A 124,023-nucleotide genomic window follows, 5' to 3' on the forward strand; every position below is an offset into this window, starting at 1 on the left:
CTTGAAAATGATTTAAATCATAAACTATATTGTGTGTATTTCACCCAATAAAAAATACAGAAGACACATGAGGATTCTGCAGGTGTGATAAGAAGTTCTCATTTGAGCCCGACCGGTGTGACTCAATGGTTGAATATCAACCTATGAACCAGGAGGTCACGGTTCAATTCCTGAACAAGATACATGCCCAGGTTGCAGGCTCGATCCCCAGTGGGGGTGTGCAAGAGGCAGCCAATCAATGACTCTCATCATTCATGTTTCTATCTCTCTCTCCCGCTCCCTTCCTCTGTGAAATATAATATATATATATATATATATATATATATATATATATATATATTCATATTCTAATTTGAGAAGTGAGAGAAAAGGCTTAAAAGTGGGGGGGGGGGGGGGGGCTGAATTCACCAAAGGTTATCTTGGTCCACTTTACAATCTGGCATGAGGCTACCTTGTATACTGTCAATAAATAATTTCTTCAAACAGGACTGGTTGAGCACCTACTATGCGCCAGGCACTGAACCTGGCTCTGAGGACACAAGAGTAAACAAGATAGAAAAGTATAATTAACCAGAGCAAAAGCCCCTATCTAGTCATTTTTATAAAAACACATGCAGAATATATACTGTAGAATCATTATTATAAAACTAACCAAAAAAAGACAGTAGTTCTTCATTAACTCTCATGCTGAGAGTGCCTGAAAACCAGCAGATCCAGCAATGAGAAAAAGGAGGCAAACGCTGTCTGGACGGAGAGAACCAAAGGACTGTGCTCTTGGGAGGGAGTGAAGTCAGGGTGGCAAACGCTCCGGGGGAAAAGATAGAATTTAGATGAGATCGTTAACCAGCAAACCTGTTATCTTCCCAAAACTCAATCTCTCCAGAGGACAGAGAAGTGTGACAGCTGCTCCCTTCTGAAAGCGTGGTTTGAAGTCTAACAATCTAATACGGCTGGTAGGGCATTTCATTTCTCCTTTTAAATCAACTCCAAGTGATTGGGATCTATTTTATGTTTTTATTGTTTTTTCCAAAGATTATTTATTGATTTTTAGAAAAAGAGGAAGGGAGAGGGAGAGGGAGAGAGAGAAACATCGAAAGGTTGCCTCCTGTATGCCCTCCACAGGGGATCGAGCCATGACTAGGAATCAAACCTGCAACCTTTTGGTGCACAGGACGACGCCCAACCAACCGAGCTACATCGGCCAGGGCTGACTAGAATACATTTTAGGGTGTGTTTTTTTTTTGTGTGTGTGTGTTTTTTTTTTTTTAACTTTTAGGACCATCAGATCTAAACCAACACATAAAACTGACTCATGCCCTTTCCTTGTAGACTTCAGGACCCTTCTTAGTCATATATCTTTGCATTTTACAACTCCTCTACAAAGAACAAAGTTCTCCCTCGAACTCTGTTATTGACCTTTTATTCTCAGCAGGGTGAAAATGGATAAATGCATTCTGGAAAATAAACAAGAGTCCAGTTAAATGTAAATTCAGGATACTATGAGAGTACGGTTGAAGTAGTTGATTTCTTCCAAACATCTACCAAGAACAATGAAAGCATGGAAGACTTTCTTGAGCCCAACCGGGGTTGAGGAAAGGTGAAATGCTAGAAATACTTCATCTGCAGGCATTCGAGCTTCTTAATATCATGCTTCTTTATTTGCACCACATATACCTCTGTTTTCTCCACATGTTTTAGCCTTAACATATCTTCCCAATCAAAATAGGCATCTCTTTAAAACCAGAGAATGCAGTGAACATCCAGTTACAAGAAGAAGAAACTGAGGCCCAAGGAGGTCAGACGAAGTAGATGAAGTCACAAATCTATTTTAAAAGACAGAGAACACGTTAATCTTTTTTCTCGGGTTTGTTGCTAAGTTTGCTAGTAGAAACTATGCCTATGCAAGGCTGTGGATATACAAACTTGGAATATTATTAGTTATAAACAAACAAACAAACAAATCCCAGCTGGCGTAGCTCAGTGGTTCAGCACAGACCTATGAACCAGGAAGTCGAGGCTCGATTCCTGATCAGGGCACATTCCCGGGTTGCGGGCTCGATCCCGAGTGTGGGGTGTACAGGAGGCAGCTGATCAATAACTTTCTCTCATCATTGAAGTTTCTCTCTCTCTCTCTCTCTCTCTCTCTCTTTCTCTCTCTCTCTCTCTCTCTCCTCCCTTCCTCTCTGAAATCAATAAAAAATATTTTTTTAAAAAAAGAAAGTTGAAAAATAATATTAACTGCTTTATCATTTGGAAGAAAACACATTGGGTTTGGTTTTGCATTTCATCATTATCTAGGTGCTCCCTCCTGCATTTCTGCAAGACTCTAGATACAGGGGTCCTCAAACTTTTTAAACAGGGGGCCAGTTCTCTGTCCCTCAGACCGTCGGAGGGCCGGACTATAGTTTAAAAAAAAACACTATGAACAAATTCCTATGCGCACTGCGGGCCCGGGACTAGTTGGCTGCTAAGCAGGACAGGCAGCGGCATCCGGCGGGCCGGATAAATGTCCTCGGCGGGCCGCCTGTGGCCCGCGGGCCGTAGTTTGAGGACGCCTGCTCTAGAACCATGGAGCAGTCTCCTCTTCCACAGATCAAAATGGACTTCCAAAGGTCCAGACAGTGACACTCCCTGGCCCTCCTACACACAGGCTGGGGTTTCTGTTCTGTTGAACCTCCAGAATGGAAGGCACTCAAATGTGACCTCATGAAGGAAGCAAACGGGGTGAGCAGACAAGTTCCCTGCGTCTTCACAGGCAGGAATGTCAAGTTAGCTAAAAAAAAAAAACTAAAAAAAAAAAAAAGCGGGGTAGGAGACAGCCCCATAGGAGTGAAAACCGTATAATCAGACCTCAGAGTGCGCCCTGCAAAACAGAGGCAAGTGCACGTTGGTGCAACGCCAACGAAATGTCATTATGAGTTGAGTCATCAAATGGTAAGTTAAAGAAAACTATGTCCAATACTAATCAACCCGTGCAAACTCTCCTCCCTATAAAGGTTGATAGCTCTTTTTCCCCCTACCCGATAAAGAAAGCTCATCGTAGACTTGCCAAAGGAAAGCTCTTCAGTGCCAACTTGGCTCTCCATGCCATACCGAACTCAGACTATTAACAAAACCTGTTGCTAAGGGACATGGCTGCATGGTTGAGTCCAAAATGCAAAAAGGTATTAAATATAGCTGCTGGAAGAAAGCCTCTCTCGGTAGTACTTCACACTGTGTATTTGAGTCAGGCAACAAATGCTCCCGGAAGGGCGAGGCCTTCCACTCCTTGGCCTGTTTTTCCTACCTTATCTCTTGCTGCTCTATTCGATGACCCCGGCATTCCAACCACTTTTGGGATTTTTCTGCATGTTCGTGCCATTTCACAGTCTCCACAGACCAGCGCTTGGGTCTGCTTTTGATATCCCACCTCCCATCTCTGACTCTCCCATTTGTTTTCCAAGATCCAAGCAATTTATCATTTTGCCTTTGAGCTGTGACTAAATCATAAATATTGATACACACATCTGTCCCCTTGAGATGTGAGCTTCTGGCAAGTAGAAATGGTCTCTCTGCACACTCCCTGGTGCCTCCCCGTGAACCACACTGAGAAGACTCTAATCAATGTACAGGGAACGAGTAAATGATGAATGGCTGCCTGCGTGATGGAGAAGACCCATTCAATCATCTGATGACAGATGGAGTAAACAGAGGTCCTGATTCCCACTGCGCCTGGGGCCCTGGTTTATTTTTTATCTTTATGCCTCAGGAGTTAGTTTCTTTCTTGATAGGAGGACTATAAGGGCTCCCCAGAGAGTCAAGGGTTAGCTTAACATCAAGCTGCCCCTGGGATGATAACAGCAGCCCAGATATGTCAAGAGACCTAGTTCACTATCATTTTGTTCACTATCACCTTGTTCACTATCACCTTGTTTACCAGACCTAGTTCACTATCACCTTGTTCACCAGACCTAGTTCATTATCACCTAGTTCACTATCACCTTGTTCACTATCACCTTGTTCACCAGACCTAGTTCACTATCACCTTGTTCACTATCACCTTGTTCACCAGACCTAGTTCACTATCACCTTGTTCACTATCACCTTGTTCACGATCACCTTGTTCACCAGACCTAGTTCACTATCATCTTGTTCACTGTGACCTTGTTCACAATCACCTTGTTCACCAGACCTAGTTCACTATCACCTTGTTCACTATCACCTTGTTCACTATCACCTTGTTCATCAGACCTAGTTCACTATCACCTTGTTCACTATCACCTTGTTCACTATCACCTTGTTCACCAGACCTAGTTGACTATCATCTTGCTCACTATCACCTTGTTCACCAGACCTAGTTCACTATCACCTTGGCTTTGTCAATCTCTTGATGGTAATTGCTTCATCTATACCATGAGGTGTTCAGCCTAGATGATTTCCAGGGTCCCTGCTAGCTGTTACATTTCATGGTTCTAAACATTTTGCATTTTGTCAGGTATCTACGGCCCAGACTCTTTGTACACTTGGGCAACTGTCCCGGCATCAAAAAACTATTCTTGTATTTATCCCTTTGCTATTAGAGAGCACCAGTGCTCCTGTTCTGTGTTCTGCTATTATTGCTTCTTTTACTGCTCAAGTGGCTGCCTTATAAAGGCAATGAGTAACAGAACACGGTAATGTATACATGGTCTGGGTCTCTTCCACTCACAGAGAAAATGAGAGAATCCGAGGAGATGAATTGCCTTCTATAATAACCAAGCTCTGTATTATTAAGAGTATGCAAATTTAAAAATGATACAAAACACCACAACACTGAGAAAGGTTCATTCACATTTAAGTCTAAGCAGCCATATTTGTTTTCATTTTTCATGCAGTTCCTTCCCGCCTGCTTTATTATGTCAACCTGCTTCTCTGTTGCAATTGTGCCCCCTGACTCGGATAACCTGTTTCTACAGCAGCTCTATGGGCAGTGAGCCACGGGCTTATTACCCCTCGTGGACACACCAGACGAGTCAATCCAGCAGCCACTCAGGATCAGAGAATTTGTGAGACAGAGAATTGGATCTCAGACCAGAGAAAGAGTGGCGGGTACTAAACCTACAAAGTCATATAGATGATGCGGCGCTGGTAGCTCTTTCAAACCATGTGCACATGGATGAGCTAGCAAAAGCCCGATCTGCGGGGGCGGGAGGGGGGACAGAAAAGATTCAGAAAGCAGAGTAAGGAGCCCATGTGAAGGGACAGAGGAAAAAAGAGGGGGTCAGAAAATGCAAGTTCGGCTGCAACTGGATTCAGTGAAATTCTCCCTAATAAAGACTGTGGCCCGGCCAGGGCGGCTCAGTGGTTGAGCATTGACCTACGTATGAACCAGGAGGTCACAGTTCAATTCCCAGTCAGGGCACATGCCCGGGTTGCGGGCTTGATCCCCAGTAGGGAGCGTGGAGGCAACGATCAATGATTCTCATCACTGGTGTTTCTACCTCTCTCTCCCTCTCTGAAATCAATAAAATATATATATAATTTTAAATATATTTTACTGATTTTTTACAGAGAGGAATGGAGAAGGATAGAGAGTTAGAAACATTGATGAGAGAGAAACATCAATCAGCTGCCTCCTACACACCTCCTACTGGGGTTGTGCCACAACCAAGGTACATGCCCTTGACCGGGACCCTTCAGTCCGCAGGCCGACACTCCATCCACTGAGCCAAACCGGCCAGGGCAATAAAATATTTTTTAAAAAGACTGAACTGAGGTAAAACAAAATACACACAAACACGTATGCATATATTTTTATATAGCTATACAGTATATGCATCCTTTCTTCCTGGGCCATAGTATCTTTTCATTAATGTTATGGCCCTCTGTTCATAACCCATTGCATCATGTAGGTAGGTATCTGTCACTGAAGCAATTCCCTTATTACTATGCAATAGAGAGTGTTTTTATTTTTCACTATTTTGACATGGCAGTTACATAGGGAAAAACATGAACTTTGGAATTTAAATGAACTAGATTCAGATTCCAGCTCTGCAAACCACCACCCATGGGCAAGTTACTAACCTGAGTTCCAATTTCCCCCTTTGTAAAATGGGGATGATTTTACCTACCTTGCAGGTTTTTGTGAAGGTTAGAGCTAATAAGTAAAGTGCTTATCACAAAAGCCTTGCACATGGTAGGCACTCAAAGAAAACCACTTGCTATCATAGGATAGTCTCATACATGGAAATGCTACATTGGAGGGAACGCGCCCAGCCCACGTGGCTCAGTGGTTGAGCGTTGACCTATGACCCAGGAGGTTGCGCTTTGATTCCTGGTCAGGGCACATGCCTGGGTTGCGGGCTCATCCCCAGTGTGGGGCGTGCAGGAGGCAGCCGATCAATGATTCTCTCTCATCATTGATGTTTCTATCTCTCTTTCCCACTACCTTCCTCTCTGAAATCAATAAAAACATATTTAAAAACAAATAAATAAATTAAGTAAATAGAAGGGAACGGAAATTGTTACAGGGTCTCGATACTGCCCGACTGCCTTCGCAAAGACTGAGCCTAAATCCCCATTTGCTTTCAGAACAATTTCTTCTTCCCAGCTTGGCCTTGGACTTGGATGTGGAGGGGCCAGGACTGCTTCTTCACCCACTAACCTGAGGGACAGAAAAGCCAGTGGCTGGTTTCAGCCTTAAACGCGGCGGCTGACACCCCAGCTGGATGGCTGTTTCCTGTTTTCCTCCAACTCTGTTGGTCCCACTCGGAGAGCTGTGGGCAGGTTCTCAGTGCGGAGATAAGTCTGGGCTTGTTGTAAACAAGCCCCAAACTAGTTTCTGTTGCTGCTTTTCTGCGAATCCTTCTACACCCAACCTCCCCAGGCTCCCTATGATGCATCACCACACGACAGCCGGGGGAACAAAGATTGCTCCTGCAGCTGAAAGAAATAGCTGAGGTGGACACTAGTTTCTTCTATGGGGGGCTCAGGTGGAATAAAAACACACACACACACATATTCACGCCTGGATTCTGCACACTGGGATCTGGGACCCGGTCACTCTCTGATCCTTGCTTTCCCACTGACCGCCCTGATTTTACTTTCTTTCCCCTGCATGCTGACTCATCCGGAGTTGACTTTCTGCCTCACGTCTGCTGTGCACCTGTCCTCTTCTTGCTGTTTGGATCGCCACTCCCGGGACCAGCTGCTGAGCCCTGAAGAATCCCTTACCTTCCCACAGCATGTTCTGGGGTGCCCACCTGGCCCCTACATGTGAAACATGCCACTGTCAATATCCTGGCAGGACCATCTGACAGATGATGGACGTCTGTTCTAAGCTGGGACAGTTCCTTCCCACTGACCTTCCCCCCAACCACCTCACACAACAGGTCCTGACAATTTCATCCCTTCCCGTCCCCTCTTCCGGAAGCTGATCCTGGTATTTTTATACATCATTTTAATGTAAACCGACTCAGACCACGTAAGGAAAAAATACAGCTGCCTTCTAACTCTATTAAGTATACACACAGTTGAAAAGACCTTTGGTTAATAATCAATATAGTGAGAACTTGGTAACGCTCGAGTAGTATTTTTTAAGGCTTACAGGCCTCTTCTAAAAATAAGCTTCCCCTGGCTACAGATCCTTGGTTCTTGCTCTCATTCCCTCTTTGAGCTTCGTTCCATTAGGACTCACACCATCTGTTACAAAGGGAAGGCTGTCTCCTTCCCCCAAACTCCAGGTGCCACCTCTGTATACATGGAAGCTGCTTGTGTCAACTGAGTGATTGGCATGCGTCATTACCACTAAACACTAATAAGTTTTGGGAATCAATACAGTGACAGCGTGTGTGTGTGTGTGTGTGTGTCTGTGTGTGTGTGCATTCATGTGTTAATTTAACACCCCCCCCCCCCATATAGAAGCATCCAGTCTGTCATTACGATAGAAAATCAGAAGAAAGAGCAGGTAGTCGGTTCAAGGACCAGATGGCCAGTCTCTGGGTTTACTTGCTTATTCTTAGTATGAGAAGCACATTGAAGTTCCATTATATCAAGTTAATCTCCCCCATCTACCGACAGGCTTTCCTGATCCTCCCTGTTAAGTTATACCCTTCACCTGCCTTAGTATCCCACCTGCGTCTTACACCAAAACCTACATGCACCTCACACAGAGCAGCACCAGTTTCATTAGTTTGCTGACATGTTTGTCTTCCCCTGGAATGTGCCCCCGTTCCCATCCCAAATTCTTGCATTGAAGTCTTCTTTTTTCAATTACAGTTTATATCCAATATTATTTTGCATTAGTCTTATGTGTATAGTATAGTTGTTAGACAATCATATACTTTTCAAAGTGTGCCCCCGGGTCTTATGTTGAAGTCTCAGCTCCCAATACCTTCGAATGTGACCTTACTTGGAAATAGGGCTTCTGCATATATCATTCGTTAAGATGAGGTCATACTAAAAGAGGGTCAGCCCTTAAGGCACCACACCTGGTGTCCTCATAGAGAGGGGGGACTGGACACAGGAACACACACAGGGAGAACGCCACGGGAACGTGAAGGCAGATAAATCGACGGTGTGTCTATAAGGTAAGGCATGCCGAAGACTGTCAGGCAACCACCACAATCATGGAGCAGATTTTCCCTCACAGCCCTCAGAAGGAACCAACAGTCATACCACATGGATCAGAGACGTCTAATCTCTGGAACCGTGAGACAACACGTCCCTGTGGTATAAGCCACCCACTATGTGGTAGCTTGTCATGGCGGCCCTAACAAACAAACACCTCCTACCAGACTGTGAGCTTCTTGAGGGCACAGACAGAAGTCTATTCATCTTTGCATCCACCTAGCACAGTGTTAGGTGCAGATTATGTATTTAATTTTGTTAACAATGTTTGTTCAATTCAACCAAGAAATACATGGCCCTCTGCAACCTCCACCTACCCACGCACCCACCCATCCACTCCATCCACTGACTCTCTTGTTCTTAGACAGGTCACACCCTAAAAAAAAAAAGAAATTTGGAAAAAGTCTTTCTAACCCTAATGAATCCAAATTTCTCAATCTCATTTTTAAATCAATTCCAGTATTAAATCTGTATCTCCGCCCTCCCCTACATTGCCTATAAAAATAGAAGCTCATTCAGGAACAAAGTCCCAAGCCAGAAGACTTGGCCAGCCACTCGAATGAGATGGTATAGCTGGCAGGCCCGCTCCACCTGGCTGGGTCATGTGCTCTCTTGGCCTGGACAGCAAGGTGAGGCAGAAGCTGTCCTGTGACTTGCCGGACTCTGGCTGGGTGATTCAGCCCACCTGCCTTACCCACTCTGCTGACCCTGAGTCCAATAAAGTCACAAAGCAGAAAGGTGACTAAGTAAAAGCTTCCCTGAGAAACAACCTATTGTAAGCGCCAGAGCTTAGGTCACCGTACATTTGAAACTAAGACAATGAAAGAAAAATTAATTCAATCTATCCATTGGATTAAATATATTTATCTCTTTTTTTAAAAAATATATTTTATTGATTTTTTACAGAGAGGAAAGGAGAGGGATAGAGAGTTAGAAACGTCGATGAGAGAGAAACATCGATCAGCTGCCTCCTGCACACCTCCCACTGGGGATGTGCCCACAACCAAGGTACATGCCCTTGACAGGAATCGAACCTGGGACCTTTCAGTCCGCAGGCCGACGCCCTATCCACTGAGCCAAACCGGTCAGGGCTATTTATCTCTTTGAAAATTTTTTTTCTGAAATTAAAAATACACACACACACACACACACACACACACACACACACACAAATGTATAAACTCCTTTGCCAGTATCCAATATCACGCCTGAGAAATTAAGTTTGCTAAAACAAAGAGCCATCTGGAGCTCCACAGTACAATGAGAACTCAGAAGTCCATTAAACAGTTCTCTTCCTTCTTAACTGACTTCAGATGATTCTAGAAAAGGGGAAAAGCATGAAGAAATGGAAAAGGCAGGTTGGCAGGTTAGGAGACATGAAAATTACAGCTGTGGCCATGCTCTGGGAAATATTCCCCAACTTAGCTGGGCATTGATTATTGAACCAACAGCTTGCTTACATAATTACAGCGTGCCTATAAACCCGGTTGATATGGTGATATACTTGTTTAACTATTAACCACCAGATTTCCTGGAGTTTCCACAATCCAAAAATACCTAAAAGTACGTGACACGATATATTCCATGCATTGACCTATTTTGATTATAAGCAATAACAACGGTATAGAGCTTGGTATGAAAAAGGAAGTTCTTAAAAAACACAAGTAAGGTCATTTAAGCTCCGGATAATTTGCTAGGGCATCTTCCCTTGGTTATCTTCTAAAGAATTGCTCTGCCTATATTAACATTCTATCGGTGCCCTTAGACACCATATGTTGGATCTGGAACACAATTTCCTCATCAATTCTGAATGTCATGTTGATACTTTGCACGCTCATTGTAAAAACTTTCCTGATCTCCCCCTCATCCATAGGACCTCCCACCTCATAGCACCTCCTCTAAGCATAGCCAGGAATTCTAGCTTGTATTCTGCACATTTCTATGCCCTTTTTTTTTTTTTATCTCCTACTAAACTATAAGCTCCTCAAGGGCTAGAGAAAAAGAAGAATGAAGCAAATCTATGGTTATAGTGAGCTTACTGTAGCACAATGCCTCAAACAAGGTGCAATAAATAAATAATTATTGAATAAATGAGTGCCAAGCACTGGCCTAAGCACATTACATACGTGACCTACTCACGTTTCATAACAATCTAGTAAATAAGGGCCAGTCTCTCCATTAGCAGGTGAGGAAGCTAAAATTAGGGGTGATGTAGATTTTTCAAGGCTCATAGCTAGTTACATGGGAGAGGAGAGTGGAATGCATTTATTTGTCTAGTTCCCCCTTTCACAATGTCTTAAATATAGATTGGAAAGTTATCTGTTGAATAGATCTGAACAAATCCTTATCCAAGCTCTCACTTTAGGTATATTCAGAGTCTTTGGGATTATTTTTTTTTCAAATGGCCAAGGATTTTAGGGTGCAGGAAGGAGTAGGTAAAGCATGAAGAATATGCTTATAGTTTTCAAATATCACAGAAAGGCTGTTTCTGACCATCCAATGCAAAATGATTCCCACACTTCTTACCATTCTGTTCCCACTAGTTCTTCAGATTCTAGCCTTGCCCTTCTTTCTAACCCATCCTTCCCATGTGGGATTGGCAGAGGGAGAAGAGAGAAAGGGAATCAGTAAGTAGTCACTCAACATCCCGACCATCTATTCCCATGGCTTCCACCTGGATCATGGGAAACAACTCAGGGACAGGTGTGGCTGTTCTGCTTTGGTTGGCGAGACAGCCGAGAGAGAACCCATTCCCTTAAAAGAAAATCCATCCCTAAACCCTCCTCCACCACAATAAAGGTAATTCTTGTTCCTTCTACTCCATCCAGCACACGAGCAAAGCAGTGGAGACATAGGTTCATTCACAATTTCAAGGAAACTGCACTTGTTACAATTACAGAGAAATAACCAGGAAGAAAAGAAATCTCTAAGCCAAAAAGGGCTGCAGTCAGTATTCTTCTGGTTAGGTGTGGTGCCACACTGACCATGTTCTTACTATTGGTTTAAAACAATTCAACTTAGATTTGAAGATGGTGGCATAGGTAAACACCTGTACTCACCACCTCCCACAACCACATCAAAATTACAACTAAAATACAGAACAACCATCATCCAGAACCACTGGAAAGCTGGCTGAATGGAGGCCCTACAACTAGAGAAGTAAAGAAGAAAGCACACTGAGACTAGTAGGAGGTGCGGAGGCACGGAATGGACTGGTCCAGCACAAAAGGGGGAGGGAGGTCGTCTCTACAGAGGCTGCCCGGAGGAGCAAGGGGTCCCAGCCCCACACCAGACACCCAGAGCTGGGAAAATAAATCCCTACAGGCAGTAAGAATCACGGGCTATAAAAACCAGTGAGGATTAGGGCTCACTTTCTAAGAAGCAGCTGTTTCTCTTAACAGGCCGGCACCATGAAATGAACTTACAACGTCCTGCTTCCTCTGAGCTCCAGCACCAGGGTGATGCTCTGGGGAACACAGACAAGTATGAGGAGGAACTGGATTGTCTGGCATCAGGGAAGGAACTCAGGGGTGGCTTTCTTCCAGACAGAGGTGCTTGCAGGGATCATTGTTCCTATGCTGGGACCTACCTGGTGGCAGGGCTGACTGGTAGCCATTTCTGTTTGCTCCACTCAGCCATGGTGATTCCACAAGACTCTGCCTCATCCAATTTACAACTCCTCCCAAGCTGCTTGCAGCAGCTTTTGCATATGAACGGCCTGTCCTTGCTCAGGCTAAAATATCTCAAACAAATTTCAGTTGGGTCAGGGAGCTCCAAACCTATCAATAAAAGACCCAAGACCCAGCACCAGCACCAGCCTGCCTTGCTTCATAGCTGGGCCTCACCTAGGCACTTCCAAACCTAAGAGAGAAATCTGCAGATCTCTCTGTAGCTTCTGCTGGGTGGCCCCAGACAGTGGCTGACTCTGCACCTCCCTGAAGACACAAGAGCCAGTGTACCCAGTGGTCAGTGTCAGACCATACCAGATTACAACTCTAGACATCCATAAGCGACACACTCAAGGGACAGACTCAGTGAGCACCAAAGCCCCACTGAAGCAAGTACTGCTCCATAGGGTGTCTCCTGCACATCAGTCTCCCACTGTAGTCGCAACTGGTCCTCATAGCCAATTGGCCTGGAGGTCAATTCCTCCCAGTGACACCAACAGCAATCAAGTCTCAACTACAACAAGAATGTGCTCACAGCCCACAAAGGGGTGCACTTAGAGCTCCCAGCTCAGGTGACTGGGGAGGCTGAGCCATTGAGCCCTATGGAACAAGTACTACACAAGGCCACTCTACCAACTCAAGGAGACATAGCAGCTCTATCCAATACATATAAACAAACACAGGGAAGCAGCCAAAATGCGGGGACAAATAAACATGTCACAAATGAAAGAAATGGAAGAAAGCAAACTACTGGATACAGAGTTCAAAACCACGGTTATAAGGTTACTCAAGAAACTTCTAGAAACCTCCAAAAAAATGGAAAAGGACCAGTCAGAAATTAAGCATACACTGACTGAAATAAAGAATAATATACAGGGAATCAACATTGGGTAGAGGATTCTGAGAATCAAATTAACAATTTGAAATCTGAGGAATCATAAAACACCCAACCAGAAGAGAAAAAAGAAAAAATAATAAAAAATATGAAGATAGTGTAAGGAGCCTCTAGGACAACTTCAAGAGTACCAATATTTGCATTATGGGGGTGCCAGAAGAAGAGAGAGAGCAAGATATTGAAAACCTATTTGAAGAAATAATGACAGAAAACTTCCCCTACCTGGTGAAAAAAATAGACTTACAAGTCCAGGAAGCACAGAGAACCCCAAACAAGAGCCCACAAAGAAGCCCACATTGAGACTTACAAGACACTGGGGGGGGGGAGGTAAAGGCATGTACTGGGGGGTAGGGGAGGCTACGGGGGAGGTCAATGGGAAAAAAAAGGAGACCTATGTACTACTATTTGTAATACTTCAAACAATAAAAAAGGACACATCATAATTAAAATGCCAAGGGCTAAAGACAAAGAGAGAATCTTAAAAGCAGCAAGAGAAAAGAAGTTAGTTACCTACAAGGGAATGCCCACATGACTGTCACCTGATTTCTCAACAGAAACTATGCAGGCCAGAAGGGAGTGGCAAGAAATATTCAAAGTGATGAACAGCAAGGACCAACAACCAAGATTACTCTACCCAGCAAAGCTATCATTTAGAATTGAAGGTCAGATAAAGAACTTCACAGACAAGAAAAAGCTAAAGGAGTTCACCACCACCAAACCAATATTATATGAAATATTGAAGGGTATTCTCTAAGAAGAGGAAGAAGAAGCAAAAGATAAAAAATATGAACAACAAAATGGCAACAAATACATACCTATCAGCAATTGAATCTAAAAATCAAAATAAATGAATAAGAAATCTAATGAACAGAATAAACTGGTGAGTAAAACAGAATCAGAAGCAAGGAAATGGAACAGACTGACGATTCTCAGAGGGAAGGGGAATGGGGGCAGGAAGAAATTAAACAAAGATTTATATGCATATATGCATTACCTATGGTCACAGACAACAGGGTGGCAAAGGCCTGGGGTGGGGCAGGAACTGGGTGGGGTAATGGGGAGGGGGGGGAAGAGGGACATCTGTAATAACCTGAACAATAAAGATTAGAAAAAAACACAATTAAACTTAGATGTGTAGGGAAACACTAAGTTTGCTATAGACTCCTTAGTTACAGCCTGTAAGACAGTGAACGGAATCAATATTCACTGCTGATATTTAACATCAACATCCTGTGGTCCAGTGTGTACAGACTAGTACCTATCCATAAACCAACTGTAACCAGCTTCCTTCATCCAGTGGGCAATTTATGCTTGGAATTCAACCTTAACAGTCAGAGGGAGTCAGACTCAGTCTTCTATGATCGACAGAGACTTAAAGGAACATGTCAAAGGGAACAGGGACACAGGTCAGCCCCTCTCAATTAGCATCCCTGTCCCTGGGATGCCCAAATTCCCAGGGGATCCATTCATGTGTTCTATCTCTAACCGTGTCTTTGGGGGAACAGGCTCATCAGTCTATTGTGGAAAGATCAGTCTATTAGGTGGAGCAGCAGGAGCTCAGGTTCTGGGTCAGACAGACCTTGATTAAAGCCTCCGCTATGCCACTATCAGCCTGGACATCAAAGGCAAGTTCCTTAACCTCAGGCTGCTCATCTACAAAATGTGGCATCACCTCTCGCTCTCGCCAGGCCATAGTGAAGGGAGAAGGAGGTCGTCCCCGTGCATCTAAGCACAGCGTCGGGAACACAGAAAGAATCCGGAGTGGTGTTGCCATTGGGGATGGTTCGAATGAGCACTTCCTTGTATGTGACTCCAACTGAGCTCATTTTGGATACAGTGAACACATCTAGGCTCATCCCACCAAAGCTCCTCTGTCTTCACATAGCTCCCACACACCCGCTTCCTCCCTTCATTTCCAGAACCTTTACCACGACCTTCCTTTCGAAATGCACACAATACCCACAATGAAGGGACTCTGTATGCAACCCAGGGCTGTGTGTGTGTGTGCGTGCGTGCGTGTGTGTGCGTGTGTGTGTGTGTGCGTGCGTGCGTGCGTGCGTGTGTGTGTGTGTGTGTGTGTGTAGTGGGGAGGAGCTGTAATGTGAGAAAATAGCTCTAACCTTTGCAGGAGATGATACCCAGAAACCTGTCTGGGTGAGTTGGAGGCCGTCTTACCATGGAGGGAGGTTTCCATCTTGACGCCACACAAAAGAAGGGATGGAACCTCTGATCTGGGTCATGATCGTCATCAACAAAGCCAGGCAACCAACGGGCATCATAGCAGAGTTGCTTTTAGTTTATTTGGTTTTTAAACAAAATATGGGCTCCAGAGGGGAGAATGAAGGGACAAGGGAAAGAATGAATGAACAGCTTCTCCATGGGAGGGGGGGAAAAGAAATATATATATGGCAAGCGGGAAGCATGCAGCTGAGGGGAAAGGACCCCACGATGGGCAATAGGAGACCGGTCACTCAGCTCAGTGAAAATGAGCAACGGCCTGCACATCTCCTAAGCAGAAGCATCTCTCAGACATTTCCTGTGGGTGGGTCCCCAAGATCGCGGGCTGAGCAGTTAACAAGTAATAATCCAGGTTAACAACTTCCAATTAAAGCCAAAGAGGAATGTGATATGGAGGCCCCATCATGAAAAGACTCCAGGCGCTGACTAAGTACAGTCATAAAGGACAAGGCCATCAAACTTTATTTTTGAAAAGGGCCAGACAATAAATATTTTGGTTTTGTGGGACAAACAGTCTCCATCACAACGACTCAACACTATAATGGTGGGCGAAAAGCAGCCACGAACAACATACAAATACATGGATGGCCATGGCTGTGTTCCAATAAAACTTTATTTGTAGACACTGACTTTGAATTTTATAAAATTTCCATGTGTGATGAAATGTTATTCTTTTGATTCTTTTTTAACAGGTGGGGCTGGATTTGGCCCTCGAGTGGTAGTTTGCCGAACCCCAAACCCCAGTTACGAGCGTGGTCCCTGTGGTCAGATTCTCGTGGCTTTGTACCCTGCCTCTGCCGAGGGTTACCCAGACACGGGCAAGTTACTTCCCTCACCTGAGCCTCCGTTTCTTCATCTGAAAGTTAATGATAACTGTATCTGTCCCCAAAGGATTCATGTGAAGTTCAAAAGCATAATCCATGGAAAGTGACTCATAAAGTAAGTGATGGTGATGGTGATGGTGATGGTGATGATAGCATTAGGTGTGGGGGTGGGGGTTGTAATCAGCATCTAGATCTGCAGATAATAGTCTTTTTAAAAAGGGCTGACCCTAACCCAACTTCAGGAGGGATGCATAGAATAGAAAATGAAACAGATGACGAGAGTTTCAGCAAGTGCCCATTTAATGCTTCCACTCAGCAGAGAGTGGACTAAGTTGTGAGGATTTGTGATAGACTTCCCATGTGTGGGTTACAACGTGAACCTTCTGTAGAAAGAGGGGGTTTCAAGGGCTGGCGACCAAGCTGGATGGAGCAGCTCAGGGAAAGAGACCATCTAAGCAGACAGAATGGGCAACAAAACCCAGGGTTTGGGGGGCAGCAGGGGCAGTGGTAGTGGTCGAGGAGGACGTGGGGGATCGTCTTCCGTGGGGGTTATCCAAGGGAAGTCCCTTGTTTTGTCATGGTGCGGCCAGCTGCTAAAAACTTCCAGATTACCTCTGACAGTCCTTCAGAGGCTCAAGTTCAGAGGTAACTTGCAAACCAGCCCCAGAGACCAGCACAGGATGGAGAGATTCACTTCGACATTATCCCGCTAGGTTCTTTGGACAACTCATCTTAGTTCCGTCTATTTTTAAAGGGAAAGTTAGTTAGCCAAGGATCCTGCAACCTTTAAGTCTGTTTAAAGGGCACCAGTAGGAGAAATGACACGTCTTCAGCCATGGTAAGTTGCTGTTTATGCTATTCTTTCAGTCTCCAAATAATCAAGCAAAGATATAATGGGAATATGAAGGCAAACAAGGAAGCACATTGTAATTTAGTCGCCCCAAACTTTTTATGAAAGGTGGGAGGAAATAGATTCCCTACTAATAAAAATTACTTTCATTGACAGACATTGATTGAGCACCTATTTTTAAAAATATGTTTTTATTGACTTCAGAGAGGAAAAGATAGAAACATCAATGATGAGAGAGCATCACTGATTGGCTGCCTCCTGCACATCCCCCACTGGGGATCGAGCCCCCAACCTTGACATGTGCCCTGACCAGGAATCGAACCATGACCTTCTGGTTCATAGGTCGACGCTCAACCACTGAGCCATGCCGGCCAGGCGTGCACCTATTATACACTGAGTGGTCAGATTATTATGACCACCACATCAGTACTTCGTTGGGTCACCTTTTGCCTTCAATACTGCGGCGATTCTTCTTGGCATTGACTCCACGAGATGTTTAAAGGTGATGCGAGGAATCTGACACCATGCCTGATGAATAGCACTGTCCAGTTCTGTGAGATTGGATGGTTGTGGAACCAGCTGCCTGATGGCTCTTTTAACTTCGTCCCACAAATGCTCAATTGGATTGAGATCTGGTGATTGTGGGAGCCACCTAAGCAAGGTAAAGTCTCCCTCAAGTTCTTGAAACCACTCCTGCACAATATGAGCACCGTGGCATGGCGCATTGTCTTGTTGGAAGAAGCCATCTCCATTGGGATACGCCATCAACATGATAGGATGAACTTGATCAGCAACCATACTTAGGTATGTTGTGCTATTCAGACGTTGTTCCACACGAATTAAAGGGCCCAAATCATGCCAGGAAAACATGCCCCAAACCATAACACTGCCCCCACCAGCTTGAAGGGTTGTACTCATGCATGTGGGGTGCATGCCTTCATGCTGTTTCTGCGAAATTCTCACTCTGCCATCTGCATGATGCAACTGGAAACGTGATTCATCAGACCACATGACTTTTTTCCAATGCTCGACTGTCCAATCCTTGTGTCCCTGTGCAAATTGGAGACGTTTTATCTTGGTAACTGCAGACAGCAAAGGTGTTCAAACAGGCCTTCGGCTTCCATATCCCATATGATGCAGTGCACGGCTCATTTGCCTACACACGTCAGGTGGTCATAATAATCTGGCCACTCAGTGTATATAAGCACAGTACTCAAAGCGGTGAAGAGGCAAAGACGCACCAGAATAAATGTTAGCTCCCCAGCAGGGGCTTTCAGAGATTGTCGGGAAAAGGCAAACAACAATTACAGTGGTTTAAACCTTCGGCTATATTGTGTAGGCAATGGGAATTACAATGAAAGCATTTGCAAAATATCCTTTGGCAGAGAACTGGTAAGAAACCCCACCGCCATGATTCATATATCACCATTTCTTGGGCACAGAAAAAGAACCCCCACTGATTTTACCCTCAGCCCCCTTGCTAAGCTGCTCCCCACAAAAGCAAACAAAACCAAAAATGTGAAATATACTAAAGATTGTGAAGAAAAAAAAAATGTTTTGCAAATGTGGCTGACTAGTGTTTGTGTGTGGTTTCGTGAAAAGAATTTTGAGACAGAGGATCAAGAGACGTAAGTTCTACCTCGGGCAAAGCATTTATTTCCAAGGCCTGACTTTGCTCATTTCTTAAAAGGTATGGTCGGACGAGAAAATTTCTCTCATAGCTCAGGATTCTTACCTCAGAATGCATAACTAGGCATGTTCACTAAGGAAGGCCAGCCTAAGCATAGGGTAAGTGAGACTGACTTCTTTAACTTGTGAGATCATCAAAGTTGATCCAAGCCTTAATTCTTCTAACAAATCAAATAAACTAAAGTAAACCACCCTTTATGATTAGACATTCCACATGATGCTAAAAAAAAAAAAAAAAAAAAAAGGAATTATTCTGCAACAATGCACATACCACGACCATGTGCTAGGTAAGAATTATTTATAAAACTACGGAAAAACTGCTTTTGCCTGTGGAGATAACTGAAAAATGCAGAATGTCCAGAAGTAAGTCATTTCCCAGACTGGAATGTTAATCAGATCATTACATTTTTCTTAGTATTTGCATACGGGTCTCGATAGCTACAGACAGTGTAACAAAATGAGTTTGTAAAGTATGTGATGTTTACATAAGACATTTTGGTTAAAATGAAAATCAGAACTCACCAGGAAATCAAATTGTTTAAATGCATAGAACCCATCTTTCAGCCCATGATTATTTAAGCTTTGCGATTTTGGAATGTTCTGACTTAACTTTTAAAATGATTCGATCCCCAATTTAAAATGTTAAAGATACATTCTCTGAGAAAAAAAAAAGTCAAATATATGAAACACAAATGTCAAAAAAGGGGGAAATTCAACTTCTTTATTACTAAGAAATGCAAATGAGAGTAAAGCATTAAAAACTCTTATTGACTTGGTAGAGTTCTCACCCGAGGATATGTTTTTATTTTTTTATTATTACTATTTTTAATCCTCACCTGCAGGTATGCTTATGGATTTTAGAGAGAAGGAAAGAGAAGAAGAAGAAAGCAGGAGAAGAGAGAGAGAGAGAGAGAGAGAGAGAGAGAGAGAGAGAGAGAGAGACCTCAATGTAAGAGTGAACATCCATTGGTAGCCTTCCATATGTGCCCTGACCTGGGATCAAACCCACAACCTTTTGGTGTATGGGATGATGCTCCAATCAATTGAGCCACCCGGCTAGGGTAGTAGAGATTTCTTAAAATTATTCTACCTAGGAGGAAGAAAAGTAGGCATAACCTTTCTGGAGAACAATTTATTTGGCAATATTAACCATGGTGTTTAAAAGAACAGAATGGACACTTCCAAGCATTATTGGTGGAAATAAGAATGTGTTATTAGCTCTCTGGAGGGCAATTTGGCATGCCCTTTGACCTAGCACTTCCACTTCTAGGAAGTCATTCTCAAGACATAATAGGGCAAATGTGCAAAGATGTATATTCAAGGTATTCCTTGCAAGTTTGTTTACAGCTGTTAAAAAAAACCTGAAACTATGTGGAAGTCTAATTGAGGGTTCATTAAATAGCTACATTTTTACAAATTAAAATAAGCAACTGTTAAAAAGAATGTGGTAACTATATCTGTATAAATATGAAAAGATGTCCAAGATAAAAGGTAGAGTATAAAGCAAGTTGCAAAATGTCATATGTAGTGTGCAAAATAGCATGCGTAAGTATATATGTATGTATGTGCAAATGCAAGGAGATAGTCACCAAAATGTTAACAGGTATTAATTAGCTCTGGGTTGTGTGAATGAGGATTCTTATTTCCTTATAATGAATTTCTCTTTGGTTTGAATTTATTTTCAGCGAGTATATATCATTTTACAATAACTTAAAAAGCTATTTAAAAGGTCGAGATGAAAATGGAGAGTGGAGAAGAACTGGATAACCATGGCAATTTAGTCTAAAGCCCTAGAATGCACAAAAACATATGTACTGGGATGATTATCATGGTAATACTCATAACATTGGAAGTTAATAGCTCTCCCGAGTTCTTTGCAACATTATTTACAATAATCAAGATATGGAAACAACTAAAGTGTCCTTCAATAGATGAATGGATAAAAAACTATGACTGTTATAAATAAAAAATCAGAATATATATATATATATGTATATATATATATATATATATTCATATATGATTCCACATATACACAGCCATAAAAGAGAATAAAATATTGCCACTTGCAACATGTATAGAACTTGACAGTATTGTGCTAAGTGAAATAAATTAGAGAAAGACAAATACCATATGATCTCACTTATATGTGAAATCCAAAAAAACCAAAAGCAAAAACTGAGCTCCTAGATACACAGAACACATTAGTGGGGGTGGGCAAAATGGGTGTAAGTGGTCAAAAGATACAAACTTCCAGTTATAACATAAATAAGTCATAGGAATGTAATGCACAGCATGGTGACTACCGTTAATAATACTGTATTGCATATCTGAAAGTTGCAAAGAAAGTAAATCTTAAAAGTTCTCATTACACACAGAATCTCCAACTAATATATGGCAATGGATATTAACTTGTGATCATTTCATAATATATAAAACTAGAGGCCCGGTGCACGAATCTGTATGCATATAAGATTTTTGGTTAATCTCTTCCTGCCCTCCCTCCACCTCCTCCCCTCTGAGATTCATCAGTCTGTTCCATGTTTCTATGCCTGTGTGTTGAGCGTCTGCCCCCTGGTGGTCATTGCACATCATAGCTACCAGTAAAACGGTCAAACAGTCAAACAGTTGCTTAGGCTTTTATATAGATAGATATCGAATCATGTTGTACACCTTCAATCTAATATAATTTTGTATGTTAATTATACCTCAATTTTTAATAAATTAATAAACACCAAAGTTCTATTTAAATAAATACAATAGAATTAGATATTAAGAATGGTGAAACAGATTAATTTGGAAATACTTCAGAGTATATTGGGAAGTAAAACAAAAGGTAACTAAATATAAATTAATTTTATACATATTTTGGATTCATTCATATACATATAGAAAAAAATCCAGAAGGACATATGTCAAAACGGTAACTGGTGATTCTTATTTTCCTTTTCTATATTTTTGAATATTTCTATAATGAACAAGTATGATTTATGTATTTTTTAAGTTTTAAAAATAATCCTTATAGATCTTTCAGATTTTAGAACACTGAAAAGTGGTTACAAAATGCTAATCTGAAAAAAACAAAGGGGTGAGAATCTTAGCCATTTCCTTCCGCATTAAATTTACCACCAGAGACCCCCTGCAAACCCCTGCCCCTGACTTGCAGCTTGCTGTCAAGTGCTGAAGGCCACACCAATACAAAACAAGCTCCAGACACCCAAGGTACCTATTCTGATTCTGTGTCCTGAGATGGACGAGCGTATAAAACATACTGGCTCAGATTACAGGCTAACCATGACAAGTCCGGCTGGTACAACCTAACAAAGGAATTTGCACGGGATGAGAAATTAGCACATCTCATTTCCCAGGGTGGAATGAATTACAAAAGCAAAGAACCCATGGAGGGGTTAAGTCCTTGCCTATCACTCTCCCACATGCTTCTGGATTATGCCTTGCAGGCAAATCTCATGTCATGACTGACCTAGTACTATATTTTTTAAAGGTGATTTTTTTTTTATTTTAAAATGATTTTAAAAGGGGACTCTCTAATATTTACTCTCTAATATTTACTATATTTTTAAAAGGGGAATGGAGGAAGAGGTGAGGAAGAGTGCATTTTAACGGGGGCAAACTTTTTGTATATTTTCAGGTGACCTAGGAAATGCCTGACCTCCCTCTCCTGCTGTTTCCCTCCCTCCCTCCGATCATTAGGGCTGATAACAATAGTTTGGCTCTCCCGGGTGATGTAGATGACACATTTTTCCTGTAGCCTGTCTTCCTGTAAAGTGCAGGAATTCCTGCACTTTCTGGGTACCCTTCCTGTTAACTTACACTTCAGATTTCCTCAAAAGGCATGCTGCCACTTTTAATCTTTCAAAAATGTCAGCTCAACCCCAGACAGCTAATATAAACAAGCTGAAAGGCATACCACCTAAAGTTACAACAGTGGAAAACAACATTTCTTTTTAAGAAATTCTTTCTCGGAATCTCACTGTTGGGAAGGCTGGAAAGAAGCAACCCGGTCCTTCCAGCTCCCAGGGAGCCTGTAATTCTTTTGCCTGTGCTGTGCCTTAAATTAGAGGTCTGTAAAACCGAATTATAGTTATCTCGAAGGTTCGGAAAGGCCCTTGAATTCAACATGTTGTTAAATTCTTCATGTGCTAAGAGGTTGTATCCACCTTTCACTTTTCCTCCCATTTCATTTGGTTCTAGTATTACAAAGAAGTTTGGTATTGAAAAAAAAAAATGTCTTGGTCATTTGAGAATAGCATAGCTGAATGATGCCAATTCCACATTTAAAATCCAGGCCAGGGCTCCTTCGTCATTTCTGAAATGATCACCTACTTATTTTTAATCAATGTCTTTCCTTTTGGACAGGGACCCCAAGTTCACACCAGATGCACCTTCCAAATGGAACCCAATTAAGAAAGCTACCTGATTTATTATGGGCATACCCATAATGGAAGCATACAATGCCAGTATCTCTTTTAGCTTCCCAACTCAAAAACTTGCTCTGCCTTAGGAGTGGGCCCCAAAAAATGCAAATAGAAACCTGATTTAGTTTAGACCCTGAGGTCCAAAGATAAGATTGTGACTAACACCGCTTTCCTCCTGAAATCTTCCTGACTATCTCCCAGAGGGATCTTTAAACTCCAACTTTGGCCATTTCTCCTCGCTAGCTATGCGATTATCTTGTATTATAATGACTTGCTGTCTTTCAGCAATACATGCTTTCTTTCACCAACCGCATGGTAAGTTTCCTGATGCAAACGACTACATTTTAAATACTTTTGTATGCACTCAAATCCTGTGCAGTGTGTGGGGATATTACATTATATTATGTTATATTATATTATTACACATATACTTGTATATACATATACATCATAATATATTTATACATATGCTAAACTATAAAACTGAAATGAATGAATGAGTGAATCTATACCAAATACAAACTAACTGGATGCCATCTCTTTAATACATCAAAGCATGGAACATCCCTTCTAAGCTGTTACCTCTCTGATCAATTAGGAGATTGTACGTTTCCCCTGTTATTAAGGAACCCTCTGCACCTCAAAGGCCAATTCCTAGGTGCTTTAGCTCCCAGGTTTTTCGATTTTCATGCTCTCCTAATCTCAGAGAAAAAGAGAGCCCTACCTCGAAATTTTGAGGACACATATCACTTTCTTCTTGGGCTAACATGTCCGATTCCCATCCAGCAGAACTAAAAAGTGGCGCAACTGCTACCAAAAAAGTGGCAGAAAGCTTATGAAACACGTTAATTTCACCAGCTCGTACCCTACTACTTACACTGCATACTTACTTACACAGAGCCCCCAGGTAGCCTAACTCACCTGGTGTTTAACTCACCTCTTCCATCATGCATTCTCTTTGGCATACCTTCTCTCTGTGGTTAAGGATTTGTTCTGAAACAAGTGACTTAGAGTCCTAGAGCACCTGACAGCACCCCCTCAGCTCTCTGATGCCATGTCAGGAATTTTATTTTTTAATCCCCTCCCCAGCATGACACTAAGCCTCCAAAATATAACTGTGTAAAAAAAAAAAAAAAAAGGAAAAAGAAACAGAAAAAAAAAAAACATTAAATAAAACAAAACAAAACACCATAACCCGGAACTTCTGACCTATTATAACTGACTAAATATATGCAATTACACTTAAAAGATTTCATTATAGTTGTTAATGAAACAGGACAGTCCCTCCACGCTGGTGTAATGTTTCAAAGTACAGTTTTCTCCCAATATTTCCCCTACCGAGATGCAAAGTATCTCCCAAATGGGAAGACATAAAACATCAATGTCCTCATTACTGCTTCTAAATATTGTGAGTCAATAAGCAATTAGTGTAAAGTGCAAAATCTCCGAAGAGAAAGACTCCTTGTCTGCTTTCTTTTTTGTAATATGCTATTATGCACACTTCACCTTTACTTCCTTTAAAAATCAAAAGTTGCTTAATGTTCAAAGCGTATCAATGGAAATTTAGCTAAATACTGGCACAGTGACGGCTCATTCCCAAAGGAATATAAGATTACATTAATTTCCTACTAGTTTAACTCAAGTTTTACCTTTCATCTTCACCCACAGACTTTTAAAAAGTTTGTATTTCTGTTGCACAGAAAATTACTTATAATATGCGTGCATACCGAAGAATTTTATAATTACATAAAGCATTGCACATTTAGACGCTACCAACCTGCTCTATCTCTCCTGACTGTGCAAAAGGCAAAAAGAGCTCAGTAATCCTAGCAGAAGAATGCAAATAACGTCAATGCACAGCTGAACTGCAAGCCCTGCCTTACAGGAACTCTCTGTGTCTGCAAAAAAAAAAAAAAAAAAAAAAAAAAAAAAGACACATACTAAACAGGAAATGCAACTGAGCTGTGGAAAACCTCAAACTTAAACATGCAATCGCTAGGCGAAAATTGCATCCGTGCATTCATAAATGCATGCATAGCCCTTTGCATTTTTGCAATTGATGCAAATAGGCTCTTACCTTTCGACTGAGACATTTTCCCCTTTCCTTTGATGGGGGAGGGGAGCACAAAAGACTTTGCCTTGCTTCTCTTCTGTAGCTAGTTTTGCAACAAAGATGCAAGCTGCAGGCGTGCAATCTTCATGCAAGTGGAGTTTCTCTTGACCGATGCAGCAGATGGACTTTCAGAGAATCAAGATGGAAATGCACACCTTGCAAAACAGACTGGAAAGTGATTTTTTCCCCCAGTTGCAACGTTAGGGAAGGCTGTGCTGCAGCTACATGATGGGCCAGGGCTGGCAGCTAAAAGCTCCAAACTTGGAACTGAGTATCTTGTGCGCAGACGTCCTTCCTGCGAAGGGCGCGGGGTCCGCTGGGTAATGTAGTTCACGGGCAGAGTCCACCGGGCTCTGATTTAAGGAAACGTGGTTGCTTGGGTCGCTGAGCGAGATGACTGCCCGCGACAAAGATTGGGCTCAGATAAGTCAGACACTCACTCGGCAGTAAGTGGTGAGCGAAAAACGTTACGGCCAAGGGGAGGGGGGACTTTTGTTATCGAAAAGCCCCTGAAACAACAGTTCAAGAACATGATGTTGGCTAAAAGCTTTTGGCTCCCTCCGAAGGTCCTTTTGGGTGTCCTGCGTTTGCAGGCAGCACCTGTTGTTCTGTTCCTGCCTGTGGGTGCTTTATACTCACACCTCCATTTTTAAAAACATTTTTCTCGCATGGAGAATCTGTTGGTGACTTGGCTGGCTAGAGGTAAGGTTACCTTTGCAACTGCAGGGAAGATGCAACGTTTTAGTAAGAAATGATCCAGGTCGGTGATTTTCAAGTAACCTGAATTCAATAGTAGGCGGTGGGTGGAGTGGGAGTTCATATTGCTGTGGTTAAAGAGGAAGTTCTGCTTTTTATATATCAAAGCTAGCTTGATCAAAGTTAAAATATTTAGATGCTTTTTCTCACCTGGGGGATGGGGAGGGGAGGAGGAGTCCTGGTCAAAGGGAGAAAGTGGGTGATAATCTTAAATTCAGTGTCAAATATTTGATCTGTTGAATTTCTTCAACGAAATTAACAGACATTTGTTGAGTTCCTAAAAAGTGCCAGGCACCTCCTAGGGCCTTGCTCCACTTGTTACTATTGCTCATGGAGGACTGGGGTGCACAGAATAACACCAGGCAAGGAGTGGAGTGAGGGGGCTGAAATCAGCTCAGACTTCTACTGCACCAAGTAGGACCAGACTCAGAAATGTGCTTTGAGGGCAGAGGGGGAAGAATTGGGAATTTCAGGCCTCTGGGGTATGAGCCAAGCGCAGTGGAGGAATGAAGACCGTCTATTTAGGAAACACTAAGGTTATCATACTGACTAGTCTACAAAGGTGGTGGGGGTGGGTGGAATTTACAGGTGAGGACTCTGCAGGGCCATAGGGCAGGCTGGAGGTTTGGACTTCATTCTGCAGGTGTCTGAGAGGTGGTGAGAAGGTTTTTGAAGAGGCCATAGCTTCGTCACACACTGCTTTAAGGAGGAAAAGCTGCCTGCCGCCACTGGGAGAGGCAAGAGCTAGATCAGGTCCGTAGTGAAAACGCAAAATGGGGCCCCTACGATTGAAATTTTGTGAAGGATTCTAGGAAGCTAGGGCCTTCTGAGTAACAGATGAGTCAGAAGGAAGAAGGCTACCATGTTTCAGCTACACATAGCTCTTAAAATGAATCACAACAGGCCACTGGACTCACATTAACTGAAGTTGATCCCCTCTACTGACATGATTATGCAGTAATCAAAGTCACCTCGTATTCCTATGGGCTTCTGCTCCTAAGAGAAAGGGACTTGCGAGCTTACTTCACTGTCCTGGGCAAGTCCATGCTGCCTGTCCCGTCCTTGCTTTCCTGCGCCTCATCGAACCAGCGAGTATGTGGGTATGGAGAGCCACCGCAGTGTACCCACCTCACTTTTCCGACCACTGACGGAGCACCTGCCAGGTGGCAGGCCCTAGGAGAGCATGCAGACCCGCTTAGCCCCTGCTGGGCCTGAACAGCCTAGAGCTCGCTTCCATTTGCATTTTATGTGGGGTCAGTCCGCAGTATTGCTCTTCACTTGCCCCAGGTTCCCTTCTTGATGGAAGAGTTCTAACCACAACTTGTCCGGTGCATTTTACTATTGTCATTTCGGCTCGCACATTCCCTGCAAAGGCATGCTCAGTTCATGGCTGGCACATGGCTTGTGTTCTGAAAGTCAACCTGAAATTCCCATTCCCATAGAAACGATGAGCTGTTCAACAGCCAGTGCACAAAGACACGGGCATGCAAAGCACCTTTGACCCATAAATTAGCCGAACCATCTCTTTAAAAATAGGAAGCTTTATCTATTTTTTTTTTCTTTCTGGGAAAAACATAGTATTTTGAATTTCCATTGGGAAGTCAGCCTCTCTGTGAAGTCTTTGATTCCAGAGGAAAGGGTTTTTCTTCTTGCCTTGGTGATTAAAGGTTCCCTCTGTCCACATTCCTGGGTGGAAGAAGGGGCTGTCCCTCTGTGAGCCTGTCCTCTGCTTGCCAGTTTGTGGCAATGTTCCTGGGACAAGAATCCCTCCCACGTTGAGATTGGCAAGGGTGAAATCTGGCGCAATTGTTCTTTTACTAGACAGTACACCAGATGTTTATCTTGAGGGGGGCCTGAGCGCCTTCTTTGAAGCCCCCATATTTGTCATTTTCTGCACTTCAGGTTTTTCTAAATTGCAAGGTCGATGCACTCTCTCTCCTCTGGCTTCTAGTTAACCTTCAAGATCAACTGCAGACTCCTTGGCCTGGTTTCATTGGCTCCTCAAGACCTGGCCCCTGCTTATGATCCAGCTTCATTCCTCACCCTATGTTGATGCTATAGCCAGAAGCCAGGTTTTCGTCCTCCTTGCTTTTCGATACACTACTCCCTCTACCTGCAAGCCTTGTCCTTTCTCTACCGAGTGCATTCTGATTTGTCCTTGAAGCTACGGCTGGCTTAGCTGACACTTTCCTTTCGGCCACTTTCTGTGACCACCTTCAGAGTGAATGAAATATATTCCCTAATTGCGTAGCACCCTGCACATACCTCTCTCGTAACACGCATCATAAGGCTGACAGCTGTTCATGTATGCATTTGTCTCCCCCAGAAGACTGGACGGGACTACTGAAGACCAGAGAGAGATGTGTGTGGCCAGTGCCCAGTATCTTGAATATAGTAGGCGCTCAGATGCATGCTGAAATAATGGAGTAGATAAGGACAGGACCTATGACCATGGCTAATCTAGAAAAACTAGATTCCAATGATGGGAGTAAACTAGATTCCAACTGCAAGAGAAACTAGAACACCTGTGGAAGGCCTTGTGCTGTCAGGTTACAGGGATTAGATTTTTGGAAAGAGGCCCTTAGGGTCAGTCAGACTGGTTATGAAAGAATTATTCTAGAGGTATATGTAGGGTGGGGGAAGGGGTGCGTTTAGGGTGTCACAACCAGTGATAACATTTCCCCCTCCTACATCATCCCTCTTCTCCCCGCCCAGGGTTCATTCAGCAATGTCTACAGACATTTTTGGTTGTCATAACCAAGGGGGTGGGGGTGAGGATGCTGATATCTAGTAGGTAGAGCTACACATGTGTATATATGTACACATATTCCTTTTTCTCATATAACACTCACTCATTTTCTTCTCGATCCTGCCCTATTTGGCTTTTGAAAGTCTGAAGTCAGAGCTCTACAGAAAGCCAAATAAATGGTTGTGTTCTAAATGTGAGGTTCAAGTTACAATTTGGAACTCCTTTGTAACATTTCTCATTCCACATAGAATTAATTGCTGATTTGCATTATACAGGGTGATCAAGAAGAATGGCACCTTGGCACCCAGATTCCCAGATATCTCACTTTGTCACTTCTTCCAGAGAGAACATCTCCAGAACCCCACATTTGTACTGTACCTTCATTTTCAGCCTTAAAGGAATGAAGAATCTTGTCGTGGCTGCCATTTCCATTGTCAAAGGTGATGTATTACAAAGTTCAAGGGTGATTGATTCATGCCCTGGAGACATGAAAGGTACATATTGAACATTTATTCAATCATAGAAAGAGCTGGGAGAATTTCTTTATAATGGTAGTTGTCAAATAATGGCTCATGCTCCAAATTCATCATGCCTGCTCTTTTTGTAAATAAAGTTTTATCGGAACATAGCTGCGTCCATTCACTTATTGTCTATGGCTGCTTTTGAACTACAACAGAATTGATTAATGTGTCAGAGACTGTCTAGCCCACAAACCCTAAAATATTTACTATCTTGTCCTTTACAGGATAAGTGTCCAAACCCTGATTTACAAATGGATCTTGTCTACATGTTCCTATAAATCCCAGTTATTGATTAATGCATTTCCAAAGGGATTTAGTTGTTTTCCAAATACCCTGTACTTGAACTGTTTCTATTACAAAAGTCTTCAGTCCACAAATACACTGTAAAATCCTTCAGAATACGGTTGAACAAGATGGAGACCCTATATAGCACAGCAGGCGGTGCATAGCAAGCCTGTTATAAATATTTCTTCATAGATTCATTAAATTAAGCATTTATTGTAAGAAGCATGGACCTCAAAACATAAGAAAAAATTAACTCTCAGTTTTCCTTGAGTATATCTAACTTTCCATCTGTTTTACTTTTCCTACATATCTCTCAGGATATTCAAGTCCTAGTACAGTGGTTCTCAACCTTTCTAATGCCGTGATCCTTTAATACAGTTCCTCATGTTGTGGTGACCCCCAACCATAAAATTATTTTCGTTGCTACTTCATAACTGTAATTTTGCTACTGTTATGAATCGTAATGTAAATATCTGTGTTTTCCGATGGTCTTAGGCTCTACAGCAGCGGTTCTCAACCTGTGGGTCGCAAACAGGTTGAGAACCGCTAGCAGGGTCACCTAAGACCATCAGAAAACACAGATATTTACATTACGATTCATAACAGTAGCAAAATTACAGTTATGAAGTAGCAACGAAAATAATTTTATGGTTGGGGGTCACCACAACATGAGGAATGGTATTAAAGGGTTGCGGCATTAAAAAGGTTGAGAACCACTGTCCTAGTATGTTTAAATACTAGGTCTGTGAACTAGAGAAGGATTGAGGGAAAAAAATCAAAACATCCAATACAGGCAATGCCTGCTATAAAACACACATATCACAAATCTTTTTGTCCCAAGGACCAAAAGAAAAACAAAGAGGGAAGCACCCCAGTTTATTATGACCCATTATAAAAAGTAAGAGGCTTTTCATAAGACCTATGGTTGTGACAGGTGTGGCATAGGTTTAAGAAAATGGACAGATAATATTCCCTGGCCTGAGAAGCTGAAAATCTTGTAGGCAATGTTAATAACATCTCTGTAATATTTTAAAGTTTGCAAGCTCTTTCCACATACACCGCATCATTGTATCCTTACAGTTACACTGTGAAATGGGTTGTCCCAATTTATCCCAGTTTATTATCATCAGCCCATGTTGTTGCTTTACTTGGACAAGATGGAAAAACTGTGATTTAAACCTGATTTCACTGCAGATGTAAAGACTTGTCTTCTGTTCGGCAATGTAGCAGGATACAAAATTAACGCCAAGAAATCCATGGCATTTCTATACACCAATAGTGAACTTACAGAAAGAGAGACTAAAAAAGCAATGCCATTCACCATCGCACCAAAAAATATTAATATCCTAGGAATAAACTTAACTAAGGAGGTAAAAGACCTATACGCGGAAAACTACAGGACACTGAAAAAAGAGATAGAGGAAGATGTAAACAGATGGAAGAACATACCATGTTCATGGGTTGGGAGAATCAACATCATTAAAATGTCCATACTACCCAAAGCAATCTATAGATTCAATGCACTCCCCATTAAAATACCATTGGCATATTTCACAGACCTAGAAAGAACTTTCAAAAAATTCATCTGGAATAAAAAAAAGATCCCGAATAGCTGTAGCAATCCTGAGAAAGAAGAACAAAGTAGGTGGGATCTCAATACCGGATTTCAAGCTGTATTACAAAGCCACTGTTCTCAAAACTGCCTGGTACTGGCACAAGAACAGACATATATATCAATGGAATAGAATAGAGAACCCAGAAATCGACCCAAATCACTATGCTCAATTAATATTTGGCAAAGGAGGCAAGAGCATACAATGGAGTCAAGACAGTCTCTTCAATAAATGGTGTTAGGAAAATTGGACAGATACATGCAAATAAATGAAACTAGACCACCAACTTACACCATACACAAAAATAAACTCAAAATGGATCAAGAACTTAAACATACGACGAGAAACCATAAAAATACTAGAGGAATCCACAGGCAGAAAAATCTCTGACATATGCCGAAGCAATTTCTTCACTGATACTGCTCCTAGGGCAATGGAAACTAAAGAGAAAATAAACAAATGGGACTACATCAAAATAAAAAGCTTTTGCACAGCAAAGGAGACCATCAATAAAACAACAAGAAAGCCCACTGCATGGGAGAACATAATTGCCAGTGATATCAATGATAAGGGTTTAATCTCCAACATTTATAGGGAACTCATGCAGCTTAACAAAAAGAAGATAAACAACCCAATCAAAAAATGGGCAACTGATCTAAATAGACATTTTATGAAAGAAGACAGAAGGAAGGCCAAGAGACATATGAAAACCTGCTCAAAGTCACTAATCATCAGAGAGATGCAAATCACAACAATGCGGTACCATCTCACACCTGTTAGAATGGCTATTATCAACAAATCAACAAATGACAAGTGCTTGTGAGGATGCGGAGAAAAAGGAACCCTCGTGCACTGCTGGTGGGATTGCAGACTGGTGCAGCCACTCTGGAGAACATATGGAGTTTCCTCAAAAAACTAAAAATGGAACTCCCATTTGACCCAGTGATCCCACTTCTAGGAATATATCCCAAGAAACTAGAAACATGAATCAGAAAGGATATATGCACCCCTATGTTCATAGCAGCACAATTCACCATAGCTAAGATTTGGAAACAGCCTAAGTGCCCATCAGCAGATGAGTGGATTAAAAAACTGATACATCTACACAATGGAATACTATGCTGCAGTTAAAAAGGAGTTCTTACCATTTGCAACAACATGGATGGAGATGGAGAGCATTATGCTAAGTGAAATAAGCCAGGCAGAGAAAGATAAATATTACATGATCTCACTCATTTGTGGAATATAATGAACAACATAAACTGATGAACAAAAATAGATCCAGAGACGGAGAAACATCAATCAGAACGTCAAACCTCAGGGAAGGCAGGGGAGGGTGGGGGTAAGGGGGAGAGATCAACCAAAGGACTTATATGCATGTAAGCCTAATCACTGGACACAGACAACAGGAGGGTGGGGGAATGAATGAGAGGTGGGGCGTAATGGGGGAATAAGGACACATATGTAATACCTTAATCAATAAAGAAATTTTTTTAAAAAATTAAAAAGTCCAGAAATTAAAAAAAAGACTTGTCTTCTGAGTCCTAGCTCCTTATTTTAACCTATCCAACCTAGTCTTAGGCTATCCAACCTAGTCTTAGGCTACCCAACCTAGTCTCAGGCTACCCAACCTAGTCTCAGGCTACCCAACCTAGTCTTAAGCTAGGCAGCTCTTAATAAATGCCCTAAACTTATGCATTTTCCAGGCAAAGAGTAACCTGGTAACATTTTGCTTCATTTTATATTAGTTATGAATAGGACAAGCTCAATTCAGGACTTACAAAGTCCAAAATAAATCTGTGTGCCTCCATTACACTCTGTACTTGAGCCAACACACTGTGACAATTCAGTAAATGCTGTGCTATCTGAGGATGAGTTAGAAACACTGATATAGGACAAAGTGTTGTGCCTTTCAAGGCTCCTTGATCTGTTTACATTGATATTAATAGATGGCTCTAGGCCTCAGTCACAGACCTGAATAATTCAGGTCATACTGACCTGCTAGACTTAAAAAACAAACAAAAAAGCAACTATAAAATATTCTGGGAAATATTTTAGATAGGTGATACATACAGGTTGTAGGAAATGTTCACAAATCCACAGAAAATTAGGAAATTGAACTACCATGGTATAGAAATAACTAGAGATAACCAGATAAATTAACGTTTTCTTAATTGTTACATTAGGTTGAGTGTCCAAAGGGAATTTTTATAAGTAACAGCATATGGCAGATAAGCAGCAAATACTACTGATTTTCCATATTCTCTTTTGAAGTGGGTAGACTAATAACTTTATTAGTGGGCCAAACTTATAAAAACCAACGGATTCCAAATATATTGCATAAACAAATAGTATTTTATACATATTAGGTTATTGTATCCTATTAGAAAGTAGCTATTTGAGAATATAATGAACATTTAGTGGTATTTTATCAATTGGGCTTCCTACCATAAAGAGGTTAAAGTTAAGGTTGACCTCTTTTTTTTTTTTTTTTTTTTTTTTTTTTTTTTATAGAGAGAGAGAGGAAGGGAGTGGGAGAGAAAGAAACATCAATGATGAGAGAAAATCATTGATTAGCTGCTTCCTGCACCCACTAGACTGGGGATTGAGCCTGCAACCTGGCAATGTGCCCTGCCTGGGACTCCCACCGGGGACCTCTTGGCTCCTGGGTTGAAGCTCAATCTCTCAGCCACACCAATTGGGCAAGGTTGACCTCTTTATGGTGCAACAGCATGACCTACATGCTCCAGGCCTGTTCATGGTTCTGTCTGCTATATTATCTATAAAAGAGAAATATACAAATTGACTGTACTGCCGCGACGCCCACCCAGCCAATCAGGAGTGAGTATGCAAATTAACACAACAAAGATGGAAAGTTAATTTGCATGCTCAGGCACGGAGTGAAGACTGAAAGCTCTGGTCCGAGCGAAGACTGAAGACCAAAGAGGCTTGGCTTCTCTGCTGCAGCTAGAGCGGAGAAGCCTATCCTCGAGGCCTGGCTTCTCCGCTGTGGCCGGAGCGAAGGCCTGGGTCCCGGGTGCCAGAGGAAAACCGGTGCCGGCAGCCAGGGGAAGGAAGGCCTATTGCACGAATATTCGTGCAACAGGCCTCTAGTCCTATCTAATAAAGAGGGAATATGCTCATTGACTGCCCTACCCTCAAAGATGGCAGCGCCCACAGCCAATAAGGAGGGAATATGCTAATTGACTGTCACGCCTTCAAAGATGGCAGCAGCCACAACATGGCGGTGCCCCAGGCGGGCCCAGCCACTCCACACGCCTGCCTCCGGAGTCCCCCAGTCCCTTCAGCCTCCCAGCCACCCAGGGCCGGCCTGAGGTGCAGGCAAGCCTTGGATGGCAGCTGCCCAGGGTTGGCCCGAGGCTCAGGTAACCAAGGCTGGCCGAGGCTTGTGCTGCCGGCATTGGCAGCAGCAGAGGTGTGATGGGGCATCGCCTTCCCCTGATCGCTGGGTCGCCTCTCGCCCCTGATGGCTCCCAGACTGTGAAAGAGGGCAAGCCGGGCAGAGGGACCCCCCCTCTCTAGAGCATGAATTTTCATGCACTGGGCCTCTAGTAAAGAGCGTAACAGCAGAGGTATGCTAGCCTGCACGCTGCTGCCTCTGGAATGCTTCGGCGGCTGTCTATTTCAGAGCCCCTCTCCAGCAGCCTTACCTGACTGGCATTTAGATGGGAGATGAAGATAACCTCAAAGACAATGAGAGACTTCCTTTCTCAGGGCCTTATTTAATCTTTGGTTTCTGGTGTTTATGAATCCAAATAAATATCAAAATGCATTTATTAAACAGTTTGGGGGTACATTGCCAAATTGGGTGCCACATATATAAAGAAACGGGTGTATGGGAACACCATCTGGCACTGTGAATACATTTTGGAATGCTTGTGGAAATTTCAAAGAAAAATCTAGGGAATTGTGTGTATAATTTTCTTAAACTTATTTCCATGAGATCCATGATTTAGGAAGCTTATTCTACAGGTTTTTGATAGACATTTGAATGTGTTTTTTAAATACCCAGATAGTGCTTTGTGTACAAACATAATTCTTGGCTCTTAACTTTTAATGACTCATTAATTTGGGGTAGATTTAAAATATGCTATGTAAATCCGTGGACACAGTGGGGTGGTGAGGGCCTGGGGATGGGGGTGGAACAGGAGCAGGCTGGAAGAGGTTAACGGGGGGAAAAGGAGGACCTCTATAATACTTTCAACAATAAAGATTTTAAAAAATAAAATAAAATACGCTATGTAAAAAAAAAAATCTTTAAAGGATTTATAGACTTCACAATATTAGTTCTTACTCCAGCTTAATGAGGTGCCAAGCCCAAGTGCATCTCAGTTTAAAATGAGAGAAACTGAAGTCCATCCACAATATAAGTTTGTGACTTCGTGGATAGAATAAAAAAAGGAAGCAGCATATGATTATGACATCTGGCCATCTACCAAGCTAGGATAAAAAAAATTATTATAATGCAGAATGTGAGTAAAAAGGCACCTCAGATGTGACATACGTCCCTCTATTTATTCCTGTATCTATAAATTCCTACTTGGATGTTTATCATCATTGGAGGAGTCAACTTGATTCAGATTTTTTTGATTCCCAGTTTGGGCTCCCGGCTCTTCCAAATGCTAGTTCTAGGACTTGGACTCAATAGGTCACTTCCCTGTGCCTCAGTTTCCTGTCTGCGTAAAGGTGATGAAAATAGTACTGACCTCCTGGGGTAGTTGAGAAGATTCAGTGAATTGATACACCTAAAGCTCTAAGAAGAGTGCCTTAGATGTCAATGGCCATTAGCTATTGAGGCAGTAGGGTATTATTATTTCTATTAGGGTGTCCAGGCATTGGCTCCCGGAGAATGAAGATACTGTATTTGAAATAGAAGAACACTGGGATGTAACTGCACATGACCTACCAAGACAGGAGAGATAAGAAAGCTTTGAAATTAGAAGAACGTTACCATCATCATAAGGAAATGGGACTAGGAATGCTTAGTTTAATGGAAGGGAAAGAGAAAAGAAATATTTTCTTATTGTAGCAAGTCACAACACTGTCCGATGCTTGTTTAGAGGAAATGGAGGCCATCTGGAGAAAACAATTCCATTCCACAGTGTGGAATGGATTTAAAGGGCAGCTGAATTGCTCAGGCATGAAGTATCTAGGCCTTTGGCTGGATAATGTCATAGATTAACATAGCAAACAGCAGGGAGTATACTAGTAGTTAATGAGGGGTGAAAAGAGTTGTCAGGCTTCAAATATCCGTTATTATATGATCTTATTAAAGAAACTAGTAGCCCATCGCGTGACATCGCGTGCAGGAGGCCGCCCGCCATTTCTGCGAGAGCTAGTGGGAACCGCAGCGCGCTGCTTCCACGGGAGCCTGGAGGGAGCCACTCTGCTTCTGTGGGAGGCGGGCCTGCCATCTTCTCTCTGGGCCTGCGCTTGGCCGCGGAGGCTGCGGGCCGGCCCCCGGCCTCCAGAGGCCCTCCGCGGCTGGGGCGTGGCCGTGGTGACAAGCAAGCGTCCCATCCCGGCTGCTCCATGCCTGCTGCCCAGGAGCCCTCCATTGCCATGGCGACAAAGCAAGCATTCCGCCATGCCGCTCACGATGCCCACTCTCAGCTGCAGCCCCCCCAGGATTGGAGGACTCCGAGGCTGAGGGGACTGGGCGACACCATCTTGTGGCTATGGGCACCACCATCTTTGTGATGGAGTGATGGTTAATTTGCATATTACCCTTTTAATAGATAGGATATACTGAGAACATTATTTTGGTTCTTTCTAATCTTTTGAATGCATTAGTACCTTAATATTCTAAATCCTCTATTTTATCTATATATATTTCTTACATTCATTGCCTTTGTATCAACTTTTGTCTTGTAACCATTATAGTTGTTGCTGCCACTTTATTATTTAACTCATTAAGTAGCTGAATTTTAAAAGTTATTTTAGGTATATTTTTTATATCACCAAAATATGTTTTCCAGCAGCTTAGTTAATCTAATAACTAAACAGTAAGGGGCTTTAAGCATGTATTGGAGATATTTTATTAGTATTTTAAAATAGAGAAACTTATAGCAAGATTTATTGCTTAATTCTATGTTTTTAAAAAATTGTTTCATATCTATGCAAAATGACCCACAAGAACCAGAAAAAAAAAACTAGATAGTTTTTATCTAAAATATTTTACTTCCCATCATAGTGAGTTAAAGAACTCACACAGAAAATAAGTATTGCAGCAGCATGGATAGACCTGGAGAGTATTATGACAAGTGAACTAAGCCAGTCAGAGAAAGATAAGTATCACATGATCTCACTCATATGTGAAATCTAATGAACCAAATAAGCTGATGATCAAAAATAGAGGCATGAACAGACTGTTGAACCTCAGAGGGAAGGCAGGGGAGGGTGGGTGGGAAGAGATCAACCAATGAACTTGTATGCATATATGCATAACCCATGGACACAGTCAATGGGGCGGTGAAGGCCTCAGGGCAGGGGACGTGGGGTATGGGAACGAGCTGGAAGAAGTTAATGGGGGGAAAAGGAGGACCTATGTAATAGTTTAAGCATAAAATAAGTAGTCTTCCTTTATCAAAGTTAAGAGAAGTCCAGACCTGAAAAATCACCCTGTAAGAATCTTCCAGATTTCAAAAGGACAGCATTATATTGAAACGTGAGTAAGTATTCAATAAGGCAGCCCATAGGTAGCATGTTCTATTGCTTTCTGTCCATGATGTTCCTATTTTCTTCAGTTATTATGGATTCCTCAGCTAAATTTTGACTTAGCTAAAAATGTACACAGGGCGAGGCCAAAGTAGGTCTACAGTTGTGAGTGTGCAAAACAAAGAGTTCTTATTGTGTTACTATTTATTAATTGTTGTCTTATGTCCCATATGAACAATTGTAAACCTACTTTTGCCCACCCTGTACATTAAACTTGTAACTATAATTCATCTGAATGAATTACTTTAGGAGTTTATGACGAATGCTCATTTTAAATAGATAATAAGTGGAGGTAAATGAAGTGCATATTTTTAAGATTTCATGTTCACAGAGACTGAGAATCCTTTTAAAAAATGTTCTTGAAATAAAAGCTGAGCAAATAAATATATATCAGTGCGCTTTACCAAAAAAAAAAAAAAAAAAAAAAAAAAGAATTGAGCCTTGTGTCTTAAAAAAAACGGCCTTTTTAAAATACGTCACGAGGAAGATGAAGAGCTGAGCTGTGGAAGATGATATTCCAGTTATCTTTTCAATCAATTCTGTATAATGCTTTAGAAGCGGAACAACAAGTAATATGAAATCATTTTTCAAGCTGCTATATGTGCACACTCTTTGTTCTATTTCTGTATTCATTGGAACAGACAATTTATGCAATGTGCTTGTAATATTCCAAGAACAAAGACCAATTTCTTTCAAGGTTATGAGAGCTTCTGAATTTTACAAATATATAGAGAAGTATTTTTTTTCCATGTCACATTTAGAGAATGAAGTGTGCTTGATTTACAGAGTCTCCATGAGGAGTCACAGGAAGTCTGCCCACTGCGTGTATTCAGAAAGTGGATGTAGACATTTCTTAACACGCATTAGCAAGTAGTAACTAACCAGGAGTGTCGTCGCAGATGGAGGGCTGAAAGGATTTGGGCTTCTGAATGGGAGGTATCTTTAACTCTCGGGAAAACAGGTATCCAATTGATCTGTTAATGATCCTTGGTCTAGGCTTCAGTGTGCGGACATAAATCTCTTTGTGAGTGAAATGAACCCACGTGTTGTCTTTAAAATACATTTTTATGGATTTCAGAGAGGAAGGGAGAGGGAGAGATAGAAACATCCATGATGAGAGAGAATCATTGATTGGGTGCCTCCTCACCTCCCCCTCCACTGGGTATTGAGCCCACAACCCAGGCATGTGCCCTGACCAGGAATCAAACCATGACCTCCTGGTTCATAGGTGGATGCTCAACCAGGGAGCCACGCCAGCTGGGCCACGTGTTGTCTTTAAATAAAAGTGAAGAAAGGATGGAGGAAGGGCACTGTATTCCGCTTTGGGGCACCCCACAGCCCCTGGGCTTGCTTTGTTTTGCTTTGGGGCGATGTGTAGAGCTAAGAGTAGAAACGCCTCACATCTGGACCCTCTCCCATGACTCTGCCCAAGACCATGGCATGCACTTGAGCACACAATAGCAACGTAGAAGACCCCGGAGTTCACAAGTAGCCCTGTATCTTTGCTTGCCTGGTCTTGAATGTTTACATGGTTTCATCTGATCTTTAATTGTACCCGTGGTGCCTTGGGAGAGAACTATTTCCCTCACCACATATACGAAACAGTGTTCGTATTTAAGTGTTCACGGCTCCCTGAAAAATAACCCCGTGTGGGAACCTGTGGACTGCGAGAAGCACGGAGACTCTACGGCAATCCTTCCCGTTTCATGAAATCTAACCTGAAGGCACAGAACACAGAGATTTCTCTCTCCACACGCTCCCGCTAAGTCCCCTCATCTTAGGGGGCACAGTCCTGCTGAAACTTGTTTCCATCCCATTCCGCATGGAGGGCCGAGTTCTGAATGTGTACACACTCTACCCCTGCCCGGTTTCATGTTATGGAATAGCTGTCAACACTCGTGTGTGCCTGCGTATAAACAAGGAGAAGGAGGGGGATCATGCAGAACTAAGTCTCAGTGTAACTCCCACCCAAGAAAAAACTTGGGGGGCACCTTTCAGTAGTTGGGCACTTTTGCCCATTTTGCTAAAGCTTGGGACGCCAGCAGTAGACCCGAGAAGAGAATAGAGACAAGCAAGGGTTTGAGTTTATAAAACCTTGTCAGTTAGACCTGAATGCAGAAAATCGGGGCTGGTTTGAAAGTTTACATATGCTTTATTCGCTGAATAGTTGGGATGTTACTCTCAAATTCCAGATGCTCAAAAACCAACAGGCTTACCTGGCTGGCACGGCTCAGTGGTTCAGTGTCAACCTATGAATCAGGAGGGTTCCCAGTGAGATTCCCAGTCAGGGCATATGTCTGGGTTGTGGGCTGGATTCCCAGGGGCGGGGGCGTGCAAGAGGCAGCAGATCTATGATTCTCTCTCATTGATGTTTCTCTCTCCCCCTCCTTCTCCCTTCCTCTCTGAAGTGAACAAAAACATATTAAAATTTTCAACAACCAAAAAAACCCAACAGGCTCATTCAGATATCTCCCAACTATTGGAGTTGCCTCATTTAGTGGCTACATTTGGGAAGGAGGGCCAGGGAGAAGGAAAGCACAAAACTGCAAGAACCTACACTGGGACTCAATACTGCTTTTAGGTCAGCTGGTATGCGATTTTAGTTCTAACTGCCCAGGTGGTCTCAACAGATGAAGAGGAACATGGATGGCTATGGAGATCAGGCAGCTCTCCTCTTGAGTTCTGCCACTCATTCTCATGGTGGTTTCATTTATTTGTTCATCCGTTCTGCTTAGGAGAGAAGATGCAATAGGGAGAAGCACAAATGCGGGCATCTCACTTGATAACCTTATTCTTCCCAAGAGACTTACCTGTCGGTTGTGAATAGGAAGAGCTTTGCTTGTAGGATCCATTTCTGCTCACTGGATTTATGTGGGTTGTGATCATGGCAATGATTTTTCTTAATGTTGCATTTCAACTTCCTTTTCATGTATATATACTAGAGGCCCAGTGCAAGAAATTCGTGCACGGGGGGTGTGTGTCCCTCAGCCCAGCCTGCACCCTCTCCAATCTGGGACCCCATGAGGGATGTCCAACTGCCCGTTTAGGCCCGATCCTGGTGAGATCGGGCCTAAACGGGCAGTTGGACATCCCTCTCACAATCCAGGACTGCTGGCTCCCAACTGCTCGTCTACCTGATTGCCCCTAACCGCTTCTGCCTGCCAGCCTGATCACCCCCTAACCACTCCCCTGCCAGCCTGATTGATGCCTAACTGCTCCCCTGCCAGCCTGTTTTCCTCTAACTGCCCTCCCCTGCAGGCCTGGTCACCCCTAACTGCCCTTCCCTGCAGGCCTGGGTCCCCCCCCAACTGCCCTCCCCTGCAGGCCTGGGTCCCTCCCAACTGCCTTTCCCTGCAGGCCTGGTCGCCCCCAACTTCCCTCCTCTGCCGGCTTGGTCACCCCTAACTGCCCTCCCCTGCAGGCTTGATTGCCCCCAACTGCCCTCCCTTGCAGGCCTGGTCCCTTCCAACTGCCCTCCCTTGCTGGCCATCTTGTGGTGGCCATCTTGTGTCCACCTGGGGGCAGGATCTTTGACCACATGGGGGCAGCCATCTTGTGTGTTGGAGTGATGGTCAATCTGCATATTACTCTTTTATTAGATAGGATAGAGGCCTGGTACACGGGTGGGGCCAGCTGGTTTGCCCTGAAGGGTGTCCTGGATCAGGGTGGGGGTTCCCTTGGGGTGTGGGGTGGCCTGGGCGAGGGGCCTGTGGTGGTTTGCAGGCTGGCCATGCCCCCTGGCGACCCAAGCGGAGGCCCTGGTATCTGGGGTTTATTTATCTTCTACAATTGAAACTTTGTAGCCTGGAGCGAAGCCAAGCCTTCTGCTTGCTCCGTGGTGGCAGCCATTTTTGGGGGGATTTATGTATCTTCTATAATTAAAACTTTGTAGCCTTAAGCGGAGGCCTGGGCCGGCCAGGGTGTGCGGAAAGCTTGGCTTCCTCCATCACCGGGGCAACCCTAGCCTCCTGCTCTTTCCAGCTCCGTGGCTGCCGCCATTTCTGTTTGGATTTATGTATCTTCTATCATTGAAACTTTGTTGCCTTGAGTGGAGGCCTAGGCCAGCAAGGGCAGGCGGAAAGCTTGGCTTCCTCCATTGCTGGGGAAACCCAAGCCTCCCTCCTGCTCTCTGTGGCCATAGCCATCTTGGTTGGGTTTATTTGCATATTCACTCCTGATTGGCTGATGGGTGTGGCTTGTGGGCATGGCTTGTGGGTGTAGTGGAGTGATGGTTAATTTGCATATTACTCTTTTATTGTATAGGACAGCCATGGGCAAACTACGGCCCGCGGGCCGGATCCGGCCCGTTCGGCTGTTCTATCTGGCCCACGGAGCCAAAAGAGCGGAGGGTTCTCTTGCTCTCTCCTCCGCTCCTTTACTTTGAATTTATATTAGTTCACACAAACACTCCATCCATGCTTTTGTTCCGGACCTCCAGTCCAGTTTAAGAACCCATTGTGGCCCTTGAGTCAAAAAGTTTGCCCACCCCTGGTATAGGACATATATATACACACACACAAACACTTACACACACATACATACATACTAGGGGCCCAGTGCACGAAATTTGTGCATGGAGGGGGTGGTTTCTCAGCCCAGCCTGCACCTTCTTCCAATCCGGGACCTCTCGGGGATGTCTGACGGCCAGTTTAGGCCTGATCCCACAGGGATCCCTGCAGGATTGGGCCTAAACTGAGTCGGACATCCCTCTTGCAATCTGGGACCGCTGGCTCCTAACCGCTGGCCTGCCTGCCTGCCTGATCGCCCCTAACTGCTCGCCTGCCTGCCTGATTGCCCCTAACCGCCTCTTCCTCGGCCCCTGCTGCAACAGCTTCATCCAGAAGGTCGTTTGGCTGTCCGGTCTAATTAGCATATTATGCTTTTATTATTATAGATATACTTTGGAAATCTGAGAAGTCACAGCACCATGATGTTGGAGCTGACCAGAGCCTTTGGTAAAGGAAAGGACAGCTGAGGAGTAGCTGGGGGTCCCAATAAAAACCTGGTCATAATATGAAGGCTAACTAGTTCAGTAGATCCTTTCAGTTGTATAATTTCTTACTAGTCTGCTGTGTTCACTGGTATCTACCTTTTCTGGGTAAATGGCCTTGTGTCTTTTTTTAGAAGTAGGCTGGATAGAAATCATAAACAAGCATCCTCATCATTTATCTCTTCAATTGCAGTAGAGGCTCTTCATCTCAATTCATGTCAGCAAACGTGGCCTTCTCGTTCTCTTCCCAACCTTGGAGCTGCTGACATTTTGGACCAGGTAACTCTTTGTCATAGGATGCTGTCCTTTGCGCCTGTCACCTCTGCCCAGTGGGTGCTAGTAGCAGCCACCTAGATGTGACAACCACAAGTGTTTTCAGACATGGCCACAGGTCCCGGCGGAGGTACACCACCACCGGTAACCAGGCTCCAGGATGAGCAGGTTTCTCAAGCAGTCCCGGTTTACACACGTGTTCTCAGGCGTGTGGCATTCCCTTTCACAAAAGTGGCATCGTTTGGACAGAGAATGAAATGATCACTCAACGTATATCAGTAAGTAGCCACTTCATGTTTCCAGCTGCTCTTGCCAAAACTGTGGAGACGTTCTTAATTCCTCTCATTCTCTCATACCCCCGGTCAACCCTTAGCAAATCCAGGGGAAGAGAACCATCTTCAAATGATGTGCCTTTCTCTCGGTGTTTCCAGATACCACACTGGTCCGAGCCACCTCTTTTCTTCCTCCAAAGACATGTGCCCCTCCTCATGCTGTTCTCAGCACGGCTGAGCAAAGTTACCCTGTTTCGCTAGCAAGGCGGATCATGCCATTCCTCTGCTCACAGTCCTTCAACGGCTTCCATTGCACTCAGAGTAAAGGCCAAGGTCACCACACTGGCCCAGAAATAGCCGTGCAGGATCTGCCTAACCACTGCCCTCCTCAGTCCAGGTAGCCTCTCGGACCTTATCCCAGCCAGCAAGAAGAGGACTCCAGATCGGAACCCAGTGCGTTCCAAAGTTCAAGTTCATTCTTCACTGCTAGGCACATCTGCCTCTGCGAAACACCTCTGGGTGATTTCATGTGGGGGCACTTGTGTCTGAAGAAAGGGTCATCGTTTGTATCAAATTTATAGAGAGTTTGATGGTCATCTATGTATCATGAATCATGATTAGTCAGAGAGGCTATTTATTCCCTTTGTAATTATTACACCTTAAACTCACTGAGATCAGTGTAGGGACAGGGAATGATGTTTGAGGCCTGACGGTTAGCTTGGGCAGTTGTTCGGCAGGCGTGGTGTTGACTCGCATAGTGTGCCTTTGTGAAAAGAGAACAGTTGCAACAACAGTATCGGCAAGTCCTGAAGGAGGATTCCAAGAAGCAGCTGACATGACCCAGAACATCCCCCTGGGTCCGATGGGTTTAATTTTCAGTGAAAATACAAAGCAATTCATGTTTTTTGTGACCGAATCCCTTAATTAAACACGATTTCTATTACTTATTTACTTTTTATTTGATTTTTGTATATGGGCAGATAAAATATGGATGGTGGATGGGTAGCTAGAAAGAGAAAAATACCTGTGTGAAAATGGTATCTATAAACGCTACAGTAAGGAAAATACTAAATGTCCTTGAATTTACTGTACGACAAAGAAAAGGAAGTGAAATTGAGGGAGCTGTTGAACTTCGCATGTCTCTTCATCACAGGAAAACTCATTTCCTAAAATACGTCTCTACGGTTAAGGAAACCCAAGCGCAGATGTCAATGTTCAACACGTTGAGCCTTGGGCGTCAGGATGCTTCCCGAAAGCATGACACGCTTCAGACCTGGAAAGCATTTATCTACTGTTGCTGCAAGCACCGGGGTACTCTTCCTCCCCGCTTCCCTGTGTGCGTCGTATCCTTATTGCTGCATCCAGGTCACAGCGGCGAGCACATCCGGTTCTTTAACTAGAATGCTCATGGTTGCTCTGCTCTCTGCTCAAACAGGTTCCGCGTTAACACCGTGCTTTCACTTCTGATTCTCTGTTCCTGAATTCTCTGAACATCTGTATTGTGTGACCGAGCCTTCAGAAGCGCTCCTGGGAGCTGTTTCCCTAAGTCATTTCGTGATTGAAAAGATGTCCTTTTAAAGAAAATGACATGCTCCCTGAAATAGGCTATTCCCGACAACACTTTTGTTTAGTGAGAGCTTTGCGGATGGCTCCTTCTCAGACTTGAATATCGTCAACATTTCCTGGGCACGTGTTAAAAATGCAGAGTCAGTAGGCTTGGCGTGGGGCCTGGGATTCTGCATTTCGCCATGCCACCGCGCTGGGCCCCAAGCTCCGTGAGGGCAGAGCTTCTTTATTCTTGCCTTCTGTGTCGCTTCGTCTGGCCGTTGACTGGCAGCCTTTAAGATCCATGGCAATAAACTGGTAATCTAGTGAGTATAGATTTCCTGATTCCCTGAGCTGCTCCTGCAAATTAGTCAAACCCCAGGAGGGGGTCGTGGGAACCTCCAGTCAGAAGTCAGGTGTTCGCGGCAGAAGTGGAGTTCTTGGAGTGCCACGTAGTAAAAAAATGTCCCGCATCACCCCCCCAGGAGGGTGGGGTTTCATGGAAAGCTTTATTGCTGATGTATAATGAACGGGGCCCCCTCGAAGGTCCGATCTCTGTCCGTGTTGCCATGGCAGAAGTCCAATCTTGTCTCCAGCGGGGCGAGAATGAAGGCCACGGCCCAGAATTTCCGCTCCGTCTTCACATCCAGTCCAGTCCGGCAATAAACAGACTTAGCTTGGGTTCCCAGCTGCAGTCCATTGTGTGTGGGGTCCTGGTGGCCCTGAGCTATGTGGTTGTTTAAGGCCATATGACAGGCGAGTGCATGTCACGGAGCAAAAGAGAAAGGGGGAACAAGAAGGCAAGAGCAATGGCCCTAGCTGGTTTGGCTCAGTGGATAGAGCATCGGCCTGCGGACTGAAGGTTGCTTGCTCGGGGCCTGCAGGAGGCAGCTGATCAATGATTCTCTCTCATCATTGATGTTTCTATCTCTTTCTCTCCCTCTCCCTTCCTCTCTGAAATAATTATAAATATATATACATACATACACACACACACACACACACACACTCGGTGGCCAGATTATTATGATCTCTGAAATCATAATAATCTGGCCACTCAGTGTACTTCTCTTGAGTACCTCATTTATTTGATATCAAAGATACTATAAATCGTGTACCTGATCAGTTTTCCCCTTTGCACTAGCTGATAGAAAGCTCAGGGCAAATAGGTGGTTGATCTCCAGCAAAAGTCCAGAATACTTTTGGTACCCATTTGAGATACAAATACACTGAGTGGCCAGATTATTATGCGTTCAGAGATCATAATAATGTGGCCACTCAGCGTGTGTGTGTGTGTGTGTGTGTGTATATATGTATATATGTGTGTATATATATATATGGGCAAGAACAAGAAGAGGAGAGCGACCTCTTTGGGGATTTTAACTTTCCAGGATTTCCCAGGCTTGCATTGGGGTCCACCCTTCTAGCCAACCCATGGTTTCCCAGGCTAGACTGACAGGCAAGCCTGACTTCCCTGCGCATGTGCCCACCGCCCCCTTTGTTCGATCCCTCTGCCCTGGGATTTGCAGGGAATGGATGGGAGCATGAACGCTGCCCAGGGAAGCTGCCCAGATGACCGTGCTTATCGTGTCTGGCCTCCCCTTTGCTCTCTTCCAGGAATTAATATGCATAACTAGCTAATTAAGATCATAACACAGGTAACAGCCTGGACTTGTGACTGGAGTCGGAAGTCCCAACAGGGTTCCTGGGAACTTCCAATGTGCAGCCAGTTGATCAGAAGCACAGATCCCAAACAGCCTGGACTTGGAATTGGCGCCTGAAGGGAGGGCGGTCTGTGGGAGGGAGCCTGTGGAATCTGAGGCTGCCTCTGGGCAGAAAGTGTCTGAATGGAGATGAACTCTAAAGCAGCAGTTGTTGTCCTGAGTCCTGCTTAGTGGAGTGGGAAAACACCACACACACACACACACACACACACACACACACACACACACATTGGAATTGGATGCAAACCCCAAAATAAACCATTTTTCTAATCCTTATTTCAAAGAGAAAAAAAAAAGTCAGTGAGCCAACTCCACGTGTTAGTCTCCCGATTTGGAGAGGATGTTTTTCACTATGGTTTTTTGAAAGGAGGGCAGTGGGGAGGAAGGGGGGAGCAGGCCGGGGGGGGGGGGGCGGGGGGGGGGGGAGTTCTAGGAGCAGTTTAGAGCCAAGTTCTTCTTGGGTTTCCTCCGTAGACTCTTCTCTTTCTTGTGGGCCCTTTCATTGTTGATTAACGTTGCTGTGTGTTTGTTGTTGTTTTTCCTGGTGATCCTTTTAACATGTAGGACAGGTCACAGCCCTGCCTTATTTAAAATTCTCCAGCGGCTCCTGATCTCTCCCAGAGTGAACACGAGGACGTGACGCTGGCTCACTGGAGCCAGGAAGATCAGTCTTCATCTTCAGTCCCATTGCCTCTTGGCCTTGTTCCTCCTCATGCTGCAGAGGCCAGCTGGTCTGTCATTCCTCCAGGTATTTCCCGCCTCAGGGTCTTCTCCCTGGAACATCCTCCCCTCCCCACACCACTCCATATCCTGAGGGCTCGCTCCTTCTCTGCCTTTATGTCTTTGGTCAAATATCCCCTCAGAGTGACCGTCTCTGTCCACGCTCCTTAGACCTGCAGCTCTCTATCCCTCGGCTTCTTGATGTTTTCATTTTTTCTCCATAGCATCTATCACTTTCGAATCTACCCTATCGTTTATTTCTTCATTTTCCTCACAGACTGCCCCTCCTGCTCTGCTCCCTGCTCCCTCCCAAGAGGAGCTTCCTGAGGGCAGAGGTTTTTTTCTGGCTAAAACACTATCTCGCACGTGGGGAGTATTTCATAAATGTGGGTCGGATTTATGTATTTGTTGTTGTTTGGTTTGCTTATCATGGCATCAAGGGAGAGAAAGTCTTTGAGGACAGTGCTCCTGCCTCTTCAATTCTTTTCACTTAATCTTCTGTACAGTCTACTGAATATATCTTGACGAAGGTCAGTCTTGTTCCTAGGAAACCTGCTCCAGTGGGTAACAAGCTCATAAGGAGAATGCCTTCCTATTTATTCAAACGATATATTTATCCATAGCCAGCTCAGGTTTCTCTGTTCAGTGGAGTAACATAGAAATACGTACCTAAACAAGATAGCCTCACTTCTCTGCATTGCAAGGTGGTGAGACAGGCGAGGGGGAAAAGACACTATTGCAACTCCTCCCTTACTAGGGTGCCGTTCTCAGAATGTCCACAGAGGGCCCTAGTGCAACTCCTCCGTTCCTAGAGTGCTATTCTCAGAATATCCACAAGAGGGCACTATTGAGACTAAATTTTTATTAATGTCATTACCTCTTGATTAATAATATTCAATGTTAAATTACTTGTAATCGCTCCCTCACCAACTGCTCCTGTGGTATTCCCCATCTCATCAATGGCATCTCAGTCCCACCCTTTGCTTAAGCCAACAACCATGTACATGGCTTTGCCTACTCTTTTTGCTTACTAATACATATCTAATTCCTGAATAAATCTACAGGCTTTACCGTCAACATTTATCCCAAAGTTAGCTTTTGTCACCACCTTCACATCAGCTTGGTCTAAGCCATCGTCATACTAATTTATTACTGTAACCAGTAATATCAAAACAGAACAAATTTCTCTATCACAGAACAATAAATAAATATTTCATAATAGTTTTGATGGTCTGTGTTCACCCTGCATGTAAAACATTATGGCCAGTGATGGCATTAACACATCTCCAGGGACTTCCCATGAAACATTTGATTTCTGAAATATTCATAACAATAACAGTTTACTTACACATATTTAACCCAGGCCAGTCGGTGTGCACGTTTTGACAAATTCCTGTGCAACTCTTGCTGTCATGACACATCAAACAAACTATTGCTAGCATCTCTCTTGTTATAAAGTAAAAGAATAAACCTTTGGGCTTCTCCAAAATTTCCCTCTAGAAAATCTCAAAGATAGATTTTGTATAAAAGATACCTTGAAATTTAATTTTTAAAAAATATTTCATATCAAGCTCTGGGAAGGCAATTTAAAATGATGTCAAAGGAAATTTAGGGACTTAAGACAGGATAATGGGTGCCTGAGACACTATTTAATAAATGTGACAATATAACATTTAAAAATAAGCATAGGGAAAAAAATGGCCATCTATGAACCAATAAGTGTTGCACACAGAATCTGCCAGCACTTTGATCTGAGACTTCAGATCCAAGTCTCCAGAACTGTGAGAAATGAATTTCTATTGTAATTTAAAAAAATAAATATGTAAGCAAGCTCAGAAGAAGCACAGAATACTAGCATTATTGTAAAGAACTTTAGGTCCTTCATAAGTGAGAACCTTTGCTTTTCTTAAATAATCAAGGGTCTAATACAGTCAATATAAATCCAAAAAAATTATTCTGGTCAGACACAGACTCTTTGCTACATAGGCAGATTACACAGAAGGCAAACAAACATTGATATCATAGGTAAAGGCAATAATCGATAAACCAAGGAAGCAAACCCAGCAGAATTGAGAAAATTTTGTTACAACTATCAACATTTCATAGCTTCTACCGAGACTCAAGTATGATAAATCAAAGTAAATAAATTCACTTTCAGAGTGTTTTGCTTAATTATGCTGTTTCGTATCCTGGGACAAACTGACATTTTTACGACAGTAGTTCTCTTTTAGGGTATCTGTGATGTCCAAATAATACTAATGTAATAATAATACGAGGAGGATATTAATGTGAGCATGCAATGTGTTCATCATTGCTATCTTCAAGTAAATCAATAACTTCGATTTCCCAATTTCCAATACAGTAGGCATAGATAGTTATAACCCACATAGACGAAGCTCTTTGGAACACTCAATAGGTCCTCAAAGTATAAAGGTCCTCAGAGACCAAACAGCCGAAAGACTGTTGCTTTAGAACAAAACTGCTATTTTTCCTTGAAAAATGAAAGCAGGGTGTGTATTTCTCCATTACTATTACTCTTGGGTATAGTTTCAACCTCTTGTTTATAGCTTTTTAAAATATATTTTCTTTATTGATTTTAGAGAGGAAGGGAGAGGGGGAGAGAGATAGAAACATCAATGAGGGGAGAGAATCATTGATCGGCTGTCCCCTGCACGCCTCACACTGGGGATTGAGCCTGCAACCCAGGCACGTGCCCTGACCGGGAATCGAATATCTTACACAAGTATCTTTTAGCAGCCTGGCGTCACTCATGAATACACATAACACAGCTTTCTGCAACTATATTGTTATGGACTAAATGTTTGTGTTTTCCCCAATTCATACACTGAAATCTTACCCCCAAAGTGTTGGTAACAAGGGGTGGGGGTCTTCTGGAGGTGATTAGGTCATGAGGGTGGAGCTCCAATGAATGGGATTAGTGCCCTCATAAAAGAGACCCCAGAGACATCACTCACCCTTTCAACCATGTGACGACACAGCGAGAAAGCGGCCACCTAGGAGCCTGGACACCGGACCTGTCAGGGCCTTCATCTTGGACTTTCCCGCCTCCAGAACTGTGAGGAAGTTCGTTGTTTAAACCACTGAGTCTATGGATGTCTGTATAGCGGTCTGAACAGACTCAGACATGCATCTCTTACATATTCTTAAAAAGACAAAAAATGACTACCCAAAGCTATAGCATCTCTATAATAAAAATAAAAACCAAAAGTATGTAATAATTATCCATTAATTCATTCAACAGAATACCAGTCCAAGGCTGGATAGGGAAATGTGAGCTGAAAAATTATAGACATGAGAATCAAAGACAGTTTTGAGGTTTTGGATTTGGTGGCTCCAATTTTGATGATAAAGAACAACAAAATTTTTTTAACTTTTATATTTTAAGATAGAGCTATTTACCTATCTATCTATCTATCTATCTATCTATCTATCCATCTATCTATCTATCATCTCTTTCTATCACCTATTTATTCTCTTACAGTTTTTTAAAGCTCATTCTTTTAAAGTTTTATTTCATCAAGTTGGACTTAGCTTCCAGGGTGTTGCTTCATGGATGTACCACTATATTTTGAAATCCCCAGTATCAGTAATGTGTCATAGAGATAAAAATGCCCACTTGGGAATCCCAAAACAAAGCCAACAAACACGTAAGAAAAACTTAAAAAAATTTCCATCATTTGTTTCCGCTTTTATATTTATAGGAAGGAAAAGCCAAGAGCTAAGAACTTGAGGTGGTTTTAAGGCCATTTATTCATAGGATCCACTCTCAAAGACCTATGATATAGGTTCTTTTTTATTTAAAGACCTCACCTATTTTGCAAAAAAAAAAAAAAAAAAAAAATGTCGTTTTGATAGAAACAGTAATACAGAAAAATTGCTATAGAAAGTATGTTCTCCCCCCATAATTTTATCATGCTTTAAAATAAAGCCTTACTAGCCCAGCTGGCGTGGATCAGTGCTTGAGTGTCATCCGATGAACCAGGAGGTCATGGTTTGATTCCTGGTCAGGGCACATACCTGGGTTGTGGGCTCGATCCCCAGTAGGGGGCATGCAGGAGGCAGCGGATCAATGATTCTCTTTCATCAGTGAAGTTTCTATCTCGCTCTCCCTCTCTTTTCCTTTCTGCAATCAATAAAAATATATATTAAAAAAAATAAAGCCTTACTAGCAGAGCACCCTCTCCCACAACGTGCATCCTAAATTGGTGTGTTCATGTACAAGAATTTTCTCTCCTTCAGCTTGCAAGGGAAATCAGTGACTTAAGAGCCAGAATGGAATTAAGAACTAAATTCCACTTTTATACTAGGAACATTATACTGTCCTCTGTAGAGAATGCAAATGCTTAGAGCATAAATAAATTTACTATTAAGTAGTAACAGAAATTTGCCCATCATTGCCCCTGACAATTATCTGGAGGACAAATTCACAGTGTGTGGCTTCACGTCGGTCTCACTTTTCCATTCTTAACTTGCCTGTTCTATTCAGTATTACTTTACAGCACACCACGCACTCTTTTCCTAACTTTGCCCGGAGTTGGCACCAAGCGAGTGGAAATGAAAGTATCTTTCACGTCACTCTGTCTTGCCTTACAACATTCTTGAGCTGTTTTCCCCATCTTGGCATTTCAAGGGCAGTTCTGTCTTCTTAAGGCTGACTGGGTTTCCGAGGAAGAGGTGCCTGCGGAGTTGATCATCCAAGAAAGAAAAAGAGAGAATGGAATTCACCTGTGCTGACCAGGTGACAGAAGAGGACACTCCAAGGTCAAACAATGGATAGTTCAAAAGTTCATCTTACCATTTGTTTGATAGAAAACCGAGACAGAAATGCCCTTTGCCCCAGAAAATTGTTCTTATGGGGTTTAAGTTTGCATCTTAAGGTTATTTTTATAGCATCTCTGTTGGTTTTCGATTGCCATAAATAGAGAGAGAAAAAAAGCCAAGAAACCACTAAGTTGAGAAACTGGAATGATAATTTGAGCAGAGTGATGAGTGGGTTAGGGTATGAAATAAAAATGCAGTTCTTCATATAGAAAAATGTCCTGTTTCAGAAAAACAAAGCTTTTGTGGTTTTAAAAAAAAAATTCATTTCAGCACTGCTTGCTTATTCAACTTAGCAGTTCAGGTGTAGCAATTATAATTCCTCAAATGTCTAATGCACTCTCAATTGAACAGAAAAAAATATGTAATTAGGTGTGTATAATTTACTTGGAATGAAATTAGGTTCCACTTTAATTTATCTTCTGTGCCCATTGTAGTGTGGAAAATGCCAGTTTTTTAATAGCCTTAAGAAAAAAAAAATGAGGTTTCCTTGTATTAGGACCTAATCCAATTGCATTCATGCTGGAAAATAATACGCACAGCGTTTCAATGGAGACTTTTAGAAAAGACCGGTGTCTCACTCAAAGAACATTTTGATTCCTATAGAAAATCAGGTGGTAGTTCTACTCTTTCTGTTGACAGGTAACTCTCTGATAGAAGGGCAGCCAAGGAAAGCTACGGCAATTCCCCATCACTATGCCTCAACGGGGAGCTAGAATTAAGTGTCCTGGGATTCCCCCCAGAAAAAGGAAACTTTCTCTAATACTATACAAACATACCATAAAATAGTAACTCAACATAACCTGTGTCTTAGACAGATGAGAAGTTATCAAGCCCTGATCTAAAAGAAAAATAATACCCAGGCTACAGGACTACTCCGTGCCAGGCTGTATGCTACACGTGTCCCTTGTACTATGTCATTACATTCTCATAACAACCCTATGAAATAGTTACCGTCATTTATTTCCATTTAACAGATGAGGAAACTGAGGCTGAGAGATGTTCACTTATTTCCCCAATCAAACAAGCCATTATGTGTTGGAATTGTGATTTGAATTTACATTTTGAAAACCACTTTATGCCCTGGATCCTCCAGGCTACAGGCGGTATTCTTTTATTTTTTCTCTCTTTTCGGTTTTTAAAAAAATATGTATTTTTATTGATTTCAGGGAGGAAGGGAGAGGAAGAGAGAGATAGAAACATCAAGGGTGAGAGAGAATTACTGATCCGCTGCCTCCTGCACGCCCCCTACTGGGGATCGAGGCCCCAACCTGGGCAGGTATGTAAAGGTAATTTAATTTTAAATTCCTTGCTGTCTTATATGTCCAAAAGGAAAGAAAGGTAGTTGGTTATTTTTTTAAAGTTAAATTTAAGAGCCAGGATCACATAAATTCTACGTTTGGGGAGTTCCTTCTTCTCAATGTCCTGAGCCTCTGATAGGAGGTTTCGCGAGTTTCCAGAAAGGTAAATGAAATCCGCATTTTTGTCTCTAGGCGTACCAGTGCCATCTCGTGGTAAAAGAGGGCCACCACAGGAATGAAATCCTCTTTATAGAAAACGTTTACTTGTTTATTTTTCACTTGCTATTTACCATGATTTGCTAATCAAAATGGGCCGTGTTGTAACTGGATCGGAAAATGATGCTGTAGCCTAAAACAAGATTATTTGATCATTGGCTTAAGAAAATGTGGGATCAGATAAAAATGGATTATAGACAAAGGGCTTATTAAACACGAAACATTTGAAAATGTCACATCAGGAACTTAACATCAAATTGTACTCTGGAATGAACCTCAAAGCAACATTTATTGACGTTTTTAGACCCTTGTAATTACACTGGTTATCGATTTCAAAGAAGAAGAGAGAGGGAGATACATCAATGATGAGAGAGAATCATTAATCAGCTGCCTTCTGCACACCCCCTACTAGAGATGGAGTCTGCACTCGGGCATGTGCCCTGACCTGGAATGATACTGTGACCTCCTGGTTCGTAAGTCAACGCTCAACCACTGAGCCACTGCGGCTGGGCATGTAATCCCCTTTTTCCATGTAAGGTAACAGCCACCGGTTCCAGGGACCAGGCTGCAGACATCGTTGGGTGGACCAGGGTCATTATTCTGCCTATTGTAGAGGAATCGTGAAGTCTATGGGGAATACTGGCAAAAGGAACCCCCAAATGAAAGGAAGGGGCAGGTGCTGTGGGCATAGTTTTTCAAATGCGAGTGTTAGAGGTATCACGACAAGCTACCTATATATATTACTAACTCACATTGATCTTGGCAGACACTAAAGCCTCTGGATGTTTTTTACATGGTTAAACCAGAATCCCTCCTATTTTGTACTTCTGCCATTTTATTTTTCAATTTGAACAAATGGAGGGATTGTCACGTTTCTATTAAATGTTGCTTTAAATTTTAGTTTAGAGTTTCAAATAGTCATACAATTTTGTTTCCAGGTTCAGTTCTCCGTCCTATTTTCTCTCCTATACAGGCTTTTTTTTTCCAACCTCTGATTTGACCAGAATGATCACAATGACCTCACCTATATAATTTATGAAAAATGATAAAACAAAATTTGACTGCAATTATCCAATTAACGTTGCATTTATCTATTTAAAACTATATCGAGCTCTTATTTTATTTTATTTTTTAAATATATTTTATTGATTTTTTACAGAGAGGAAGGGAGAGGGATAGAGAGTTAGAAACATCGATGAGAGAGAAACATCGATCAGCTGCCTCCTGCACACCCCCCACTGGGGAAGTGCCCGCAACCAAGGTACATGCCCTTGACCGGAATCGAACCCGGGACCCTTCAGTCCGCAGGCCAACGCTCTATCCACTGAGCCAAACCAGTCAGGGCTCGAGCTCTTATTTTAGACTCTCATCCACAAATATCATGAAAGACTGGCTCACATGTTTTGCTGAAATTAATTTATATCATGACTACACAATTTCCATTTTAATTCGAAGATAAACTTTTCAAAAAGGAAGCATAATATACTTATGTTTAGGTAGTTTGGTTCTTAGTGACCACCAAACTTTCTTATAACTAACTGTTCGTAACATACAGTTAATTATGTACTCTGGAATTTTACTCTTCCGTTTTAAAGTTTTTAAAGTCTACCTTTTACACAATTTTTAAAAGCAGGTGATCTTTCATCTTTTTCGTATTTTACAGTTTCTCTGAACTTAGCAATGGGTCTTAGGTTACCTGTAAACAGCTGTGGGATGTAATTTGTGCCTGGAACTCATGAACTTCCTTGAAACAGATAGGTGTTTGCTTACTGTCTCCTCACCTATCTCGAGTTTCAGTTCTCTTTCTATGCTGTTTCACCTTTACTACTTTAAAGTCTATTTTCTTGTCTGAGTAGGGAAAGAACACACAAATAGTCTACCAGGGGTCCTCAAACTTTTTAAACAGGGGGCCAGTTCACTGTCCCTCAGACCGTTGGAGGGCCGGACTATAGTTTAAAAAAAAAACTATGAACAAATTCCTATGCGCACTGCGGGCCCGGGACGCGTCGGCTGCTAAGCAGGACAGGCAGTGGCACCCGGCGGGCCGGATAAATGTCCCCGGCGGGCCGCATGTGGCCCGCGGGCCGCAGTTTGAGGACCCCTCGCCTAGTCCCTTTTTTAACCTTTTCATTATATCTTAGACCAACTGATAATTTTGCGTTTATAAAAACCTGTGCAGGTTTATTTCCCTTTGCCTCCTAATATATTCTCCAAATGGTTAAATCAATTTCCCCATCGTTTCCTCTGGAAGGTACCAGGTAATTCTAGCCCTCAATGATTTCTCTACATTCCTTTCTAGTTTGCACCACATAGTTTAACAGGGAAAGAAATATTATCTTCCATGTGATACTCTTAATCATTTCTTTTTTTGGTCTCTCAGAATAACTGTTGATTTGTTTACCTTTTTTTCTTCCGTTGCAAAGTTGGGGTTCTTGCTGAGCACTCAATACTAGGCACTCAATATACTCTTGTTGTTTGCTTGCATTTTTAAACATCAAATTTGGCAAGATAGTCTTCAAATATTAACCTCTGTGAATACTTTTTCTGTTTAGAGAAACACAAAGAATATAATACTTGAAATTCTTTTAAATGTAATAAAACAACAATATTATTAGTAGTAATAAAAGTACCTTCGGAAGTCATTCCCTTCTCTAACCCTCCACAAATCATTAATTAAACATTTCCTTAGGCAATTTAATAACAACCTCAGCCACAGCTGAGACGGTAGTTTGGAATTCTATGGTTAAAGATGTGCGATTCTTTCCTTCTTTCTCAGTCAAGAATGTGTTTCTTTGTCTTGCCCTGTTCTCGAAAAAGGCACCAATGTGAAACTATACCTAATTTAAACCCTGAATTGAGAAACCACATCACTCTCTTGGCCCTTATGGTCAGCCTGTGGAAACTGCAAGTGTTTAAAAACATAATAATAGCATTTCATAGTAATAGATTTTTAAAAATGGTATATGGATAATCAAAAAAAGGGGGGATAGTAGGGTAATATCATGTAAGGAAAAATATCCTATGAGTAAATTACATCTAGAAAATTTTTACTTTACAAAATTAATTTTCATTTGTAATGCTAACAGCAAGACACCCATGAAAAACACACATGGTGTCTAAATAAGACAAAGGAAAATCGTTTGGGCAAAAATAAAAAGGATCCCAAATCAATTATATAGAAAAGAGTCCTTTATTAAATTTTGGTCGAGAATATGTTTGCATATTTTCAGAAAACAACTCCAAGACCATGTGGATTCCTGCAACAGAGAGGAATTGACAGGTCTGCTCCAACCACGAAGACAAGAGGAGAAACAGTCCAGAGATGGGAGACGCTGACGACGCCTTGCCACGCTAGCAGTCAGCAGCTGTGCGTCGCAGCAGGTTGCCTAGGACCAAACCAGAGAGGGTCGGACCTGCATTGCCACCATGTGCCCACCATCCAGATATCATTGCTGACATGTACACATAAGGAACTGTTTGACATTGAAACGGGGACTCAGAACTGTTGGACATGGAAATTGGGACTCAAACATTTTTTGTTATTATATGTTTATTTCTAGTCTGCAGAGGCAAGATTTTTTAAAGGAAAGAAAAGGGGGAAAAATAGATACAGAGGCAAAGAAGCATTGAACAGACTGTCAAACTACAGCGGGAAGGCAGAGGTCAATGGGGAAAAAAAGAGACATATGTACTACTATTTGTAATACTTCAAACAATTAAAAAAATAAATGAATTTAAAAAAATACTAAAACCTGAAAAAAAAATGGTATATGGAATTTTCAATGTACTGATCAAGTACTGATGCAAAATAATGTACTGGTAAGACATCAGAAAAAAATTGCCCTAACAATCTAGAAATTTTGTTCTTAATTTTGGCTAAAAAAAAAAAAAAATATCCACGTAAGAAATCCATTAAATAAGGTTTTGGTTGCTAGCAAGAACAAATAGAATCTATTGTTCACCGGCAGGAGGTTATGGTGTAGGTTGGTGTTTAGGTTAGCAAGCCTGATTCTCTTTCTTTATATAAAGACTGTCAAAATGCTGGTTCACCATTTAGGCAACTTGTTACATCTCAATGTATGACTTCTATGATCTATGTATTCCCATGTGACTTACTTGTCTAAGAATCTATTAATGAGGTCTGGGGATTGAGGTTGCCACCATGACAACCAAGCAGAACGGCTTGTTTGCTATTTCCTAGATACAGGAGCTCAGAAAGCAACATCTTCCCTGCAGATGGTAACTGCGGAAATGTAGGTTAAGATGATGTGGCTAAATTGTTTACAGGGTACATGCAATCTGATAAGCATCCCACACAGAGAGAGAAAAGTATGTCATGGACAATGCATCACACTGTGTAGTCTGTTTATTAAAAGGTCTTTCTCAGGTCCTAACCGGTTTGGCTCAGTGGATAGAGCGTCGGCCTGCGGACTCAAGGGTCCCAGGTTCAATTCCGGTCAAGGGCATGTACCTTGGTTGCGGGCACATCCCCGGTGCGGGGTGTGCAGGAGGCAGCTGATCGATGTTTCTGGCTCTCTGTCCTTCTCCCTTCCTCTCTGTGAAAAATCAATAAAATATATTAAAAAAAAAAAGGTCTTTCTCAGTATCCTGTTATGTAATTCCCATAACCACATTACCATTATAATTTTGTTGCTTATTCCATAAGAAGAATTTAGTACTTTCCCTTTCTTTTTTAAGGTAGATTTTGTTAGGCAAATGGACATTTAGTGGGGATAATAATGACAACAGTATTTACATATTCTTGTATATGTGTTGTTTTTTAAAAAAATACATATTATTTTATTGCTTTCAGAGAAGAAGGCAGAGGAAGAGAGAGATAGAAACATCCAATGATTGGCTCAGTGGATAGAGCGTCGGCCTGCGGACTGAAGGGTCCCGGATTTGAGTCCAGTCAAGGGCATGTACCTGGGTTGCAGGCACATCCACAGTGGGAGGTGTGCAGGAGGCAGCTGAGCGATGTTTCTCTCTCATCAATGTTTCTAACTATCTATCCTCTCCCTTTCCTCTCTGTAAGAAATCAATAAAATATATTTAAAAAAAAAAGAAACATCAATGATGAGAGAGAATCATTGCTGGGGCCTGCAACCCAGGCTTGTGCCCAGCCTGGGAACTGAAACATGACCTCCTGGTTCATACATTGATGCACAAGCATTGAGCCACACTGGCTAGCCTATATATTTTCTCATCCGTAGTACTATAGACAACATTTGCCCCACACAATGATGCATAAAACTGTACACTTCAATTGGTATCAGAAGAAAGCTCTTAATCCCACACTCTTAATGGAAGAGACGGTGTATAAGCTCTTAATGGAAGAGACGGTGTATAAGTCACATGATATGAACAAGATGGTAGCGTGTGTGCAGTTGAGAGGAAAGTGAGATAGTTTTGTCTTGGGGGTGAGAGTTTTACAGAACAATTGGGTTTCAGTCATGTTATCTTGAAGCACTAGTGGAAGCAGAAACAGAATGAATGACAGAGAACATCACAAGGATAAGAAACTCAGGAAGCAAAAGCCTTGAATAGTGGTAGAAAGGATGAGTCAACTTCTGACATGAAATCGGGTTAAGGCTACTACTAGTCAGAAGTATAATTGGAGAGTTGGGGTGAATGGTATAATTCAGTGAGACATTTTTTACCAAGTTTATCTTTGATCTATACTTATTTGCCCACAAGGCCAAGGCCATTAAGAGTGCATTCTCTTTGGATAGTCAATAGTGTGGAGATAATGGAATATGGGGCCAGGTAGGTGCTTGGGGCAGTGAGGGGGCCACCCTGTAGAAGGCATGGTTTTCCCACCACTTTGCTGGGCATCTGAAACTGGTGCGGAATGGTACTGAATATAAATGGTGGTTGAAAAATGTAAATAAATAAAGTGTAAAAAAAAAAAAGCATTCTTCTGAATTTGTAACTGAACAGTTTTCGCTATTTCCAGAGAAAAATAGATCATAAATAATTTCTGTTACCTGCCTTCCTCAGTACTCGGGTGCAGTTTCTAGGATAGTCCATTTCCCTTCCCCAACTCCCAATGCCCGACCTTTAGTCATTATGGATTCTGCTAAACCTTTTTGAATTTCCTACTTAATCCATATTTGGTAGAATAAATAAAACTTGATTCCTGAAAGGGTTAAAGAGAATAAAACGGGGCAGAGAAAAACTTACTGTGCTTAGCAAGTATCTTGCAGAAAGCTTGCAGCCTTGAGCACCGCATAACCCGGATAACCACTAGCCATCACGCTGGGAGGAACCAAGGACAGACCGGACCCTTGTCAGCAGAGCGGCTTACAGCCAGCAAAAGTTAATAAAAACCTCTCTCTCCCTGTTCTCTTGGCTGATGCCTTTCTCCGTCTCAGCCCACCTGCACCCAGGTGCCTGGAATAAAATCTCTTTTGATGCGTTACGGCCTCATGTCATAGGTGCACGACCCGGGACCATCCGGACCTTTCAATTCCTTTGTTGTTGTTTTTTTTAATTTTTTTAATAGAGCTTAGCATTGCAATTGTTGGGGAGATCTGGCTTAAATTTGAGCAGAAAAACGAATATGTGTTTTTTAAGAATGCACGATGTGCATAGTATTGACAGAATTAAAAAATTTTTTTTTAAATTAAGTTAAACTCCCCAAAGTAAAGAACTGTGCAAAGAAAGGCGACCATACAATTCAGCTGGTGTTGCTCAGTGGTTAAACATGGACCCATGAACCAAGAGTTCAACCCTCTCAGGACACATACCCAGTTGTGGATGGATCCCCAGTCGGGGATGTGCAGGAGGCAGCCCATCAACGTCTCTCTCTCATCGATGTTTCTATCTCTCTCTAAAATTAATCAAAACGTATTTAAAAAAAATTCTACACATTTATATTTATACCAAAAATAAAAAATAATAAAAAAAAAGAAACGTGACCATACGTAAAGTTAGAGAAAAGAATTTGTGATGCTAGCGTTGTGAGCTTTTCTTTAAGGTCATTTTTTTTACTACCACATAAGCCCCTTTATAAACACCGGTTTATGTTTTCAGCAAAAGAAACTGTCAAGGATACCATTGGTGCCCAGCTGGCGTGGCTCAGTGGTTGAGCCTCGACCTACCAACCAGATCACCCTTCGATTCAGGGCATTTGGAGGGCACATGCCCATGTTGCAGACTCAGTCTCCAGTAGGGGGCGCGCAGGAGGCAGCCCATCCATGATTCGTCTCATCATTGATGTTTCTCTCTCTCTCCCTCTCCTTTCCTCGCTGAAATCAATAAAAAGTATAGTTTTAAAAAGATACCACTTGCCTCAGGGCATTTTTTAAAAATTCAGAATCTGCCCTTTTCCCAGACTCTCACTCTAGGACACTGCAGAAACTCAAAGCGTCCTTCACGGCCAGATGTCCCAGGGGTGCCCAGGAAGCTGGACCACGAGGTCACTGCACCCCACCGCTGCGGCAAGAAGGGACTGCGGAGGAGGGTAGGGACCAGCAGTCCAGGGAGAGGACCGGCTCGACGTCGCGGGGATACAGAAAAAAAGGACGGATTCTTACAACTAGCTGCGACCCGGGAGTCCGCCGCGGGGAGGGCCGCCGGGCAAGGTCGCCCGGGTTGGGACTCACACCCGAGCTCCTGACTTCCAGCCGCTTGTTTTGCCCGCGCCTCCCCGGGCAGCGTGGGGAGGGCTCCACTGCGCAGTCTCGCGACGCGGGACTCCCAGGCCTCCGCAGCTAGGCGGGCGCGCGGGATCCTGGTCTCCCGGAGCCCCGCTCGCCCCGCCCCCCCGGCGCGCGCCCCTCGCGGATGCTCCGCCCTCCCCGCCTGCGCCCCGGCGCGCGCAACGCAGCGGCGGGGACGCGCGCGGGGGGACGCGCCTTCACGCACTTCTCGGAGCGCGGTCTGCACAGAGGGAGCGCGTCCCGGCCTGACTGCGCTGCGGCTCCGGCCCGGGCCCTGAAGTGAGGACGGCGCCGAGGGCAGCGGCGTTGGAGGCTCCCCGACCCGGGGAGACCGCCCGCCGCTGGGGGAGGATGTGGTCGAGCCGGGCGGCTGGAGGCGGCCGTTGAGGAGGGGCAGGCTGGGGAGCGGAGTAGGATGCGGGCGGGTCGGGGATGAGGTGGAGGCGGCGGGTGTGGGAGGGAGGCCGCTCCCCAGCGCGCGGGAAGCGCGGTTTGTTCCTCCCTGGGCGTGAGTGTGCGGATGCTTGGGGTGCTGAGGAGGCCCCCGCCCGGCACCCCGGACCCGAGGCCGGCTGGGCTGGGGGGGCGACCGCCAGGGTGCGACTGGTTGGACGGGGTCGTTTCTTCCCTCGGGGCGTCGTGGAAGATGGGAAATGTTGTCCATCACCACCCCCCGCGCGCCCCCGCACAGCCGCAGCATTAGCTTAGCTTACTCCTTATTCCCTGGGGCGCGCTCGCTCGTCCTCACCGCGCGTGTGGAAGGGAGGTGGGTGGGGAAAATGCGCACAGCTCGTGACACGATTTGCGGGGGGAAAGACACCCCGTTTCCTAACCCGCAAAGAAAAGCTCCGGGCGTGAACATATTTCGGCCTGTGTGCGAGTTCAGCAGGCTGGAGGCATTGAGCTCCCCGTTTGGGGCGATTAAGCAGCTCCTGGAGGGATTGTCCTGAGCTCCGAGGCTTAGGTGTGCAGGTAAATAAGTCTCGAATGGAGACGCTCAGGTCTCCCGTGCATCAAGGACGTTCGGCAGGAGCGGAAGGGGAGGCGAGCAGTCTAGGGTGGACTCCCGACTGGGAGCCAGGCTTAGTCTTTATCTCATTTAATCCTGAGGGCAACCCTGTGGGGTTGGAGGTGTTATTCCGGTTGTGGAAAATGGGTCTCAGAGAGGTTAAGTCGCTGATGAAGGTCTCAGCCAGAAAAAAAAAAAAAGGTCGAGCTGAGATTTCAACCCGGGGATGCCAGACGCTAAATTCTGGCGCTTTCTATTTCGTGTCTGGGCCCAGAGAGCGATATTTCCTATCTTTAGGGAAGACTCCACACAAGAGAATAGTAGGGTAATTAGGGCCCTTGGGGTATTCGGGTGAAATCGAACTAACAAGGCATGAATCCTTGAATACGTGCTGTTTAAATGTATTTTCCTTTCAAAGGGGTTGAGTATAGGGAAACCTTACACTCAGGATAAAAGCAAATTTATTGGTACATTCCATGATTCTTTGAGTATCTTATTTCCCAGGTACTCAACTGTGTGCCAAGAGTACCGACATGAATAAAATGTAGAATCTCTGCCCTTGAGTTTAATTGGGAAGATGATGTTATAAAAGAATTCTGTAATACTCTACTAAACGTGGCCGTCTGCATTAGTGTGTGAACTAATTGGGTTAAAACAGTTTTAAGCACAAGCTTTTAGGAGCCATTAAGAAAAGGTGTTGGAGAGCTTATCATTGTACCATTGATGGCGTCGCTGTTTTCCCATTCAGCAAGAAATGCTGTCGTAAACTTTAGGTTAAAGCGTTTTAACAGGGAGTATTTTTCTGTGTTATTATACTGCCTTTAGCAAATGTTCAAATAGTAGAGAAGAGAGCATTTATAATTTATCTCCTGTTAAGTTAAAAGGCTTGATTTTTTTTTTTTTTTGGAGTGCTTTTCTTTCATTAGTTGAAAAGCCTGTGTGGGCAGGATTTCTTTCAAGTTATCTGCCAAGTTATGTGCTTTAACCCCTTCTTCCAATAAATAAATGTTAAAAGTACAGAGTGGGCAAAAGTAGGCATACAGTTATTCGTATGGGAAAATCATGCAGTAATAATACTGCCACAGGAGTAAACTCCTGTTTTGTGTAGTCACAGCTGTACACCGACTTCTGCCCCACCCTGGAGAGTTAATTCCAGGCTCCACGCATTTGCGCTTTTGTGGCTCAGAGTTCTAATGAACACAGCCTTCAGTTTAGGCTGAAATACTAGTAGCACTTGGTTGAAATGTATAACATTACATTAGGCACATTAGCTGTAGATGGGTGGGTGGGTAGGAGGGATGGTGGGGGCATTTTGGAAATTTCCAGTAGCTTCAGTATTCTCAGTGAAGTAGAAATCCGCTCGTCATCCGAGGGTGATGCGGGGGGAGGAAGAGTGCGGGGTGGGGGGGTGGGGTGGGGAGTAGACGCTTTGTGAAGGTTTGGGGCTTTGGGAGAGGGAATGGATTAGTGAAATAGATGATTGCCAGGCAGTTACCCAGTCAGGCTGAGGTCTGAAAAGCCCGGTAGAGGAAATACGGGATGCTATATGTGGGTACAAAAAAATAGAGTGTCTTAATTTGATTTTGCACGCTGGGTATTCCACCACTTATTTCCATTGCCCATCTGTACAGTGTGGTATGGAGCATGCACCTGCAATCCTTTGCCCTAGTTCACTTTGTGCCTCTGCCATATTGCAGGTGTCCTTGTTCTTTATGCAAGTTAAGCTTTTTTGGGAGTCTAGCTTTTCCATTTTTTTTTTCTCTACCTGGAATTTCCATTCCAGTCTTTTCCAAGCTCTTTCTCCCAATTGCACTTATCACATTATATAACATTTTATCTGTCTGTAAAGTCAGTGATAGTGTCTAACTTGTTTTTCGTCATCATGTTTAGTGTTAAATGAATGTGCCACTTTTTCCTATTCCTTTACTCTGTATCAGGGGTCAGTAGACCCCCCTTTTCTGTAAAGAGCCACATAGTAAATATTTTAGATTTTGCAGACCATCTGGCCTGTGTTTCAGTTACCTAACTCTGGTGTTGGAGCACAAAGCAGTCATAGACAATACCGAAACGAATGAGCATGGCTGTGTTCCAGTAACACTTTATTTGAATTTCATGTAATTTTTACCTGTCACAGGATATTATTCTTTGATTCCCCGACCCCCCAGTCATTAAAAATGGGGAAAAAAAACCCTCTGAACTCCGGGCTATACAAAACAGGCTGGATTTAGCCACCACCTCCTCCATTGTAATTTGCACACCATTGATCTCTACAGACTCGTAAAGTAATTTGCAGGAAGGTGATATTGGTTATAATATTACCATTAGTGGTAGAGAAGCAAAGATAGATTAGGCAGTCTTTTTTTTTTTTTGTCAAGGATCTCATGGTCAAGTTCAAGATTAAGATTTAAGACGTGAAAAAAAAATGATGACCCGTTTGGTGTGATGACCAGTTTGGTAACTGCAGTTACGGTTTATTTATTGGTTACAGACTTGGAACAGAGGCCTGATAATCAGCTTTGCTGGGGTGGAACAGAAGTAACTCCGACAGTCAGCTGTGGGAGATAGCGGAACATTTTCAGCTGAGAGCCCTTCTGAGACTCTTTCAAGCTTGCTAAGGTGATTGGCCACATCTGTTACCAGAAGGTTAAGAACATCAGGGTGATTCAGTTTCTTTATTTTATAGGATATAATCTGAATTCTTTTCTCTCGGAAATAAAACTAATGCATTCCAAATGATTTCCCCCTAACAGTTATTTCTAAAGGTCATGTGCATTTTGTATTGTTTTGAGAAAGGTGAAATATGTTTCATAACATACTAATGCAGTAATCAATATTTCTTTAGTAAACAAATGAATTTTTGAGATTGAGTTTCAGATTATGTAAACTTCTAATCTTTAAGTCAATTATTCATATATTAGAAAAGGAGAAAGGGCTTTAGTAGCTTTCAGTTTTCTTTCAATTTGTTAGATTTAGCATGAATTATTTAACCTAGGAGAGTATTCATCTAGGAAAGTTAAATATTTGATTAATATTAGGTGTTTAAAACCTACCTAATTATTATTTAAAGCTATACAACACATTCCCCATGTATGCTGTGAGTCAATAGAAAGTAACTTAATTTTTTTTAAACTTTTGTACCTTTATTTCTGTATCTTTGTCATTTTCTTCAGCAATTAAGAAGTGGGTTTGTTAAAGAGTTTTAAAAATACTGCATTGGTAACACTTTGAGTCAGAACTATATCAAACATTACAAGTTTTCGAAAAAGTATGATATGTTACAAAATATGCCATTAAAAGTTTTATTGTATTTTAGTTGTAAACTTGTGCTTTCAAGGATCATCTTCTAATGTTGCAAAAGAGAAAGTCTGATATATGTTGTGTACTCAGAAAGCTGCTCTTCAATGTTGTATGGTCCTCTCCCATCATTTCCAACTCTGCCATGTGCTTGTGTGAACTATATTACTCGAGAGCGAACTCCTGGATATTGTCTGCATGATTCCGTTCTCACAGCCAATGTTAAATGTGGGGCAGGCCAGGCATTCTTCACTGCCTTTCCCTTTTATTCTTTTGAACACCACCACTTGCTGGAGCACTTTACTTAATAGCGGCTTTAAATTTTTTGCCAGAAAATTTCGAAATCTTGGCATTGGCTTCTGCTGAATTTCATTTCTTAAAGGAGTTGATATTTTCCACATGCTTCATTTGCCAAGTAATTTTGGATTGTATGAGACTTTGAGTTTTGCCTTAATCCTATAGAGAGTGTTGTTACTTTCTTTCAGCCTGCTGCCCACCTGGTTAGGCTCAGGCTGCAGGTTTCTGCCCACACTGTTTGAGCTGTGGTTCTCGTTTCAGTTTGGTTTTCAAAAGCCTGTGCACTGCAGTTCGGATGTGTCCCGTGTGTACCACCCAGTGACAGGTCTGAATCTGGACAGTGGTCTGACATCTGTCTGTTCAGTTCCTCAAGCCTGTGGTACACAGAATAGGATAAGATCCCTGTATGCCCAGTTTGGGGGTTAGTCCAGGAGTTAATAAGCAGCTTTACTGTGTTTCTTTCCTGAGCTCCTTTTGATTTGCTCTCCCTGCTTGCTTTCCGCTTTTTCATCCTCCAGCCGGAAAGCTATGGTTTATCTGTATCACTGGGCTGCACACTTTGCAACCACATTCACGACATCCAGGGTCCCGTGTGGCAAGTAGGGAAGAGAGCAGTAGGATTTGGCCCCACTCCTTTGGAACCATAACTCCACTGAATGGAGAGGAAGGTTCCCCTGCTTCAGCGTTGTGGCTGCATTAAACTTTCGTCATTGCAGCCTGCCACTACTATCTTGGGATTACTGGGGGACAGGGACACAAGAAAAAGTAGAAAACAAAGTAAGATCGGTGCCCTGGTGCCTGCTTCCAGTGCATTCCAGGGAAAAAGTGGCAAGCTCACTGCTGGTTGGGTGGTAGTTATAATTCTGGCTCCCTCTTGTTTCACGTGCCACTAATTACCTCCCAGGTAATTGCTGTTCCGTGCATTCTGTCCAGGGAGGAGAGACAGCTTGGAGTATGCTTACATCCATCCAACCTGAGACTGGGACATTCGTTTGTTTTGCCATTAAAAATGGCATGTTCTTAACTGTGTGGTTCCAGTTTTTAAAAATTTTTAATTTTTGTTTTTAAATCTCCTCCCTTTGATAGACTGATCCAGAAAACATGGCTACTGCAATTAGGGAGGTGGGAGTTTGGAGGCAGACCAGGACACTGCTACTGAAGAATTACCTAATTAAATGCAGGACTAAAAAAAGTAGTGTTCAGGTAAGTTAAATGTTTTTCTTTCTTAGGCCCTCTTGCAGTTTATTCTGCATTCCATCTTTAAGAGATGTTTATTTTGCTGAATACATTTTTATTATAATTTAATATTTTTACGTTCCTTTAATTTGCTTGTGAAGTAAAAAAGCCATAGAAAGTACCTAAATTACCTATTTTCTAAATGTTAAAAATTCTAATGATTCCTAAATTTAGTTAATGTCTGATATCAGTGCTTAATTTTGAATTTTTGGGAATGCATTTCCCAAGTTTCATAAAATGAAAAATAAATTCCACAGACAACTTTGTTGAACATTATTTCGTAGTTTATTCCCCATAACCTCCCATCTTTTGACTCTGGGTTGAATTGCCTAACATTACCAAAATTATGTCATGTATTTGTTTAAAGTAATGTTTTAAAGCATACACTGCTTTAAAGGCTAAAGGAAAATAAGAACTCTGGCTAACCAGTTAATAATAATTTTAAAGGATGAAAATATATTGTTTATCTTTTCCTAAAACCAGCAGAACAATTAAATAGCAAGATGAAATAATAGATAGTTCATCTCTATTATAGCAGACTATTGAATTTAACTGAGTGTAGTTTTCGAAATTTAGGTATAATTAAAGCATGAGTTTTAATGTAGAATTAAATAGACATTTTTATGGTCCTCTTTATTAGGGGTGTTTGGTAAGTTATTTTAAATGAAATTATATATGAGTACATTTGTTTAAATACATTAATTTTTATGTCTTAATTTATTACATGACTTGTTTTTTAAAATATAGTAAAAATGTAAAGGAAAATTAATACGACTGTTGGGTTAGGATAGAACTGCTTTTACTTTTTGTACTTGAGAGCCATATTTCTCGTGTTTTTCCTTGGTATTAATTATATTATTTGCATAGAAACTTTGATGAATTTTGTTGCCATTGTTATACTTCATAATTATTTTGTTTCCTTTATTATAGGAAATTCTTTTTCCACTGTTTTTTTTATTTTGGTTAATATTAATTAGCATGATGCATCCAAATAAGAAATATGAAGAAGTGCCTGATATTGAACTTAATTCTATGGACAAATCTATTCTCTTTAACCTAATTCTTGGATATACTCCAGCGACTAATATTACAAGAAACATCATGCAAAAGGTTTCTACTGATCACCTTTCTGATGGTATTGTGAGCTTTTATCTGTATTCTATCTGTTACAGAAAGCCTCTTCAGCATTTTTCTGCTCGCTTTATTGAGTAAATAACATTCTTAACATTTAGAGACATGCCCTTCCACCAAAGTATAGTTTTTAAAAAATATTAAAATCATTTAACTCTTCCGTCTTATTTTTCTTCTGAAACTTTAATTTATAAATTTATATTTTTGTTAATAGGCATATAATATATGTTTTAATAGTTTATATTTAATTCTTAGGCCATTACAAAATAAGTATATTTATATGGGATAAAAGATTTGAAGGAACATTTCGAGCCTGTCTCATGTAATAATTAAGAGGTTGGGAACATATGATAAAGCTGATAAAGCAGTAATCTTTTCAGATTGCCATACTTATTTATGGAGGTATATGGTGTAAACTGGAGAAGTACTTAGTTTTGGAGACTGACTGTGGCTAAGTGCCTGAGTCCGTTTTTTCTCAGTTTGTACTTCTCACAAAGAAATGGAATAGAAAACAGTGAGGTACGGAGAGTAAAGTGGCTGAGAGAGAACCTAAAGCAGGTCTTGGAGAAAGTGACAGAGATGTTCACACCGTGGTGACTGATTTAATGAAATGCTGAGTTGTAGAAAATAACAGATTAACATGCCTTATAATAACAGATTAACATGTTTTATAATAGGGTAGTTGTAATTAACTTTTAGTATATGTTATGACATTATCGGATAGTGCATCATTGAATAGAAGATATTTGTTTATATAATCAGAAGTCAAGTAACTCCCCCCATTGACTTCTTTCTGGCTTATTGCTATTTAATATTTTTATCAAACACCTATCTTATTGATATATAGTGTGTTTGTTGGTTTATCATATTAAGCACAAGTAACATGGATAATCAAAATAATTTAGCATGCCAGCTCAAAAAACTGGTCAGAAATGTTAAGAACAAAATTTATTGATAAGTCTAAGCAGGAGAAAAGCATATACACCAAAAAATTCAAGTCAGTGTGTATTAATTTAGATGCCAAAATCGTAGAAACATATATAGATTTTTTTAAAGTTCTGTCTTTTTAACATAAGCTATCTGAAAATGGGATATACCTACATACATGGTAATATGACTAAGAGGACGTTGACCTCACACCCTTTTTATTCGTATCAATCCTGGAGTTGCAGGTCTACCTTAAAAGGTCTGGAAAATCACAGTAATTAACATTTAAGTAATACTTTAAATTTACAAAGCATTTCCATATTTGTGACTGCATTTGATCTTAAGAACCCAGTGCGATCAGGTGGTAGGTATTGTGGATGAGGATATTAAAGTTTGGGGAATTGTTTGCCTGTGCTCACTCAGCTAATAAGTAATAAAGTTAAATACTAATCCTATGTTCTTTCCACTTCACCACATGTTCTGAAGCTTCCGTACTGAAAACTAGTTGCTTGTAAATAAAGCCTCAAGAAAATATTTTAAAATTAGGGTTATCTGATGTGAAAGGATCTGAATGATGATTACAGTATTTCCTCCACATATCTTCTAAGAGAGGAACAGGCTATATTGGTCTTAAGTGCCAGTTTTTATTCAAAGAAGCATTGCATCATAGTTACTAAAATATATACTTTAGTGTCTGAGAAGGATTATGGAATTTTCTTCATAAGATATTTGAAAAGAAAGTGCCCACTCATTTATCAAGAACTTATTTGTATAATTTAACTTGGAGATAGATAAGTGAACTGCAAGTATCACATATAAAGTGTATACTCTTATCATACCAATAACATGTATTGTACATAATTTATATAATTAAATGACAGTTAAATCATGTGTGTAAAATTGTACTATTTGTTATTTTTAAGTATTTTTTAGAAGAGCTCTTCATTTTCTAAGAAGCTAGAACATAAAACAGAAGTGTTTATAAAATATTACATTCATCAAATGGTAAATTTGGTCTATTAGAGAAACTACTTTAAATTGTGACTTAACTATATTGTTGTATTTTATAGTCATAATTACTGAAGAATATGCAAATGAAAAGGAATTGCTAGCATCCAGTGTTTTTAAGACAGACAGCTTTGTAGGCGTGTTTTTCAAAGACTTCATGTCCTATGAACTCCGTTTTTTTCCTGATATGATTCCAGTAACTTCTGTTTATATGAATTCAAGAGGTAAGTAGTTTCCCCCTAAAAAATTGAAAACTTGTTAAATGTATGTGTTTTCCTGCTCATAGTTCATATGCAAAATTTTAGTCCGGTCCAACATTGGCATTTTCAACAATACTTATTTGTTCAGATAAGAAAACTGTCAAGTGTAGCATGAATATACGTAAGTCTACTTAAATAACCACCTATCTACATCTATGTATATAATATAAAATACAATTAATGTAACACCCATTTTCATTTTAATACATTTATATAACATCGATTACAGTAACACAAAAATGTATCTTGAATTATATGACTTTCTAATCTGTATTTTTTCTCCATGTAATTGTTTTCACAAATAGTATATTACATATCTTTAAAACCTCAAGGTTTTCCACCAGTGAACTTTATTAGTTTATGTTTGAAACATGGAAAACAGCCTTCAGTGCTTAAACTTCTGAAGAAATATTACTAACCAGAGACATTTGTTGATCAATATTGAAGTCACTATGCTAAGTATTGAATTTGTGACTAATTCCAAAGAGGCCTTAGAGAATATTTTTTTCTATTGACTTAACCTGGGCTTGTCCTTGTATCTGGAAGTGCTTTCAAGCTGATAAGTCATTGTAGAGTAACTTACCTTAAAACAGAAAAGTGACTTATTTTAAATAATTATCTTTACAGTTTCTATTTATTTTCATTTACCATTCAGTATCATAACGTTAACGTATTAATTCAAAAATTTCAAATGAACACATCAGGAATGTGATATTTTTAGTTTTCGAAGGGGAATTGCTTATTTTCTTTGGTCCTGTAGAAAATGAGTAATCATATTACTTTGGTAAACCTCCATATGTTATCTTTAAGAGAAGGCATTTACAAGTCATGCAGAATCTTATATCTCATATTTTTCCCCCCATAGCTGGCTGTTCAAAATCATGTGAGGCTGCTCAGTACTGGTCCTCAGGGTTCACAGTTTTACAAGCATCCATAGACGCTGCCATTATCCAGGTAAATATGATAAAGGAAGAAAAAGAAAGCCAAATCTTATTTTAACAGTTATGCCCTAGGTATTTACAACAGTATTTATTTTGACTTCTGTCAAATGAATAAAATACGTAACTTATTACAACTTCTTTAAGAGAAAAAGATAAGGACAAAGTCATATTTTCTGTTTTAATATTTTTGAAACCCACATTTAATGGATAATTTCTAATTCAGCGTTCTATATATCTGTATTATTGTATCTGTGTTGACCATAGGTAATATTTGTGAAAGATCTGTATTTTCAGACTTTCCCCCTTGAATAAAAATAACTTAATTTAAAGAAAGTGAGTATCTTTATCTTAATCATAGTGGTAGATTTTATTTTTTAATTTAACAAATATTTATAATTTATTTGTCAAACATGATTCTAAGTTATGTGCTAATATTAACCAGTTTAATCTTTACCAACCCTTTGTGATTGGTGCTGCTGTTATTATGTCCATTTTATATATGAAACTAAAGCATAAGGAGGGCCGCAACCGGTTTGGCTCAGTGGATAGAGCATTGGCCTGCGGACTGAAGGGTCCCGGGTTCGATTCCAGTCAAGGGCATGTACCTTGGTTGCAGGCACATCCCCAGTGGGGGGTGTGCAGGAGGCAGCTGATCGATGTTTCTCTCTCATCGATGTTTCTAACTCTCTACCCCTCTCCCTTCCTCTCTGTAAAAAATCAATAAAATATATTAAAAAAAATAAAGCATAAGGAGATTAAGTGATTTTCCAAAACTCAGTTAGTTTAGAGGCGAAGCTAGTTCAGCCTATTGCTTTTTGGCAGTGTAGTTTTAGTACTATTCTGCCACTAGGATTGCATATGGAATGTTACAATTATATTTTAAAGACAAGCTTAGGCCTGATCCATGCTTCACATTTTTATAAAAAATGAACAGGAGGCCTCGAACAGAAGACCTGTCTCTGTTGTTAGACTGCTGTATAGTAAAATGACTACAATAATGCTTTACCTGACAGGGTTGTTAAAAGAACCAAATGAGATAATATATGTAGAATTGTCTTATAAACTCTCACACATGGGATATATATTACAGATATGGAATATTACACAAATCAGTAATACAGAAGTTTAAGGTACAGACAGTCCAGACCACACTGGAAGAATAGGCCAAGCAGATCACATTTTATATGTTCTGTTGAATGTTGGTAGAGGTATCATAGGGCATAATTACATTATTCTATCTATACATGCTGTACACATATATTATAAAACAATAGGACATAACTATTTTAAAAAAATACTATTTAAAAGAACACTTTTAATGATAGTCATTCATGGTACTAGTAATCATTTCTTAATTCTTCAATTTTTAAATGAATATGTTTGTTAATATACATATATAATTGCTTAAGATGATAACTGAAATTTTATTTTCTTTGACAAATTATTTTATCAAAATATGTATACTTCCCAACTTCAGACTTTAAATTTTATGGTCTGCTTCCAGAATATATAAAAGCAATATTCTACTCTATCATAGTTCTGGGGTCAGTCACTTTATTTCAGGTGTTTAGCTTCTTGAGGATTGTATTTATTAGGTTATTGACTAATTTTTTTGGTATATTTATCACAATTTCTTAGGGGTTACTTTCAGAAGAAAATTAATCAAATGTATTTACATTTTCCAATTATAGTTGAAGACCAATGTTTCTGTATGGAAGGAGCTGGAATCAACTAAAGCTGTTATTATGGGAGAAACTGCTGTTGTAGAAATAGATACCTTTCCCCGAGGAGTAATTTTAATATACTTAGTAATAGCATTTTCACCCTTTGGATACTTTTTGGCAATTCATATCGTGGCAGAAAAAGAGAAAAAGCTAAAAGAGTTTTTAAAGATAATGGGACTTCATGACACTGCCTTTTGGTATGTTATTAAAAGTTTATTCAGTATGACTAATAATTAATTATACAGATCTTCAGAATTTCAATTTTGTTATTCACCTGACTTTGTAGCAGAGGTACTGCTCCTGTTTTCTCACAGGGATTGTCTTTCTCTTGAAATGTGAGACTATTCAACAAGCTTCAGCAATCGATGGGCTTGTTTTAACATGAGAAAAGTGGGATTTGGAAAGCATGTTAACATTACATGTTTAAATTCTATTTCACATTTTGTTTGAATTGATAAAGTGTGCTCCATGTATTTTAGTGTGTTTTTTTTTTCAGTGCATAGAATATATGAGCTCTTGGAGAGTTAGAAATTAATTGCTTTGTATGGTCCTCTCCTGATATCATAGCATGTACATGCTATTAAAAATTTAATTAAAATGATTGAACTTTGTGCATGCAGTTTATAGGCTTTTTTCCTGAAAAAAGGTTATTTGTGAATTAAGATGAAATTTAAATAATTGATAGAGAAACAAATGAAAAATGTTTTCACAAGTGAACATTTTAAAACTGATACTTTTATAGAGTCATGCATTTTTACTAGTAATTATAGGTGTATTTTCCTTAATTTTCCTATTGTGTTATGAGAAAATTTATTTTGACCCCATATTGGGAGAAAAATTAATACATTTTGGGAAAAGTTTGTAAGGCATGGGAGTTGGTATTATAGGCCAGTTTACAAAATTTTATTCCATTTAACTCATTGCAACAATTAATTATAATACTTTACCTGATGGGATCATTGTGTATAACCTGTTTTGTTTGCTTCTTTTTTTCCCCTCCTGTCATTTTAGTAGTGATTGATTTTTAAGATGCATTGGGTTATTAAAGTATTTTTTGAGGAAGCATTAGCTGGAAGAATTTAGGCAAAACAGTCTTTCAGTGCTTCAGTTTTACCTCTGTAAAATGATGGGTTGCATTTTGGAAATTTAGGTATCCTTTAGCTCTGTTACAGTGATTTTATGATAGCATATGTTAAATCATCTACTAACTTGAAAAATAAAGATAAAATGAAACTACTATAGAAATTCCATTGATCTCTGATTTGAGGAGAAATTTCGAACAAATATAGTGAATCTGTTACTGATCTTGATCTGATGTGTAAATATGTAGTAATTATGTTGTTGATTAGTGGTGTAGTCTCGTTTCAAATACCATAAGTTATCAGGGGTTTTATTGTAGCACATGCAATAAAGAAAATTGTTAGTCATTAAACTCGTGTATTTTAAGAAAATCAGAAATGATGTGTATGATTGAAATTTTGAAATATTAAATTTAAATTAATCATGATTGATAATAACATTTTTTTTACTCTTGCAAAGATAATCACCATTTAATATCTATATCAGAGTATAACTTAACCAGTACTGTATTTTTAACTACATATAAGAGTATTCATTTTCAATACATGAACATACACAGAAAGAGATTGATTTAATTTTAAGAATATAACGACTGAACTAAAGATGAAATTTTGTTTAAAGTGATTTGTACTTTTAAAACCCATGCATTTAACCATAAATGTATTTGTATCCTCACTTTAGGCTCTCCTGGGTTCTGCTGTATGCAAGTTTGATTTTCCTCATGTCCATTCTAATGGCAGTTATTGCAACAACTTCTGCGTTATTCCCTCAAAGTAGCTGTGTCGTGATATTTCTACTCTTTTTCCTGTATGGGTTATCATCTGTAAGTATTTCCACTTGCAATAGGAATAGGAACTGCCGAAATATTTGTTTAATGTAGTAAAGTCTTATTCTTTGGCTTACTTATAGTCAATTTCCCAAGAAAGACAGATTGTTAAGAGGTTATTGATAAATGACACATATGGCATCATTGTACCTCATTCTAGGAAAGGTACAAAATAGTCTCAAGTTTCAATTTAACTTGTTTTTATATGATGTATTTCACATACAAATCCTCTGAACCTATCTTGTACTCTTCATATAACATGTGCATTTAAGATTGTGTAGTACTAGACTTTTTATCCCTTTGTTTTCATGAAATCTTGAAAGTTAACTTATATTACAGGATGATGTTGTATAAAGATATGTCTTTGTAAATACAGCTCTTGGGAAGTGTTGATGTCCATTAAGTATATTGGCTGACTGCTGGCTGTTAATGACCAGCCTTTGTTTTAAGTCAGTGGTTCTCAACCTTTTTAATGCCGCGACCCTTTAATACAGTTCCTCATGTTGTGGTGACCCCCTCTACAGCCTAAGACGATCGGAAAACACAGATATTTACACTACGATTCATAACAGTAGCAAAATTACAGTTATGAAGTAGCAACGAAAATAATTTTATGGTTGGGGGTCACCACAACATGAGGAACTGTATTAAAGGGTCGCGGCATTAAAAACTTTGAGAACCCCTAAGTGGTTCCAGTTTCCAACTTGGTTGGTTTATATACCCATGCTGTGCCAGTTAGTAAATATTTCACTATCCCCTCTTCTCTTTAACATAATAAGATACATATGACTCATATACTTTTCTACATAATTGCCCAGTTTTTAACTAGTTTTGTTTTATATCGATACATAAAACTTTAAAGATCGGGTCTGTATTTAAAAGCTCATTGATTTATTGTTTTGTTCATATATGTACATATCTAACTCCAGAAACACATAGCTGTTTATGGTTTCTGTAGACTACAGGTGATCATGTTTGCCTCTTATCTAGATAATATGCAGTCTTTAAATTTGTCAGTTTAAATTTTTAAATGTATATCACTATTTGTATGAAAATAAAATATCTTACCATAGCATTTAGAAATTAATTGTACTTTAATACCAATGTATATGAACAATGTGCATTAAACTTAATATTTATATTTTATAGGTATTTTTTGCTTTAATGCTGACACCTCTGTTTAAAAAGTCAAAACATGTGGGAATAGTTGAATTTTTAGTCACTGTGGCTTTTGGATTTGTTGGCCTTTTGATAGTCCTCATGGAAAGTTTTCCCAAATCATTAGTGTGGCTTTTAAGTCCCTTCTGTCAGTGTACTTTTTTGATTGGTATTGCACAGGTAGGTGGCATATTTATGTTGCTTTCACTAAATGTTTTTTTTTTTCTCTTCAGCTTCATGCAGCTTGTTATACTACCATGAATACTATCTGTAATCTGGAAAAAAAAAAATTAAATCTGAGAAAGGAATATTTGAATACTGGAGTACATTTTATATTGGTTTCATTTATATTTTCTCCATTTTTAATTTACTTATATTATCTGTTTGTAAATTCTCCACCTTCTGTGTTAGTATATCTCAGCAGTCTAGTTCATTGCAATAACTCAGTTTGTTAGAAGTGATTAGTGTAGGTGTCAGGTAATTTAGATTGCTTATGGCCTAGTTACATTGCTATCTGTTGTAAAATAATCTCAGATGTGTGTCTGGAGGAAATTGTGTGTGGATCAGAACAAATATTTCATGACTGTAGCAGTAAAATAAGTAGACCTGGTGGCTATTATTGGTCCAGGATTCATGGGATTATCATTCACCTAAATAATATTTAGATTTATAAATTTGATTTTTATTGGTCTTTATAGGGGCTGGCAGGTCCTAAGGGAAAAATTCTTGTAAGGAATTGTTTTATGTAACAACATACATTTGGTTAATGTCAGAGAAAAAATGAATTACTTAGTATAAGACATTATTCATGTTTGCTGGGTAGAGACTTAAGATAGATTGTTTAAAAATATTGAGTTAAAGAAATTAGCTACTTAAGACCTAAGAGCTGTTGTTAACACGTTTTGGAAATCCACCGAGTCTCCTTCACTTAGGAAGGTGAGTGGAAGGGACCTTTAGTGTCATTTAATTCATCTTCTTTTCACAGATAAGGCTGAAATTCAGAAAGGTGGTATAGTTAACAGTTTATTCACTTACTGGCAGGTCTAGAAGCTAAATGAGGCCTCAAACTCTAATACAGTCCTCTCTGCTCTCACATAGAGCTACCATGAATAACTTAACAATTAATAATTATGTTAATTAATTATAATACCTTGTCCCTTTTCGGTATTGAAAAGATGTTGACATTAATTTTATTCTCTACTGAAATAATTTTATTTTAATTTGTTTGCCTTCTATGTGGACTGTAAGTCTTTTGTTTGCCATTAGTTAGTATTAACATCATACTTTATTTTTATTTCATTTGATAATGATAGTATTAGAATTCAATACCCCATGAGTGGATGTATACTAGTTTTAGAAGCACCACATTAAAAACATGATTGAAAGGGATTGCTGTGATAAACTTAAGAGTTTGGTAAAGTTCCTACTGTTTTCCTTATAAATTTATGTTACTAATTTGGTAGATTTTAATCTGTTAAAAGGCCCAGTTTGATTACTGTCACTCTGGATATAAGGAGTAACTCTAAGTAGTGGTAGCTTTTGCTTATTTTTATCATTTTTGTATAATAAAGTTGGTGTTTCTGTTCTTCAGGTCATGCATTTGGAAGATATTAATGAAGGTGCTTTATTTTATAATTTGACTGAAGGTCCATATCCTCTAATAATTACTATTATCATGCTAATACTTAATAGTATATTCTATGTCCTCTTGGCTGTTTATCTTGATCAAGTCATTCCAGGTATGCACATAGTTTTTGGATTTGACTTTAAAGATTTTTAGTTTTGTTCACATAGGATCAACTTAATTTTCTTTCTTTTTTAGCCAAAGCACCCAACTTATATTCATTGTTAAAGCTTTTAATTTAATTTTAAATAAATATATTTTGTACCCATGTCTTAACCAGTAGTGAATATAAGAAGATTGTGTAAAAAGAGAGCAGTTGTTTTTTTAAAATATATATTTTTTTATTTGAGAGAGGAAGGGAGAGGGAGAGAGAGATAGAAACATCAATGATGAGAGAGAATCATTGATTGGTTGCTTCCTGCACATCCCCCACTGGGGACCAAGCCCACAACCTGGGCATAAGCTGTAGACTGGAACCAAACATGGGACCCTTGAGTCCACAGGCCAATGCTCTATCCACTGAGCCAAACTGGCTAGGGCAAGAGCAGTTTGTTTTAAAAGCCTTAAGTCCCTAACTGAACTTCTTAACTTGGTACTTCCCTATCTCAGTCTTCTTTGTCTAAAGTGTTGCATTGTTTTACCCTCTGAGGTCTAAAACTATGAAGCAATCTGTATCTCCTACCATTCCCTTCATCTTCTATCCTGCATCTGTAGCAGCGATTTTCAACGGGTGTGCTCCCTATTTAGTCAGAGGCACTGACTTCTTTTCCCTTAGATTGTCAAATAAAATAACAGCCTATACAACAACAACAACAAAACAAAATAGCTGTCTGGTGTGAATGAATCAAAACGATACTTTTTTTTTTTTTTTTTTTGGTCAGGCCAGCAAAAGATATAACATTTTTTTGTGTGCCACAGGATCCTAGTAATTAGTTTATGTGTGCCATGAGATGACAATCACTGATCTATAGCAAATTCCTATAGATTCAAAATACTATGAAATACCCAGTACTCCTTTTCTTTTCCCCTTGAGTTCTTCATTATTTTTGTCTGTGTTCTAGATCTGCACTGTTTTATATGGTAACTGCTAAACACATGTGGCTTTTAAAGTTTAAATTAAGTAGAATAAATTAATTCATTTCCTCATAGCACAGCCACATTACAAGTGCTCAGTAGCCACATATGGCTGTTAATTACCATATCGTCCAGCATAGATATAAGACATTTCCATCATTGCTGAAAGTTGTATTGGGTAGCACTAGTCTAGACCAGCCTTGGGCAAACTACGGCCCGCAGGCCGGATCCGGCTGTTCTATCCGTTTTTCTTGCTCTCCCCTCCGCTCCTTTACTTTGAATTTATATTAGTTCACACAAACACTCCATCCATGCTTTTGTTCCGGCCCTCTGGTCCAGTTTAAGAAGCCATTGTGGCCCTCGAGTCAAAAAGTTTGCCCACCCCTGGTCTAGACTCTCATCTAATTACTTACCTTAAGTGGAAGAACTTCACTGTTTCCTTTAATCAGGTTAATCACCCTCTCAAAGTCCTTAGTGGGTGTATCCTTATTAAATAGGTATATCTAGTTAAATAGAAACTCATTATATGTTAATGTCCTCCACAATACTTGTATATATTTAATCTCTTCTTATCACCCTCCCTCTCCCTATTATACTTAATATTCATTAGTACAGTCCTATTTACCTATTTAAACACATATCCAGTGTATTGGATTGTTTTAGCTACTCATAGCAGAAAATCTTTTCTTATTGGCTTAAACAAGAAGGAAATCAATTGTTTTTTACTTCAAAGGAAGTCCAGAGATAGGATGGCTTTCAAGTTGTTTGACTTGCTCAACCATGTCATCCATCAGGGACCCACTGTCCCCATGCTTTTGCCAGCTTTGTCTCCAGTCCGGCAGATTTGCTCTCCTCATGACCTTGGGGTTTTATGCTTCTTTGTTTCACGGCCGGTGGAAGAGGGAGGGCGAAACTTTCTCCCAACTAAGCCCTTTGCTGCTTCTGTCTGATAGGTTACATGCCTATGGCTGGGGCAATAGCAATCACTAGAGCATGTCAAGAACTGATTAGATCGATTAGAATCTCCTTTGTAATTAGGGTCAGATTTCTTTGAAACGTGGCCGTCTAGGAGTGGATATTCTTCTTAAAGTGTCGGTTTTGGGAAGAAAATGGGGAAAATGGGTACATGCTATGTAGGCAACTATCACTGTCTACCATAAATAAGTCTCCTGTGTTTGTCCTGTTGATGTATTAATCTCCTAATTCTAAAAAGCTTCTCTATGAACTATATTAACTTTTCTAAGAACTTCCTATTTTCATAGACTCTCTAAGATGATACATTAAAGATTTCAAAATATTTCCCCTAGCCAGATATCAATGTTTCCTCTTCTAGACTCTTATTAGCATTATGGATGACATGCCTCACATCCTGCATTGTTTTTTAGCCACGTGTACTCATACAGATTTATGTGCCTTTAGGGGAAAAAATGTGCTTTACTCAACTTTACATTCCATGCACTCTCAGCAACTCTGAAACTATTTATTGACTGAGATATATTTTATATCTCAGTATTGACTTAGTACTTTATATCTAAACAAGACCTAGGTTGTTGTATAGTTCACATATTGTCTTTATGATTATAAAACTGGTTTTCAGAAAGTTCGTTATGATAATTCAGTTTTTTTATTTTTCAGGGGAATTTGGCTTACGGAGATCATCTTTATATTTTCTGAAGCCATCGTATTGGTCAAAGAACAAAAGAAATTATAAGGAATTATCAGAGGGCAATGTTAATGGGAATATTAGTTTTAGTGAAATTGTTGAGCCTGTTTCTTCAGAATTTATAGGAAAAGAAGCCATAAGGTATGATTTAATTTTTGGCAATTTAGGTACAAGAATTGCTGATGGAACATGCCACATTTAAATCCTATATTTTAGGTGTGTAAGTAATTTATCTTAGGAGATTTGGTACACATTTCATGATTTTTGAAACATGTTAATAAGAGCTACTTGTCTTTTAAGTTCTTACCTTCTTTGCAACCATTTAGAATAAGGTTGTTGCTAGGTTTGAAATTTTCGTTTTAAGGAAAAGATTTTAAAGTAATAAAACTGGGTGTTTACACAATTAAGCTGTTTTAAACTTTCTCGGTATTGGATTAAAACAATACATATTAACTTTATAATTTGATTCAGGATATGTTATCTAAGTTATACAACATATGAAATTGTCCTCTGGTAATTTCACAGACCCTTAGGTATTGTGACATAATTAGAATATCTGTTTAATTTCTAAGAACCAAAGAAATTAATCACTCTCTTGCTAGATCAGTCAAAACCAAATTAAAAAATAATGAGAAAAAGAGCAGAAAGAAAAATGAAAGAAAAAGTGAAGTGTAATTTGTTCTTTCAGTTTAAGAAAAATGTATAAAATCTGGGGAGAGGGAAATACTTAGGATATAATTAGTGGGCCAGTGGTCTGCCTTTTCAAGGATAAAACAAACTGGTTAATAAAACCATTAATTCTGTAAAATATGTAAAACATTTAAAGTGGAATGAGAGAATCACTTCACATTTATTTACAGTTTGAAATATGTGCTGATGTGAAATAAATAGCATTTGTTTTTTAATCTGTCTAAAATCAAGTATTTGATTAGTTGCAAACAGACCAGTATCAAAGATGAAAAGAAATTTCTAAATTGCTTGAGTTAAATGCCTCACTTTGTTTTAGAATTTGGCTTATGAAAAATGAATGAATGACATCTAAAATGGAGAGGGATACTATATTTTTGTCTTGTAGTTTTTTTTACAAATGCTTTTATAATTATTACTAGCTCTCTTTGATTATTTTAGTAGGGAGGTACTTTATTCTTACAAAATATGACAGATTTGATTTAAAGACGTACATGGAAACACATTTATAAATTGCTTTAAATACTTAAAGTAGAAAATGGTGTTTTTTTCAGAATCAATGGTATTCAGAAGACCTACAGAAAGAAAGGTGACAGTGTGGAGGCTTTGAGAAGTAAGTAGCTTTCCTTAGTATTAAACTACAAATGGAAAAATAATTTGTGGGAAATTTAAGCTTCTTTATCACAATTTTCTCTTTTTCCTTTAGGGATACTTACATTTATTTATGTGATTAATATTCATAATACAACTAACATCGAAGTAGTAAAAGGAAAAAGTAATAACTGTTAAGATGAAAAATATTCAACTACTTATCCTTTTATTATTATGCATGAGTATATAGATTAGTTGCTTTTTTTTTTTTCTTTTGGCTTAACACAGGGTTTCTCAGCCTCGCCACTACTGATACTTTGTGAGTAATAATTCTTTTTTTTGTAAGGGGCTGTCCTGAGAATTGTAGTTGTATAGCAGTGGGTCAGTCTGGGTTCTTCAGAACCAACAGAACATACATACTTGATACACATACTTACAGAGACCAAGTGAGCTGCTTGGGAGGGGGCAGGAGGGATCACATATATGAAGGTGGTCCCATAAGATTATAAATGGAGATGAAAAATTCCTATCACCTAGTGACATGGTAGCTTTGTGACATTGTAGCGCAAAGCCTTACTCATGTTGTGGTGATGCTGGTGTAAACAAATCTGCACTGCCAGTGGTGTAAGAGCATAGCTCGTTGTATAAGTACACTCTATGATGTTCACACAAGGACGAAATCGCCTAATAATGCATTTTCCAGAATATATGGCCATCATGAAGTGGTGCATGACTATACTTGAGTAGAATATCTAGGTCATGACTAGAATTGCTAGGTCATATGTTTAACTTTGTTCCATTAAGAACTGGAACATTTTTCTAAAATTGGTACTCTTGTTTGCTATGACCAGAATGTATGACAGTTCCTCACCAACCTTTGGTATTGTCAGTGGTTTTAACTTTAGCTATTGTGGTAGAATACACTGATATGTTAACAAGGTTTAATTTGCATTTACCTACTAACTAGTTATTGATTTAAGATCTTTCTGTTTATTTTTGGTTTTCAGCAGTTTTACTATACTCAACATTGGTGATGTTTTTGTTGTTACCTTTATTCTGCGCCGGTTGTATAGTGCATCTTGAATCTGTGGCTTGATGTCTTGCTTCTGTTTTAGAGAATTCTCAGCCATTTCATTTTCAATCTTTTGTCCTATTTTTCTCTCCTGTTACTTGCTATGACTTTTCACTTTATTCCATTTGTCTTCTATTCTCTTTTCCAAGTTTTTTACACTTTTATCTCTGTGCTCTAGTTAGGTATTTTCTTCTGACTTTTCTTGTCGTTCACTGATTTTCCCTATAGTTGGAAAGTTATTGAAATCTTTTTCACTTACCTTTTACAGTTTTTATCTTTCCACTTGGTTCTTTTATGCAGTTTTTAGTTCTTTGCCAACATTCTTTTGTGAATATGATAGCTAATGATTTTAAATCTTCTCATATGGTGCCAGTATACACATCTCCTCTAGATCTATTTTTATTGCTTATCTTTTCGGTTGGTTTTTGGTCTTAACTTGCTTTCTCCTGCTTGATTATTTTTGGCTCAGTGCTATATACTGTATATGAATAATTGCAGGGATAGGTAATGTAATCTTCCAGAGATGATTCATTTTTACTTCTGGCCTACAGCCGTAGGGATACTAAATCCCAGATCACCTTCATTAAATGAAGGGCTGTACTTACAGGGGTGGGCAAAAGTAGGATTACAGCTTAATATGAATAAATAATGCAATGCTTAATAAATAAAAATACAAGAATAAACTCTGTGATTCATGTACTCACAACTGTATGCCCACTTTTGCCCACCCCTCTATGTGAAGCTGGGTTTTCAGATCCCTGTTTCCTGTCCTCCTTCAATGATTGGCACATCCATCCAATGACATTTCTTTGTTCCATTTTTCTCTTATTTAAATTGAACCTGTCAAGTGTTAACTATTCTCATGCTATTGGTCAATTTCTAGTTTTCTTGCCAATATATTTGACATGCCTATGAATACTCTTGGGAAGAAACTTTTGTTTTATTATCTATTTTAACTCCTTTGGAAATTCTCCAAAGTGAGTGTAAGATCTTCCCCAATATTTTATGCACCCTCTAAATCAGGGGAACAAAAAATAAAAGTTTATTTTTATTACTTATTGTTCATATCATTTACTATAACAATTGTTATTATGGTTTAATATTAAACATGACACATGTACATATGCTGGTAACTTTAAATCTGTCTTAAATTTATTGACTTGTTTAGTATGAACTATCTTGTATAGCTCAACAGAAATAAAAATTATATTTGAATCTTCTCCTTTTTTCCCCTGAACTAGATTTGTCATTTGACATATATGAGGGTCAGATTACTGCATTACTTGGACACAGTGGAACAGGAAAGAGTACATTGATGAATATTCTTTGTGGCCTGTGTCCACCTTCTGATGGTGAGAATTTTCTGACATAAAAAAAAAAATCTTACTTGTTTTATTAGTATTGTTAACTAAGGTGTCACAACATAATTATCCTTGAAATATGTACGATAGATTTTTATCAGTGATTTGAAACCAACTTCTGTGTCTATAAAGGTGTTTTATCTTTTTTTATTATACACGTTTGTTTTTAATAGAAAATTAAAAATGATTCATAAAGTAAAAAGGTTCTAATTTTGTACCTATTTTATCAGATTGGGTGTGTGTTGATTTTTCATTTTCAATGAAGGATAAATAAGTAATTACCTGGATATTAAATGAGACCTATACATATTTCAGGTTGAGAAAATAGATACAGATTTCTAATTATATGACAATAGTTCAAAAGGAAAGAATAATAAATGTCAATACCATCTCCTAAAATAGAATGTTAAGAACAATACCTCAAACATATAATTGTTATATGTGATTGCCCTGTAGATCAGAATTCAATATGGCAGCTCCATATTTCCACAGTAAGCAAAGAGTAGAGGTACAATTTTTATTTTAAGAAAGGGCCAAATTTCCATGTATTGAATCTGAATCTTTTAAATTGTAGTTTAATGTTTAAGTTTATTTATAATTGCATCACTTTGTATTAATATCTTATAAAAGAATGTATAATTTTTGCTGTGAATCTACATTATCACATTGATTTAACAATTCATAAGTGGGAAATATTTGTATTCATTTTATATGAGAAGAAGCTGGAATTCAGATTGATTTCTCAAGATCACACTGCTAGTTAGGGGAATATTTTTATCTCTCTGTTCTTTCCACTGTTGTGTAATGCCTGGAAATGAAGGAAGATTGTTACTGAAATATCACTGTGAATAATACACCAATGAAGCTTCTGGTTCCTTCCTCTTTCCACTATGTAATATGTCCTGGAAATGAGGGAAGAGGAGATTGAACTATAAGTTGAAGTAAATCACCAACAGTATAGAAATGAGGGTGCATTGAATTTCCAAATTTAACTTAATTCTTACCTTATATGCCTAATATACAAGTAACTGAGTTATTAGTGTATATATTAAAGCATATATACTTAATATATTTAATATGAATGTATATATTTTGTTTTAGGGTTTGCATCTATATATGGACACAGTGTCTCAGAAATAGATGAAATGTTTGAAGCAAGAAAAATGATTGGCATCTGTCCACAGTTAGATATACACTTTGATGTTTTGACAGTAGAAGAAAACTTATCCATTTTGGCTTCAGTCAAAGGAATACCAGCTAATAATATAATACAAGAAGTATGTTACTCATATTGAATGCATTACTTTTATTCCCTGTAAATTAGCAGCCTTTTGTAATAAAAATACGCTTGAAAATCTTAAGTAAAAAACCTATTTTGAGTCACTAAACAAAATCCTTACAGAGAATTAGAATTTTGAGTAAAGATTTTGCACCTGTGAAACTGTCCTTGTTTCAATGGAGGATGCTAGTCTCCAGTATAGGTATTTCTTTTCTTCCTTTCCTTTCACATCATCTCCCCCTGCACACACAGCCTTTGATCCTCTTCCCCACTACTCAGGAAATCACACGAAAGTAAACAGACCTTTCCTTCAGGAACTTTATCTGTTATTTCAAAAGTACATATGAATATATGTCAAAATTAAATTCTGCACTAAAATAACATTTTAAAGGTTGATCTTAAAATTGGAACACTTAGAAACTAATAGTGATAATTATGTAAATGGTGTGCTTTTAAAAATAACATTGTTCACGTTTTGCTTTTACAGGTGCAGAAGGTTTTACTGGATTTAGACATGCAGGCTATCAAAGATAATCAAGCTAAAAAGTTAAGTGGTGGTCAAAAAAGAAAACTGTCCTTAGGAATTGCTGTTCTTGGCAATCCAAAGGTAAACAAATATTGTGTCACTGATGCCATAAATTTAAGTTATGCTAAATAAAAATATAGGTTGTAGAAAGATGTATATACACACACATTATGAAGTTTAAACATGCATAAAATACTGTATGTTATTATAAAAGTAATTATAGTAATAAGGCTTTAATAAGGAAGTAAGAAAGATGCATAACATCTTTACGATAGCGGTCACCACTGGGAAGAGGAATGGAATGGGTGGCCTTTAGTTACAGCTGCGAAGTTTTATTTATTAAAAAAAAGATCTGAGGAAAATATGGCCAGAAATAAGATTTGTTAAATTGCACTGGTGGATATAACAGTATTGTTCTATTATTCTCTGTAATTTACTGTATATCTGTAATAGCTCATAATAAAATTCTTAGAATAGTATGAAAAGAATTGTTTTGTTTTTCACTGCCCTGCTGATTTAATTTTGTATGTGTCTCTTTTGTGCTGTTCTCTGTCCTGAGAAACACATAACTAGCTGATAAAATCCTTTGCAAAGTGCTAGAAAGCTGCTAGGTACGTGCCTGCAGCTAGGAGATCCAGGGGTCCCTACCGTCCTGTGACATTTGTCCTTGCTGCTGCAGCTCAGGGACGGCTCTGGGTTCTGGCTTTATGTTCATTTATCTTTCTCCCAACCCTCACCACCATGTTTTTTTGAAATTGAAAATGTGCTTAAAACAAATTGCTTCTCTAACAAGCAGCTGTTACATTTATAGCATTTGATTGTTCAGGTAAAAACAATCTACTTAATATTTTGTTTTAAGTTTATCTGATTGTTATTACACTTATATGTTACGTTGTAGACATTAGTCTTTTATAATTAAAGCAAGGAAAATATTCATTTGCCAAACTGATAACTTTAAAATCTATGCTCAAATATGAGCAAAAAAACTCAGAACTAATAGAGTTCCAGTTGGAAATAATAACTTGAAATGGGGAAGCATTTAAGTTCACATAAGTTTTGTATATTTAGTTTTCATGAGGATTCCCTCCCTCCCCTTGTCGTTTCACACAGATACTCTTGCTAGATGAACCAACAGCTGGAATGGACCCCTGTTCTCGTCATATTGTTTGGAATCTTCTGAAATACAGAAAATCTAATCGAGTTACAGTGTTTAGTACTCATTTCATGGATGAAGCTGACATTCTTGCTGGTGAGATTTTTTTACTTTTATTTTTGAAGGATAAGGTCATGGTGCCAAATGGGAGATTGGACATAGAGAAGTCAACTTTTGAGGAATAAATAAGGAAGCTGGTGCTCTTAAGAAAGGTTTAAACATATTTTTAAAAGTTACATATTTTTGTATTGGAGAGGCCTTAAGACTACTCAAGGATTAATCATTTGCTGGGAGAACTCATAGGACTCAGCATAGTCACACTCATGCATATATTACAGTGAAACTGTCAGATACAAAGCAAAGTAAGCAACAGGAAAAGGCACGTGGGACAAACTCTGGAGGAAACCAGACACAAGCTTCCCAGAATCCTCTCACACTGGTCACACAGGATGTGCTCAGTTTGTCCAGCAATGAATTGTTAGCAACACATGTGAATTGTCTACTAGGAAAGCTCATTAGAGACTTGGTGCCCAAGGTATTCATTGGGCACTGGTCACATAGGCACCCTCTGCCTAGCAAGTACCCAAATTACAGATTCCCAGAACAAAAGCAGATGTTAATATAATCTATGTTGTTTGTAAAGTTTAGGTACAGTGAGCCACCCTTATCTGTTCTGGGAATGGTGGGAACACTCCTAAAATCCATGTTTCCAGACACCAGTTTAAAGAGCCACAACATTATAAGCAGGCTGTTCTAAGAATAATAGTCTTAGGTCTGCTATGTTAACTGGTTTCTGCACAATTCTCAACACAAACAGATGTCTGAAAAAATTCAACGCATAATCTATACCAGGGGTCCTCAAACTTTTTAAACAGGGGGCCAGTTCACTGTCCCTCAGACCGTTGGAGGGCCGGACTATAGTTTAAAAAAAAAACTATGAACAAATTCCTATGCGCACTGAGGGCCCGGGACGAGTCGGCTGCTAAGCAGGACAAGCAGCGGCACCCAGCGGGCCGAATAAATGTCCTCGGCAGGCCGCATGTGGTCTGCAGGCCGTAGTTTGAGGACGCCTGATCTATACTAATAAAAGGGTAATATGCTAATTAAACCAGGAGACCTTCCAGATGTCCTTCCGGACAAAGCCATGGTGGCGGGGCCGAGGCAGAGGCGGTTAGGGGCAAGCAGGCCAGCAGGGGGTTAGTTGGGGGCGAGCAGGCCCGCAGGGGGCAGTTGGGGGTGAGTAGGCTGGCAGGGGAGCAGTCGGAGGCGAGCAGGCCGGCGGGAGGGGCAGTCAGGGGTGAGCAGGCCAGCGGGGGGGCAGTCGGAGGCAATCAGGCTGGCAGGGGGGTAGTTGGGGTGATCACACTGGGGGGGGGAGCAGTTGGGGGCGATCAGGCTGGCGGGGGGACAGTTGGGGGTGATCAGGCTGGCGGGGGTGGGCAGTTGGGGGCGATCAGGCTGGCGGGGGGGCAGTTAGGGGCGATCAAGCAGGCAGGCATGTGAGCGGTTAGGAGCCAGCAGTCCCAGATTGCAAGAGGGATGTCCGACTGCCCTTTGGGATCGGGCCTATCCTGGCAGTCGGACATCCCTCTAGGGGTCCCAGATTGGAGAGGGTGCAGGCCAGCTGAGGGATACCTCCAACCCCCCCTCCCCCACCCTGCACAAATTTCGTGCACCGGGCCACTGGTTTTTAATAACTGAGAAAGTCCAAGAGTTTGAAATTCTAGGGCAACCACTTTCTGCTTATAATCTAATCTAATAAATTTGGCATGCCATTTTTTCATTAGTATCTTTGCTAAAACAACTAACATTTTGTTTCTGTTGCTTTTTTTGTCACGTTTTTACCTTTGGTTATAAAGGAAATCATGAAAGTGCTTGTATAGTAAGTCTTAGGAAGAGTCTGAAATACTTGGAGCAGTATTAGGAAAATAGACTCAAAGAGTTAGACTGGTTGGGTTCAATTCCTGGCTTTGTCATTTAATATGTGAAATGTGGGCAAATTGTATAGTTTCTCATTGCCTCAGTGGTCTTGTCTAAAAAGCAGATGATGATAATCTAGTACCTTTCTCAAAAGGTGGTTGTGATAATTTAATCAACTAATACATTGGTTCTCATATAGTAATCCATAAAATATGAATGCCAGTTATTAATGCTGTTACTAACTTAAAAATTGAAATGCAAATTTCTGTTTGCAGATAGGAAAGCTGTTATATCGCAAGGAATGTTGAAATGTGTTGGTTCCTCAATGTTTCTCAAAAGTAAATGGGGGATTGGCTACCGTCTGAGGTATCTATCCATTCTTTATTGGCTCTATTCTTTATTATATTCTTGATCTATTGTTGTTATACTTAGGGCTTGCACTAATGTGCTTTGGACAGTTTTACTTTTTTGGCACTAACTTTAAAGCATTCAGAGTTTACTTTTTGGTTATTTACTGAATAATCACAAAAAAATACGATTTTTTGTTTTCTCTAGCATGTACATAGACAGATACTGTGCCACAGAATCTCTTTCTTCTCTGGTTAAACAACATGTACCTGGAGCTACTTTATTACAACAGAATGACCAGCAACTTGTATATAGCTTGCCTTTCAAGGACATGGACAAATTTTCAGGTATTACCTACTTTCAGATTCTTGGCGGTTGAACTAGGGTCTTGCATTAGGAGGTTTTGTTTACTTTTTTACTTTTCTGTGTAATATTTGCATGCTCCCAGGTGCCCAGAGTTAATAATCTGTTTCTACTTTATTTTGTTTTAGAAAATCAGAAATACAACTAGCTTACATGTTTCTTTTTTTTTTTTTACAAACAGCATGCAAGAAACTAATATATTAACTTTGGTAAATAATTGTGTAAAGAAAGAAAGAAATTGCTCTATTTGTAGGCTTCAGAATAAGATTTGTGTGTGTGTACATATACATATATATATACACATGCACACATATATTTACATATATATACATACCACATATATAATTGTGTATGTCCTAAAGTTCTTTTCTCTTTTTCTTGATTTCATGATAAAATACATTATTGTATGTTAAACCATTGAATTCTTTTATTAGTTTTTCACTTTATAATATAGAACTGAAACTCAGTCTCTTACCAGTATATCTGTTTAGGGATCTCTTAAGAACCAAAAAGATACTACTACTGTACATATGTTGTGCAGAATTCTCAGCATTTATCTCATAATCAGATAGAAACTTCTTGTTAGTTTAATTGGTTTCTTTCAAGAAATAAAACAGAATCATTAACTAACTGGATGGAATTACCTATGCCAACTTCATGTACCCTGCCTATCATTCTGTCCCGTAAAATATTTCTTTTCATTTATAATATGATAAATATCTAACATATTTCTATAAACAAACATTCCTTGGGGCTCTTAGCAATTTATAAGAATGTTAAATTGAGGACCACTGTGCCAGCAGAGTAAATTTAGACACATCCTGTTTTTAAAACGATATTTCAGAATAATTCATGACAGTATGCTTAACTCTACAACATTCTTTTACATTTTCTTTCAGGTTTATTTTCTGCTCTAGACACTCATTCAAGTTTGGGTGTTATTTCTTATGGTGTTTCCATGACGACTTTGGAAGATGTATTCTTAAACCTAGAAGTTGAAGCAGAAATAGACCAAGCAGGTAAAAACAAAAGTAACAATACATTTTAGGGAGAGGGATTAGACTTGTTCATCTTACAAAGTCATTCATCTACCAGGGGTCCTCAAACTACGGCCCGCCGGCCACATGTGGCCCGCCGAGGACATGTATCCGGCCCGCCGGGTGCCACTGCCTGTCCTGCTTAGCAGCCGACTCGTCCCAGGCCCGCAGTGCGCATAGGAATTTGTTCATAGTTTTTTTTTTAAACTATAGTCCGGCCCTCCAACCGTCTGAGGGACAGTGAACTGGCCCCCTGTTTAAAAAGTTTGAGGACCCCTGATTGAATTGGTAGGATGCCAGGACAACCAGATTGTATGTAAATACTATTTTATGCATTATTCCATGCCACTCTTCAAATTTTAAATGTTTACTTATTTTTTAAATTTAGTGTAAATCCAAAAAGTCTCTGTGGTTCTCATATGGAAGCCACTTTTCATCTCTTTTTATTCTTTTTTTATCTGTTTGAAATTAAGTCAGTTATAAAAATAGCACCTTGATTCCTATCTTCATTGATTAGTTTTGTCTATTCTTGGTCTGATACAGTGATTTTCAATCTTTTTCTTCTCATGGCACACAAATGAATTACTGTGGCATACCAAAAAGTATATATTTTTATCAGTCTGACCAAATAATAGGTATAATTTTGATTCATTCATTCTGGATGGCTATTGTTGTATTAGTGGTGTCATTTTTTTATTTGACAGTCATCAGGTATTACATGTTTTATTCTTAAAACATGTTTTTATTGATATTTTAGAGAGAGAGGGAGAGAAAGAGCGAGAAAGAACCATCAATAAGAGAATCATTGATCAGCTGCCTCCTGCAGGCCCCCTACTGGGGATCAAGCCTGCAACCTCGGCATGTGCCCTGACTGGGAATCAGACACTGGACCTCTTGGTTCATGGCTCAACGCTCAGCCACAGCCACACCAGTCGGGCAGGTTTTGCATACTGGTTGAAAATCACTGGTCTAATGAAATCACTCATAGCGTGTCTCTTCTGTGTTTGGCTTCTTTTACTTAATATTATGTTTATAAGATTCCTTCTACTGTATTTGGACAGTAGTTTGTTAACTTTCATTGTTTTAAACTATTACAGGAATATTTCACAACTTATCACATTTGATAGCCTTTGGATTCTTCCCACTTTATGGCTGTTCTGGATAGGGTGATAGTTAAGAATATTCTTTTACATGTGTTTCGGTGAACATATGTACATATCTCTGTTGGGTTTATACCTAATAGAATTTCAGGGGTTGTAAGCTGTGCATCTGTTCAGTTTTTAATAATATTTCCAAAGAACATGAGAGTTCCATTTGACCTGTATCACTGCCAGATGTGTGCGTCTCTAACATTTACCTGTTTCAAAAAGATTTTCGTTACTTTAAGGAATAGATCATAATTTTCTATCTTTTGTTTTGACAAATAGATTACAGCGTATTTACTCAGCAGTCACTTGAGGAAGAAATGGATTCAAAATCTTTTGATGAAATGGAGCAGAGCTTACTCATGCTTTCTGAAACCAAGGCTTCCCTAGTGAGCACCATGAACCTTTGGAAGCAGCAGGTGTACACAATAGCAAAGTTTCATTTCCATACCTTGAAACGTGAAAGTAAATCAGTGAGATCAGTGTAAGTGTCACCTCTCTTCTGCCTGATGCATTGTTTTGAATGATACAAATTGGATTTATTACCATCTTAATTTTTAAAATGTAGACATATGTAAATAATCTCTGTAGTTTTGGAAGATTAAAACTGATTTCACATGTTAGAAAACATATGCTTATGGTAATTTTATTGAATACAATTAGAGCCTTACCCTTTTTTTTAAAAAAAAAATAGCATTTTTTGGTCTCATTTATAAAGTGAGGAAGCGACAAATAATATTCTCAAATTGTGTAATTTTTGAATTACTGTCGTATTTAAATTTTACTTTGCATTTATATTTCTCACAATTGTTTTGCATCTATTACTAATATTTATAGTAAATAGCAGATTTTTTTATTATAGGGTTTCTGAAAATGAAAAAAATGTTAAAGCATGATAATCCAAGATCTCTCTACCCACTTTTGATACCTATTACATATAATCTAGAGATATTTCGCAGGATAAGGTAGAAGGATGTCTGCCGTCCAGGTAGAAGGGCATTTTGTTGTTGTTTTTTTTAAAATATATTTTATTGATATTTTACAGAGAGGAAGGGAGAGGGAGAGAGAGTTAGAAACATCGATGAGAGAGAAACATCAATCAGCTGCCTCCTGCACACGCCCTACTGGGGATGTGCCCGCAACCAAGGTACATGCCCTTGACCGGAATCGAACCCGGGACCCTTCAGTCCGCAGGCCGACGCTCTATCCACTGAGCCAAACCGGTTAGGGCGGTAGAAGGGCATTTTGAATGGGTAATAAAATTATGTAGCAGACCAGCTGCAAGTGATGATTCTTATCACGGACTCTAGTCCATCTTGCTTTGCCTGTAGAGGAACAGTGGGAGTTAACGTGCTTAGGATGCAATTTCAAAGATCTGAAGCATTCAAAATTTCACTTGTATTTTCATCTTCTTTCTTGTATCTGAAATATTTTTGTATCGTACATTTTCTAAAATATAAGGACAGTAAATAGTTAGAATAGAGGTGGGGCCTGAATTACTTCCTTCAATAAAATAGGTGTAAATGTGACATAACTTCTTGTTCTTTAAAGTTGTAACGACAGGTTTACCTACTCTATATAAGTAGTATGATCTAAAGTACACTTTTATAGCTTTTAATTTTGTCATTGACTATTGACTTTCTGTCCATATTGTCCTGAAATAGTTAGAAATTCTATTACCTTTCAAGTTTTTTCCTTTTCTTCCTTTCTTTTTTTAAATTAGTACCTTTTAACTAACATGTGAAGGAAGATTTTAAAAAATAGTTTTACATATTAATATGCCTTGAGCTATATTATTTTTTTTTTTCCCTTTCAGGTTGCTTCTGCTTTTAATCTTTTTTGCAGTTCAGATTTTTATGTTTTTGGTGCATCGCTCTTTTAAAAGTGCTGTGGTTCCGATCAAACTTGTTCCAGACTTATATTTCCTAAAACCTGGAGATAAACCTCATAAATATAAAACAAGTCTGCTTCTTCAAAATTCTACTGGTGAGAGTGTGTGAAGGTCTGTGAATGTGTGTTGGTTGGGGCATGGGGGTGAGGGGTAAATATAGGTCAGAGATGTGGATTTTAGAAATGTATGAAAGGTAAAGGCATGTTCTGTCTGCACAAATCCAAATTAAATAAAGTTCCTTATTAATGCTGAGCAGTATGTTGCAGATACGAAATTTTGGTTAAAGTGTAGGTGACAGTTTTTAAAAACTTTCTCACTTATACAGCTTACAATCACCAAAGTTCCTTTTTAATAGTAGAAGCATTATTTCAGAGCAGCATGTTTCATCTCATAATTTATGATGGGCAAAATAAACTTCAGAATTTGAAAAACCCTCTTTAGAGTTACTGCATATAATATTTATGCAGTTATCTACCAAATAGAAATGTTTAAATTTTTAAGGGTTATCTGAAACATTCGAATTAAGAAAAAATCACCTTATATGTAAATATTTATAGTTAAATACATTGCATTTGTAATTCATATTTTTGGATTTGCTATTGAACATTCTTATTACATAATTGTCAAATATGAAAGAATTTTTAAAAAACATATGGCCTGAACAATGGCCAGAATAAAAAATACTGATGTAGGATTCTGCTTTCTAACAAACTTCTATTCATATACGATCAGTTATTTCTACAACATCTTCTTTATACAAAGGTAGTTTGTGGTCTCCAGGGTCTTGAAGAGAAAGTTGAGATTAACTAACTTGGCAAACTTACAGCAAACCACAGCCTCTTCATTTGCTTATCTTGCTGAAATACGTTAGAAATTTTCATTTCATACAACCCTTTCTATACTTATAAACTCTTTGAGGTTTAACATCTCCCAGCACTTCAGTTATATTCTCATACCTTTTTTTTTTAAGAATAGTTTATTGATTTTTCCAGAGAGAGAGAGAGAGAAACATTGATGCTAGAGCATAATGTCGATCAGCTGCCTCCTGCACACCTTTGAGCCCCAAACCTGGGCATGTTCCCTGACCAGGAATCAAATGGTAAGTTTTCAGTGTCTTGGATGACACCCAATCGAGCCACCTGGGCCAGGACTAGTATATTTCCTTTTGATTCACTATTAACTGAAGAGCTTTGCCCAGGTTTAAAATATAATAATTGTACTTGGAGATGATTATAAATTACTCTTAAAATCTGGCTTTCAGTTTATTATGCAACTTTTATTCTTTCGGAAGGAAAATGCATTTACTGATAGAAAACTACTTTTGAATAGAAAGTGTTATGTTTTGCAATTTTTTCTTGTATTAGAATTCTTGGAGTTTAATGTACATTTCATGTTGCTCAATTATGGTACTGCATGGAGCCTTATACTCTGATATTGTGACATTGTTTGTATATTTGGGAGTTGTACATGTATCTCAAAATCTTTCTGCTTTCAGTTCACTCTCAACTGATCTGCAGAAATTCTAGTATCTCCCAAGTTTTGTCCCTTCTGTAATATTTCAGTATTTCTGGGCTTGTTTACACATGTATCCCATATTTTCCTAGGCCTTGCTTTTGGTCCTAAATAAAGCCATGTTTCGTTAAGGAATCACTGGCTTCTCTGTGTGTAAATATTGTCGGTATCTTACCCTCCTTGCAAAGCTTTTTGTATCACATATGATACAGTTCCTTCAGTTATAATGTAGCTCTCTCCTCAGGAGGACAGAGCCACTTCGGCAAGCTGGGGATGAGAGATCAATTAGAGCACAAGATAGGAATAAATGTAGTCTCACCAAGATCACTGTTCTCTGTGACACTCAGGTTTGGTCCTGAGCCTGATCCACCCTGCCATACTACTGAGTTACTGATAGTGTTTTCTTCGGTTGGTTTCAATTTTTCTCCAAGTCACATTTGTCCTTCCTTGAGTTCTGGCTTTTGTGATAATGAAATGTTTTCATTATCAGGCATGTTGGTATGAATTTTAAACTTAGCTAGGTTCTAGTTTTTCCCTTGGCTCCAGGCAATTTAAAGACTGTAGATGGAGACCTGATAATGTGTATTCCTATTTTAAGGTAGTTAAGGCAGTCAACATTTATAAAACTTGTCTGTTCAGACCGTACAGAAATCCTCTAAAGGAGTAATGTTCCCGAACTTCACACCAAGATTTCTTATCTTTCTAAGCCCACAGGTTATCTTGATACATAAAACTGCCAGATAGATTTTATTGTCACTAACCAAATTTCAGGGAAGATAGGTAGAATTTCAGTGTGAGTCTTAGCAGTAGCAGCAGCTAAAATTTGCAGTCGCCTTCAGGTTCTGTGTCAGGCTGACTGGCTCCAGAGCCAGTGTTCTTAGTCACGTCTTAGCCGATGAAGATAAAATACTTTCTAAGGAAGAGAGGGGCTCATTCCAGTGTTATTAAAAGCCTATATCTGTTTGTCATTTGAACTGATTCTTTACTGTTTGCTTTTTCCCTAACACCAGACTCAGATATCAGTGATCTTATTACCTTTTTCACAAACCAGAACATCATGGTGACGATGTTTAATGACAGTGACTATGTGTCTGCTGCTCCCCACAGTGCAGCTTTAAATGTGATGCATTCAGAAAAGGTAAGGGTAAGGTATATGAAGGAATACCCATTGGAAAGTTATGAAAGGTTAAGATATTTCCTCTAAAATTAATCATTTGCCGATTTGGCCTCATTAGGCTGAAATTAGAATTTACTTTTGGAAATAATAGCTGTGTTTATTTAGAATATATTTTGTGCCCTGATGGATGACCAATAAATAAAGCTTAAAGGAATTTAATTTTATGTTACATTTTTGTTTAAAATATCGAAATATCTGTAGATTCCAAACCAGGTTGTATTTGTCATTGAGTATTATTTCTATGATTTGCTGAGTAGCTTTCAGTACAGTTAATGAGAATTAGCTTCAGGGATGAGAAAAGCTTGATACATAGCAACAATATATCCATTTATGTTTATATATGGTATGTAATAAGTCTCTCTTTTCCAACTTGTAGGACTATGTTTTTACAGCTGTTTTCAACAGTACTATGGTTTATGCTTTGCCTGTATTGATGAACATCATTAGTAACTACTACCTTTATCAGTTAAATGTGACTGAAAGCATCCAGGTCTGGAATACCCCATTCTTTCAAGTAAGCAAATTAAAAACTGTGAGTGTGTGTGCGTACAATAATAAAATGTGAAGAAGTTCATCTTGTGACATCTAGTCCCATGGTCAGCAAACTGCGGCTCGCGAGCCACTCGCGGCTCTTTGGCCCCTTGAGTGTGGCTCTTCCACAAAATGCCACACCCTGGGCGAGTCTATTTTGAAGAAGTGGCATTAGAAGAAGTTTAAGTTTAAAAAAATTGGGCTCTCAAAAATATTTCAATCGTTGTACTGTTGATATTTGGCTCTGTTGACTAATGAGTTTGCCGACCATTGTCCTAGTCTTCTTAAAACTTGGGGATGGTTTACATCTGGGGTTAGGAGTCCCTAGTATTAGTTTACTTTAGGATCAAAGTGTTCTGTGTTGGTGCTGACATTTTTGTAAAGTATAAGTATTTTTTATATTAATCATAGAAAAGTTAATATAATTTAAAAATGAATATCGTTCAGCTAAAATCTGGTTACTGAGGTATATTGAAAGAACCTTGAGAAGTCATCTAGACAATTCTTCTAGGTGGGACTATTGGTTAGAAATATGAAAATTAACTTGTCTCCAGAGAAATACTCAACATTTTCTCTTAGTCCTTATGTTTCTTTTTTTATATGTGGAAAAATAAATGGACAAATATCTTTCTGTAATAGCATGTTTCATTCACTGTTTTTTAACAGCTTTTTTGAGATGTACATCATATACCTTCTAATTCACCCATTTAAAATGTACAACTCAGTGGTTCTCATTATATTCATAGAGTTATATAACTATCACCACAAATCAGTTTCATATTTCAACACTCCCCCAAGAATCCCTTGTGCCTATTAGTTCATCACTCCCTATTTCTTCTACCTCCACCCCCAATTTGCTTTCCATCTGCTCTCTGTCTTTATGCATAATCTACACCCAAAACTTTTTTTAGTTGGCTGTAATTCTTTGCCATATTTAAATGGAAATCACATGGTATGGGGACAGAGTAACATTAAATTTGCATTTTAAAAAGTTCACTGGTGCTCTACCTGGTCTGGCTCAGCGGATAGAGAGTTGGCCCATAAACCAAAGTGTCCCGGGTTCGATTCTGGTCAAGGGCACATACCTTGGTTGCAGACTCGATACCAGCCTTGGTCAGGACTCATATGGAGGCAACTGATCTTTGTGTCTCTCTCACATAGATGTTTCTCTCTCTCTAACTCTTCCCTTCTCTTCCACTTTCTCTAAAAATCAATGGAAAAATATCCTCAGGTGAGGATTAAAAAAAAAATTCACTGGCACCAGGGTAGAGAGGGATTTCTGTTTGGAGAATTGTGGCAGGAAGAAAATAAAAAAAAAATCAGAGATTCTTTTACTAAATAGCTTAGATGATAGGTAATGGAGTGTCTGAGTTAATTCAGGGGCAGTAATAATAATGACAGAGGGAAAAAGATGTTAAAGAAATGTATGGCATACTCCATCATTGCTTGGAGCAATGAGGATCCTTTGGGACCTCTGTGTGGGAATATAGACCCCCCTGCTTGGGACAAAAGTTCCTGGTTCCCCAGGAAGTTGAGCTTGGGTACAGCTTTTCCCATTGGAGAAAAGTAGGGCGTGAAGATCCCAGCTGGCTTACAGTCCAGGCAGCCTAATGTAGGCTTCCAAGATGATTGTGAGATGGTCATGTTCATTGCATAAGGCCATTGGTGGATATGCTAACTGCTCTTCAATTTTACTTTTCAATTTTATATAGACCAGCGGTCGCCAACCGGTGGTCTGCGGACCACTGGTGGTCCGTGAGGTCTGAAAGGTTGGCTACCGCTGTAGACTATGCCTAGGATGGTTATCTTAATGGGTTTCTTCAGAGGTTTTGATAATCTTTTCGAACGTACTAAGATGTATCAAATGATTCTTAGTTCCATTTCTTAATCTGCGGTTGTTTTTCAGGAAATTACAGACATCGTTTTTAAAATTGAGCTGTATTTTCAAGCAACTTTACTTGGAATCATTGCTACTGCAATGCCACCTTACTTTGCCATGGAAAATGCAGAGAATCATAAGGTAATGACTCAGTGAAAAAAAACTACAAGTATAGTTTGCTAATAAGAAATCACATTAAAAAATAACCTATTTTGGCCCAGCTGGTATGGTTTAGTGGTTGAGCGTTGACCTGTGAACCAGGCGGTCGTGGTTTGATTCCCATTCAGGGCATATTCCTAGGTTGCAGGCTTGATCCCCAGTGTGCAGGAGGTAGCCAGTCAATGATTCTCTCCCATCATTGATGTTCCTATCTCTCCCTCTCCCTTCCTCTCTAAAATCAATAAAAATATATATTTAAAAAAAACACATTTTGCATGAGTGCAAGGCTTATGTATACTTATTTCAGGAGTAAGCAAATGGGGTATAAATACATTCATAGTAATACAGGGTGGGGTAAAGTAGGTTTACAGTTGTGAGTACACGAAACAGTTTATTCTTGTATTCTTAATTATTGTATTATGTTCTATACGGTCAGCTGTAAACCTACATTTACCCTATCCTGTAGTAATAGCTATATTACTCAAATCCTTGCCATCTTTAAAAGTTGCATCCTTTAATTCTTACAACCTTGTGAGGTAAGTTTTATGTGACCCACTTTATATGTCAGGAAATGGAGGATGGAGGTGTTCATGTAATGTGTGCAGGTTGACTCATCTGGGTTCAGTAGTAGATCTGGGAACTGACTGTGATCCTGATGTTCTTAATTGGTGCACTCCCCTTTAACCTTTAATGGAATGTGTTGATTGTATAAGGCATTTAATTTGGTGGTAAGTGAAAAAAAAAAAAGCTTGGAAATTTCTGTCATTACCAGGGCCTAGAAAAAATTGCTGTGTGTACAGAGGATCTTTAGTATTCTTCCACTTTCTTTTCTGTCCCTTTCTCTTTTTAATATCCCCCATCCAGCAGATGCAGGTGATCTTACACAGTTTTTGAGCTTTTGACAGAGCCTTCAACTCTTCACTCTGCTGTGATTGTCTTTTTCTTACTCCTCTAATCAAAATTCTCATTCTCTTTGGGTCTGTTCTTAGTTCAGTTCAATTCGTTGTCTAAAGTAATTTACAAAGTGCGATTAATAATGAGGTTAAGCCTCATCTAAAACTAATACATGAGACTCAGGAGATATTTTAAAAAATCCTCCATTTTTCTGTTATACATATTCATTATACTAATTTAGAAAATATAGGAAAGTATAAAGAAAATAAAAATTATCCATAATCTTTACCAAAGATAAAACTTAATAGACAATTGCATTTTTCTCTTTTTTGTTTCCACTTAAATGGTTTTTAATTCAGATTTTTGAGGTAATCGTGGATTTATATTGGTTGTAAAATATAATATAGTGAGATCTATCCACTTAACCCCAATAAAAACATCTTGCAAAACTATAGTACAGTAAAAGCCAGGATATTGACGTCAAGAGCAGAATAGATCTGTCATCACAGAGATCCCTTCTGTGGCCCTTTCCAAGCCCACATGCCAACCCTCCCCCTCCCTGACCTCTGGCAACTACTAATTTGTTCTCCATTTCGATAATTTTGATGTTTCCAGAATGATTAAATGGAATCAGAGCATATTTTCTTTGGGGTGTGGTTTTTCTCACTCTGCATAATTCCCTGGAGGTTCATATAAATTGCATGCATTAGTATTTCCTTCTTTTTATTGCTGGGTGGTATTTTATGATGTGGATCTGGATTGTTCCAATTTTTTACTATTACGAATTAAACTGCTGTGAACATTTGTGTACAGGTTTTTGTGTGAACATACGTTTTCATATATCTGTGATAAATGCCCAAGAGTAAAAATGTCCAAGAGTAGAGTGCTGTGTTGTATAGTGATTGAAAGTTTAGTTTTATTAAAAATTGTTTTCCAGAGTGGATATGCTGTTTGACATTCCCACCAGCAATGTACGAATAACAAAAGCATCCAGTTGGATTATCGAAAATAATTATATTTGACTTGGTTTATGTTTTTATATTTATATTGGAATTTATATTTTGTTATAATTTATTGAACACAAAAGTTGTCCTTTTTAAAAAGATCATTTCTCCTCTTTTTTTTTTTTTAATTGATTTCAGAGAGGAAGGGAGAGGGAGAGAGAGATAGAATCATCAATGATGAGGTAGAATCATTGATCGGCTGCCTCCTGCACGCCCCCTAGTGGCGGGGACTGAGCCCACAACCCTGACTGGGAATTGGACCATGATCTCTTGGTTCCTAGGTCTACGCTCAGCCACCGAGCCACACCAGCGGGGCTCCTCCTCTTCTTAACTCTGTGTTACGTGCTTCCCTTACCTCGCTCTCTGGCTGCTGCTTTCAGACAATACTTTTATTAGGAGTGATGTTTTTATAGATGACAGAATCAACTGAATAAAATGGTTAGGAATTTGGATTTGTAACAGATTTTTAAAATTCAAATTAAGCAATGAGAGCATTAGAGAGTTAGAAAACTCATTTAAGTTACTCTTAGTGCTCATGAAAATGCTGTTTACTTGTAGTAGCAATAGCTTGCATGTATGTACTACAAAAGAGTATATAAAAAACTCTTAAATGCATTATCTGTGCAGTTTCATGCTTAAGCTGAAAGCCCTATGTAAACCCAGAGGGTTCTTGGCAGTTTATTAATGTTTTCATGAAAGGTTACTTTTTTAAAGTGAGAGTCCCTTTTCTTGTTTAAAACACACCTTTCCATGTATTTCCACAGATTTTCACAAGCACCATGTTTTGACTACTGTGATATAGAATCGCTGTTGTACAGCTATAACCCCGACAGCCTTTGTTTTATTTTAGTTTTGTGTTTCTTAGCAGCACTGCTGTAACCTGATTCTGAAGGTTTTTATTGAAGTATTGTTGCATCTCAGAAATAATGATCTAAATTAATATTCTAATGGAATTTATATTATTTGTAAGGAGAGCTTTTATTACCTACAAACCTATACTATAAACTTACTGTTTTGTTGATGTAAAATTAAGAGTTCTACAACAATTTGCTAGAATTTTTTGTTTGCAAAATGTTTAAAATTATAACTAATTTTTCCTTTCTTTTTTTAGATCAAAGCTTATACTCAGCTTAAACTCTCAGGTCTTTTGCCATCTGCATATTGGATTGGGCAAGCTATTGTTGATATCCCCTTTTTCTTTATTCTTCTTATTTTGATGCTTGGAAGTTTATTTGCATTTCATTATGGATTATATTTTTATCCTGTAAAGTTTCTTTCTGTGGTAAGTTAACATTAGTTATACTCATTCTATTTGTAAATAAAACACTACTTTAAAAAATGAAGTCTTTCCAAACATAATCAGCTGGTTCAGTAATTTGGATATTAATTTTTTTATACACAATAGAACCAGTTTCTATTTGATGATTGTATACTAGAGACCTGGTGCATGAAATTCGTGCATGGGTAGGGGCCGTAGGCCTGGCCGGCAATTGGGGCTGATTGGGGCCTTCTGGCTGCCGGCTGGGACCTTCCTTCCCCGGCTGCCGGCTGCCAGACGGGGCCTTCCTTTATTCCGCGCCGCCCCTGGGTGGTCAGCGCACATCATAGTGAGCGATCGAACACCTGGTCTCCTGCCCAAACTCCTGAGGGGACACTTTGCATATTAGACTTTTATATATATATATATAGACTAGAGGCCTAGTGCACGAAATTATTGCACAGGTCCCTAGGCCTGGCTGGTGATCGAAGCATGAGCGTTTGGCTTGGAAGGGCAGGTCCCAGCTGACCTCTGGGCCTTGGGCAGCACCTGGGCCCCGGGCCCCTGCTTACCCTCCTTCACCTGAGTCATCGGGCCCCCACCCAGCTCCCTCAGTGCCTGTGAGCCAGGCAGCGGCCCTGCCCCCTGCCACCACCACTGGTCATTGTCTGTGGGGCGATCACTGGGGCGATCAGGCCCCTGCTTGCACCCACTTTGGCCTGGCACTGCCCGCTCACCTGCTTCACCATCCTGCTGCGGTCCCGCTCTCGTCGGAGCCCATCGGGGCTGGCAGCGCCTCCACTGCCGCCTGTTGCCAGCACCACATCGCCAATGGCTTCCATGTTCCACGCTGCCCCTTGGTGGTCAGCACACATCATAGTGAGCGGTCAAACTCCCAGTCGAGGGGACAATTTGCATATTAGGCTTTTATTATATAGGATGATACCTGTAATCAGTGCAATTTCTATTGCTATAAACAAGTTTTAAAAGCAATGACTAACTACCATTATAAAATAATTCCTTGAAATTGAAGCAGTCTTTTATGTAGACTACCTACTTATGTGTAATTAGAAATAAACAGTCCTTCCTTAAAATGTCTTCCTTGTCTCTATGACTGAAATAATTTCACGAGGAAGCTCTTTTATTTCATAATTTAAAATATGGTTTAAAATCCTAAGGAAAAGTATGATTTGTATTCATGTTCACATGTAAATGACTTACTAAACCCCTTTATATGAATGATTTATACGAGGAAAAAGCCAGGTGAGGTCAGAGTTGCTGAAAGTAAACTGTTTTGCTAGAGATCATACTGATTTTTGTTAATTTCTGCCTTATAAATTAATAAACGTTTTCCTTAAAAATTAAAAAATGCATTAAGTTCTGTATATTAAAATGGTAGCTAATAGTTGATTGAGAAAAAGTTGCAATTTATGCCTTATAAATTAATATTTTCCTTAAAAATGTATAAAATGTACTAAGTGTTATATATTAAAATGATAGCTATATATTAAAATAGTTCATTGAGGAAAAATTTAACCAGCTAACCTGTGGTGTTTTGTTTTTTTTTACAATAAAGAGCATTTTACTTGGCAAAGAAAATGGCAAAGAAAACTGTTGAGTTTAAATTAATTATTCAGGATTGTGTTGATTAGTTAAAAGCCTGAGTTTTATTGATTTAGGAGCAATGTGCATGGTAACTCCTCAAGTAACCACACTTGTAGTTTGTGGAGTGATTTGTTGAGCAAGAAAATTTGAAGAATAATTATTCCGTAATATTTTAATATTACTGGTAATTTATATTTATGTATTTCTAGTTACTCGTATTTTTATATAAAATTTCATATTTTTGTTTTACAGGTTTTTTGTCTTATTGGTTATGTTCCGTCAGTTATTCTGTTTACCTATATTGCTTCTTTCACTTTTAAGAAAATTTTAAATACAAAAGAAGTTTGGTCCTTTATCTATTCTGTGGTAGGTTACACTTTATATTATTTCATTTCAACTTTACATAGCAGATTATTTGAAATTCATGTTTATACCAGAAAAAAGAGAGTCATGAGGTCTTTCAGGATTAAAATATTAACTGTGTCTATTGTAAGTACAGGGTTAGCTATGTAGCTGGCAGCATCTTACTGACTGTATGTTTGTCTTCTTCATCATCCACTCCTTGAAGGGATGGGTGATACTGAAAGCATTTAACAACCGCATGGCAAGGAAGCCAGCTAAAAGCAGCTGGTACCAGTGTACTGGCGCTTCCTGGCTAAGTATCAATCATCTGTGGTTCCATGTTTTACTAGAAGATTGAAAATATACTTAATGTTGAGTATGAAATTTCTAAACACTTTTCACTTGCTTTCTTTTTTTTTTTCTTTAGACAATGTTGGCTTGCATTGCAATCACCGAAATCAGTTACTTCATTGGACATACAGTTACAGCTATCCTCCATTACACCTTTTGCATAGTCATTCCAGTCTATCCACTTCTAGGTTGTCTGATTTGTTTCATAAAGGTACGTCTGCTAGGTGTTTTAATGTTTAAAAAGCATAAATAGTACCTAATCTTTAAGGTCTTAGTTCTTGTACTGAAAATAGTAAAACAAACACACATCATGCTAGCTGCTACTACTTGATTTAAATGTTATTAATGAAGCAATTTAAAATCACTATGGCATCTTTTTAAGCGTGTTTTTAAACTTAAAGTTTCAGAGGAGAATGGCTATGTCCATTACATGTTCTGTTATGCTCCAAATGGCATATGTACGTAAATGATAAGTATGATCTGACTTCAGTTAGTATTTGGGGAGTTTTTCCAAGGATTTAATAATGTATTGTCCTATAAAGGGATAAGAGAAAATAAAGTGTAGAGATTTTTTCAAAGAAAAAGAAAACCACAGGTTAGTTTTATTAAGCCTGGATAATTGGAAAAAAAAATCCGTGATTAAAAAAAAATTTGATGAATTATTAACGTAGGATGATTGCTGATTAATTCTACTCACTAATCTCTTTACACTCCCCCCTTTTGTTTCAGTTTATTTATATTATCTCCCCCACATTTTGGGATGGGGAAAATTTAATCGAAGTACAAATCATAGCTATTAGTAGTAGTAGCCAACTTTATTTATACAGAATACATGTTTGCTGAACAAAATACTTCCCTCCCCCCCACTTTAATCCAAATGTTTCTACACATTGCAACTAAAATAAAACTATTACAACACTTGTGAAACCAAATGTATGGGGTTTTTCCTCACATAAAGCAATACTTAACTACCTGCAATTAGCGCAGACCCCACAGTTGAAGGGTTCAACCCTTAAGACTGTCCCCCACCTCTCACTTCAGATGCCAGTTACAGGTTGTGGGTCCCCTGTTACTAATCCTTCTGTCTGAGCTGGCTACAAACCCCATGGTTCTATGACCCTTTCTCGGGTTCAGTAATTTGCTATTATGGCTTACAGAACTCAGGGAAACACTATTTTCTAGTACCAGTTCAGTATAACAGATAAACAAATGAACAGCCAGGTCAAGAGATACACAGGGCGAGGTCCAGAAGGGTGCCAAGGTGCAGGAGCTCTCTGTCCCTGTGGAGTTTGGAGTGTGCCACTCCTTAGCACTCAAGTGCATCCATCAACCCGAAAGCTCTTTGAACCCCGTGTTTAGGGTTTTTATGGAAGTTCCATTACTGATGGCATATGACTTCATCTCCAACTCCTTGCCCCTCCCGAGGGGTTAGTAGGTGGATGGAACAGAAAGTTCCAGCCTTCTAATCACTTGATGGGTCATCCTCCAACAGTCACCTGGCCTCATTGGAAAGGGGCTTATTTTAAATAACAAAAGATACTCTTGTCACCTCTGACACTCAGAAAATTCTGAGGGTTTTAGAAGCGGTGTGCTAGGAACCAGGGTCAAAGATCAAATGTCATGTCCCAACATCACAACAGCATATACATTTTCAATAATTTTTGTCTTAGATTTCTTGGAAGAATATTCGGAAAAATGAGGAAACCTATGATCCATGGGATAGGCTTTTGGTGGCTGTTATATCGGTAAGAAATGACAAAAATGTTTCTTTGTTAGCATGTTACCTTAAGAATGTGAGAGGGCAGGTGTGGGCTAGAAAGGGTCAATTGGGGGGAAAGGGGACATCTGTGATATTTTCAACAATAAACATTTTTTTTAAGTTGTAAAAAAAAAAAAAAAAAAGAAAAGAATCATTGGGTTGTGCCATGGCCAAGTGGCTCAGTTGGATGGCGTGTGGTCCCATACACCAAAAGGTTTTGCATTCTGTTACCAGTCAGGGCACATACCTAGGTTGTGTGTTTGATCTCCAGTTGGGTGTGAGTGGGAGGAAACTGACCCCTATCTCTCTCTCTCTTCCTTTCTTCCTCTCCCTCTCCCTTCCTCTTTCTAAAAATCAATAAAAAATATCCTTGGTTAAGGGTTAAAAAAAAAAAAGAGTGAATAGTTTGGTTGTATGATTTTAACTCTTCTTAGTTTATATCCTCTTGCACAAAAAGTCAAGTGTGTTAATACCAGCTAGTATGAATTTTGATGGTCCTACCTTTTATTCACTGAATATATCTATTTTAATATCCTTGGCTTTTTTATGTTAATTCTATTTAATTATGATTCTGGCTTCCGTAGAGTTAAAAACAAAGCTTCCTTTTTTCTTTGTATTTTATGAAGCTGACAACCAATTAACTTCATTGAGATAGAAATAAAATATATAGAGATAGAAAAATATGTGAAGGATTTTCTTACTAAAAATCTTCCTTGGCTTATAATCAAACCTTTTTTTAGCTAATAAGACGTGCAAAGAAATTGTGGTTAACTTTTGGTTTTGGTAAGGAAACTTACGTATGTGGTTTTTATTCTGTTGATAGGAAAAAAAGAGATTCAGTCATGAGCTGTTCTGTGTTCTTCTTTTAGCCTTACCTGCAGTGTGTACTATGGATTTTCCTCTTACGGTACTATGAGAAAAAATATGGAGGCAGATCAATAAGAAAGGATCCCTTTTTCAGGTCAGTTAAATGATTTTTAAAGTTTTAATGTTTTTCAGCATATTTACAGAGTTGTGCAACTATGCCATAATCTTATTTTAGGTCATCTTTATCACTGCAAAAGAAGCCCTGTACCCATTCGTAGTTACTTATTGATTTTTAGAGAGGGGGGTGGGGAAGGAAAGAGAGAAACATTGATGTGACAGCGTAACACCAATCAGCTGCCTCCTTCTACTTTTGTGGTGTTTCTGTGGGTTCGAACATTAGCCCTCTACATATACTCAGGGAAATCTCATTTACACCCAGACTGTAAATTGTTTTGAATGAAGGCCCCGTTTTCCTTTTGTTTTCTTATTTTTATTTTTCCCAGGCATGTGCCCTTGACTGGGAATCTAACCAGCAATCTCCTGGTGCAACGGCATGATGTCCAACCAACTCAGCCATACCGGCCAGGGCCTAATCTACTTTCTGTCTCCAAATAATAGACTTGCCAATTTTGAACATTCCTATAAATGCAATTATAAAATACATAGTCTTTTTTTGTCTGGTTCCCTTTTCTTAGCATAATGTTTTGAAGGTGCATCCATGTTATAGCATGTAGCAGTACTTCATTCCCTTTTTTATGCTAAGTAATAATACATTTTTTTTAAAATATATTTTATTGATTTTTTACAGAGAGGAAAGGAGAAGGATAGAGAATTAGAAACATCGATGAGAGAGAAACATCGATCAGCTGCCTCCTGCACACCTCCTACTGGGGATGTGCCCGCAACCAAGTTACATGCCCTTGACCGGAATCGAACCCAGGACCTTTCAGTCCGCAGGCCGACGCTCTATCCACTGAGCCAAACCGGTTTTGGCAGTAATAATACATTTTAGATTATACCACGCTTTCTCTGTTTATCAGTTGATGGGCATTTGAGTTGTTTCCACTTTTTGGCTATCATGAATAATGCTGCTATGAACATTTGTGTACAAGTATTTGTGTGGACATAATATCTTTATTTCTCTTGGGTGGATGCCTAGGAAAGGAATTGATGGGCCACATGGTTAATGTATGTTTAACCTTTTGAAGAACTTACAACTGTTTTCTAAAGTGGTTGCACCATCTTACATTAGTCTCCCCTTATCTGTGGGGAATACACTCCAAGACCCCCCAGTGGAGGCCTGAAATCATGGATAGTGTCAAGCCCAATGTGTGTACTCTGCTTTTTTTTCCTATACATACATACCTTTTCACTTAAAGGAAGCGCTTTCGGACTTCTCTTTGGCCTGTCTGAATTGCCAGCATTGCTACCCTTCTGCTTTGGAGCCCATTATTAAGTAAAATAAGATTTAGTTGAACATATAAGCACTGTGATACTGAAATAGTCGATTTGATAGCAAAGGGATGACTCATATCTCCAGTGAGACAGATTGGGATGGTGTGAGATTTCATCATGCTACTCAGAACAGCATGAAATTTAAAACTTATGCATATTTATATCTGGAATTTTCCATTTGATGTTTTTGGATTGTGGTTGACCATAGATGAAAAAAACTGCAGAAAGCAAAACTGCCTGAAAGGGAGACCACTGTACATTCCCATCAGGGATGCATGAGGGCTCTGTTTCCTCCACATTCTTGCCATTATTTGTTACTGTTTATCTTTTTTATTTTAGCCATTCTAGTGGGTCTGAAGTGGTGTTCCTTATGGTTTTCATTTGCATCTCCCTCATGATTCATGTGTTTCTTCCCTCTATTGGTACTATTTTCTGTAAGATAACTAATGTCTTCCTCTTTATCTTGTCAAGTAGGCTCAGGTTATTTAATATGCAGCCTTTAATTTGATTGACTTCTTTGTCATTCTTTTCTGCTTTTCCATTGTTTTCAATATGTCGAAGCCTATTTTCCTTTTCACCTTACTGCTAACTGCTAAAAGCCAGATTTTCTTTGGAAGCACTTTTTCCTCTGCCAACCTTTGTGGTATTTCTGTGGGTTTGGATGTCAGGGCAATCTTATTTACACCCAGACTGTAAATCGTTTGAGTGAAGTGTTCTTTGTTGTTGTTGTTTTTATCTTTGTGTGAAGTAGTGCCTGATAATAAATAATATCGATAAGTGAATGGGTTTAGATAATATCACCTAAATATCAGTGAATGAAAAAACAGCTCTTTAATTCCATCTTTCAGAGATAACCACAGATCTCATATTGGCATATTTTTTCATTCTTTTCTCTATGTAGTGCCTGAATTTCTTACTATTTTAATTATTTGAAAATCTACTACCTTGATATATTTAGGACCCTTTCAACAAAGCCCAAAAATAGGAAGTTTCCAGAACCACCAATCAATGAGGATGAAGATGAAGATGTCAAAGCTGAAAGGCTGAAGGTCAGAGAGTTGATGAGTTGCCAGTGTTGTGAAGAGGTAATGTAGTCTTTATTGTGTTAAGTCATCTTAAATGTGCAATGATCAGTTCCCCATGCATAGGAAAATAATCTGAAAAATACTTTCTTTCTATATGAATCAATCTGAAAAAGAAGTCCATGAAAAAAATATTTTTGTCCACTTACTTTTTTTGAATGGTCTTAAGGCATATTGAAAAAAAAAATTCAGATTATTGTTACAGAATGATACTTTCTTAAAGTAACTGAACACATATATCTCGAGAATATACTGAAAGGATATACATGAACCTGGTGAGGGCAGATTGGGTGCTGAAATATGGAGGTGGCATGATGTTTACGTTAATTTCCAATTTAAAACATTTTGAAATTTTATAAAAGTAATACAAAAAATCAAATGGTAAAATATTCACAAAAGTCAAAAAGTAAAAGCTCTGAGAAATTCTGCAATAAGAAAACTTTCAACCTGCCCTTGTTTCAGCATTTCCTAAGCCTATACGACTACGGGAAACAGATTCCCCTCCTCTTTTCCAATGAAAGCTCTTCTCCTCCAAGAGAGACTAGCATTGCAGACACTTGTTTTTTTAAATCACTGTTTGATTAATTGAGCCAACTGAAAACAATAAGAATACTACTCGTGTCATTTGAAATACTACTTTTTTAATTGATGTAGACAATCAGAATAACTTCAAATGTAATTGCAATTCCACTGGCAGTTCAAAAGTTGCATCTCCTAAAAATCCTGACTTACTATTTCCCAAGATATTCTTAAGTGCAATCATCATCCCATGGCTTATTTATCTCCAAGACTCTTGACTGGGTGTCTCTGACCTTCCTGGCCAACCTGAATGAAAGTAACCATCTTTTAACGAGTGGTTAGGATCTTGAGCAAGTCATGTTAGCCAGCATTTCCTAACTTTTGTTCTGCATCCACACGTGATTCATTAGCATAGGCTCTGTGACCAAACAAGTATGGGAAATGCTACACATTATATACATTTTTAGAAGATTTGTAATGTTTATAAACATATCATGAGTTTGAGAAGTCCTCTGATTGTGCATGCACCCAAAGTTGTAACTAGTTCTGTAATTTGGGGAAGGCTTTGGATCTAATGGCCTATAGTTAGCGGCCTCTCCCCTTTCCATAGGAGGCCAATTAAATTCTACAGTTGGAGTTCTATTACCTGGGCCATTATTATTACTTTTGGATGGTTTCTGAACTGGGTTGGGAAGCGTAGATTCAGTCAAAGCTTTATTAATAACAATGTGTTGGGCCTTCTTTATACTGCTCTCTGTGGGCCCCCGTGTCTGCTCACCAAGACTCAGTTGCACTGAGAACGTCTGATTGATTGAAGCTTGGTGAAACAATATTGACCTAAGTGCTGTATCCCTCATGGCTCCAAAAAATGTTCCCAGGCTCTTGGGCTTCCTCACTCCATGCTGGGGATGCGCGGCCATCCCACGTTTGCTCTGGCCACCACCGTGCCATTATGCACTTAGTTTTGAATGTCATAATTTCAGTGACAAATGGATATTTATACGATACCCTTTATTTTCAGATATAGTTCTTATGATATGGACATGAGGTGTGTGCAGCCTGTGTTATGTCAGGATAGGTTTCTGAGTTACAACTCTCTTTCAAACTCTTGTTTCCTTTGTTAGAAACCAGCCATTATGGTCAGCAATTTGCATAAAGAATATGATGACAAGAAAGATTTTCTTACAAGAAGAGTCAAGAAAGTGGCAACGAAACACATCTCTTTCTGTGTGAAAAAAGGCTAGTATTTATTTAATTACTTTTTTCCTAAGTAACATTTTCAAAAGAGTAGTTTCCATTTTAAATTTGATTTGATGATTTTTCTTTTAATTCCTTTAGGAGAGATCTTAGGACTGTTGGGCCCAAATGGTGCAGGCAAAAGCACAGTTATTAATATTCTGGTTGGTGATATTGAACCAACTTCAGGCCAGGTATGATATACAAGGGTGTGGTATATGTTGACTATGATTTGTATATTTCATTAAAGTAAATTTTTTAATGACAAGTTAGTATTTTAATGCTTAAATATTATGTTTTTAATCTTAAAGTTTTAGTATAAAAGTGATCTTTTTGATTACCTATGAAAGTAATGTACATAGTAAAATTTTGATGTCATACATGCAGGCACACGTACATATATGTATTATTTCTGCTTTTATAATTATTACATGCGTGGGTGATTAGCCCACCGACTTAATGGAAAACAATAGTATTCCCTTAAAGAGATAGGGGAGCTAGTTCTGATGCTGCCATCAATTAGTCTTTGATTATAAGCATATCATTCACCACTTTGTGGAAACTTCACAAAACTGCCTTGATCCTATCTTCTCTCCCCCTTGCTTACTTCACACCAGCCACACTGGCTCATTGCTTTCCTGGAAAATGCCTGACACACTCTTTCCTTTGTGTTTTGTGTGTTTTTTTGCCTTAGTTATTTTTATGTTCGTTATTTCTTACCTCATAGAAATCCCAGTGACCAAAACTGCTTACCTCGCTGGCTCCAATATCCCTTTCCATTGAGGCCCCCAATCATTCTAGTTAAAATCGGAGCTGGCCATGTCACTGAACTCTGATTTCGCTATCCATGCCCTTTCTTCATCGAAAGGAGTAAAAAATCTTACCCCCCTCTAGGAAGGAATTTGAATTAATTCACTTGCCACTTCTTTCATCATGTAAATTAGGCAAAAATAGGGATTTAAATGGGTTTGTATTTCTGTAGGTATTTTTAGGAGATCACTCTTCAGATCCAACCGAGGAGGATGACTCTGTTAAGTGTATGGGATACTGTCCTCAGATAAACCCATTGTGGCCAGATATTACACTGCAAGAACATTTCGAAATTTATGGAGCTGTGAAAGGAATGAGTCCGAATGACATAAAGGAAGTCACAAATCGGTAAAATTTAGAACCTTTTTGTCACCTGGAGAAAAGTTTACATTTCACATTTTAAAAGTTTTATAACAGGCATTGCCGTAGATCATAATTTTCATAGAAAATGGTCATGACTTTTTCATATATTCTTTACCAAATTATGTAGCTATGGAAATGAAAAGGCAATTTTTCTATTTCTAATTACAGAATGAATTACCTATAATTATCATGAAACTTCATTTAAAGTGACTCTTTTAATTGAGATATTAATTTGTTTTAAATGATGTAAATTGGAGGTCTAATTTTAGGAAGCTTGAGTTTTCTAGAAAAAAAAAATCGGTGATCACAAACAGTACATTATCTGTTTTGCAGAATAACAAATGCCCTTGATTTGAAAGAACATCTTCAGAAAACTATAAAGAAACTACCTGCAGGAATCAAGCGAAAGGTACTTTTATCAAACAACAGATATGTGTATGTTTTATTGATAGTTTAGTGCCTGATGGTGTGATGATAAATTTCTTGCTTTGAAGCTCCCCCCCCATTTTCTTTCCCTCTAGCTGTGCTTTGCTCTAAGTATGCTGGGGAACCCTCAAATTACTTTGCTCGATGAGCCATCCACAGGTATGGACCCTAAGGCCAAACAGCATATGTGGTGAGTATAACTGTAAAGGCACTCGAGACACATTACACTGTATTCTACCTTAGAATAAAAGATTATTTTATTATAAATAATGGTTTTATTTTTTTAATGTCTTCATTGATTTTTAGAGAGAGAGTAAGGGAGAGGGATAGAAAGATAGATACATCAGTGAGAGAAAAACATCACTGCTTGGCTGCCTTCTATCAGCAGTCATCACAGTGCCATCTGTGTCTATGAGTTCTTTCTCTCCCTTTTTTCTTTTTTGCTCAATCCCTTACCCCAGCACCCATGCAGTCCCCCCTCCCCCCGCCATAGCTGTCAGCCTATTGTATGAGTCTCTATTTTGTTCATTAGTTCATTTTGTTCATTAGAGTACACATATGAATGAGATCATAATTCATTTTTTAAAGCATAGAAACATTTGAAACATGAAATTTCTTTCTATTTTACAAGCTTTTAAAAATAAGGGAAAATAAATTAGAGTAGAAAAATCATAGTTGGGCAAAATATAACTACAGCAATTGAAATTTGATATTTTAATTACTCTAACAGAAAATCAAATAATTGGATTTTTTAAAAACACAGGGGTTTTTTTTTGTTTTTTTTCATTAACATTCAGATACTTTCCTCCTTTTTTTATTTTCTGTTTTGTAGGCGAGCAATTCGAACTGCATTTAAAAACAAGAAGCGGGCTGCTATTCTGACGACTCATTATATGGAGGAGGCAGAGGCTGTCTGTGACCGCGTGGCTATCATGATAGCTGGGCAGTTAAGGTACATATCCAAGCAGCCATTTGGAGGACACGGGGTGGATTTTAAATGTCATCATGTAAAAATGCATATTAATTTAAATGTTAAAAATGTTTTCCTTGTTTGATTTCTTGAATCAGTTGGCTTTGTAGAGAATTACTGGGAAATACGTAATTTCCTCCCAAAATATGGCTAGCTGCTTTGCATTTAGAATTGGCTTAATTATTCAACAATTTGGAATGTTATTTTCAGGTGTCATGTCTATTATTTCAAAAATTGTTAGGCAGTGTATTGGATTATAACCTAAAGTATAAAAGAAATGTACATGAATTCATACTCATATAAATAGATGATTGAATAAGTAAGTAAATGTGGGAGAAGAGGCAGGTCTTCCTTATAGAAAGATTTCACATAAATCTGTAGATACTACTCCCTCTAGGAGGGGGAGCTGAATCCCCCATCTCCCAAGTGTGGTCTAGATTTAGGCAGTTTCTTCCAATGTACAGAAAGGGGAGGATGGTAACTTCACAGTGGAGAAACCTGGCAAGTACTTGCCTTGACCAGACAACGTCATGTGGATGTCATGAACTGCCTGACACGATGTACTTTACCGTAAAGTACTTCTTAAGGAAAGTACTTAAGCTCTGTGGTATTTTCTCCAAAAACCTGTAGCCCCAGTCTAAGTGTGAGAACAATATCAGACTACTCCAAAATGAGGGACATTCCACTAAAACACCTGACCCGATCTTCTCAAAACTCACGGGAAAAAAGGGAGGCGTAAGACACTGTCACAGACCAGTGGAGACTAAGGACCCTTAAGAAATGCGTGGTATCCTGGATAAATCCTGGAACAAAAAAGGACGTTAGTAGAAAAACTAGTGAAATATAAAGTCAAATAGCGTAGTAATGGTAGTACGCCAATTCCGGTTTCCTAATTTTGACATATGTGCCATGGTGATGTAAGATGACAATATTAGGGACACTGAAACTGGGGGAGGGGTGTTTGAAGACTCTGTATATTTGCTACTTTTCTATAAATTTAAAAGTATTCCCTTATAAACATTTTATTTAAATCATTTTTTAGCTGAGAAATCATTTTTTTTTTTTAACTGTCAAGCTATTTTATATCTGACCTTTCTTTTAAACATTACTGCAGATGTATTGGAACAGTCCAGCATCTAAAGAGTAAATTTGGAAAAGGATACTTTTTGGAAATTAAACTAAAGGACTGGATAGAAAACTTAGAAATAGACCGACTTCAAAGAGAAATTCAGTATATTTTCCCAAATGCAAGCCGTCAGGAAAGGTAAAGATTTTAAACATTTAATTATACTTTTTGTGCAGTAGTAATCATAAAAATGTGTTACTGTGTTAAGGATTAGGGAAAATATTCTGTATTGGAATAATATTGTGTTAATGTAGTGGAATGATTGGAGTTTGATATCTAATTTAGTGTTAGATCTTTCAATATAGATACTAAAACTTTTAAAGTTCTTATTTAGTAGTAATGAGAGTTATTTCATTTGCATGGAAAATTTCAAGATTTCAAACAATTTTTATCTAAATAAATGTCAGAATAAGTTATTGGCATTTACTTTTGAACTTTAAAAATTTTGAACTTTAGCTTTAGAACACAGTAATAATTTAAAATTTTCCTATATTTTATCTTATCTATGTTTTCAGTTTTTCTTCAATTTTGGCTTTTAAAATTCCTAAGGAAGATGTTCAGTCCCTTTCACAGTCTTTTTCTAAGCTGGAAGAAGGTAAGCAATATCTGAAGAACATAGCTTTCAAATTATAAAAGAATTTTATTTTAAAAATTTAGAAGTTGGGACTCAGTTTATTATAGAAACTATGGTAAATAGGTAACTTTTTATTAATTTATCAGTAAATACTAATACTGTAGGGATTTGGTAGATCACCAATATTGCAGGATGAGCCTTTTACTGTTTTGATAGCTATAACCACAGTTTTTCACATTGCGTCTATGATAAAGTTCAGCTTAATTAGCCCTCACAAGTCAGTCTAGAAGTGGGAGCTTTGAGTTTCTTGAATCCCTTCTTCATATTGGGCCATAGAAGTAGAAATGGTAGCAAGACTTCAGTCGCATCAGGAGAGAGGAGAGGAAAATTCATGGTGCAGGAGGTTGGGCATTCCTAAAGCTTTAAAGAAGCTTAATTGCATCTTGGCCTTTTTTAAAATAAATGGTAGGTGGGACAGAGATACGCTGGTGGCAGTAGAGGGCGGTAGTAAGCTCCTGGATGGAACAGTATTCAGATGCAGGTTATTTTATGGTATTTATAACTGTGAAACAGCCTAATTTCTGGTGATTTCTTTATGATTAAAGAGAACACCTGAACTCCTTAGGGATAATTAAAAGAACGATTAGAAAACCAGGAAATTTGGTGTTAGATGCGAAAAAAGCTGAAATAAGTATTTTAAGAAAGTATATGGATGTATGAATCTAGTTCAAGAAGGCAAAAAGAATAGGAAATAGAGCGTAGAGATAAAAATAAATGAAAAGAGGAATAAAGAGGAAGAAGATAAAGTACAGAGGAGATGCTTGGAAAAGGCAAAAAGAGGCAAGTAATATGAAATATATTGCGCTTAGCCCATGAGGAATTTTTAGGCTGGGGAAGAGAAATGAAGCAAGATAGAGGAAAATAACATGTTCTGGTAGCTTCAAATTTAAATGAATTAATTACAGAGATTATGGTTTTTTTTAAAGATAGATTGTTAGCCACTTAGTAGTTACTGCCATTTTTATTCTTTAAAATACTAATAAGTAAAATATTGTTTTCATATTTTAATAGCTAAACATACTTTTGCCATTGAAGAATATAGCTTTTCTCAAGCAACATTGGAACAGGTACTTTAAAGTTAAACTTAAAAAAATTATTTTATAGAAGAAAGTGTCTAATATCTAATTGTTTAGGGTTACATTGGATGGAGTTTATGAACCAGAGACAAATGGTTAGACAATATTCCTGAACTTTGTATGCTCCCTCTGCTTATTTTGAATAGCTGAATTTTTTGTAAAGTAAGTGGTTCATGATGCTGGTTATTTTACATTAACATATCAAATTACATTGCTTAAATATTGATAGATTATTTGTATGACAGTGCTACATAAATAAATTAATAAAGAATAACTAATTCGTTAATCCTCCAAAATACTTTTCTTTGTATGTGATAAATGGAGATTATTCTGTTCAAACATATTAATAGTAATAAATCTTTTGATACTTGAGTCGTTAATGTAATTAGATAGAGCCTTATACTGTTTCTGATTTAGTTAAGAAGTCTTTGAGGTAATTGAGATACAGCATACTATACTCATTTATTTACTTTCGTTTAGGTTTTTGTTGAACTCACTAAGGAACAAGAGGAAGAAGATAATAGTTGTGGAACTTTAAACAGCACACTGTGGTGGGAAAGAACCCAGGAAGACAGAGTAGTATTTTGAATTTGTATTGCTCAGTCTGCTTACTGAATTTATGCTTTATTTTAACTTTGGTTTAAAAAAGTGTGTTATTTGAATGGTAACTGAAGAACCATGAAAGCACTTGGAATTTTCCTAAGTTTCTTAATTGAAAGGTTGTGGTTTATGTTTTTCTTTTCTTCAAATAAAACTTATGTGTAATTTATTGAAACTGCATGTTTATATCTGAAGTATATTGAACTATAGTCTGTATGTGAAGTTGAATATTGACTTTTTTTTTTACCTTTCAAAAAGAGTGCTTCTAAATATATGATTTAAAGAAGTGATAGAATAATTTTATTTTGAACAAGTATCTTTAGTTTTCAGTTTATATAATCCTGTTACATAAATATGTAATGTCCCAAATAAAATAAAAAACTAATACATAAAAATACATAGAAAAGAGACATAAATCAAAAGTTTCTTGGTTCTCCTTTTTAATTTCTAAAAGAAACTTTAAGTGAAATTTGGCATCCTGAGAAGTTAAACAGTCTCATTGCAGATACAAGTTTCTGAGAAGTGACACCCACTAGGTGGCACTCATCAGTCTTAATAAATTAAATGAGACCTTGTTCCGTTAGGTGATTGTAGACATAGCTAACTTAGGTATTTGAAATTACATTTCTTTTGCTGACAGTAAAATTCATACACACAAAGAAGCCAGAATTGCACTCTGTCAGAGTTGGAGTAATGTCATGGTTAATGTAATCTCAGAAAATAACAGTTGACACTTGAACAACGTGGGGGTTAGCAGTGACGACCTCCTCCCATCCCCCACCCCTATGCAGTTGAAAATTTATGTATAACTTTTGATTCCTCAGAAACTTAACTAAGAGCCTGCTGTTAAAGTCTTCCTGTTAACATTAACAGCCATTTAATACATATGTGTATATGTATCATATATTGTATTCTTACCACAAATTAAGCTAGAGAAAATAAAATGTTATTAAGAAAATCATCATAAGGAAGAGAAAATACATTCATAGTACCATGCGAATTTATTGGGAAAAAAAAATCTGCGTATAAGTGGACCTGCACAGTTCAAACCCATGTTGTTCAAGGGTCAACCATACTTCCTTGTAGAACCCATGTATGGACTATTGGTAAAATATAAGTAATACTAGTTGATGTTATACTTCAGCCAGATGAATGAAAGTATTAACTTTGCCAAAGCTAATATATTGGGAGTGTAATAATGGCAAAAACAGAAGAATTGGAATTACTTTAAATAGCCAAACCCTTTAATGAAATTATTAACTATTTAAAATAGACAAAATTTAGTGAACTTTTAGCTCTACTGTGTAATGAGACATCTGTGATTTTAGACTCTAGGTACAAGACTGATAATTTCCCTCCACTGCTATGGTAACTGCTGTCTACATTCCTCAAGGTGCCCACTTTACCAGCTATCTCAGAGGTCTTCTAACTAATCCGAGCCGGCTCCGGGTTTCTGCCTGGATTTTACGACCCACAGCTAACTTATTTCTCCTTGTAAGGTTTATTTGGCTCTTGTTTTTAATTTTTTTATTATTAAGTGACAGTCATTTGCCTCATGATACCACGCTTTTGGATTCTTCATCTGAGAATCTTGCTTTTAGGACTTTAGTACCAAACTTAAGTACTGCATGTTGAATACAATTCCAGACACATTGGAAAGAAAATCGTTACCTTTGTAGATAAGTTAACAAATAGTACATTGCATTTACTAAACAAGCCATTGATTGCTAAGTGCTAAATTTAAAGAGCTATCTTTTAGTGTACGATACCCATATAAATACCCAGGGACTTGTCTTTGGGATGGGTGTTTGTAGCTATGCATTATCTTGAACAGTCACACTCACAGTGTAAAGAATAAAATTATTAATGGTTTACTAGGACAGTGACTGAAAAGGTAGTTTTCATACCTGGGAAGATGTGTTATTTTAAAGCAGAGCATGACTAATACAGAACACTACCTGCTTTTGCATATTGACTTGGTCACCTTCACTTTAACATCTGGGAAGTGTGATCAATGGAAAGGAAAAATACAAAGTGAAAGTTGAGATTATGCTGATTATGTTCTTCTCTACTATGTTCAGCTTCTTTACTACTATTTTGTTCCTATAGGCATTTTTTTAAAAGATACTTGATTTATTTTTTTTAGTTTTTACATAGAGTGAATATTTTGGTCATGAATTAAATTATTTGTAGGAATATTCTATTCCCTTTTTCACAGTAATACAATTTTTCCTATTCAGAAGTATAACTAATCCTTAGGAAAGCAAGGGTAAGTAGGGTGGGAAGAAAAGACAGAGTAAAATATGAAGTTTATGTTTATTTACAGTGTATTGTTCATCTTATTGAATGCTAGAGGCCTGATGCACGAAATACGTGCAAGGCGCTCGCCCCAGTGCAGTGGCTTTGTCCGGTCTAATTAGCATATTATGCTTTTATTGTTATAGATGTTACTTTATTTAAAAATATCTTAAATTATGGATCTCAAAATATTTTTATAGCAATACAAATACATATAAATGCATATATTGGGGAAAGTTGGGAAAAAACGCATCACCTAGTTTGTATTTTCTGTCCATGGTTACATTTTAAAAGCAAAGGCTGAACTTCACTGAGTGACTGTGGTTACTGACTAATAGGGCAACCCTTTGTCTGCAGCACTTAGAAATGAAGCAGTTGGTAACAATTAAAAACATGAATAAGTATACTTGACACTTCACTTTAAAAAAAAAAACTTAATTTCCCCCCTCAGTTTGTTCTTAGTAAAAGGCTGTAGGTTTTCTTTAACAACATTTTTTTCCTTTACATTGACACAAGTTATCTTAAGCCAATAGTTTGATTTTTATCATTAAAATATTTTTAGAATTATTTAATGCAATGATTTATTAGTAACTGTGTTTCAAACAGTGGGTTCTTTGGATAGGAACAACTATCAATTTTGGCCCTGTAAGATTTTATAATCTAATAGGTGGAAGATAGATCCTTATATAACTTAACTTTGATATAATATGACAACTACTTCACTAGCGGTACTGACACTTTTATTGGAGCACAATTAATTCTACCTAGGGTCATTGTTTTTATTGTTCTGTTGGTCACACAATATTTCATTTTGATTGTACTCTGAATTTGATGAAATACCGTTCTGTATTTTTATGTAATGCGTAAATAGGCATTAATTATTTAAAAAATAGAGATGCTTATCCTTAATGTATTTTTAATATTGCTAACATTGATTTTTTATTTTCTTTTCTGAAAGAACATATAACATAAATGAAAGAATTTTATTCTTGGGTGGACAATTTTTATATCAGCTATTCTTATAAGGTAAAAGTTTACTTATTTTTTATTCGTAACATGTTGTATGTAAGTATCAATGATGCCCTTTAAGAAAAAAATTGATTATATTATTAGTAATAAGCTTTAAGAACTGAAAATTTAAGACAACCTTTATTTTGTATAAAATGAATTCTTTGTTATTTAGTATTGAGAAATGAAAATGAGTGGCTCATGTTAAAAATGAAGAAAAAACCTGGCCCTATAATTGTTAGTAATTTTTTTTCAAGTACAGAGTAAATGTGTTTATTATATTTAGCATATTATTTCCAAATATTTAATACTACTTACATACTTACCAACTTTCTTAGAATTTTTGAATAAATTTGGTTCTCTCAAACACTTAGGCCCTAACTATGTATAGTATGGTATCAGGTGGGTACTAGACTTATTGGGCTGATTACTTTGTGAGGTGTGTAAATGTCTAATCACTGTGTTGTACACCTGAAACTAATATAATGTATGTCAACTGCAATTGAAAAATAAAATTTTAAAAAAGATGATAAATTTAATGAACAACTTCTTCCCAAGCATCTAAGCAACTCTTGCAACTCTAATTAATCACCTTTGATTTTATTTATTTATTTTTTCAAATCCTCACCCAAGGAGTTTTTCCATTGATTTTTAGAGAGAGTGGAAGAGAGAGGAAAAGACAAATATCGATGTGAGAGAAACACACAGATTGGTTGCCTCCTGTACAAACCTCGACCAGGGTCCAGGGAGGAGAAGGGGGCCTGAAACCAAGGTACGTGCCCTTGACTGGAATCGGACTCTGGACCTTCAGTCCTCAGGCCAACGCTCTATCCACTGAACCAAACCAGCCAAACCTTTTAAATTAAACAAATCAATTCTTTAATAATTTCAAGCATCTTCAAAATAGACAACATACAGAAACTTACATGTTAGAAGAAGGCCTACTACCACACACGGATTAATACAGAATGTCCCAAAAGTATCAATACAGTGATAGGAAGTAGTTTTTATTTTTTTTGTTTTTACATATATGCCTTTCCTAAGATTACACATTTACCAGTAAAAGAACCATCTTGGGTCACAAAAAATAAGGCTTTGATAACTTGAGATAAGAAATGAGTGCTGGTTAGGTTCAGCTAATGATTGGAATTGATTAAGGGCTATCTGTGACGGAACTAAGTACCAATATAGCGTAAAACCCAGATCTTTCTTTAAGCTTGCAGCTGCAGGCTGGCAATTTTTCTAGCATTTTCATCTGCTGACAGGTGATTATCTGTGTCAAAAAAAGTGACCCAAATAAACAGTTTTGTCATATTAGGGGAGGGGAAATGCAACATGATACAAAAGCAAGTTCTCTGAAGCTATAAATGCAAAAATTGGATATGATTGGAAGGAGGTCATCAAGAAGATGTGACTGCAGGTTGACCCCCGGCTGGACAAACAGTTGGAGACTCCTCACTTGGTCCCTTTCCTTGGAATGTACATTCTGCCCATTGTTCCCACAGTGAGAGCCATTTTCAAGGACACAGCCTTGAGAGAGCCCTGTGTGGTTGAGACCATCTGGATGGTGTCCTGACCACGCAGTCGAGACCTCTGTATAGAGATGCTGGCAGGTCGATCCGTTTGCAGTCGCCCAAGAGCAGTCTTGTAAGTAACTTCAGCCGACTTTATTATCAGAGAAAAAGTCTTCTCCCAACTCATAGATTATCCCCTGGTGCCCCATGGAACATTAAGTACAATGTAGGCATATTTAATGTATAAATTTATATTCATTTCGTTCTTGTTTTTCTTCAACAGCTGTCCTTGATGTATCTGATAAGTTCCTAAAGTATGCATGATAGAACAAGTAGTTCTCATAAAACCATGATATTAACAAACTTAAAATATATTGCATAATGTTCATGCCCTGTGTTGTTCTTGATCTTAATTCAAAGAATGAGAAATTTAAATTTCCTGAAAATATCTGTTCTTTTTCTGCTGTGCTTATCAATACTTACTCCTCCCCCCAATCAACTGGCTCTAGCATCCACTGCTTAGGACGGCTTTTCTCAACCTGCTTCTTTTGCTCGCTTAGAGCTTTTGTTCACTTCTGGCTTGCACTTCCCCCACGGCCTACATTGTCCCTCCTGCCTCATTGCCTCCCTGTGCACATTGTGGGATCCACTGTATTTCCCAGTTCAGTTTCCAGAGAGCCAAAGCTTTTGATTGGTTTTGTCTCTATTTGAACTGAGCTTTTTTAAAAAATTGATTTCAGAGAGGCAGGGAGAGAGAGAGAGAGATATAAACATCAGTGATAAGAGAGAACCATTGATTGGCTACCTGCTGCATGCCCCACACTGGGGATTGAGCCTGCAACCCAGGCAGGTGCACTGACGGGGAATCCAACCGTGACCTCCTGGCCACGCTGGCTGGACTGAGCTGAGCTTTTTACAGTCAACAACACAGAGGATGAAATGTGCTATGGTCTTGTTTCCACGATACAAATTATGGTCAGCCTTCCATTAAGAACAGCCTGGGCCCTCATCCCTCAGGAGGGCTGGTTTCCCATGAAGCAGGTATGAAGCTTGTTAACCCCATGCTTGTCATATTCTGTAAAAACCCATACATAGAGTTTAACCCACATAGTTCATGCCTTTGAATACAGATCCTCCTCCCATTGCAAACACATGAAATTCTGGATGAAATAGAACAAAACCACTTTAACACCCCCAGAGCAATAAGCTCCGGCTTGTGTTGTGTTGTGGCCCAGCAGGATATTGAACCTGGATATAAATCCCAGAGACTGAGACTGGGATCAGAGAAGGTGTCTGAAGTTGACTGGGGATGTGATGCACAGTACCCACTAACTGGAGAAGCTATCCTGGACACTGGACTTGAGAAAGAAAAGTCAGAGCCGTACTCAAGTGGTTGGGGATAGAATTTATACTAACTGAATAGGGTTCAGGAATCCAGATGGAAAAAGTCAGCCTATATTGTCAAACAGATGAAAGATGGTAAGTCGTGTCGAGGCTG

General features: G+C 39.1%; 2 protein-coding genes across 4 annotated transcripts in view; one reads left to right on the forward strand and one right to left on the reverse strand.

Moving 5' to 3' along the window:
- MAP2K6 (mitogen-activated protein kinase kinase 6) overlaps positions 1-25,568 on the reverse strand; it is a 100,937-nt gene extending 75,369 nt beyond the window's left edge. Inside the window, exon 1 of the mRNA XM_080682783.1 lies at positions 25,264-25,568. Within this exon, the coding sequence (XP_080538909.1) occupies positions 25,264-25,279 (16 nt within the window). The 5' untranslated portion in view covers positions 25,280-25,568. The remainder of the gene's footprint in view (positions 1-25,263) is intronic.
- Positions 25,569-61,663: 36,095 nt separating this feature from the next.
- ABCA5 (ATP binding cassette subfamily A member 5) lies at positions 61,664-121,529 on the forward strand. 3 transcript variants are annotated; one of them, XM_080680761.1, is made up of 40 exons: positions 61,664-61,784; positions 65,003-65,130; positions 67,192-67,308; positions 68,272-68,476; positions 70,470-70,631; positions 71,533-71,621; positions 73,300-73,529; positions 75,094-75,235; positions 76,388-76,576; positions 77,988-78,135; positions 80,730-80,898; positions 81,999-82,057; positions 84,349-84,459; positions 85,570-85,745; positions 86,235-86,354; positions 87,384-87,522; positions 89,622-89,712; positions 89,902-90,041; positions 90,957-91,076; positions 92,522-92,723; positions 94,056-94,225; positions 96,653-96,780; positions 97,196-97,333; positions 99,257-99,370; positions 102,398-102,568; positions 104,402-104,515; positions 104,919-105,053; positions 106,513-106,587; positions 107,471-107,562; positions 109,822-109,948; positions 111,589-111,703; positions 111,803-111,894; positions 112,683-112,858; positions 113,207-113,282; positions 113,395-113,489; positions 114,132-114,251; positions 115,384-115,533; positions 115,911-115,990; positions 117,041-117,096; positions 117,586-121,529. In XM_080680761.1, the coding sequence occupies exons 3-40, from the start codon at positions 67,207-67,209 to the stop codon at positions 117,691-117,693; spliced, it is 4,926 nt and encodes a 1,641-aa protein (XP_080536887.1). In that variant the 5' UTR covers positions 61,664-61,784; positions 65,003-65,130; positions 67,192-67,206; the 3' UTR covers positions 117,694-121,529. The 3 variants fall into 3 exon arrangements, with proteins under 3 accessions (XP_080536887.1, XP_080536888.1, XP_080536889.1); XM_080680763.1 differs by lacking the exon at positions 61,664-61,784 and adding an exon at positions 62,269-62,477; XM_080680762.1 differs by lacking the exon at positions 65,003-65,130 and having other exon boundaries at positions 61,679-61,784.
- Positions 121,530-124,023: the final 2,494 nt, after the last annotated feature.

Source organism: Plecotus auritus, assembly GCF_963455305.1.
Source record: "Plecotus auritus genome assembly, chromosome: 7".
In the NCBI taxonomy this organism is placed as follows: Eukaryota; Metazoa; Chordata; class Mammalia; order Chiroptera; family Vespertilionidae; genus Plecotus; species Plecotus auritus.

Bases quoted from the DNA above. Each gene is read 5' to 3' on its own strand.
- ABCA5 (XM_080680761.1), top strand. From the start codon at position 67,207: ATGGCTACTGCAATTAGGGAGGTGGGAGTTTGGAGGCAGACCAGGACA. The intron at 104,516-104,918 runs GTAGGTTACACT...TTTTTTCTTTAG, and splicing joins GGTCCTTTATCTATTCTGTG to ACAATGTTGGCTTGCATTGC. The intron at 114,252-115,383 runs GTACATATCCAA...ACATTACTGCAG, and splicing joins ATGATAGCTGGGCAGTTAAG to ATGTATTGGAACAGTCCAGC.